Consider the following 144,179-nt stretch of genomic DNA (forward strand, 5'->3'; position numbering starts at 1 on the left):
GCCCTTGCCTGAGCGACGTGGGAAGGCCCCAGGGCTCAGTGCACAATGTAAGCAAGACATTCTTTTCCACAAGTGTCAGGATCACTTGCCTTCAAATACCAGAGCAGTGCAGCTAGGGGGCTGTGGGAGCCTGAGGCCCAGAAGTAAATTAAGTAGCTTGCCTCATGTTAAACCAGCGCTGACCTCCATTTATCCAAATGTGGGGGTCATACTATTCTGTGCTCCCTCTCCCAAAATTCACTTTGTTTTCTTTCTTTCATTCAAACTGACTAATAGGCACCCTAATTCGATACAGACCAGATTTCAACAGTATCTAAACCTCTCCTGGGTAAACAAGTGTCTGTTTTAAGTCAGTCATCATAAATATGACTCTTTAAGGTAATATTGTTCTGAAAAAAAAGAATGCCCTGCTATTAGAACAATACAGGTTTCCATAGAAATTAGAGCAACTACTCAACTACCATCAGGTAGTTGTAAAAAAGAAAAGAGACTGAATCACTGAAGTAAGAGTCAGGTATCAAACAGTACAGTTAGTGTGGGTTTATCCAGAAGTGTCCATGCTTGATGAGGATGACATGACTGGTGGGGAGTGAAAAACTCAGACACAACAGGAGGAAGAATTCTCTGCTGGAAGAGCACACTTCTCTGTCTTCATCTCATAGCCTGAGGCTAATATCAGGAGGACTCATAAAAGAAAAAGCATCTTTCTCAGCGATGATTTATATCTTCCAGAGCAGGAGAACCAGTGCTGAGATCAGTGAAACAACTTGCCTGAACAACCATAACAGACATCTAATTTAGTGCTAACAGTGTTGGTTAGTGACAGCCAGAAGCCTGTTATTTGTCAAATTTAAGGGTGAGCATCATTTTAATTAATACCTTCTTTCTTCTCTAGGGCCTGCTAAACGTCCTTTAGGATTAGACAGTAAAATCAAGGAGATGCGGGGAGGGGTCAATTCTTACATAGCAAAGCATCACAGTAAGTATTCAAGGAAGATGATCAGTGTTATCTGACAGCTCCACCAAGAAGGGAAACCTGTGGCATCACAAATTCCCCAGTATAGAGGAAGTTGCCTAACTCTTCCTGGACTTTACCACTTTTTCCCCTCGGATAAGCAATAGAATAGTCATAGCACAGGTTCAGGGTCTTAGATTTCAAAGATGTCACAAAGTACAACCACCCCCTCAAGACAGCAATCTTATCAGATGCAGTCATTCATTCAAGAAATACTTTTAATGCACCATACCAGACTCTATCCTGGCATGCTGAACAAGATAGACCAGAACCCCATCTCATGAAGGTAACAGTTTAGTGGGTGAGACTATGTACAAGTAAACTCACAAATAATTACAGATTTTTGAGACTATTTATGAAGGAAACCAATAGTTGCTAGGACAGAGAACAACACAGGGCAGAGGGAAATCCAACCAACCACAAATAGGGAGGTCAGGCAATTCCTCTCTGGAAAGATGACAGTTAAGCTGACTCCTGAAAAGGAAGAAATTTTCTATGCAAGGAGATGAAGAAACACTATTCTAGTCAGAGGAAACAGACAATAAAAAGACTCTGTAAGGGTAAATATCTGGATTGAAGTGAGGAGAGGAAAGAAGATAAAGTCAAAGACACAGGCAGAAATCAGATAATGCATCTCTGTTGACCATGATACGGAGTTTGGATTTTACCTTAAAAGTAATAGGAAGAGGGGTGATAGGATGCGATTTACCATGAACAGGGTACTCTATCATATACCACCTCCTATGGCATAGGAATGTCCCTGGATAAACTGGCAAGCTCAGTTCCAGTTGCTTTAGAATTTTTAGACTCCTCATAGCCCATGTGATCACCATTTTTTCTAAAAAGAAAGAATATGTGCCTAACAACTCATCCTGTAATAACAGTAGACACAGTAGTAGTAGCAGTGGCAGCGGCAGGTAATAGCTGTTAAGTGTTTTCTATATGAAAGGCAGCATTTGAAGATATTTTATGTGTATTAGTTTGTCTAATCCTCACAGCAATCCAGTGAAGTAGGTTTGATCTTTATCTTTATTTTATAGATGAGGAAACTTAAGTAACTTGTGAAACAAGTAAACACTTTCTATTTCAATGGTTTCTGTTATTATCTTTATTAATTCCTTCCTCCTACTTTCTTTAGATTTAATTTGATCTTTTTTTCTCTAGATTCCTGAGATTACAAAATAGATTGTCAATGTTTCCAATTTCCTACCATATGCATTAATTTTCCTCCAAGCACTATTATAGATGCATCTACAAGTCTTGGTAGGTTTTTGCTGCTGTTATAATTCAGCTCAAAATGTTTCTAATATTAATTTAAATTTCTTCTTTGATCCAAGATGTATCAAGAAGTGTTCTACCAGGAGATCAAAATGGCAGAGTAGGAGGATACTGGGCTAACCAACTCTCATGAATATATCAAAACTACTGCTATATATTCTCTACTCTATATATAGAGAGAAGCTTGCTAAAATTGCCCTGGGGACTAGCAGAACATGTCTACAAACAAGGCTGTAAAGATTCACATTCAGTCTAGGAGTAAGGGAGGAGAGGCAATCTGTGTGTCGGCGCCCACGCCCCTGGCAGGGAGCACAGAAGAGGAGGGGAATATCACAGATTAGAGGATCCCCCTGGGGAGGGAGGGATTTAAGTGACATATTAGGTATCCCAGTCCTGGGGTCCACATCTGGAAGATGAGTCCTCTTAGAGGGCTGGAAAACCTGTGGGCTTACTGAAGGGCTACAAGTAACTGAGACTACTCTTGAAGAGAATGCACACACACTTGCTTCCTCCCAGTAACACTCTGGCTTGTGTGCTGGGACCACCCCTGTGCACTCCCCAGGCCACGCTGAGCTATTGCTCCAGGCCCTGTGCTCTGATGCTGTTCTCCACTAAGGGAGAGACGAATATTGCCCATAAGAGTGCACACACGAGGAGGAAACAGAGCCAGCTTGGACCCTGGCCCTGCTTCTGACCAGAGTGGAGGCTGCCATTTCCAGCTTTCACACCCTGCACACACTCCAAAGGGCAGAGGCCATCATCGCAGGAACACACATGCCTATACACACTTGGGAGCCGGCAGGACCAGGACTGTGGTATAGCACCAACCCCTCCAGCCCCAAGCCCGCCTCTAAGCAAGGCACACAGCCTGGGGGAAAAGTGAAACTAGCACAGAGGTGTACTCCCAAGCCCTCAGGTCCCAGCCACATCCCAAACCAACGCAGAGACCCATGAGAGATCCAACTCCCCAAGGGCTCCTATTCCAGCTCCGCAGTGCTAACGCCTGGCCCTCAATAGGGTTTGTTGTTGCTGTTGTTCAGTGGCTAAGTCATGTCCCACTCTTTGCAACCCCACGGACTATAACACGCCAGGCTTTCCTGTCCTTCACTATCTCCCAGAGTTTGCTCAAGTTCATGTCTTTGAGTCAGTGATGCTATCTAACCATCTCATCCTCTGTTGCCCCCTTCTCCTTTTGTCTTTAGTCTTTCCCAGCATCAAGGTCTTTTCCAGTGAGTCAGCTCTTCACATCACATGGCCTAAGTATTGAAGCTTCAGCAACAGTCCTTCCCAATGAATCCAGTGAATATTCTGGACTGATTTCCTTCAGGATGGACTGGTTTAATCTCCTTGCTGTCCAAGGGACCCTCAAGAGTCTTCTCCAACACCACAGTTTGAAAGCCTCAGGGTACTGATGGCCATTACGCACAGGAGAACCCCTGGCTTGCACCTGGCCCTGGCTCTAGTTCCTCCAGCTCTAACTCCAACCCCACCAAGACGCTGGCTGCGAGCACACCTCAGAGGAAGATGCAGACCATGCTCACTTCAGATCCAGGCGCCCCATCTCAGCCACTGGGCGCACGCAGACACACAGGGCTGCTCCCACAAAGGACACGACCCCAAGGCGGGGCAAGGCAACTGTTTCACCTAATTTTACAGAGAGAGAGAAAGTAAAACAAAATAAGAAGACAGAGGAATATGATTCAAATTAAAGAACAAGAAAAAAAATACCTGAGGAAGAAAATCTAATGAAACAGAGACAAATAATCTACCTGATAAAAATTCAAAGCAATAGTAATAAGAATGCTAATTGAACAGGGAATAGTTCAACACAGTGATAATTCTAATAAAGAACTATTAAAAAATAAATAACTGGCCAGAACTGAATATAGTAATTAAGATGAAAATACACTAGAGGAAATTAAAAGCAGATAGGTGATACAGAAACAGTCTGGAAGATAGAATAATGGAAATCGCCCAATCAGAGCAAAAAGAAAAACCATTTTCTTAAAATGAGAATAGCATAAGGGACCTCTGAGACAATATCAAGCATAACAACATACACATTATTGGAGTCCCCGAAGAAGAGAGAATAGGGTTGAAAATGTATTTGATGAAATTATGGCTGAAAATTTCCCAAACATAAAAAAGGATACATCAAGGTACAGGAATTACAGAGCCCCAAACAAGACAAACCCAAAGAGACCCACACAAAGCAATATCATAATTAAAACGACAAAAGTTAAAGAGAGAATTCTAAAGGCAACAAGAGAAAAAAAAAAAGTAACATACAAGGGAACCCCAAAAGGTTTTCAGCAGATATTTCAGGAGAAACTGTGTGGGCAAGATGGGAGTGGCATGATGTATTTAAAGCACTGAAAGGAAAAGCCTATAACCTCGGATACACTACCTAGCAAGGCTATCATTCAGAACTGAAGGAGCAATCAAGAGCTTCTCAAACAAGCAGAATTTAAAGTACTTCATCAATACTAAACCCACCTGAAAAGAAGCGTTAAAAGTTCGTCTTTAAGTGAAAAAGAAAAGGCCACAAGAAGAAATCAGGAATTGTAGGAACGGAATAATCCCACTGGTAAAGGCAAATATATAGTGAAGGCTATGCATCAATCACTTAAATAAGTTAGTATGAAGACTCAAAGACAAAAATAATAAAATCAACTATGACTACAGCAAACAATTAAGGGATAGACAAAAAAGGTGTAAAATATGGCATCAAAAACACAAAACATGGGGGGAGCAAAAAATGTAGCTTTAGAATCCACTTGAACTTAAGTGACTGACGGCTGACTGACAATATATGCCTTTTAGCTGGAGTGCTTAGTCCAGTTACATTTAATCTAATTACTGATATACTAGGTTTAGGTTATCTTTGGATATTTTTCCCTTCTGTTTTTTGTCCTTTATTCTGCCTTTTCTGCCTTCTTTTGGACTAATCAAGTATGCTTTTGTCGCTATTTTTGTTGTTTAGTCACCTACTCATATTTAGCTCCTCTATCGGCTTTGTATATTATTCATTTCGTAGCTGACATAGAAACTGCAGTATCTCTTTTTCCTTCATCACAGCTCATGACTGTGACAGGGCAAAGCACAGCATGGTTCCCTATCTCTAGTGCACTTCAGTACTAGTGTTTATGTCTTCCAAAATATCATGTGGTGTTTTCATCAACATATAGCAATTAAGTGTATGACTTTTTTGTGAGTTTTGTTTTTCCAGTTAATTCCATTAATCATAGATTCCCATAAGTTGTTAAGAAAATCCTTTCTGTCTGCTTCATGCAACATATTATACACATTTGCTTCATCAAGTTTTCTTGCTTACATTACAGGTGTTCCATTTTTTTCTGACACAAATACCATGTTTCCATCATGATTTACTGCAAAAAGAAAACCACCTAATGTCTGAAGTAAAAGCAATAAGGAGTCAGACCTTCGTATCAGTAACTCCCTGTCCTTTATCAGTAACTCCCTGTCCTGTAGATACATCAGCTTTCTGAACATCATCTTAATAATTCTTGAATGATTATACACTGAACTCACACTTTTACCGTGTCCTTACTAATGCACCAAACAGAACAACCCCTTTCCCGCTTCTTGCCCTTTGTGCTACTCCTGCCATATATTTTACTTCCACATGTTATAAAACCCAGAAACATTCTTACCATCGTCACGGTAGTCAATGTTCTTTATGTTTACTTCTTCTGGTGGGCTTCATTCCTTCCTATAATTTTGTGCTTCATCATGAATCATTTTCCTTCTTGTGTTTCTTCTCATATATATACAAATTCTGTTTGTTTTTCTTTCAGAAAGTCTTTGTTTCATTATTAGTCTCCAGTATAGAAAAAAAGGAAAACTGAACTGATATTGCAACAGACTATAGGCAATTGTTAATGCTAAGCTGAAAGATAAGTATTTTACTGAATGGGTAATAAAGAGCCCTAAAGAAGGCTGAGCACTGAAGAACTGATACTTTCAAATTGTGGTGCTGGAGAAGACTCTTGAGGGTCCCTTGGACAGCAAGGAGATCAAATAAGTCAATCCTAAGGGAAATCAATGGAGAAGGCAATGGCATCCCACTCCAGTACTCTTGCCTGCAGAGTCCCAAGGATGGAGAAGCCTGGAAGGCTGCAGTCCATGGGGTCGCTGAGGGTCGGACTCGACTGAGCGACTTCACTTTCACTTTTCACTTTCATGCATTAGAGAAGGAAATGGCAACCCACTCCCATATTCTTGCCTGGAGAATCCCAGGGGCGGGGGAGCCTGGTGGGCTGCCGTCCATGGGGTCACACAGAGTCGGACACAACTGAAGTGACTTAACAATAACAAGGGAAACCAACCCTGAATATTCATTGGAAGGACTGATGCTGATGCTGAAGCTTCCATATTTTGGCCACCTGATGCAAAGAGCCAATTCATTGGAAAAGACTCTGTGCTGGGAAAGATTGAAGGCAAAAAGGAGAAGGGAGTGGCAGAGGATGAGACAGTTAGATAGCATCACTGATGTAATGGATGTGAATGTGAGCAAACTCTGGGAGATAGTGAAGGACAGGGAAGCCTGGCGTGCTGCCGTCCAGAAGGTCACAAAGAGTCAGGCACGGCTTAGCGACTGAACAACAACAAATGAAGAGACAGACACTAAATTAGGCCATGCCAACTAAAATGGACTGGAATGGGTGAATTTAACTCAGATGGCCATTATATCTACTACTGTGGGCAAAAATCCCTTAGAAGAAATGGAGTAGCCATCATGGTCAACAAAAGAATCCGAAATGCAGTACTTGGATGCAATCTCAAAGTGACAGAATGATCTCTGTTCATTTCCAAGGCAAGCCATTCAGTATTACAGTAATCCAAGTCTATGTCCCCACCAGTAACGCTGAAGAAGCTGAAGTTGAACGGTTCTCTGAAGACGTACAAGACCTTTTAGAACTAACACCCAAAAAAGATGTCCTTTTCATTATAGGGAACTGGAATGCAAAAGAAGGAAGTCAAGAAACACCTGGAGTAACAGGCAAATTTGGCCTTGGAATACGGAATGAAGCAGGGCAAAGGCTAATATAGTTTTGTGAAGAGAACACATTGGTCATAGCAAACACCCTCAACCAACAATACAAGAGAAGACTCTACACATGGACATCACCAGATGGTGATGTCTGAAATCAGATTAATTATATTCTTTGCAGCCAAAATGGAGAAGCTCTATATAGTGAGCAAAAACAAGACCGGGAGCTGACTGTGGCTCAGATCATGAACTCTTTATTGCCAAATTCAGACTTAAATTGAAGTAAGTGGGGAAAACCACTATACCATTCAGGTATGACCTAAATCAAATCCCTTATGATTATACAGTGAAAGTGAGAAATAGATTTAAGGGACAAGATCTGATAGATAGAGTACCTGAGGAACTATGGACGGAGGTTTGTGACATTGTACAGGAGTCAAGACCATCCCCATGGAAAAGAAATGCAAAAAAGCAAAATGGCTGTCTGAGGAGGCCTTACAAATAGCTGTGAAAAGAAAGGAAGCGAAAAGCAAAGGAGAAAAGGAAAGATATAAGCATCTGAATGCAGAGTTCCAAAGAATAGCAAGGAGAGATAAGAAAGCCCTCAGTGATCAATGCAAAGAAATAGAGGAAAACAATAGAATAGGAAAGACTAGAGATCTCTTCAAGAAAATTAGAGATACCAAGAGAAAATTTCATGCAAAGATGGCCTCAATAAAGGACAGAAATGGTATGGGCCTAACAGAAGCAGAAGATATTAAGAAGAGGTGGCAAGAATACACAGAAGAACTATGTAAAAAAGATCTTCATGACCAAGATAATCATGATGGTGTGATCACTCACCTAGAGCCAGACAGCCTGGAATGTGAAGTCAAGTGGGGCTTAGAAAGCATCACTACGAACAAAGCTAGTGGAGGTGATGGAATTCCAGTGGAGCTATTTCAAATCCTGAAAGATGATGCTGTGAAAGTGCTGCACTCAATATGCCAGAAAATTTGGAAAACTCAGCAGTGGCCACAGGACTGGAAAAGGTCAGTTTTCATTCCAATCCCAAAGAAAGGCAATGCCAAAGAATGTTCAAACTACCACACAACTGCACTCATCTCACACGCTAGTAAAGTAATGCTCAAAATTCTCCAAGCCAGGCTTCAGCAATACGTGAAGCGTGGACTTCCAGATGTTCAAGCTGGTTTTAGAAAAGACAGAGGAACCAGAGATCAAATTGCCAACATCCACCGGATCATGGAAAAAGCAAGAGAGTTCAAGAAAAACATCTATTTCTGCTTTATTGACTATGCCAAAATCTTTGACTGTGTGGATCACAATAAACTGTGGAAAATTCTGAAAGAGATGGGAATACCAGACCACCTGACCTGCCTCTTGAGAAACCTATATGCAGGCCAGGAAGCAACAGTTAGAACTCGACATGGGACAACAGACTGGTTCCAAATAGGAAAAGGAGTACATCAAGGCTGTATATTGTCACCCTGCTTATTTAACTTATATGGAGAGTACATCATGAGAAATGCTGGGCTAGAAGAAGCACAAGCTGGAATCAAGTTTGCTAGGAGAAATATCAATAACCTCAGATATGCAGATGACACCACCTTTACGGCAGAAAGTGAAGAGGAACTAAAAAGCCTCTTGATGAAAGTGAAAGAGGAGAGTGAAAAAGTTGGCTTAAAGCTCAACATTCAGAAAATGAATATCATGGAATCTGGTCCCCATCACTTCATGGGAAATAGATGGGGAAACAGTGGAAACAGTGTCAGACTTTATTTTTGGGGGCTCCAAAATCATTGCAGATGGTGACTGCAGCCGTGAAATTAAAAGATGCTTACTTCTTGGAAGAAAAGTTATGACCAACCTAGATAGCATATTGAAAAGCAGAGACATTACTTTGCCAACAAAGGTCCATCTAGTCAAAGCTATGGTTTTTCCAGTGGTTATGTATGGATGTGAGAGTTGGACTGTGAAGAAAGCTAAGCGCCGAAGAATTGATGCTTTTGAACTGTGGTGTTGGAGAAGACTCTTGAGAGTCCCTTGGACTGCAAGGAGATCCAACCAGTCCATTCTAAAGGAGATCAGCCCTGGGTGTTCATTGGAAGGAATGATGCTGAAGCTGAAACTCCAGTACTTTGGCCACCTCATGCGAAGAGTTGACTCATTGGAAAAGACTCTGATATTGGGAGGGATTGGGGGCAGGAGGAGAAGGGGACAACAGAGGATGAGATGGCTGGATGGCATCACTGATTCGATGGACATGAGTTTGAGTGGACTCGAGGAGTTGATGATGGACAGGGAGGCCTGGCATGCTGCGATTCATGGGTCGCAAAGAGTTGGACATGACTGAGCGACTGAACTGAACTGAACTGATGCTCTGTTTAGTTGCTCAGGCATGTCTAACTCTTTGCGACCCCCATGGACTGTTGCCTCCAGGCTCCTCTATCCATGGGGATTCTCCAGGCAAGAATACTCGAGTGGGTTGCCATCCCTTCTCCAGAGGATCTTCCCAACACAGGGATGGAACCCATATCTCCTGCATTGCAGGCAGATTCTTTACCATCTGAGCCATAATTGAAGCCCAAGAATGCTGGAGTGGGTAACCTATCCCTTCTCCAGAGGTCTTCCCAGCCCAGGAATCAAACAGTGTTCTCCTGCATTGAAGGCAGATTCTTTACCATCTGAGCTACCAGGGAAGCCCAAATTCAGGCATACAATGAGCTTTATGGTAAGTTACTGGCCCATTTAGTGGAAAGGGAAACTAGAAGTAAGGAGACCAATTAGAAGGTTATCAAAAGCTATAGTAAGGATGCAAACTTTTGAAGGGGTCACCACAGGACTAGAAAGAAGTGAGCAAATCAAACAGATGATGATAAGGAAGAATAAGTATGATTTAAGAACTATTTGGATATGGACAAGAGAAAATGGTCAGTGAAACATGATTCTCAGACATCAAAGCCAGTAACTAATAACAGCTGGTATTAACGCAAGTGGGAAGTTAAAAGGAAAACTCATATTGGCAAGGGAGATGAAATATTGTATATCAGGTTTTAGAAGCTTGGGAATTTAGGTGGAAATTCCCAGAAGACATCTGGAAGTTTCATAGAAATTAGAGACAAAAATATAGGTCTGAAAGACATTTACTAGAGATATTAACTGAAAATACAAGTAGAATGGAATATAAGAATGGAAGCGGGGGGTACTTCCCTGGTGATTCAGTAGCTAAGACTCTGCACTGCTAATACAGGGGGCCTGAGTTCAATCCCTGGTCAGGGAAATAGATTTCACATGTTGCAAAGAAGATCAAAGATCCTGCATGCTGCAACTAAGACCCCATGCAGCCAAATAAATAAATAAACATTTGTTTAATTACTTTATTCTATGACTGTAATTGTCAAATCACTATGTACTACACTTGAAACTAACATAATTTGTATGTCAACACTATTTCAATTAAAAAAAATACTTTTTTGGAAAAAAGAATGGGAGGATATGAAGAAGAATCTAGACAAGTTATACCCCTCTCTTCTCATTCCACCAATTCCTCCTCCTCTCCAATCCACCAATTCTTCTTCCATAGACTTTGCTCCATATACTAGGCTCAGCCTGTGATCAGCTGATGAAATCATCATCGATTTTATGCAAGATATTAAATAGATGACTGGTCCTTGGAAAACTTTCTAGGTTTAGTTTGTAACTGGCATGTGCTTCTTTGGAGATTTGATCATGAAATGATAAAAATCTGATAATGAATCATGTGCATGTGAGCAATTGCTTTTTTTTTAAAGCCTTAATTAAATGTTTATCAATGCTAACAATTAATTCTTTTTTCTTTTTTCTTAATATTCTTATTGATTGCAGACTGGGAATGTCATGGGTTCCATAATAGCTTGCAGAGTATACACTGACACATCAAACTAAAGCAGTTATAACTTCAATTACTAAGGTAACCATCTGGGAAATGCCAGAAAGATCTTCAGATGTTTTAAGTATAGTTTGGTTCCCACTTGTATTTTCCTAGCAAACATCTAGATCCTTCATATTTTTTACATTAGCAAGTCAGAGTGTCTTCAAAGTGTCTCCACATATCATTTTCATTCTTATGGTGTTCAAAGGGCCAGTTCTAAGGCATTCTCTTCAAACTGCTGAGAGACTGGCTTATTTTCAATCCAAGAATGCACAATGATAGCAGCTACATGGAACTGCCTTATCTAACATTCTTAATATATACCACAACTATTTAGCTAAGGTTTGTTGACTTGTTCCACTGACAAGTCAACACAAGTCAAAGCCCAAGTCACCAAAACAGTACCAGGCATTTGATTATAAGCAGGACTCAACACTCCTAGGTGTAATGTGTGACCAGACCACTCTACCATATTTGATACGTTCACGATTAACCTCCTTTGCAGCTGCCAGTCTGGAAGAGGCCAGCAGGAGCCTGTGAAGGGTCTTAAGTGAACTCTCGGCCACACTCCCCACAAGTCTGCTCTTATTTAGATAGCCGTGCAGATGGACATATCACAGACTGTGCTCCTGATATGAAAATGTGCCAAAAGGAGCAAGCAAATCTAACTTCAGTTTAGAATCAAAGGTAGGACTGCAGATATGATCCAGGGCAGTGCAATGCTGAGCAGGCCGAGTGGAGAGACATTGAATGATTCATCTAACCAGGAGGTTTTCAGGAAGGATCCAAAAGCACTGGCCCCCGACACTCTTCATTTTTGCCACCAGCACTGCAGGCACTGAGACAAAAAGCATGGAGCAGGTAGTGGGCTAGTAAGACAGAAGGACAATTGTACTGTTGATTGGGCACCACCTGATTCTGTTCCCCTGAGGCTAGAGAAATTGTTTCCTTGAACTACATAAACTCATCTATTTAAATTATATCTGAGAAAAGATACTGGCATTCTTTTGGAGTCAAGTACAGTTCCTTTCAACAAATCTTCATGTCAGGACTTTTCTAAAGTTCTATGCCAGAGCTTCAGTGCTAAAATTGGGAAAAGGTCCCATTATAAAGATGCTCCTTAATAAATTACCTCCTAATAAAAGTTATTTTCCCCTTTTTGAGCAACTTACCACGAGTGGAAATACCAAGAAATGACCTGCGATCCCCTCCCCAACCATAATATTCAACAGCCTCTTCCAAGCCACCCCAAATAAATATACAATCCTAAGTAAACAACTGGGTTGGTTATACAAATACTATAGGAAGTTCCCCTGTTCCCATCCCTGACAGCCACCCCAAGCATGTCCTACATGGAAATTCTAGAACCATTGTGTACTCTTTCTTTTTCTTCTCTGTATTTCTTAAAACTCCCTCATTCCAAATAAAAAACTGTAACTAGTTTCCTTCAAAATCTGGGAACAACAATATACTTACCAGGATGGGTCACTATGATGGGACTAACCCTCAGTCTTTCAAAGGTGAGGCTATAGTTCTGTAGTAACATAGCATAGTCTGGATATGCTTCAGATGTTGTCTCCCACCGGTAGCCTTGCCAGGAAACAGTCACCCAGCAGAAAGATGGGTACCAAGCAAGAAAGGACAAAGTTCCTCTGAGTCCCTATAGCGTTTTATTTGTGTTAATAATATATCATTTTACATATTATAGACAGCTTCCCTGGTGGCTCAGTGGTTAAAAAAAAAAAAAAACCTCCCTGTGACACAGGAGACCCAGGTTCAATTCCTGGGTCAGGAAGATCCGTTGGAGAAGAAAATGGCAACCCACTCCAGGATTCTTGCCTGGAAAATTCCATGGATACAGGAGCCTGGTGGACTACAGCCCATGGGGGTCACAAAAGAGTCAGACACAGCTTAGTGACTAAACAACAACAGAGTTATAGCAGAGTTAATTATTATTATGTCATGTCTCCCTCGATTATAAGCTATCTGAGGGAAAAAAATCCATAACATATTTATCATTATTTGATTACCTCTTCACACAAACCTTACACACAGAAGTTATAAATATATGTGTGTTGAATGAATAAATATCATAAATTAAGACTATCTCCTGTAAGAAGGAAACTCTACACCAAATTTGACAATCATGCCAACTGACTGTCTTTACAAAAGAGGGTCAATGGAATAAAGATCTGATTTAGCTGAAAAGAAAGATGAGATAATGTGATGTCAAAAAAAAAAAGAAAATGGAGAAAACAAATCTAGTTTTTTTCCCGAAATACCAGCTTTATGAACTAATGAAACTCATAAATGTAGGCACACACTGTATGTTTAAAATCACCCATCAAGAGGTTTCCCTGGTGGCTCAGTGGTCAAGAGTCCACCTGCCAATGCAGGAGACATGGGTTCGATCCTTGATCCAGGAGGATCCCACATGCCACAGAGCAACTGAGCTGGTGTGCCACAGCTGTTGAACCTGTGTTCCAAAGCCTGGGAACCACAATCACTGAGCCCATGTGTGGCAACTCCTAAAGACCCCACACACTAGAACTCATGCTCAGCGACAAGAGAAGCCACCACAATGAGAAGCCCGAGCACCACAACGAGAGAGTGGCCCCAGCTCACCACAACAGAGAAAAGCCCAACAGCAAGACCCAGTACAGCCAAAAATAAATAAAATTATTATTTTTTAAAGTACCCATCATGAATGTGATCATTCTGAAAGTTCTGGCCTTCCACGGCTTGAGCGTGGAGAAGTGGACAAAGCTACTATCTGAGTCAGCATGTGATGAACTATCCATAGTGGTCTGTCATCTTGGCTTCATATGTCAGTGGGTCCATGGAGCATGGTGCAGGTGCACTGAGAAGAAATGAGAACTCAGCAGAGTCCTCAGGCTAAGTAGATCTCCTGAGTGAGACATCCCTGCCCCTGCTTGGCTTCTTCCTCCAGCCTCCAGCACTGAAGCCGGTGACTGTCCATCCACCAGACCAACAGTGATTTCACGACAAGAAAGAAACAAGGTACCTCCCACCTATCACGGGAGCCACAGGTTGTGAGTCACCTCATTTAGGCGAATGCAGAGCAGGAACAGAGATCCAGATATAAAGAACAGACTTTGGGCACAGCAGGGTGGGGCAGGGGGTGGGAGGTAGGAAAGGGTGGGATTTGAGAGAGTAGCAGGGAGACATATATATTACCATATGTAAACTAAATAGCCAGTGGGGATCTGTTGTACAACACTAGGAACTCAGTGCAGTGCTCTGGGACAACTGAGAATCGGGATGGGATGGGGTAGGGGGTTGCGGGAGGTCCAAGAGGGAGGGGACATATGTATACTTATGGCTGATTCACAATGTATGACAGAAACCCACGTCCAAAGAGCAGCGGCTGCGCAGTCACAGGAGGGCCGAGAGGAGCTACTCCACGTTCAAGGTCAGGAGGGGCGGCCGTGAGGAGATAGCCCTCATCCAAGGTAAGGAGCAGCGGCTATGCTTTGCTGAAGCAGCTGTGAAGAGATATCCCACATCCAAGGAAAGAGAACCCCAAGTAAGAAGGTAAGTGCTGCAAGAGGGCATCAGAGGGCAGACACACTGAAACCATAATCACAGAAAGCTAGACAATATGATCACACGGACCACAGCCTTGTCTAACTCAATGAACCTAAGCCATACCGTGTGGGGCCATCCAAAATGGGCAGGTCATGGTGGAGGGGTCTGACAGAATGTGGTCCACTGGAGAAGGGAATGACAAACTACTTCAGTATTCTTGCCTTGAGAACCCCATGAACAGGATGAAAAGGAAAAATGATAGGATACTGAATGGGGAACCCCCCGGGTTGGTAGGTGCCCAATATGCTTCTGGAGATCTGTGGAGAAATAACTCCAGAAAGAATGAAGGGATGGAGCCAAAGCAAAAACAATACCCAGCTGTGGATGTGACTGGTGATAGAAGCAAGGTGCAATGCTGTAAAGAGGAATATTGCATAGGAACCTGGAATGTCAGGTCCATGAATCAAGGCAAATTGGAAGTGGTAAAACAGGAGAGGGCAAGAGTGAACGTCAACATTCTGGGAATCAATGAACTAAAATGGACTGGAATGGGTGAATTTAACTCAGATGAAAATTATATCTACTACTGTGGGCAAGAATCCCTTAGAAGAAATGGAGTAGCCATCATGGTCAACAAAAGAGTCCAAAATGCAGTACTTGGATGCAATCTCAAAAACGACAGAATGATCTCTGTTCATTTGATACAGTATTCATTTCACTGATAATCTGAAGTAAGCATGTTCTAAATCATCCGGGTAACCACACAAACTGGAAATCCAGTTGAAATAGCATTCCAGTTGGAATTCCAGGTGAGGCTATTTCAAATCCTAAAAGATGATGCTGTGAAAGTGCTGCACTCAATATGCCAGAAAATTTGGAAAACTCAACAGTGGCCACAGGACTGGAAAAGGTCGGTTTTCATTCCAATCCCAAAGAAAGGCAATGCCAAAGAATGTTCAAACTACTGCACAATTGCACTCATCTCACACACTAGTAAAGTAATGCTCAAAATTCTCCAAGCCAGGCTTCAGCAGAATGTGAACCATGTACTTCCAGATGTTCAAGCTCCTTTTAGAAAAGGCAGAGGAACTAGAGATCAAATTGCTAACATCCGCTGGATCATCGAAAAAGCAAGAGAATTCCAGAAAAACATCTATTTTTGCTTTATTGACTATGCCAAAATCTTTGACTGTGTGGATCACAATAAACTGTGGAAAATTCTAAAAGAGATGGGAATACCAGACCACCTGACCTGCCTCTTGAGAAACCTATATGCAGGCCAGGAAGCAACAGTTAGAACTGGACATGGAACAACAGACTGGTTCCAAATAGGAAAAGGAGTATGTCAAGGCTGTATATTGTCACCCTGCTTATTTAACTTATATGCAGAGTACATCATGAGAAACGCTGGGCTGGAAAAAGCACGAGCTAGAATCAAGATTGCTAGGAGAAATATCAATAACCTCAGATATGCAGATGACACCACCCTGATGGCAGAAAGTGAAGAAGAACTAAAGAGCTTCTTGATGAAAGTGAAAGAGGAGAGTGAAAAAGTTGGCTTAAAGTGCAACATTCAGAAAACTAAGATTATGGCATCTGGTCCCATCACTTCATGGGAAATAGATGGGGAAACAGTGGAAACAGTGTCAGACTATTTTTTTGGGCTCCAAAATCACTGCAGATGGTGATTGCAGCCATGAAATTAAAAGGTGCTTTACTCCTTGGAAGGAAAGTTATGACCAACCTAGATAGCATATTCAAAAGCAGAGACATTACTTTGCCAACAAAGTTCCGTCTAGTCGAGGCTATGGTTTTTCCATTGGTCATGTATGGACGTGAGAGTTGGACTGTGAAGAAAGCTGAGTGCCAAAGAATTGATGCTTTTGAACTGTGGTGTTGGAGAAGATTCTTGAGAGTCCGTTGGACAGCAAGGAGATCCAACCAGTCCATCCTAAAGGAGATCAGTCCTGGGTGTTCATTGGAAGGAATGATGCTGAAGCTGAAACTCCAATACTTTGGCCACCTCATGCAAAGAGTTGACTCATTGGTCAAGACCCTGATGCTGGGAGGGATTGGGGGCAGGAGGAGAAGGGGACGACAGAGGATGAGATGGCTGGATGGCATCACTGACTCCATGGACGTGAGTTTGAGTGAACTCCGGGAGTTGGTGATGCACAGGGAAGCCTGGCGTGCTGCGATTCATGGGGTCTCAAACAGTCAGACACTACTGAGCGACTGAACTGAAGTGAACTGATATAATATTATAAAGCAATTATCCTCCAATTAAAAATAAATAATTTTTAAATCACAAAAAAATAAAAATTTTAAATTACCTGGACAAAGGTAATCTGAGAAGTCACCTTAGTCCAAGAAATAGAAAAATTATTTGAATGTTGAATTACCTGAAATTAATGTGTTTTTGTTCAGGCTTCTATAACAAAATATTACTACAGACCAGTGGCTTATACAATACATACTTACCTTATCACACTTTTGGAGACTGAAAGGTCCAAGATGAAGGTATCGGGTGAGACCCCTCTTCCAGGATTGCAGATGGCTGCCTTCTTCTGGATCCTCACATGGCAGAGAGATCATTTCCCTTATGTCTCTTCTTATGAAGCATTAATCCTACTCAGGAGATTTCCACTCTCATGACCTAATTACATACCAAAGCTCCATGTCCAAATGCCATCACATTGACGATCAGGGCTTCAACATCTGAAATGGGTTGGGAGGGGTGGGGTGCAAGGGAAACAGACACAAACATTCAGTCCATAGCAGTGTGTGACTAAGTTAAAGGATTTTCCATTCTTAGTCATCAAGAGAAGGCTTTAGAAAGGTCTCTTCACTTTCACTTTTCACTTTCATGCTTTGGAGAAGAAAATGGCAACCCACTCCAGTACTCTTGCCTGGAGAATCCCAGGGACAGAGGGGCCTGGTGGACTGCCATCTATGGGGTAGCACAGAGTCGGACACGACTGAAGCGACAGCAGCAGCAGCAGCAGCTACTGCTCAAAATTCGTCCTTCATGATGTGAAAATCAATTCACTAGAAGAAGCCAAGGGTAGAGAATATAAGCCTTCCTTGGTTCCTTCCCAAGAGATCCGACCACACTTAAGAATAATTAATAAACAATTACAAATAATTAGAAAATGAAATAACACTCTGACTTTGGCTTCTTTCTCCAGCCTCCAATATTTGAATTTCAGTGACCATTCAAAAAACCAGCAGAATCATAGGTAATTTATCCTCCCTGAACACAATGCTTTATCGCACACAAGTCTTTCCTCTCCCAAATAAGACAGGAAGCAGATGAATCTCAATGTTTTCGATCTTTTGCTGGCCCATGAAAAGGAATTTCTTTTTCTTGGGGATGGTCTTGATCCCTGTCTCCTGTACAGTGTCACAAACCTCTGTCCATAGTTCATCAGGCACTCTATCAGATCGAGTCCCTTAAATCTATTTCTTACTTCCACTGTATAATAGTAAGGGATTTGATTTAGGTCATACCTGAAAGGTCTAGTGGTTTTCCCTATTTTCTTCAATTTAAGTCTAAATTTGGCAATAAGGAATTCATGATCTGAGCCATAGTCATCTCCCGGTCTTGATTTTGCTGACTATATAGAGCTTCTCCACCTTTGGCTGCAAAGAATATAATCAGTCTAATTTCGGTGTTGACCATCTGGTGATCTCCATGTGTAGAGTTTTTTCTTGTGTTGTTGGAAGAGGATGTTTGCTATGAACCAGTGCATTCTCTTGGCATAACCCTATTAGCCTTTGCCCAGAGTGCCTGATGAACTGTAGACGGAGGTTCATGATACTGTACAGGAGACAGGGATCAAGAACATCCCCAAGAAAAAGAAATGCAAAAAAGCAAAATGGCTGTCTGAGGAGGTCTTAGAAATAGCTGTGAAAAGAAGAGAAGTGAAAAGCAAAGGAAAAAGAAAAGATATATCCATTTGAATGCAGAGTTCCAAAGAACAGCAAGGAAAGATAAGAAAGCCTTTCTCAGTGATCAGTGCAAAGAAATAAAGGAAAACAATAGAATGGGAAAGACTAGAGATCTCTTCAAGAAAATTAGAGATACCAAGGGAACATTTCATGCAAAGATGGGCTCGATAAAGGACAGAAATGGTGTGGACCTAACAGAAGCAGAAGATATTCAGAAGAGGTGACAAGAATACACAGGAGAACTGTACAAAAAAGATCTTTATGACCCAGATAATCACGATGGTGTGATCACTCACCTAGAGCCAGACACCGTGGAATGTGAAGTCAAGTGGGGCTTAGAAAGCATCACTATGAACAAAGCTAGTAGAGGTGATGGAATTCCAGTGGAGCTATTTCAAATCCTGAAAGATGATGCTGTGAAAGTGCTGCACTCAATATGCCAGAAAATTTGGAAAACTCAGTAGTGGCCACAGGACTGGAAAAGGTCAGTTTTCATTCTAATACCAAAGAAAGGCAATGCCAAAGAATGCTCAAACTACCACACAATTGCACTCATCTCACACGCTAGTAAAGTAATGCTCAAAATTCTCCAAGCCAGGCTTCAGCAATTCATGAACCATGATCTTCCAGATGTTCAAGCTGGTTTTAGAAAAGGCAGAAGAACCACAGATCAAAGAGCCAATATCTGCTGGATCATTGAAAAACCAAGAGAATTCCAGAAAAACATCTATTTCTGCTTTATTGACTATGCCAAAGCCTTTGACTGTGTGGATCACAATAAACTGTGGAAAATTCTTCAAGAGATGGGAATATCAGACCACCTGATCTGCCTCTTGAGAAATCTGTATGAAGGTCAGGAAGCAACAGTTAGAACTGGACATGGAACAACAGACTGGTTCCAAATAATAAAAGGAGTATGTCAAAGCTGTATATTTTCACCCTGCTTATTTAACTTATATGCGGAATACATCATGAGAAATGCTCGGCTGGATGAAGCACAAGTTGGAATCAAGATTGCTGGGAGAAATATCAATAACCTCAGATATGCAGATGACACCACCCTTATGGCAGAAAGCAAAGAAGAACTAAAGAGCCTCTTGATGAAAGTGAAAGAGGAGAGAGAAAAAAGTTGGCTTAAAGCTCAACATTCAGAAAACGAAGATCATGGCATCCAGTCCCATCCCTTCATGGCATCCAGTCCCATCCCTTCATGGCAAATAGATGGGGAAACAGTGGCAGACTTTATTTTGGGGGGCTCCAAAATCACTGCAGATGGTGATTGCAGCAATGAGATTAAAAGACGGTTCCTCCTTGGAAGAATGACCAACCTGGACATCATATTAAAAAGCAGAGATATTACTTTGCCAACAAAGGTCCATCTAGTCAAGGCTATGGTTTTTCCAGTGGTCATGTATGGATGTGAGAGTTGGACTATAAAGAAAGCTGAGCACCGAAGAATTGATACTTTTGAACTGTGGTGTTGGAGAAGACTCTTGAGGGTCCCTTGGACTGCAAGGAGATCCAACCAGTGCATCCTAAAGGAAATCAGTCCTGAGTGTTCATTGGAAGGACTGATGTTGAAGCTGAAACTCCAATACTTTGGCCACCTGATGCGAAGAGCTGACTCACTGGAAAAGACCCTGATGCTGGGAAAGATTGAGGGAAGGAGGAGAAGGGGACGACAGAGGATGAGATGGTTGGATGGCATCACCGACTCAATGGAAATAGGTTTGAGTGGACTCGTGGAGTTGGTGATGGACAAGGAGGCCTGGCATGTTGCAGTTCATTGGTTCACAGTGAGTTGGACAGGACTGAGGGACTGAACTGAACGGAACTGTTCAATGAATCTTAAATCTAATCCAGTGAGCCCAATTTCACATCATAAGCCAAACATAATACAGTTCAAGAAGAACACCTACATAAATGGAGTGAAATCCTTTAAGATAATTGTTAACAAATAAGAAATAATTTTCTAAGAAACTCTAGAAAAGAAATGCAAAGGATATGCAGCTTGAGCATATTTTCCTTTAACCCTTTCCCAGAAATAAATTAATTGAAAAAGTAACTCTCAAGTGTCGTCTAGAGTCAGAGAAAATGAAATGCTACCTCTTAGAATAACCATGAGTGGCAAAATCACTGGAGGGATTTGAGGAGCCAAACAAGTTTATTTCGCATCATTTAATGCCAGCAAACTAAACATGAACACTAAAGTGTGAAAGAAAATTCTTAAGCTGATTTCAAATCATAGGCATATGTTTGGCTGGAAAAACACATTGAGGAACAAACACTTCAAAGGAAAATCCTTTAGAAATGGAATCACTGGCACTAGACCCACAGCCTGTTAAATTGTTTGACCAAAAAGACTGCTTCAAGAATCCACAGCTCTTTACTCCTATAACCAAAGCAGGAATATTTGGAAGCAGTCCTGAAACCATAACTTGACTTGCGACACAATCCCTTTTCCATAACTCTGGCCAAACAGTCTAACTCTCTAAGGAACTAAGAAGCAAGCAGCCTCTTGTTTCTGATGTATCCAAGTAGATAGGAGTTCCCAGAGGTAATTGTGATACAAATAAATGTAAAACTACTCCACAGAGGCAACACTAGCTTTGATAATCATTGTATTACCAGTTTTGTTATTTTCTTGTAGGCTCATTTATACCTCACCTTTCAGATGAGTCTGTATTTGTGTGCATACATATACCCACATATGTATAACAAAAACTTCAATTCAGGACTTAATGTCAGTGATAACTTTTAAACCACTTGAGGGAAAGTTTGAGAAAATTTTGTCTTTCTTTTGTTCCACAAAGTACACATTTAACTCTCTCTGTTTATTGAATAAGCTTAGATGGAAGAAGGCAAATAGTAGAGGATCAGAATAAATTCTCATCCAGACAGTCTTAGTTGGAATATAAATTATAGTTTTGGACATAAATTATACATAGAAAAACCATTATTTACATATATGCATATTTCTGGGTGTTTACATTCTTCATAAAATGAGTATAAGAAGGGACAATTCTCATATCCTTAGGTGGCAGCAGCATTGAAAGCATTTAGTAATAAATAATCTTCAGAAGTTTTTCAGAACCAACTGTTTTCCAGTACTTCATGTGTATTAAGTTTTCCTTTCATTCAGCTATGAATTAGGGAATGTACACCCCACCAAGAAAAGTTTTCCATGATGCTAAGTAGCTTCACTATTATTTTCTACACAAAAGCACATGGCATTTCCTATTTTACTTTGCACCAGATTGTGAGAGGAAGTTTTCTCCTTCTACAGCTCACATGAGTGTTCATTCATCCAGGCTGCTCTGCTTTCTGCCTTGCTCTCTGGCAGGTCTCAGACCTGAAGAAATTTAGGGCATCAAAAACTTGAGATGAGAACCTCTAGGAGTCAAACAGCCTCACCCCTGGTGTTCAGAAGCACTAGTGTTTTGGGGGTGGGGGGCGGAAACAGCACAGGAAAGGGAATACCAACAATGGATGCACTGCACGCTGAAAGAGAAAAGCCCCTTCAAAGCAACCGTTTACATAAAGCACAATGAGACTCCCTCACTACCATTACCATCACCTTCCGAAGACCGTCTCTTGATGTTCACTTATTACTCAAAACTGCAATCACTGTCTTGGAGTTCATCATTCTTTTCCCTACTTGGATAACATCTAAAGGGCTATCATGAAAGGACCTCTTTCTGAACCCAGTTAGATAGAATGAGAGGTGCACAGGCAGTTCTTCTGCCACAAGAACTGAAGAGCAAAGGGGAATAATTCAGGGGTTATATAAGACATTTGTAACCCAGGTTTGCTCTGATTCTCCATTCTCAAGACTAGACAATGCAAAGTGACACAAACTTTAGCTATTCTCATTATACTCCTAGGTTATCACATCTCGGTCACCATCAGTGGCATGTCTCAGCAATAGTTGTAAAAATGTAAACCTCTCTGACTTTTGCTTTTCAGAATTTTTGAAACTAAAAGGCAACTTACTCTAGAAAGAATGAAGATAAAGACCAAATAGCAAATGAAATAAGTTATGTGACAGATACTTTCTTCAGCTTAACATTAATGTCTGTCTTCTTTACTAAACCTCAAAGATCTCACATGTCCCCTCTTCCTTGCCCAGCCCTTTTCCATCACCCTACCCTACCCTCAAGTTGGAATATATCCTGTCCTTCTTTATGTTCCCATAACATTTTGCTCAAATACTTATCATATCCTGCTATAGCTATACCATAATTGCATGTATGTCTGACCTCCCCTGTGCATGTTAAGTCACTTCAGTCATGTCTGACTCTTTGTGACCCTAGGGACTGTAGCCCCCCAGGCTGCTCTGTCCACGGGATTCTCCAGGCAAGAACACTGGACTGGGTTGCCGTGCCCTCCGCCAGGGCACCTTCCCAACACAGGTATCGAACCACGTCTCTTACATCTCCTGCACTGGCAGCCCCAGGTGCTTTTCCACTAGCGCCACCTGGGAAGTCTGTGATCTCCCTCACTGGAGAGCAACTGGTTGAGATCAGAGAATAGGTTTCATTTTCCAATATCTCTTGCCAGTGTAAGAAATAAATGTTTATTTATTTGAAATGTTTATTTCAAATGTTGCCATTTGAAATAAATGTTTGTTGGATTAAAATCATATTGAAGATAATTAAAAGTACTGAAAACAGTTGAATCCCTTTTGCCTATATAGGATATTTATTATGAAGTTGAAAAATGTCCACATGTAAAGTCTGTAGCAAAAATTGTGAGAGTAACAAATGAATCAGGAGAATGACAGATTAGAAATCGCTTTCTTTTTCCTTAGGAAGGACACTATTATATTTAGAAGCCAATATAAACATCCTGTTATCCATGTGAATGACAATCTACTAACACTGGACTGCATGGAGCCTTTCTGAGTAAATGGGTACAAATATAGAGAAGGAGTTTAGAGCAAGGGTTCAGAATAAGGACTCTGAACTTAAAAGGTCTCCCTATGGCTAACATGGGGAATACTTGAGCAACAAAATACAGTAATAGATATAACCCATAGAATAAAATAAGAAGTCATGTAGTCTCTGCTGATATAAATAATGACAGCACTTTCTTGCAATGGCATTCCACTAATAATTGTAGAAGAAATGGTGGAAAAATCACCATACAGCAAGCACCACTGTTACAACTGTTTCAGGCAACTATCGTTAACAGATGCCAAAATGCAAGGCAAGAGTATGATGAGAAATAGAAAATTTGTCTCAAAATGTAATTTGACAGCAAAGAATAAGATTTCTTTAACAAATAAAACTCTACCTTCAGTGAGTGGTCCTGTAATATTGCCTTGAAAGACTGTATACTCACTCTTGTTTGTTACACTTTTTTAAACTACACTTTCAAATGTCAAAGGCAAAAATGGTCTATTTTCAAATATGGCAGACACCACATTTGCCAAATGATCAAACATCACCAGTGATAGGCAAATCAAAATCATGTACCTCTGATATGATTTACAACATCACTTCTATAGCATTTTGGCAAACAAACAAACAAAAAAAAAAGCAAACCCTGAATTTAACCATGAGGAAATATTAGACAAACCCAATTGAAGGCTATTCAATGAAATAACTGGCCAGTACTCTTAAAAAGTATCATGAGCATAAAAGACAAAAAAAAGGGGAGCGGGGTATCAGGAACTTCCTAGATTGGAAGAAACACTACAACTAAACGCTTGAGTGAGTTTGACTGTTAAGATTCTTCGTATAAGTGGTTATCCTGCAGCATTTATCTTTCTGTGTCTGGTTTATTTCACTTAGCCTAATATCCTCCAGTTTCATCTATGTTGTTGCAAATGGCAGGATTTCCTTCTTTCTCATGGCAGAATAACATGTGTATATGGCCAGTAGAAATATCAACAGCCTCAGATATGCAGATGATACTACTCTCATGGCTGAAAGTGAAGAGGAACTAAAGAGCCTCCTGATGACTGTGAAAGAGAAGAGTGAAAAAGTTGGCTTAAAATTCAACATTCAAAAAACTAAGATCATGGCATCCAGTCCCATCACTTTATGGCAAATAGAAGGGGGAAAAGTGGAAACAGTGACAGATTTTGTTTTCTTGGGCTAAAATCACTGTAGATGGTGACTGCAGCCATGAAATTAAAAGATGTTTACTCCTTGTAAGGAAAGATATGACAAACCTAAACAGTATATTAAAAGGCAAAGAAGTCACCTTCCAACAAAAGTTTGTCTAGTCAAAGCTATGGTTTTTCCAATAGTCATGTATGGATGTGAGAGTTGAACCATAAAGAATGCTGAGAGCTGAAGAACTGATGTTTTCAAATTGTGGTGTTGGAGAAGACTCTTGAAGAATTCCTGGACTGCAAGGAGATCAAACCAGCCAACTGAAAGGAAATCAATCCTGAATATTCATTGGAAGGACTGATGCTAAAGCACAAGCTCCAATACTTTGGCCAACCTGATGCAAAGAGGCCAACTCATTGGAAAAGACCCTGATGCTGGGAAAGACTGAAGGCAAAAGGAGAAGGGAGCAGCAGAGAATGAGATGGTTAGATAGCATCACCGACTCAATGGACGTGAATTTGAGCAAACTGTGGGAGACAATGAAGGACAAGGAAGCCTGGCATGCTGCAGTTCACGGGGTCTCAAAGAGTTGGACACGACTTAGTGACTGAACAACAACAATGTACACACACACACAAACACACCATATTCTCTTTATCTATTCCCATAGTCAATGGAGTTAAGTTGCTGCCACAACTTGGCTATTGCGAATGCTGCAATGAACATGGGAATATAGATACCTCTTTGAGATACTGATTTCATTTCTTTAGGATATATACACACAAGTGGGATTGCTGGATCAAATGACAGCTCTATTTTCTAGTTTTTTTGAGGGCTCTGCATACTATATCCCAGAGTGACTGCACCAACTTATATTCCCACCAACAGTGTACAAGGATTCCTTTCTCTCTGCATCCTTGCCAACATTTGTTATCTCTTGTCTTTTTTGATAAAACCATTCTAACTATTATGAAGTGATATTTCATTGTGGTTTTGATTTGCATTTCCCTGATCAGCGATATTGAACACTTTTTCACCTGCAAGCCACTTGGGAAAATGTCTATTCAGTTCCTATGCCCAATTTTTAATTGTTTATTTGGTGTTTTGGTATTGAATTGTGTGAGTTCCTTATATTTTTTGGATAGTAACTCCTTATCAGATAGATAGCTTGCAAATATTTTTTCCCACTCAAATGGTTACGTTTTTATCTATTTTATTTTTTGATTGTTTCTTTTGCTGTGCAGAAGTTTTTTAATTTGATGTAGTCCAAACTCTCTACTTTTGTTTTTGTTGCCAATATTTTTTGTGTTATATCCAAGAACTCATTACCAAGACCAATGTTAAGAAACACTTTCACCTATGTTATCTTCTAGGAGTTTTATGCTTTCGAGGTTTATGTTTATGTCTTTAATTCACCTTGAGTTAATGTTTGTGTATTTTGTAAAATAAGGATTTGATTCCATTTTTGGCATATGGATATCCAATTTTCCTAACACCATTTATTGAAGAGACTCTCCTTTTCCCATTGTGTATTCTTGGCACCCTTATCTAAGATAAGTTGATAATATATGCCTGGGTTTATTCCTGGGCTCTCAATTCTTTATTTTTTAATTCTTATTTTTATTTGGAGGATAACTGCTTTACAATGTTGTGTTGGCTTCTGCCATACAACAAAGTGAATCAGCCATAAGTACACATATGTCCCTTCCCTTTTGAATCCCCCCTCCACTCCCCACCCATTCCCACCTCTCTAGGTTGTCACAGCATACTAGGTTGAGCTCCCTGTGTTATACAGCAACTTCTTACTAGCTATCTGTTTAATCTACGGCAATATATATGTTTCAACACTACTTTTTTAATTTGTCCCACCCTCTCCATGCCCCCCTGTGTCCCAAGTCTGTTCTCTATGTCTGTGTCTCTATTCCTGCCCTGCAAATAGGTTCATCAGTACCATTTTTCTAGATTCCATATATATGCTTTAATATGCAATGATTGCTTTTTTCTCTTCTGACTTACTTCACTCTCAGTAATATTGGGCTCTCAATTCTTAATGACTTCATGCTTTTTCAAAAAGTCAGCCTCCCATCAAAAGTTATTCAGATATGCTAACAGATTTAAAAAAATTTCACAGCCTTCCAAAAATAAAAAGTAAATTATTGAAATAAGCAGATAGTTTCCCAGGAAAAGCACTTTGAAGTAACCATATTTTACATATATAGATTATGAATTAAGTTTTTCAAAACTCAGAATTTAGACATTTTGTATCTCGGTTGTAAACAGTAAATTTTATGAACCAGTTTCTGCCTTTTTGTACTGACAGCATACAATTGCTGTTCTTTATTTGATTTGAAGATACATAATGAAACCTAAACATTTTCAAACAAATATTTCTTTTTATGTTTCAATACATTTAGTGTTTTGTTTTTGTTCTTTTTGAGTTTTGTTATTGTTTTGTCTTGTTTTGCTTTGCCTCTAAAAAGTGTGCAGTACCTATCTGGCTTGCTGGCAGGACTCTGAAATTTCACAAAACCGGAGGTGAAAATTGCAATCCTGAACTAAGACTCCAATAACACAGGATTATAAAAAGTCTGGTATTATTTCAAGTCAGGATTTTCTTCTATATCCAATTTCACCCAAAGTCAAGTATTAGTCAGTCTTCACCTTTTATACAGCAGAAAGGCGATTTGATTAATATGATTTCTTTGCAGAAAAACCTGAGAAGATTAAGGCACAGTGATATAGGTAAAGCACGCCCTTTCCCCACATGACATTCCTCAGCACTATACAGAGGTCTGCGGCTCTTGCAAGTCATTAGATTGTTCACACTAGCCGCACGTGAAAGAGGGGAAAATCTATCATTGGGGAGTACTTCATTTTCTCTCACATGTTAGTTTCCATCTCACGAACAGGTCAACAAATCTGGAGGTTGGTATTGATTTCACTCTATAAGCAGGAAAGTGCATCTTTCAAGCAAACATTTGCAGATCATTTTCCCCCCATCCACCCCACCCCTGTTTTGGGGGTTATGTTTTGTGATAGTCTCAAAGGAAGAAAATTAAAGCATTCTAAATGACTTCTGTACTCAGTGAAGCACGATGCAAAATAAACCTAATTGGGGTGGTTTCCATTAACTATTTTTCATCTGTACATTCTGAAAACCTAATACTGACCAGGAGGCATAATTTTCTCCTTTTCTGATATGTGGAAGTGAATTCAAGTCTGGTTAAAACATATATATATGTGTGTGTGTGTTTGTGTGTGTGTGTACTTATACATACATATATATAAACTTAAATATAAATTTAACATAAATTTAAAATGTCATTTACCTCTTCTACTTTTACTTTATATGTTTGTGTGAATATATATATATAGAGAGAGAAAGAAAGAATAAAATGAAAGTCCCCTTCCCTAGGCCTTCACAACTTTTAGAATATGGGTATGATACGCCTACTGCTTTGCTCAAATGCAGACCATTTGAGAACATGATAGATGAGGGAGTAAATTTCTTTCAAAAGACCATTTCCAACATTGTTTTCTCCTCAGATTATCACATGTCAATTTGATGGATATGAATCTGAAGATTCAATTTCAATAGAAAAGGTTACAGGGTCAGAATTCACTGTGCAGCCGTCTTTGTACATCTCAGCAGCCCAGCTAAGACACTTCAGTGCTCACAACTTAAAGAACCCCTACTGTACCAGTCAGGGGCCTCTTCATCCCATGCCTCTTTTCAGAAATCTGACAAGCCATGCAAGGTTACCTAAACAGACATAAAACTTACCTTATTTCTTAAGCAGGGCAGTGAGGGGGAGAGATAAACTTGCTATTTAACATCCAAATGATCAAATGCAATTTATACTTTATATGATGACACAAAGACTTAACTCTTGACTTTGAAAACATTGCAGATTTTTAAACAGCTCTTTTTCACCTGTCTTCACCATCTTTACAGCACAGTAGAATATAATACTATTATTTTAATTAAATAGTCAGATACACGTACTACTCCTGGTTTTGACATGAATCCTAGAATAGGTAAAATAGAAAAAAAAAACATAATATAACTCATCATAGAAAAAGTAATGTGATTATTTGAATAGAAGGGATTCAGTATCTGTCCCCAGGTAAAATCTCAAGTTTTTACTATTAATATCATAAAGAAAGATATAAAAAACCAAGAGTTAGCATTTTTAATAGAGAAACAGTAACAAGCAAAGAACTGACTCATTGGAAAAGAACTTGATAATGCCATACAGTGCACTCCTTACTGTATTTGATTTTTTTCACTCAACAATGCACTTGGGTTGGCTTGTTGCTTCATGCTATTGTGTGTAGCAGCAACCGTTCATTCTCCTTGCTATGAATATATCAGAGAGAATATCATTGTATGAGTATCTCACAACTTATTTATCTATTCTACTGTTGGATGAACCAGAGTGATCTTTTAAAAATGTATATAAGATCAGGTAACTTCCCTAAGTAAAACTCTTCACCTGCTTTCTATTGCATTTAAAAGATTTTAAGTTCTTGGCTTAAAACTCAACATTCAGAAAACTAAGTTCATGGCATCTGGTCCCATCACTTCATGGCAAATAGATGAGGAAACAGTGGAAACAGTGTTAGACTTTATTTTGGGGGCTCCAAAATCACTGCAGACGGTGATTGCAGCCATGAAATTAAAAGACACTTACTCTTTGGAAGGAAAGTTATGACCAACCTACATAGCATATTCAAAAGCAGAGACATTACTTTGTCAACAAAGGTCCGTCTAGTGAAGGCTATGGTTTTTCCAGTGGTCATGTATGGATGTGAGAGTTGGACTGTGAAGAAAGCTGAGCGCCAAAGAATTGATGCGTTTGAACTGTGGTGTTGGAGAAGACTCTTGAGAGTCCCTTGGACTGCAAGGAGATCTAACCAGTCCATTCTGAAGGAGATCAACCCTGGGATTTCTTTGGAAAGAATGACACTAAAGCTGAAACTCCAGTACTCTGGCCACCTCATGCGAAGAATTGGCTCATTGGAGAAGACTTCAATGCTGGGAGGGATTGGGGGCAGGAGGAGAAGGGGACGACAGAGGATGAGATGGCTGGATGGCATCATCGACTCGATGGACGTGAGTTTGGGTGAACTCTGGAAGTTGGTAATGGACAGGGAGGCCTGGGGTGCTGCAATTCATGGGGTCACAAAGAGTCGGACACGACTGAGTGACTGAACTGAACTGAACCGAAGTTCTTACCATGGTACTAACCCACCCGACCTACTCACCTTCCCACACTCCCAGCTTCTGTAATTCCATGGCTCTACCACACAGTCCTTATTTCTGTTTCTTCTCTCTGTTACATACTAAGCTCTTTCCCAACACACAGCCTTCATACAGGCTAGTCACTTTCTGGAATGTTCTCCTTGACCACAACCATTGTCTCCTCCACCCAACCAGTTCAGTTCAGTTCAGTCGCTCAGTCGTGTCTGACTCTTTGCGACCCCATGAATCACAGCATGCCAGGCCTCCCTGTCCAACACCAACTGCCAGAGTTCACTCAGACTCACGTCCATCAAGTCAGTGATGCCACCCAGCCATCTCATCCTCTGTTGTCCCCTTCTTCTCCTGCCCCCAATCCCTCCCAGCATCAAAGTCTTCTCCAATGAGCCAATTCTTCGCATGAGGTGGCCAAAGTACTGGAGTTTCAGCTTTAGCATCATTCCTTCCAAAGAAATCCCAGGGTTGATCTTCAGAATGGACTGGTTGGATCTCCTTGCAGTCCAAGGGACTCTCAAGAGTCTTCTCCAACACCTCAGTTCAAAAGCATCAATTCTTTGGTGCTCAGCTTTCTTCACAGTCCAACTCACATCCATACATGACCACTGGAAAAACCATAGCCTTGACTAGATGGACCTTTGTTGGCAAAGTCATGTCTCTGCTTTTCAATATGCTGTCTAGGTTGGTCATAACTTTTCTTCCAAGGAGTAAGTGTCTTTTAATTTCATGGCTGCAATCACCATCTGCAGTGATTTTGGAGCCCCCAAAAATAAAGTCTGACACTGTTTCCACTGTTTCCCCATCTATTTCCCATGGAGTTATGGGACCAGATGCCCACCCAACCAAATCAAGGCCAAATACAGGGCTGGCTCTAACTCAGCTTATACCAAGGTCATCTTTTCAAACATGCCTTCTCTAACCTTAACCTCTTCCTACAAATATCTCCTCACTCTATTTTACACTACCTTGTTTGTTTCACTTTGACTTTTCACTTAAGCTCTGAGCAAAAAATAGTATGGATATAATGCCTTTTATTTACAGAAGAGAGAAATAGCTATTTTTAAATCATAGCTCCAATGAGGGGGAAAAAGGGAGAGTTAATATCCAGTGTGTGCTCATTTGTGTCCTATTTTTTGCAGCCCCATGGAGTGTGGTCCACCAGGCTCCTCTGTCCATGGAATTTTCCAGGCAAGAATACAGGAGAGGGTTGCCATTTCCTTTTCCAGAGGATCTTCTTGACCTCAGAAACAAACCTACATCTTTTGCATCTCCTGCATTGGCAGGCGAATTCTTTACCACTAGGGCCACCTGGAATGGTTACAGTCAAACCTCAATTCATGGAATCAATTCAATCAATGTAATAGAAACATTGTTCTCACTCATTTAGAGAGATGTCTCATTATTGCTGGGATTTCCTGGTAGCTCAGATGGTAAAAGCATCTGCCTACAGTGCGGGAGACCGGGGTTCAATCCCCGGGTTGGGAAGATCCTCTGGAGAAGGAAATAGCAACCCACTCCAGTACTCTTGCCTAGAAAATTCCATGGATGGAGGAGACTGGTGGGCTACAGTCCATGGGGTCGCAAAGAGTAAGACACGATTGAGCAACTTCACTTTCTCATTATTGCAACCTCCAAATTCCTAACTAAACTTTTAAGGTACCTTGCAACACAACTTGTGGGAGTATTCCCTGCAAACCAAGTGGCACTAACTTCCCACAAAACCATAAACAAAGAGTTCCAAGAAAAATTCTTAAGTAGGCTGATAAGGAGTCTGAGGCCCTGAAGGAGGAATGGGTACAGGGTTCTCAAGGAGGAGAAAGGGGTCCAGCGTTCTGAAGGAGGACAAACTTTTCTTTCTACATTCCTTTGTCTTAGTCACAAAAGACACTTTTTCTTTAAGCCTAGAGCTAATGATCAGATAACAAAACAACTCATCTTGCTCAAGGGTATGTTTCTCCTTAAGCTCTGTACTAATGATTATATAACAATGTAACTTGCTTGAGGACCTTTCTCCTTCTTAACAAGAACCTTCTGACTAATCTTGCTTTAAGATGTATGTTGTGGGAGTGGATCTGGTAAAAGTATATAAGGCCTTGATAAGACTACCAACTTTAGCCATGGGAATAAAGACTTTATTTTGGGGGCTCCAAAATCACTGCAGATGCTGACTGCAGTCATGAATTTAGATGCTTACTCCTTGGAAGAAAAGCTATGACCAACCTAGACAGTATATTCAAAAGCAGAGACATTACTTTGCCAACAAACGTCCATCTACCCAAGGCTATGGTTTTTCCAGTGGTCATGTACGGATGTGAGAGTTTGACTATAAAGAAAGCTGAGCGCCGAAGAATTGATGCTTTTGAACTGTGGTGTTGCAGAAGATTCTTGAGAGTCCCTTGGGTTGCAAGGAGATCCAACCAGCCCATCCTAAAGGAGATCAGTCCTGAATATTCATCGGAAGGGCTGATGCTGAAGCTGAAACTCCAATACTTTGACCACTTGATGCAAAGAACTGACTCATTGGGAAAGACCCTGATGCAGGGAAAGATTGAAGGCAGAGGGGCAAGGGGACAACAGAGGGTGAGATGGTTGGATGGCATCACTGACTCGATGGACATGGGTATGAACAAGCTCCAGGAGTTGGTGATGGTCAGGGAAACCTGATGGACAGGGAAGTGTGCTGCAGTCCATGGGGTCGCAAAGAGTCAGACACGACTGAGTGACTGAACTGAACTGAACTGACAAGACTAGCGTGGTGGGGGGCACTCTCCTCTTCTGATGATTGTGTCAGAAGGTTTCTCTGTGCTTTTTCACTGTAATAAAACTTCTGTCTCACACACACACACACACACACACACACGAGTTCCAAGAACAAAATCACTCCATCTGAAGAAAGAGAGGTTTTAATAGAAAGTGTTTATAATGTTTTCTATAAAGGTACAAGATGTTTTACAGAGGAAAATGAAGCAAAATTTCTATTCAGTTTTTCAAAACTAAACTATAATTCTCAATGAACCAACTAGAGCAAGTAAACCAGCATATTTATGTAATTTGCAAGTCCTGGACATTTCTAATTAAGCAAAGAAAAGTGTCATGGTTTTGAAAAAGGAATGTGTTTTTAAAGGGTAGTAGGGAAATTAAATGTGTTCAGTTGGGTTTAACTTCATGAAAATAAGCTTCTTATTCTGATAAGAAATGGGTCATAGCAATAAAAGTGTGCTGTAAATTCAACTTGACAAATGAGAAAACGAATTCCTGAGGGTAAGGCCTATTAAAGGAATATTTTAATTTAATCATGCAGTGAATATTTTTGAGAAGCTTCTATATATGCAAGAAACTGCCTTACATGTTTTAATGAGGCAAAACATAGTATTAGCTAATATAGTAATAGCTTATTCTATTACTAACTTCTCAGACATAATATAAAAAGATCAAATATAAGGACAAAAATGCTAAACACCTATATGAAGATGCCAGCTTCCAATAGTTGCTTCTAAACTTCAAAATTCAACCATATGTCACACCTATAACTTGAAGGCATGTGCAGAGCATTAGTCATTTGAAGGCATGTGCAGAGCATTAGTCATTTAAGTGAACAGAAGAAGTTGGTTTCTTTGACATAACATGTGATGTGATGCCACCTTATGGTTGAGAATTAAATGTAATGATAAGTAATCATTTTTTCAGATACACTTTCTTAGATCCCTGGGGGTGGGGGAAATGGTACATACTACTAAATCTGTAAAATTCATAAATCTAAATACACACAACCAATTTAATCCTGGGAAGAAAATATAAAATTAATATCAATGGTATGACACACAGGAAGACTGCATTTGGTCAAAGGGTCTGCTCATCTGTCTGCCTATTCTAGGTATTCTCATAACACATATCAGTTGGATTTTTCCAGCTCAAATAACTGTTCTTTACTCTCAAGTTAAAAAAAAAAAAAAACATAAAGTGAAAACAAGTGAAAAATCTTTTAATTAACCAGTTTTAATTTACTAGGCATTAGGGGGAACATGACCATCCCTAAGAAAAAGAAATCCAAAAAAAGCAAAATGCCTGTCTAAGAAGGCCTTACAAATAACTGTGAAAAGAAGAGAAGTGAAAAGCAAAGGAGAAAAGAAAAGATATATCCATTTGAATGCAGAGTTCCAAAGAATAGCAAGGAGAGATAAGAAAGCCCTCCTCAGCAATCAATGCAAAGAAATAGAGGAAAACATTAAAATGGGAAAGACTAGAGATCTCTTCAAGAAAATTAGAGATACCAAGGGAACATTTCATGCAAAGATGGGCTCAATAAAGAACAAAAATGGTGTGGACCTAACAGAAGCAGAAGATATTAAGAAGAGGTAACAAGAATACACAGAAAAACTATACAAAAAAGATCTTCACAACCCAGATAATCATGATGATGTGATCACTAATCTAGAGCCAGACATCCTGGAATGTGAAGTCAAGAGAGCCTTAGGAAGCATCACTATGAACAAAGCTAGTGGAGGTGATGGAATTCCAATTGAGCTATTTCAAATCCTAAAAGATGATGCTGTGAAAGTGCTGCACTCAATATGCCAGAAAATTTGGAAAACTCAGCAGTGGCCACAGAACTGGAAAAGGTCAGTTTTCATTCCAATCCCAAAGAAAGGCAACGCCAAAGAATGCTCAAACTACCACACAATTGCACTCATCTCACATGCTAGCACAATTATGCTCAAAATTCTCCAAGCCAGGCTTCAGCAATACATGAACCGTGAACTTCCAGACGTTCAAGCTGGTTTTAGAAAAGGCAGAGGAACCAGGGACCAAACTGCCAACATCCACTGGATCATCAAAAAAGCAAGAGAGTTCTAGAAAAACATCTATTTCTGCTTTATTGACTATGCCAAAGCCTTTGACTGTGTGCATCACAATAAACTGTGGAAAATTCTAAAAGAGATGGGAATACCAGACCACCTGACCTGCCTCTTGAGAAACCTATATGCGGGTCAGGAAGCAAAAGTTAGAACTGGACACGGAACAAAAGACTGGTTCCAAATAGGAAAAGGAGTATGTCAAGGCTGTATATTGTCACTCTGCTTATTTAACTTATATGCAGAGTACATCATGAGAAACACTGGGCTGGATGAAGCACAAGCTGGAATCAAGATTGCCGGGAGAAATATCCATGACCTCAGATATGCAGATGACACCACCCTTATGGCAGAAAGTGAAGAAGAACTAAAGAGTCTCTTGATGAAAGTGAAAGAAGAGAGTGAAAAAGTTGGCTTAAAGCTCAACATTCAGAAAATTAAGATTATGGCATGCAGTCCCATCACTTCATGGCAAATAGATGGGGAAACAGTAGAAACAGTGTCAGACTTTAGTTTTGGGGGCTCCAAAATCACTGCAGATGGTGATTGCAGCCATGAAATTAAAAGACACTTACTCTTTGGAAGGAAAGTTATGACCAACCTAGACAGCATATTCAAAAGCAGACCTTTGTTAACAAAGGTCCGTCTAGTCAAGGCTATGGTTTTTCCTGAGGTCATGTATGGATATGAGAGTTGGACTATAAAAAAAGGTGAGTACCAAAGAACTGATGCTTTTGAACTGTGGTGTTGGAGAAGACTCTTGAGAGTCCCTTGGGTTGCAAGGAGATCCAACCAGTCCATCCTAAAGGAGATCAGGCCTGGGTGTTCATTGGAAGGGCTCACGCTGAAGCTAAAACTCCAATACTTTGGCCACCTGATGTGAACAGCTGACTCATCTGAAAAGACCCTGATACTGGGAAAGATTGAGGGCAGGAGGAGAAGGGGATGACAGAGGATGAGATGGTTGTATGGCATCACCGACTCAATGGACTTGGGTATTGGTAAACGCCGGGAGTTGGTGATGGACAGGGAGGCCTGGTGTGCTGTGGTTCATGGGGTTGCAAAAAGTCGGACACGACTGAGCGCCTAAACTGAACTGAGGGGAAACAATTTAAAAGCCCCAGTTTGAGGGATAAAAATGGTCAAATATTAGAAATGTCATATCCTTTCTTGTATAGTTTTTTGCTTAAGCAGAAATGCAAATTTAAGGAACTCAAAAAACAAACAAATATAACTGTTGTATTAGTCTAATACATAGTGTCAGTTGCTCCTCACTGAATGACAGATAAACTCAGGCTGGGTCCTTCCTGTGTACTCTTCATCAGTGGCACTTCTCTGCGGCATTCTGATCTTCTTGGGTCCCATGCACTTCCATATCCTCCACTGATCTATGATTCACCTCCTTGCAAGCATTGTAGAAATTCCTCACTCAGTCTGCAATTGCTCAGAGTCCCAACTTGAAAATTGAGCATCACTATCAACCAATTTTTTTTAACTTTTTCTGCCACTATTTTCTAACTGAAGGATAATTGCTTTACAGAATTTTGTGGTTTTCTGTCAAACATCAACAAGAATCAGCCATAGGTACACCCATGGCTCCTCCCTCCTGAACCGTCACCATCAACCACATTTTTCTAGTCCTAGTTAATTCTGTTTCTATTTATAGTTCAACAAATCCAAGGATTTGGGGAAATGCACATCTTTGCCAGGAGCCAGCACGGGAGATCCCACCCATGACAAGGTCATGCAGGACTCGAGGGAATCCCTGGGCCATCCGACCCATGACAAGGTCATGCAGAAGAGTCCTGATGAGCAAGGCCTCAGGACTCAACGGACTCCCTGGACCTGCTCAAGCATCTACCCCCGAACGAGAATCTGTCTGTCTTACTACTTTATATCTTTCACCAGCTCTTCTGACATTAGCAAGGGGCTGTCTCTGACCAAAAGAGTTAACTTAGGGCTCTAGTTGATAAATCTCCTGGGCATGAAAGGAGTGTTTCAAACCCTCTGTTAGCATTCTAGCTTACATGGCAGCTTTATCCAGACTCTTGCAACATTGTTGAGCCTATGCAATGCTTGCTGCCAAGTTCTCACATCCCTTATCCATTGTGTTCCTGGGAGTGCACATAGTCAGGATGTAGAAGAAGCAAGTAATAGCTTTAGCAACATTAGACTTTGAGTTAATAAGTTCTTTCTTTGCTGTAACCTGCTAAATCTTTGGTCCATAAGAATGTAACTCTGTACTTTAAGGGTGACGCAGGCTAAGAATTTAAGAAGAAACACTTTAAGGAAAAATCATTGTTCTGGTGTTCTGGCTGACCAACCTTTATCAAAAGGAGGTCATGGAATATCAACAGGCCTCCGGAATAGAAGATGATGTACAGAAAATAAGACTTTTGCAGAAAGGAACATGATATTGATGAAAGTTATTACTGATGGAATGTTGAGTTGACTCTGCATTTTTCACCTTGCTGTATGTATAACTCAGGGTATAAAAGCCCCGAGAAGAATAAAGTAAATGGGCCTCACTCGAAGAAGCTTGGTCACCCCATGTCTCTTTCTTTATCTCTTTATCTATCTTTCTTCATTCGCCGACGTCGTCCATCCTGAGGATATCCCTGGACTCTACTGAGGCTGGACCCCGGCACATCTTCTTTGATGTTTATTTAGTAAAATGCTATTTGAAAAACTGTCTGTCATTGCCACATTGCGATAAAGCCTCAATGGTTCCTGAGCGGAAGAAGCGCCTTCTGGACTGAAAGTTACCAGAAAAGGCTCTCCTTTTAGTTGAAAGTTATTTCTCCTGTTATGCTATCAAATATTCTTCTTTCTTCTCTTCCTTCCTCTTTCGTAGCAATGGTAGCTGTGGGTAAAACTCTCCAGTGACTTTATAATAGCAATTTTAGTGTTCATTTATTGAATCCTTACCAGATATGTAGGTTAGTCTCTCTTGGCAGTAAATTTTTGGAAAATGTTATAGGAAAGTGATAGAAACAAACCCACTTGTAGACAAGGCTCTATTTAAGGGGTATTCATGCATTTAGGGGGAACAGGTTCAATTCCTGGGTAGGGAAGATCCCCTGGACACAGGCAAACCACTCCAGTATTCTTGCCTGGAGGAGTCTGTGGACAGAGGAGCCTGGCAGGTCCACGGGGTCGCAAAGAGTCGGACACGACTGAGAGACTGAGCATACAGGCATGTGTGCATGCATTCAAAATGACTGAAAAATTAAAGAAATCAAATATAAAATGCTAATATCAGAGGAAACTATGACATTTATATGGGAACCATCTGCATTATCTTCGGAGCTTTTCTATACATTTAAAATGATTTCAAAACCAAAAGCTTATTTTAAAAAAAGTTCAGTGAATCAGAACCGAGTTCAGGTAATTTGTCTCCTCTCCATCAGCTTTACCAGACTGAGTCTCTTTCCCTCCTCCACACATTTACTTATGTATTCTATATACACAAGATCCTTTACATCTGCTAAGAGATTGGAGCTGTCATCTTACTCCTGAGAAGAAAGGCCAGCTTGGTGGCTGCTGGGTTTGAAGTTCCCTGTTCAAATGCCAGTGTAGACAGAGACATGACTACTCTGAGAGCTTAGCCAGGTCACTTCCCTTTCTATGATTTGCTTTTGTTTTATGCCTAAAGGGACAGATAATGCTTACCTCCCACCTCCACCAGAAAAAGGAAAAAAGTTAAAATGTTAATCCGAATATATTTTTTAAAAGGAAAAACTGTTTTCAGTGCCAGTTTCATATACAATACAGAATATTAATATCTACTGGTTTTGTCAGCCTGAGCTAGTAAGCACTTCAGGGCAGATCCTGCTTTTTGAATCTCAGTAGCTACTCTTGAGTCCTTTCACAAATAATGATGCCAGTCCTTAAATCTCAAGTTTTAATTCTGAAATTTAGGATTCACTGATAGTAGCTACTAACAATGCACCCATTGCCATTTCCTAAATATTTGTTTCACTTCTAACAGAGCACAAAGATCTCAAAACTCTGTTTTTATAACCCTGTTTACATCCTGAGAAAGGACCTGTCACCAGAATCACATCATAACACATAGATACCTATTCAATGACCCACTTGGGCTCTCCCATTTGGCTGCCATTTCACTCCTGCCTCTCTCTGTGTTTAACCTTTTGCCTCCTCCAGAGCAGTTAGCTGAAGCCACAGGATGAGGAATGGCGGTTCTTAGAAGCCAGGGAGATCAAAAGGGTCCACCCTGCATGAACAGCATCTCTCTCTTCCTGGGCAGTCTCTGCTACTGCTGGGGAAGGGTAATGGGGGGAGATTTTTCTATTAATCCCTAGCTGACATCTTCAGAGCAGAAATCTAGAAGGTTCGTAACGAGAAGAAATGCAGATTGATGCCTATAGGTGATGTAAACCTCCTTCTGTGGCAGGCAGAGAGGCAAAGCTTAAAGATTCTTAGCCCAAGTGGCGCACCACCCAGATTGTGCATGAGCAAATCTGTTCGATAAATGTTAGCTGCCTACCCTCCTCTTCCTTCTGACTGCAGACTTGCTTTTTTTTTTTGGAAGTGATGGACATTTTCTTTCCTACAGATCCAGACAAAATAACATTGACCCTCAAGAACTAAGAAATCCCCATCGTCATCTCCTTGAGCCCATTCCAACACTTTGCAACTCCAAGAGACAAGTCACTCCCACTTTCCAGAAAACACTCCAGGACAGGGAGGGGTGGTGGGGAGGCTCAAAGGGCAGGGAGGACCTCCAGCTCAGGTGCAAGAGAAAATCTCTGTGCACCCTTCATCACCTTACTGGCTCAGCAACCCCACCAAAAATATAAAGAAAACCACCTGTATATATGGAGGGACCTAAATACAGTCAGATTTGAGAGAGCCAACAACATTCAAATACATGAAAATTTAGAACTACACTGTCTAATACAGTAACCATCAGCCACATGCAGCTATTTAAATTTAAATTACTTTATATTAATTAAAGAATTATGTTCCCGAATCACATTAGCCACTAATGGCTCTTGTGTTGGACAGCTCAAATATGAAGCACTTCCATCACTGCAGAAAGTTATACTGGGCAGGACTGATATAAATGGTACACAGAAGTACATCTGGACTCTTGAAACCCTGCTATCTCATCTTTGATTCTTTTTACTAAATATTCACTGAGTATTTACGTCATGCAAGACACTGGAAAAAAGTTCAATGAAGCATACAAAGATACGATGATAACTGGGCGTCGGGAGCTTACATTTGAGATGTAGAAATATACAGATACAAGACTACCTATATTATAAAATAGAAGGATGTACAAGAGCAAAAGAACAGGCAAATTATTGCACTTAGACAAATAGAGAAGGATGAAACCATTTCACACTGATCCTCGACAGTTCCAGGATTGCAAGATAACAAGCACCATCCTGATTGAGAAATCGCACATTTCCATGCTGTCAGTTCCATGTAAAGAGCATTTGAACACATTCCATCAAAACTGCTTTGAAAACTTGTCCAAAATAAAATTTTCTTTGGTGAGAAAATGTAAGAAACCTAAGAGGTACCACATGCTAATGGAAAGAACATAAGATTCAAAGCGAGAAGACCTGTTTGACAGCCAAGTCCTACTTTCACAAGCTGTGCAACCTTGAGTAAGCTATTAACTTTTCTGAGCCTCAAGATCTTCATTTTCAAAGTGAAATAATTCAAAGAAATAATTCCTACCCCATCTGTCCCCAAAGCTATTACTGTAAGAATAACCATGATAGTGAAAGAAGCTCAGAAACAGTAGACTGTCATATTACTATTATCATTGAAAGTGACATGAAGTGTTGGAGGACATATAAATCCATTGCTGGCAATAACTTTGGACCGCAGGTGGAAGGTTCACAACTCTGCACGAGGATATCAAATTCTGAATCCGTAAATCTTTATTTAGATTTAAAAGCAAAACACACACTCCCTGTCATCATACCTAGCTCTTCTGTTGGGGTCACAACCATTGATTAATCCCAGAGGGCAATCTGCCTCTTGCCAGCATGAAGGAGGCCACGGCATTGAGTGTGAACTTACCATGAATGACAAATTAAAATTTTCCTGACTAGGACAAATCAGCAAATGAATGGGAAAGTGGGGTAGGTTTGTTTGCTACGGAGAAGAGAATGGATCAGTAGGATAACTGCCACAATGTACAAATGAAAAGAAAGGAGGCCTTGGAACAACTGCCAGATATGGGTTCTGTTGATTTCATGAGGAATTTTAATAAGAATTTCACACTTTGTAACCACAAGCTTTTGAGTCTGTCCGAGAAAATGCTAAATGCTTCTGTAAACGTAAAATGACACCACTTTTACTTTCCTGCAACTCCTGGCAATAGCGTGGGATGATTTCTTTTTCAGCAGAGAGTGTGACTAGATTGGGTTTTTCCCCAGATGTGTAGGGAATGGTTTCAATTACCTGGTGCCATGCTTTCATTTTTAAGCACCCCCTCGAACCTATTGGGTTTGGCAGTTCCAGTAAAAGGGTAGAACCACAGAGGGGCCCTTCTAGCCATCCAAGCTATGGTTTCACCATGCTCACCATGTAGCTGGCACAGACTCACATACAATAGACTAGAAATGCTTATCCCGGGATGCAAGGCACTGAATAGCATAAATTTTCAACAAGGAGGCCTAAAGGTTAAAATAATAAACTTCAAGTGATGTATGCCACATGTGACATTTTGGTTCCAGACGTAACAACCCAAACCAAGGTCTTTTGCTTACAATTCCAAAACAATATTACTCTCCTAGGGTTCTGATTTTGATTTTGCCTCAATTGCTCACAGATTACACTCTGGCAAACTTGGACACGACCTAGGACTGTTTAAAATGCACACGCTGGGGAACCTGCAAGGTGATCTGCACTAAATCATCCCCGAATTCGTCGTTCCTGTGGTCCCTGAACCATTTCCACAAATATGGCATGGACTTTTTCTTCAGGAGGAAAATTTGAAATGATCACTCTAAGTAAGCAGTACAGTGAACTCTCCCCTTCCCTGAATAAAACAATAGACATTTGTTCTAATATAATTGGCCATTTATCCCAGATCTCAGCAATTTATGGCTCAACTGTCTGAAACTGAAATCACAGTTTTAATAGCAAAGTAGAGACTTATCAGTCACAGAAAAGTCCGGAAATGGGCTCCAAAAAGGCCAAACTTTGGTATGCATTTCATAAGCTAGTTGAAAGGTCCAATAGTCTTAGCAGTTCTTCATTATTTTGCAATTATATTTTTTAATTATTTTGAAGACTTTGAAGCACATATTTTATCTTGAAATACTTCAACATAATGTCCTTAAGTTCAGGAGTAAAAAAAGCAGCATGGAAATAACCATTCTTTAGTTTTCTGTTCTAGCCTCATTTTTGTAAGGAAGGTAAGTTATTGATTACCTTCCCTTATTACATTATAATAAGGCTAGTATGAGACCCATGATCACAAAAGTGATTAGTAATGAAAACAATGGTGAATCCTTACGGATTTGCAGGTGACTGTATCTGAAAATACAGTGATGGCTTCTCCCATACTTTAGTCGAACTACATAAGCATAGGTAAATTTGTAATAAAAATACCATATATTACAATAGTAAAATATTAAAAGAGCAATGAGAAAGTCAACCAGACAGCTTCTAAATCACACAGTTAACACAGGCTATGTGACTAAATGTTTTTTTCTTTTAAGCTCTTCAGAAAAACTGCTGCTGCTATGTTACTCCAGTCGTGTCCGACTCTGCAACCCCATAGATGGCAGTCCACCAGGCTCTGCCGTCGGTCGCTGGGATTCTCCAGACAAGAACACTGGAGTGGGTTGCCATTTCCTTCTCCAATGCATGAAAGTGAAAAGTGAAAGTGAAGTTGCTTGCTCAGTCGTGTCCAACTCTTCACAACCCCATGGACTGCAACCTACCAGGCTCCTCTATCCATGGGATTTTCCAGGCAAGAGTACTGGAGTGGGTTGCCATTGCTTCTCTGTCAGAAAAACTACTTACAGTCAAAAAAAAAATGTATCACTGGGGCACAGGCAGAGTAGAGAAATGCAAACCAAACGTGATCCAGATACTTACAGATAAAAGGCAAAGGAAGTAATGTACTCTGGAGAAAAGTCAAAGGGAGTCAAATGACCATAACATGTCAGAGCTGAAAGGCCCTGGGAGCTTGCCTATCCTATCCCACTATTTTGTAAATGAGGAAAATAAGGCTCAGATAAGAAATTAGCCTAAATTGAGGACAGGGAAAGAACTACAATGAAGTCCTTTCCTCCTGTTCAACCAGTGCTCATTCTACTAGACCCACTCTTTAGTCCCAGTTCTGATCAGGACACTTAATTGTCTGTGGGTGACAATGGGCAAATCCCCAAATCCTTCCATCCATACCTCTGATTCCTCCTCTGTAAAAGGAGGATAATACCAACTACTCCATCGTCTTCATTAGATGATTGCACGTTATTATATAGACAATTAGCATAAGAAAGTTACATGCTCAAAAGAATGAAAAGGCAAACATCAAAGCAGTTTCCTTTTTAAAGATTATTTAAAGTTCCAAATAGATAGGAAATTCTCAGAGTTCAGGGCCCTAAGAAGGCTAGAGTCAGTAGACCCACAGACCAGTCATAAAACAAAGATGTTTTATCTTCTTGCAAATGCTTTTCCAAACTCATCCAAGTCAAAATGATCATGGAGAAGAAAAGAAAATCATGGCATTTGAATTAATAGCATTAGACACTTGAAACACAGAACTGCAATATATACGCAAATTTAAATTAGGAATTTTCCTTTTGTGTTCTCAAAGTTATTCATGATACAGGCAATATCACTTGCAAGCAAAGATAAACATTCTACACTGATGCCAGCAAACATTCTTTGCAGCAAAAACCTACTAATGAACATTTTCTCACCAGTGGGTCCCTACCACCTACCAAGAAGAAAAACAAACTAATTATCTTTCCTGAGTTTTTTTCAATTTTTATATTATTTTTTTATATATTAAGCAAAAAGATGGCTGAAAGACTCTAGGCCCTTTAAATCATATTTTATTGCATTTTTCTTTACCTAGTCATACTATGGGAAGAAATAGCCCATTCTTGTTGATACACCTTTATGAAAGATATCAATATGTGATTGTCTCACTCAAGTTAATACATGAAGAAACTGGCATAGAAATATATTATTAGCTTTGTTGATTGGTTGGTTTAGTCACTAAGTTGTGTCCGATTCTTGTGACTCTATGGAATGTAGCCCGCCAGGCTCCTATGTCCATGGAATTTTCCAGGCAAGAATACTGGAGTAGGTTGCCATTTCCTTCTCCAGAGAATCTTCCTGACCCAGGGATCAAACCCTGGTCTCCTACATTGCAGGTGGTTTCCTGCATTGCAGGGGGATTCTTGACCAACTGAGCCACCAGGGAAGCCCCATATTATTAGCTTATTTCATTATAATTAATGTGCTTATGATGACTAAATAAAATAAGCCTTCTTGCATGACTCCGTGCCTTGATGGTTCTTTGCTCATAGGAAAGCCCTGTCCTTTTCAAAAGATTCAAGCCTTTCTAGCTATAGAGCATGGAAATAAGCATAGATTACAATGATTCCAATTACCACCAATATAATCAGTAAGTTGTTTTTAATAAAGGTTTATTAGAAAAGAGTTCAGAAATGAACCCATCACATAGGCTATCATCTATACAATCTGGAATCTTAAATACATCAAGCACACAGCTACATGTACTCCTTCAGTTACTGATGAGTTAATTTTGTTCTATTCTCAATGACAGACTTATTCTCTGATCCATACCCAATACCTGTCCTGCTCAGACCCTTAGTCATAAGAGAGACTTGATAAAAGTATATGGTGTGAAAGCAAATTTCTCACCACTACAGCACTGAGGTGAGATTCTTCATTGTAGAGATCCTGTGGTAAAGTAATGAAGACTAAAAATGGAAAAGGACTCCCACTTCTGGCCACCTGGAGAAGAAAATGGCAACCCACTCCAGTATTTTTGCCTGGAAAATCCCATGGACAGAGGTGGGCTACAGCCTATGGGGTCGCAAAGAGTCAGACACAACAGAGCAACTAATGCTTCTGGTCACCACAGAGAAACTTTTCCTCTTAAAATTATTAAACTTGACAAGACATATGAAATAACTGTTTTCAGATGTTGGACAACAGGCAAAATATGATCCCTGAAAGATGGGAAATGAACAAGGTGAGCCTGGAAGTACTTTGCAGATCTCAGTGTGGAGTGGGAGGAAACAGATCAGAATTCAAGGCCACTGAGGCAGCTGGAATTCATGGGGCATGGTACTAGACAGAAAGGGGCTGGGTAATTTGTGTGTACAAATACACAATTCCAACTTGAAAAAAGTGCTATAAAGAAATAAAAGGAGTTCCAGAAACCTGCACAGGGGCCCTCTTGAGTCTTTCACTGAATACTAGGCAACAGATGCACAGAACAAGACTCCACAAAGCCAGAGAAAGAACAACTATAGAGACCTATCGACTGAACAACTACCACAGTTCCCACAAGATCTGGAAATGTTCAAGTTTCAATCTGCCAAAGCAGATTGAAAGAGAGACCTCACTAGACACTCTGAGCATTTGACAAACCCTAGAAAGACCATGCCTTAGGAAGAAGACTATTCTAAGCCCTGATAAAGGCACTCTGTATCTGCCCTATCAAAGCTGAAAAACAACCCCTTAGTGAAACAGGTGTTAACTATGCTGCTTATCATTAAATCATGACCAGTGTGTGTTTATGCTGCATTAGATACAACAATCTTACTCAACATTTACAGGCAAAATACTAAGAGATCAGGAAGTGAACTAGATGGAAACTTTATGTGGACTCTATTCTTTCTTATCTGGTTATTTTTCAAAACCAAGGCAGAGGCCATGGTTTGCAAATTCCACAGTCTTACAAGCAGACCTTGAATCAATCAATGGACAACAGTGAGCAACTGTGAAACCTATCTCAGTATTTTCAAAAATCCCACAAATGCTCATCAACAGTATTCTCCTAAAAATACTAATTCACATTTACAAGTGTTTGTTGGGGCTAGGCAATGTGCTGAGCTCTTTACATGCATCATCTCATCTTCACAATTGTATGAGATGGAGTTTATATTATTTATGTTTGCAGAAAAGAGAGGCCTGGAGTGGTTTGGTATAATGTACTACATGTGACAGGTGGTAAGACATGGAGGGAGGTCTCTCACCCACAGCTGTAGGATTCCAAAGCCAGGCACTTAAACACTCAACTCATTCCCTAGGTTGAAAGTGAACATCTGGATTCTACTCTCAGACACTCTCAGAATTCCCACACAAAAATTTCCACAAGAACATAGCAATCAGGGAAGTAAATAAAAGTCAGACCTTGCCTGATTTCTTCCTCTCCTGGGCAGCTAGAGCAATCTAGATAGTATGAATTTTCGTTTTGATCTAGGCAGGCGTTAAGGGGTGTGGTAGCATTTTAAAATTTTAAATTATGAGATTTGAATAGCTTTTTCTCTGTTGTAGTACTTTATCAAAAAATGGCAGTTTCCAAAGAAGGCCAAATTTCTTGATATAGTCTGCTCTAACTCTCGTCTATAATTTTCACTCTAAACCAATACTTTTCTTATTGATTCAGCTAATTGTTTAAAGATGCTATAGACATTCTTAAAAATGTAGACTGTGATGAAAGCCTGACTGCTACAAAAACTCACAGAATAGACCTAGGCAAGTCAGAGGATCTTCCCAGGCCACAGTTTCTCTGTCTAGAAAGTGACGATCTTGGACCTCCCTCATTTCCAATGCAGGGGGCGCAAGTTTGATCCCTGGTCGGGGAACTAAGATCCCACATGCTTCAAGATGCACACCCAAAAAAGAAAGTGGGGGTTTTGAAATACACTGGCATTTGCCAAATGACATATCACAGAATAGCTATGCTAAGAGATGCCCCAAGCAAAAGAAAGTCCAGGTCAAACAAACAGGAGAAAAGCTACAAACAGTTGCTCCCATTTAGAGACTGATGACCCATTAGCAGTGAATAATCTGCTTGCAAATTAAAGCCTCAGCAGAGTCTAGCAGTAAAAAGATCTGTTCAACTGTGCTTAATTTTGAATTTCCCAAACCTGTTTGACTCTAAAACCATTTCCCTGGAAAAGTGTCTACAAACATCCCATTGAAGCAATATCCATTTAGTTACTCATAAAACTATTTATTGAGCATCTACTATGTGCTAGACAGCACACTGGGTATTGAGAATACAAAAATAAATATCATCCCTGATTCCCTGGAGTCTAGAGTTTAGTTGAGAGAATAGACAATAAATACGCAAAAAATAAACAAGCATGATCTTGTGTTAAGAAGAGTACTACGAAGGAAATAGTTTTTTACATGTAAAATAAAGAAAAATGGAGCATATTTAAATGGGATAGTGAGGAAAAAGCCACTTTGGCCTTTCTAACATCATTAAATATTATTAGCATCATTTAAGAAGATATTTGAAGAATGAGAAGGAGACTGCATGTGAAGAGAGCTAAGCATCTGTGAAAACCCCAGGGTGTGAAACTGCTTAACAAGTTCAGAGAATCAAACGGCCAGTGAGATGGAAGAGGAGGTCTGACTTCAGGACTGGAGAGACTGGGCATGCAGGGCTTCCGGGTCACAGAAAAGAGCTTGGACTTTATTCTAAACACAATGGAAAGGAGTTTCAACTGGGAAGTCACCTGACAAAATTTTGTTTTGTTTTTTAAAATATGAAAAAATCTGCCTGCAATGCAGGAGATCAGGGCTCACTCCCTGGGTGAGGAAGATCCTCTGGAGAAGGGAATGGCGATCCACTCCAGTATTCTTGCCTGGAGAAGTCCATGGACAGAGAAGCCTGGCGGGCTACATACAGTCCGTGGGGTCGCAACGAGTCGGACACAACTGAGCGACTAACAAAACAAAAAAACATATATATATATATATATTTTTTTTTTTTTTTTTTTAATTTCTTTGGCTGCACCAGGTCTTAGTTGCAGCACGCAGGATCTTTTTGTTGTGGCAATGTGGGATCTAGTTCCCTAACCAGGGATCAAACCTGGGTCCCCTGTATTGGGAGCACAGAATCTTAGCCACTGGACCACCAGAGAAGTCCCAAATTTTATTTGTTTTTTGTTTTCTAAGTTCATTCTGGCTATCCTGTGAAGAAGAGTTTTAAGAGCTAGAAGAATACTTAGGAAGAATTCAGAGAAATTGTATTGGTTTTCAATTGCTGCTAGAATAAACTATCACGGACTTAGTAGGTGAAACAATACAAATTTACTACCCTACAGTTCTCCAGGTCTGATGTCTGACGTGTCTCACTACACTCGTCAGGACTGCATTCTTTTCTGGAGGCTCAAGGGGAGAATCAATTTCTTGCTTTTTCAGGTTGTTGCCAGAATTCAGTTCCCTATAGCTGTAGAGCTGAACTCCCTGTTTTCTTGTCCCTGTAAGCTCAGACATTCTCAGCTTCTAGAAGCCACCCACATTCCTTGGTTTGTGGACTCCTTCCTCTCTCTTCAAAGCCAGCAATGGTGGGTTGAATCTTTCTCATTCTTCAAATCTCTCCTCCTTTTTGTTCCATTACATCTCTCTGACTCAGCCAAGAAATATTCTTTGCCTTTAAGGAAACATGTGATTAGGTTGGGCCCATCCAGATAATCCAGGATAATGTAAATATCTGAAGATCTGTAACCTTAATTACATTGGCAAAGTCCCTTTTGCCATGTGTGGTAACATATTCACAGATTCTGGGCATTAACATGGCACATCTTTGGGGAGATAGGAGGAGAAGTATTATACAGCCTACCACAAACTGCTCTCACTTGGTAGCAGTTCCAAGTGAGAAACAAGATAAATTAGATCAGCGTGGTGGCAATTGGAAAAGGTAGACAGATTTAAGGCATATTTTAGAGTCAGAATTAGTAGACTTGTTGGTGATGTGTTATTTAGGTGGAGGGACTCAGTAGTAAAGAGAAAGGACTCAGTGATAAACAATCTGCCTGCCAAAACTCTTGCACTGGGTTCGATCCCTGGGTTTGGGAAGATCCCCTGAAGTAGGAAATAACAACCCACTCCAGTATCTTGCCTGGGAAATACCATGCACAGAGGAGCCTGGCAGGCTATAGTCCATGGGGTCACAAAGAGTCGGACATGACTGAATGAGCATGCATGCATCAGAGGAGGGAATTGCAGACACACACAAGAGGAGGGAATCAAGGCTAACTCCTAAATTTCTGATCTTTCAGGCTTACAGGCTGAGTGCCAGGGGCTTTCAAAACATAAAGAATATTGGGAGTAAAACCAATTTTAGAGGAAAAATCAATAGTTCTGTTTTCTATGTAATACTAAAGAAACATTAACCAGATCACCTCTGAGATCTCCTACCGTTAACACTTTCAGTTCAGTTCAGTCACTCAGTCATGTCCGACAGACAGGCCAGGCTTCCCTGTCCATCAGCAACTTCCAGAGCTTACTCAAACTCATGTCCACTGTGTTGGTAATGCCATCCAACCATCTCATCCTCTGTCGTCCCCTTCTCCTCCCACCCTCAATTTTTCCCAGCATCAGGGGCTTTTCAAATGAGTCAGTTCTTCACATCAGGTGGCCAAAGTATTGGAGCTTCAGCTTCGGCATCAGTCCTTCCAATGAATATTCAGGACTGATTTCCTTTAGGATGGACTGGTTGAATCTCCTTGCAACCCAAGGGACTCTCAAGAGTCTTCTCCAACATCACAGTTCAAACGCATCCATTCTTCGGTGCTCAGCTTTCTTTATAGTCCAACTCTCGCATGCATACATACATGACTACTGGAAAAACCATAGCTTTGACTAGATGGACCTTTGTTGGCAAAGTGATATCTCTGCCTTTTAATATGCTGACTAGGTTGGTCATAACTTTTCTTCCAAGGAGCAACATCTTTTAATTTCATGGCTGCAGTCACCATCTGCAGTGATTTTGGAGCCCAAAAAAATAAAGTCTGTCACTATTTCCATTGTTTCCCCATCTATTTCCCATGAAGTGATGGGATCAGATGCCATGATCATCGTTTTCTGAATGTTGAGTTTTAAGCCAACTTTTTCACTCTCCTCTTTCACTTTCAGCAAGAGGCTCTTTAGTTCTTTTTCGCTTTAACACCTTAAAAGAGACTAAAAATATCTCTTCTATTCAGGGGTCATGAAGTCTGAATTTTTATAATTATATGTTATTCTTATTATCTTGAGAAAAGAGTGACTTGTTTGTGACTCATCACATTATTCAAAGTGAAGGAACCTTTAGTATGCTAGTTATCTATTCCTGTGTTAAAAAATTGGCCCAAAATTTAGCAACTTGAAACAATATAGTTTCTGTGGGTCAGAAATACAGATGTGTATTAGCTTGGTCCTCTGCTTCATGATCTCTCATGTGACTATAACCAAGATGTTGGTTAGGGCTAGGGTCTCAACTGGTAGCTCAATGGGGGAAGGATTCAATTTCAAGCTTATTTACATGGCTATTGGCAGGAATAATTGTTGCAGTACTGACGGCCTCAATTCCTTACTGACTGTTGACCAGAAGCAACCCCCAGTTCCTGGCCACGTGGGCCTCTTCACCGCTGCAATTTATTTCATCAAAGCTGCCAAGAGAGAGAAAGTCTGCCAGGAATCCACAATCTTCTCTAGCTTAATCACAGAAACAACATCCCCTCAAAACTGCCATATTCTATGATTTAGAAACAAAGGTAGAGAAATACCCGGAAGCAGGGATCACTGGAGTCCATCATAGAGACAAATGGACCACACTCGGGAATTGAAGAAACCAAAGCAGGAAAAAAGAAAAACTGAAAAGGTAATCTTCATCTTCTCAGTTTTTTTAGGACAGTAGTCCTAAACAGTATCCCTCAGCCAGTAAACTGCTCCCGGGAGAGCTGATTAGGAAACTAGTCAAGAGGTAGAAAAGGACAATCCAAGAAGGACTGCAAGTCTGTTTGGCAATAACTTCTAAAGATTATAGCAGAGGGAAAAGAAAATTAAGATAAGTCATTTTAAAGTATTTTAATTCAAAATTAGAAAAAGAAGACTTCTGGCAGAATTGGAACAAAAATATAAGAAGAAAAGGACAACATATTTTGGAAAACAGACTAGTCAATTCTCAGCAGTAACAGTGAAAAATGTTAAGTAATTGCTAATGGGCATTTCCTAAAAATAGAATGCTTCCAAATTCTGTCATCTTGTACATTATCCTCCACATTGACTCTTTTTAATCTAAAAAGAGATTTATTGCATTTCATGCAGTTTGAAATCCATGCAGCAAAGGAGACTATCACAAATTTCAATGTATTTAAAAATAAAGTTAAAAATGAGGGGCATGGGGAAGAGGGAAAATGCACAAAGTTCTAGTCTCCTTGGGTCCCTGGAAGAGAAGGGTTTGGGAATGAAACCATCCACTCTCCATGGCAAATGAGTCTCTTAAATGCAAGGAATGTTCCCACAGCGTCTGAATGCAAACCCACGGAGCTCTGGGGCAGGACCAGGAACCCGGGGAGAGGAGCACTAGTGGAAAGGAAGCTACACACATCTCCTAATTTTACCTGAGGGCAGAACAAGGCGGTGAATCCTGAGGCAACAGCTGTTCTAAGAGTCAGGAGATTACACATAGCCCCGAGGAGATCTACTCCTAAAAGAAGTGGCGGTAAGAACCAAAAAAAGAAAAATAAAAGAAATATTTCTTCAGCCAGAGTCTCTGAGAAAATGTCATAAATATGCTATTCAATATTTTCATATCATAGCATTGGACACACAGCTCAACACAGTGAAATATTGATTACCTGGAGGAAAAAAAAACGGAAAGAAGGAAATAAAAAATATTGCATCTTCCATCTTTCTGTTGGAAAATCTCAGCCCCCAAGCACGGGACCTAGTATACCAGAGACCTAGCCTGCAGGAGGCACTGAGGTCCCACAGGGTCCTGTGTGGAGGGAGGCAGTGCCCACCATCTGAGGCTAAATGGCACAAAATTGTGTTGGGTGTCCTTGGCCTTGCCAGCTCAGGCCCTCCATCACGGGTCATCTGGGGGCTCTGCCTGCCAGAGCACTGGACGGCTGACTGGATGAACACCAGCTAGGGGAGTTCCTGGCCAGGAGGCATGGTGACTCACTGGATCTGGTAGAGCTGTTTCAAGGGGTGAGGAGAGAGTGAGGTCACCCTGGGGAGAGAGGCATGCAGCTTCCTATAGGCCTTGGAGTTGGCTGGGGCCCCGGATAACCCAACCTACACCCACTGCAAGGCAACAGAGGGAGGAGGGGAAGTGGAGCTCTGCTGGGGCTGGGAGCAACCAACACAGGAGGCAACTGCGGTGTGTGTAGGGAGAGGGGGTGTGTGGTGAGCGGGGAAGAGGTGCGTGGGTGTTGCATTTCCAGGTCTCTGGAACTTCCTGGCTTCCACTTCTCTGGAGGCTGTGTCTCCAGTTGGCTCTGAGCCTCAAGCTTGCTGTACGCTGTTCCTCTGTCCATCCGTGAAGTGGCTGAACTGTTGCTCTTGCTGGCCCTCCCTCTGCGTGATCTGTGAGCACTGGTGGCATGCGTATGGGTCTGTCCCTGCACCACATGGGGTGCCTAAGGGGCCCCTTCCAGGCTGGGCTAAGCGAGTACACTGCAGCCGGCTGCCAGGCGGGGGCACCGGGATCTGCTGGATCTTGCCTGTGTTCCGGATGCGTCACCTGCATGGTCCATTCAGTGCCGCTCTGGGCCTGCTGGGCTTGACCGTGTGGATGGGCCTGGACCTGCTGACCTTCTTCAGCCTGCATGGTCACAGGTGTGGTCTGGCCCTGCTGAGGCTGTGCAACAATGATCTGCCCAGGCTTGATGGTGATTGTGGAGCTGGTGGTCTGCTGGCCTTGCTGCTGCCCCCGGACTTGATCGGCAGTGGGCTGCTGAGCCAACCTGAAGCAGTCCTGGACGGGCTCAGCAAGAGTCACACACCAGCGCAGCTCCTCCTGACACTTTGCTGGTTTCCACTCATCTCTCGGAACAACATCAGTGAGAAAGTCAAACTCATCACATTTTGTAATTGCCATGGCAATGTCATGCCTCTGAAGAGTCTGGCGCTGGTTCTCCTCTGTGTGGATCCAGGCCCCAAGAGTCAACTCTGTGACAAAAATCTGGGCTTCCTTGGCAAACAACACAGGGGCTTCTGCACTGATCATCTTCACATCCGGCCAGTTTCATAATCTTCTTAATACGAGCCAGTGGGAGTTTCTGTACTCAGAAACCTTTCGCTGTTAAATTCCAGATTTCTCCCGTGACATGAGGCCAGAAGGAATACAGAGTTTGCTGGGCACCACTGCTGCTTGCACCACCAAATCCTCATCCTGGGGACATTCTGACAAACGCCTCGAATGGGAAGTCCAGGGACCAGCAGGAGGCCTCAGCACTTGGGCACCAGGGCGGGGCAGAGGGCGGGGCACTATGGCAGGGATGGTTGGGGGGGCATGCATCACTGAGAACCGAGAACCAAGAGAGCGAGAACCGGGGGTGGGGCGGGGATGCGTGCATCATAGATAACCGAGAACCAAGAGCGCCAGAAGCCGGGCTACAAACAAGGGGGTGCCCGTGCTGTTTGCACCACGTCCCCCCTATACCCTCCCCCTCCCTTGGCGCCTTCCACAGTGATTCTTTTAAGTTGAAATAAGGGCAAGGACCACTTTTCTGGTCTTCTCAAGAGGCATCTGTGACTATGATCATATGAGCATACTATGACTTTTCCTTTCTTTAGCTTTAGGCTTATTTAAGTGCTGCTTTATTGCACAAAAATCCTTATCAGTTTTAAAAAGCAAATGTTAAAGACACAAATCTAAAAATAATATACCAATTGGTTCATTAATTATAACAAATGCATCATATTAATGTAAGATGCTAATAATCATGCAAACTGGGTGTGGGTAGGGTATATGGAAACTTTCTTTAGTATCTTTATAATTTTTATGTAAATCTAAATGTGTTTTTAAAAATAATGTTTACTGGAGTGGGGTGCCATTGCCTTCTCCTATATAAAACACACACACACACAAATCCCAAGGTACATGTTGGGATTGAAAAGTAAACTGGAAATTTTTTTTTAATGAATAAAATAGACTCTCTGGTTTCTTTTTTTATATTGGCAAAGACTCTTCATTGCTCTGAAATAGGCCCCCAGCAGGAACTTGATATCCCAGTCACTCCTACTCAAAGGCTTCACCAGTAGCAGGACCCTTCCTGGACAGAATCAGACTCAGTTTCTAATATCTGAAAATGCATCCTCTGTTTAAAAAAAAAAAAAATCAGTATAACTCTTCATTCCCTAAGCTAGCAATCTGGAATAATACCTGAGGGGAACTTTCCTGGAAAAATACCCAAGGGATGGCACAAGCTGTTATGCACAGAGCTGTTGCTCCCTGTGTTATTTACAGCATTGGAAAAATTAGAAGTCACTAAGTGTTTAAAGACAGCAACATGATTAACTGTCTTAAGGACAGTCTAAACACTGAAATACTATATAGCCATTAAATGATTATTATGAAGATTATGTTACCTGAGGGAAAGAGTTTACATTTATTACATAAGATGGATTTTTTTAAATCAAAACACAAAAATATGTATAGTATTGAAATATGTTGGGCCTTGGGACCCTTTGCTGCAGTGCTTGCACCTGGACAAACATCCCCTTGGGCAGCAGAATACAAAGAAACTACATAAGGGACCAAAAATAACTGCATGCACAGTTGGGGCATATTATAAACAATAAGAGACAAAAAGGACAAAAGCCAACTGCTACTACTGAGGCGCTGGGAGCAAAAAGAGGGTCCTACATGTGATCCCTGCACAGGGCACCTCCCAAAGGGTAGGCCGATCACCTAACCCACCCCTCCAGCCCAACCCACAGCTCTGCCTCTACCCTCACCCCATTTAAGGAACCAGCTTGCCCCTACCTCAGGGAGCGAGCAAGAGAGCCTGCTCCTCGTTCTCCCTCGTGGAGCAGCCAGGGATCCCAGGAAAGTCTTGTCTGAATTCCTCAACTGGCCTCCCATCAACTTTTGTTGATTAAAGAGTTCAAGAAACCCAGTTGGTATCAGAATGCAAATGTAATTTTTGTTTGTCACCAGAGTCCAGCTTATTAATCTTATAAATAACACCCCCTCCTTTAGGATGTCTCTCATTTACAAACATCTATTACCAAACCAGGCAGCATTCTTTTTCATCATGTACCAATTTTGAAAGCAAATTCCTGACACAGAATTACAGTAAATGCTGTGAGTAACAGACAGTGCAACCTGACCCACATCAGATATTTGAGTCATTTTCTGGCAGGCAAACTGTTAGTAAGTAAGGCAAGCAGGTCCTCCTTCCCCACAGCAACATGTTTACATGTATACGTGCAGCTGACTCACAATATTGTATAGAAGAAACTAACACAATATTGCAAAGCAATTACCGTCTAGTTAAAAATAAAAGTAAAAAGGGAAAGAAGAACCAAGAGAAAGTGAAGCTTGTTAAAACTGAAAAAGCAAGCAAACAAGCAAACCTGTGCTTCTTTTCCCAAGTCTTGCTCTGAGACTGAGGGAACAGTCTTTATTCAATCATCCATTCAGCAAACACTTACTGAATATCTACTGTGCTTAGCTGCTCAGTCGTGTCCAACTCTTTGTGACCCCGTGGACTGTAGCCCGCCAGGCTACAAACAAATCCTCTGTCCATGGGATTCTCCAGGCAAGAATACTGGAGTGGGTTGCCATGCCCTCCTTCAAGGGATCTTCCCGACCCAGGGATCGAACCCAGGTCTCCTGTATTGCAGGCAGATTCTTTACCAGCTGAGCCACCAGGGAAGCCCAAGAATGTTGAAGTGGGTAGCCTACCCTTCTCCAAGGGATCTTCCTGACCCAAGAATCAAAACCAGGGTCTCCTGCATTGCAGGCAGATTCTTTACCAGCTGAGCCACCTGGAAAGCCCGAATATCTAAGTGCTACAAAATATACTCTGCAAAATGCTGATGATCCAATGGTAAGCAAAATGGACATGACTCTTGCCTTCATGGAATTTACAGTCTAGTGTGAAATATAAATGATCCCACCAAAATGTATAGTAGAAAATTGTGTTCCTACTATGAAAGAAAATACAGAGGACTATGAAAGAATATTATTAGAGGACTTTATATGGAGAACCATTTTTGCTCAAGGATATGGCACATATTAAGCACTATCATTGTAGGCTATTTGTTAACTTGAAACTATTGAGGACAATGTGAGGCTTAAATGTTCGTTCATCTCATTCACAGAGATTTACAATCACATCTTGCTGAGGGTTTCCAAGTACAGAACCATGCACTTTCCTAACTTCTAACTTCTCAGGTTTCCTGTAAGTTCATTAAATGCTCCAGATTCTCATCAGGAACATTCTCATCTCACTTTTTCTAGAGTTGACCTCACTAAATGTGAGGATTTCCCTGCCCATACAGGTCTATATTCTTTATTTTTTTACCACACCTACAAACTGAGAAAGGGAGAAAGGTATAATGGCTGCAAATATACAGTGTGCAGAACCTTTACAGCTGGTCTACCTGGCATCTACACCCCCTCCTTTCTCTGGAATGACTTTAAAATTCATTTGGGGATTTATCCCTTTCCCGCTCTCAGCTGGATGGGACAGTCTTCCCAGCTCCACAGGTGAAATACACAACTCGACCCAGAGTCATCATTCAGGGCCAAATATGTGACATTAGCCAGTTCACTAGAAGCATATCTCAGGCCCTGTGCTAAGAACAGTGGGATTACCTCCTAAGGTCATCAATAACAGGTACCCAAGTGACTTAGAAGAAAAGTTACCACCTTGAGTTTTGTGTATTCACCTGAATAGTCAGGGAACTTTCACCTATTTTATTTAGGTTTTCATTTATTCAAATTCCATCCAGAAGCTAAATACAATAGGAAATTGATAAGCATTAAGTTTTACTCCAAAGGAGTAGGATCATTCAGATTTACTTCAGTTAAAGTAAGCAACCCTTAAACAAAGCTAGTCTTCATTTAAAAGAGAAATAAAACCAAATAAACCAAAGGAAAAACAGTGGGATAAACACTCTTGCTCTATTGCCCTGGTTTTGAAGCTAGAAGGGGATTTACCCATGAACTTCTGACATCCATCTTGTAATTACAAAGAGAAGACCTATTTAAGAACAGACTGAAGACACACACACACACAACTACCCTGAGAAATGGAGAAAGGAGAAACAGACCCTGATAATACTTTGAGCCCCAAACTCTAGGCCAGTTTTCCCATGCACATCCCACATCTGGTCCCCGGCAAACACTCTCAGTATTCTTTGTCCAACATACACTGGAATGAGAGTCAATCAACATAGCCACTTCTCCTTCATTCCTGCAATTAGAGCATCTAATAGGCTGGTCTCTGCCTTTCAGATTTTTCCATGTAATCGCCTACACTAGTCCACAATGTTCCCTTAACAACAGGGGACACATATGAAGTTCTCCATGCCATTTCTTAAATCTCTTTCTTCTGACCTGAGATGAAGAAGAAAGCACCCTCCCAATCCGCCTCCTTGGAGCTAGGACTCACCACGATGCTCTCCAAAAAAACTCCTTACAAATCTTGAAACCTCCTCTACTGTCTCAAATTTTTCATGATCTTTATGTGGGCAAGGAATTTAAGAATCATGTAACAGGGAGAGAGGCTCCAGAGGGAAAGGATACATATATAGTTATAACTGATTCATGTTGTTGTACAGCAGAAACCAACACAACACTGTAAAGCAGTTATCCTCCAATCAAAAAAGTAAAAACTAACAATCATGTAACCAGTTCTCAGTTTACTCCTTTTGAAATCCTGCATAGGAATCACCTCCTCCTTTAGAACACAGCATTAATTGGATCTTTGGATCTTGGATGAAACATTCATTTTAACATGGTTATGTGTGTGAACATTACCCACCAGATATTTTACAAGGGAAAAACACTGAAAATTGCTTCAGTGTTTTCACATCTCCTTATAGAGCCCAAAATGAGAAGTCTGACCCTGAGATAATCATGGACAAAAACCAAGTTCATAATTTCCGTATTCAGGGCACTTTGAAGGGTTTAGTGGAAAGCAATCAAGATGACTAAGGAGTATAAAAATTAAGGATAAAGGAATTTTGGTTTCCTGAAAGTAAGTATCTAACCGTAATCCTTACTTACAAGAATGTCTACATTCCTGTCTACACTACTCCAGGGGAGAGTGTCAGGCTAGTTTATCTAAACTCATAACAAGTTTCACTTGGCTATAACAAAACAAATGAACCTAAATCCTGACAGAAAGGTTATTAAATATTTTAATGGGTTACCAATAGAGGCCATGGGTCCTTCTTTGGAGTTATTTTTAGAAACAGAAAATCGTCTCTTTAAGATAACCTAGCAGAAGTCTTGCTCTAAAATAGAATGTGATCTCGTTAACATTCTGTGAATCTTTTGCGTGTATGGCCATTGCTGATTCTCCTACTCTAGTTTCTTTGGTCTTCTATTGGTGACCTTTCCTCTAATCTCTTTTATCTTGGGTATTGATACCTCCTGTTTCTCAACATCCTACACAAGGCAGAGTTTCTGGTTAGCTTCCCACACTGTCTTAGTTTAGAATGAAAAGTGAAGACAAATTCTCCATCCATAACTGAACATAACACTATGCCTAATTTCTGGTTTTGAAGCCTTGAGATGTTTTCTCATTTATGCCACCCACAGAATTTCCTTCTAATTCTGAACGTGGTTTTAATAGCCTATAGAATTCTGTCGTTCGAGAGGAAGCCTTCAAAGGTTTTGAGATTTTGCCAGTTACTGGAAGGGTTTTATTGGCTGCAAGTTATGATTGAAATTATTTACTCGCTATTCGGTTTAATATGTTTAGAGACATTTCTAAATAGGCTGCCTCAGGCTTTTCAGTGATATCTAGAATAATGATGTAAAAACTGTACAACAGTGTGGGAAATAAAAGATAAGTTTAGAGGAAAATAGCTTAAGTCCCCAAAGAAAAGCCACTCCAGTGTTCTTGCCTGGAGAATTCCACGGACAGAGGAGCCTGGCAGGCTACAGTCCATGGGGCTGCAGAGCCGGACACGACTGGAGTGACTCAGCAAGCACGCACACGCCCCAAAGAATCCTTTAAGGAGCACATCTATGTTTCTGTCACACTCCGACTCCTCCTGTCTTTCAATCTTAGTATCCAGTATCTATTATCCCTGCATAAGGAGCTTCCAAGTAGGTGAGGAATTTCGGCACCCACGTGTATGAATGTGTGTGTGTGTGTGTGTGTATGCGTGCAGCATTTGCATATACACACAACAGACCTAAGAGTTGGTAGTACATAAGACATATCATATGTCCTCCAGACCCCAATGAAGATGAAAAATATATTTCTGAGAAGAAGACTGATAATTTGCATATAGATAGATACTGATACAGCCAACTCCCTGCTTCCTATTTCTTTCATCATTCTGAACCCCTGCAGCAAAGGTACGCCCAGCACCACACATTATTTTTTCTCCATAGTAGAAATTATGAGTTTGCACATGTGAAAACAAAGGATATCCTGAGTTCACATGTAAAAAACCTTTGTGAGAAGAAAAATGCAGTATTCATCACTGTCTTCAACAGAACAAAAAAGATCAAATAAGAGAGGATATTTTTTAAAAAAAATTGATAAAGCATTGATTGAGAACATTAAATGATCCAACCTAATATTTCTGCAAGATCTAATTGACAGACATCATTCCATTGAAAAGAAAAGAGACTTCGTTTTATAATCCCTCTTCCTCAGTAAGGTTGGTTTCCATAGCCACAGGCTTGTCAGCCAGCTGGCTTGGTTAATGATGACCCTGGGGAGCCAACAATATGGCCTCCATTTCCCCATCTCTATTTGCAAACCACAGCCAAACTGGTTCTAGAAGTTGTCTGAGAAGGAGGCTGTGTCCCCAAAGAGGCTAATACTGTCTGATCAGCAACATCCTCAGTAAAAAACAGAGACAGCAATTATTGCTTTGTCTACAGTCCGGTATCCTCTTAGGGAGCAGCAATGGTGTCATGGAATTCCCCTCAGTCTGAGGAGAAGAGCAAACAAATCCATCACCCTATCAGACAACTTGGATGCTTTTTCATGAAAACCCAGAGGTCCCAGGGTTTCTTTCTGAACCTCAGCTGCTTTATCTATAAACAGAGATGTTTGCTTGGTCTTTTCTGTTCCAATGTGCTGATTCTGCTCTGTGACCTAACAGTTTCTGTTCCACCATAAAAAGTTCTCATGACCTTTCCTGCCCCACTTCTCTTTTCCAGTGGTGACCACATGACAAAGCACAAGTACCCAGAGTACCTAGCAGGACACTCTTCTGGTTTGTCAGGCCAAAAGCCCCATGATTTCCCCACCTTTGGAACTCACTCTTTTAGCTCTAGCCTGATTTGGGAACCAAACACTCAAGATATAGAACACTAAATTTGTCAAAAGTACATCACATTTCAAAAGGACAGCAAGAAGTCTTTGTTGATCACTCTGACCTTCCAAGTTATTATCCAGTTTCTCTCCTTTTCTTGACAAATTATATGGTCTACCGAACATCACCTCTGCTACTGTCATCAAACTCCTTTTTAAATACCTAAGATTAGATAACTATCAATACTCCACTGATAAATGTCTCTTGAAGGTCAAATATGACTGAATTAGGCTAAGGCTGATGAGCTTTTCTCAGTCCCCATTATTTTCTATCTTTTTCCAGCATTTGGCACAGCTAATGACCTCCTGTTATTCAAATTATGTTCCCTCCTGGATTCTGTGATGCTGTCGTATCCAAGTGATCCATTCTGTGGCTGTCGTCTCCATCTCTTTTTGGTTTAACTTTCACCTCCTGGTACCCAAATGTGTGTTTCCCCAAAGTCCTGACCTCTTTTCTTCAATCTTTCTCTCCATGCCCAATCCCTCTAAAACTTCATCTACCTCCGTCTTCAATTATCATCTCTATATTGATAACCTCCAAATAGACATTTGTGACTTTCAAGTCCACATCTCTTTTCATGGCTCTTTAGATTTATTTACTGGAAATTTCTCCTTTAATCATTCTGTTCTAACTTTTAAATCAAAATACCCAAAGGTGGAGGCTTTATCTTCCCAGCTCCCAAATCAGTTCACTGTCCACAACTTCTCTATTTGGTCAGTAGAAACACCAATTTGGAGACCTGAACATTTGCTTTACATTTCATGTGAAAAAGTGAAAGTTTAGTCGCTCAGCCATGTCCAACACTTTGCAATCCCATGGACTGTAGCCCACCAGGCTCCTCTGCCCATAGAATTCTCCAGGCAAAAGCACTGCAGTGGGTTGCCATTTCCTTCTCCAGGGGATCTTCCTGACCCAGGAACTGAACCCAGGTCTCCTTCATTGCAGGCATCTTCTTTACCATTTGAGCCACCAGGGAAGCACATTTCATGTGGTAAATATGAACTCTATATGGTCTCTTCTATGCCAGGCAGATTTCTCAGTACTAGAAACACAACCATAAGGCCCAATCCTTGTCCTCCCCCTCTACTTACTCTATCATATATTTATTCCATATCCCTTTTAAATTGGGATTATCATATTTTCCCCCAAATCATCTCCTCTTTGAATTTCACTTTTCCTTCCCATACATACCTCAAAATTCTACTTATATACACAGTTTTAAAGTAATCCTTTATTTCTTCTTCCTTTGTACCCTACTGGTTTCTAGGTTCTACCAAACTTCCTTTGTAATATTACTCATGTTGTATGCTAAGTCACTTCAGTTTTGTCCGACTCTTTGTGACGCTATGGCCTACAGCCTGCCAGGCTCCTATGTTCATGGGATTCTCCAGGCAGAATATTGGAGTGGGTTGCCAAGCTCTCCTCCAGGGAATCTTCTGGATCCAGGGATGAAACTCACACCTCTTATGTCTCCTGCATTGGAAGGTGGGTTCTTTACTACTACTGCCACGGGAGAAGCCCTCATACTCAATAGTAAACATTTACTGGGTGTCTTCCAGCTGCTAAGCACTGTGCTAAGCCAGGACAACACAACAATTAAGTATGACAAAAAGTCTCTGCCTTCAAAACTTCAGAGTCAGTGTAAGAAAGAGACAGGTAAATCAATAATTACAGTGCAGTGGGACAAACATTATATTGGGCCTAAAAGAGAAGCCCTTAACCTGACTCGGACTCAGGGAAGACTTCCCAAAGAAAGTGACTCTTGAGTTGAGCTTTAAAATATCACATTGTGCTCACCCACCAGACTGGCGCATTCCAGAAGGACAACAGTAACCTGTTCAGGATGAACACAGGGAGTGACGAGCAAGAGGGGAGACTGAGAAAGTGGAAAGGGATCACATTAAACACAGAGTCATGGCATTATAGGCTGAATTGGGTACTTCAGAAAGATCTGCTGAGTTGAGAGTGTAATAAGTAAAACCCAGTGCAAAAGGAATTAAGTCTCCCAGGAGGAGAAAAGTTTTTCTGAGAGGAAAAGCACTGGTAGTGGCCTTTCCTAAGCTCATTCAGCACATGTTGTATTCTCCTGCCATGGGTATATATTATTCTTATCTCCTCTAAGAAACTGTAAGATCACTGAGAGCTACTTGCAGGTCTCAACCAAATCTAGCAAGGCCCAAACGGTCAGTAACTGATGAAACTAGTTGTGATAGCATACACATTCACAGCTGTCGGTTTTCCTATTTTAAGTTTAGGATGATTTTCATCCAGCTTTTAAGGCTATGCATTAACTGGAAGATCTGGGGGCTTTTCGGCATCGAGGGGCTCCCATGTCGCTGGGTGACGCCTCACTGTGCTCCTGCTCCTCACTCAGTCGCGTCTGACTCTGCACCTCCATGGACGGCAGGCACCAGGCTCTCTGTCCACGGAATTAAGAATACTGGAGTGGGGTGCCATTTCCTATTCTTGTTTCCAAATGTAGCTAAGATCGGCTTTTTAGTAACAAACCTCTTTCATCCTGACTTTTGCTTAAGACAAATATTTTCAATTAATGGGTTGGTTACTTTACTTTGTTAGGACCTACTTCAGCTCTTTACAAAGCATCTTGTACTCTTAACTTGATTAACGCTCTAGGCCCAAAGATTCATATGTAGATTGAAAATGAAAGTCACGTAAACCCCTCCAGCATTTAAGCAAAGGTGAGGGGAAACCCAGGACACCAAGATCTGTAATTTGGACAATATCCAAATGTGTTTTTATATGACCTTAACTTATCTTAAAAATAACATGCTACTAAGTCACTTCAGTCGTGTCCGACTCGTGCAACCCCATCGACAGCAGCCCACCAGGCTCCCCAGTCCCTGGGTTTCTCCAGGCAAGAATACTGGAGTGGGTTGCCATTTCCTTCTCCAATGCATGAAAGTGAAAAGTGAAAGTGAAGTCGCTCAGTTGTGTCCGACTCTTAGCGACTCCATGGACTGCAGCCTACTAGGCTCCTCCATCCATGGGATTTTCCAGGCAAGAGTACTGGCGTGGGGTGCCATTGCCTCTCCAATACTTCACTGCCAACAGTAATACTTAATACTGCATTGAGGCAAAGCAACAGGGCATAAAGATAAAACAACACCTGTATTTCTTGTGGGCTTACCCTTTCTTTTTAAAGTTTGTATTTAAGTCACCTTCAATTTACTTTGTCAAAATAATTGCATAGCTAATTACCCTTGATATTTAATCACCCACAGAGCTTGAAGTGTCCCCCCTTTTTTTTCACATTATCTATACCTAGAAAGGCTTATGGAAAGTAACAACAACAAACATAAAAAGCAGATGTTTTCAAATCCTCACTCCAATTTAACTTAAGGGATCCTTATACATCCTGATGCAATTTCAACTCAAGCAGCCTAACTACCACTTGTAAGTTAGGAAATTCCAAACGTTGGCATTTTAATCTGTACTTAAGAAGCTCTAAATGACTTACATTTATACTTCTTTCAAGTTTTATGTGCTTAGAGTCTAATACTCTCTTCAAAAGTCAACACAAAAACAGCATGCTTTTGTAAATAAGATGTGCATTCCAATGGTAAGTATTTATTGGGTAATCCTTCAGTTTTTGTTTTACCATAACCATTGCTTGATATCATTCACAAGTGTTTTCCTACTCTACAGCTAGTGCTTGGAACAATGGATAATGTAAATGTGATTTCATCTGTTTGCTGAATATTTCCAACTGAACAAGGAATATTTTGTTCTTGATCTCAGTGTTCAGAAACAGTGAGATCAGTGTTTCTTTTAGCTTTTTTTAAGCTAGGATAAAGCAAATAATCCTGGGAAAATTGATTCTGCTAGATCATAATTTTTCTTTCTTAGTGAAATCTACAAACTGAGTACCTAATCCTCTAAGTCAGCCACCGGACTTCTACTATACTATCTTCTGCTGGTATTCTAAAAACTCAAATATTGAGGGGGGAGAGGAGGATCTAGAAAGAATAGCATGATTCAAAGGGATTCAAATATAATGAACATTTGTCTGTGGCATTTTTATACTTCATTTGAGAAAGATAATTTTCTTACCACACTCTAAATGAAACCAGTTTTGTTCCATGATTTTAACTTCAAGCATATCACTCTCTGACCAGCTCACTCTGTCACACATCCAACATGACACCTCTGGTCCATTGAACCGACCACCTCTTCACTGTCCCTGCCCCTCATGTACTCACTTCTCTACTAGAAGCAAAGTCGCTCAGTCGTGCCCAACTCTTTGCGACCCCACGGACAGTAGCCTGCACCAAGCTCCTCCGTCCATGGGATTTTCTAGGCAAGAGTACTGGAGTGGGTTGCCATTTCCTTCTCTAGGGAATCTTCCCGACCCAGGGATCAAACCCAGGTCTCTCGCATTGCAGTCAGACGTTTTGCTGTCCGAGCCACCAGGGAAGTCCTGCTTCTCTACTTACTCAGCATCAGCTCCAGAGCCAGTCACTAAATCATTCCCCTGAGCAACACTCGACTCTCTTTTCCCACCCTTCCTTCTCTAAGTCACTCGGCAAAACCTCAGCCCTCATTAAATCCTCCTCTACTTGCTCCACGCAGCTGACTGATCTCACTTTAAATTATGACCACTCATGCTAAGTGGGCCTTTCGTGCTGCCTGGTACTCACGTAATTTCCCCCATTAAATCCCTGTCCCACTCTCCTAAGTGACTGCAGACCATCTCCACCAGCTCCCTCTCCTTTCTCCACACTCTCAGCTGATGGCCTTGCTTCCTATTTCAGTGAAGGAGTCACAATGGTTCTTTTTTTTATCTTCTAATTGGGTAATAATCACAATAACGTGGTACTGGTTTCTGCCGTGCAACAATGCCAACCAGTCATAGCGATTCTTTTGAAACAAATGACACAATGCTCTCTCTGCTCAGCACCCTCCAGTGCCTCCCTGTCCCCTCACAGAAAACACCAAAGTCAGCACAGCGGCTCACAAAGCCCCCCATGATCCGGCCCCATTACCTCTCTGACTTCAGCCCTATCTTCTCCCCTCCATTACTGTTCCTGCCTCATCAGCCTCCTTGCTGTTCAGCTGACACAATCAAGCACTCTCCTGCCCCAGGGCCACAGCATTTGTTGTTTCTTCTGCCTAGAACGACCTTCTCTTGGATATATTTACATGGCTCACTCCTTTGCTTCCTCTGTCTTTGTCTTCGGGGAAGTCTTCCCTGACCATCTGATTTAGAGTATTCCATCTCTCCATCCGGGAACTCCCTTACCCCATTCATGTTTCATTTTTCTCCATACAAGTTATTATGATTTGCATACTATGTTTTAATTATTTGTTTAGTTCTTTGTCTATATCCATTCACTAGAATGTACGTTTGAGCCTATGGGCCAAGATGGTGGCCTGTTTTGTGTACTGCTGAAATCCCAGCCCCTAGAACAGTACCTGGTACATTGTTGTTACTGTTCAGTCGCTAAGTCGTGTCCAGTTCTTTGCAACCCCACGGCCAGGCTTCCCTGTCCTTCACCATCTCATACTGTTTGTTGTTTAGTCACCCGGTCGTGTCGGATTCTGCGACCCCACGGACTGCAGCATGACAGGCTTCCCTGTCTCTCACCGTCTCCCAGACTTTGCCCAAGTTCATATTCATTACATCAATGATACCATCCAACTGTCTTATCCTCTGTCACTCCCTTCTCCTGCCCTCAATCTTTCCCAGTATCAGGGGCTTTTCCAAAGAGTCGATTGCTCACATCAGATCACCAAAATACTGGAGCGTCAGCTTCAGCGTCAGCCCTTCTAACGAGTATTCAGGGTTGATTTCCCTTAAGATTGACTGGTTTGATCTCCTTGCAGTCCAAGGGACTTTCAGGAGTCTTCCCCAACACTAGAGTTTGTGGACATCAGTTCTTTCGATGTGGTGCCTCCAGCATCACGGTTCAAAGGCACCATCTCATAGCGGGTACTTAATAAATATCTGTTGGAAAAATGAATGAATGAGTGAATGAATGAATGGAGCATCTTCACTGAAGGAAGCTAAGTCTAAACCTTACCTGTTGGCTTGCTAGTCTGTGTCAGGTTGTTGCCTCTGTAATCACTAACAAAGAACACTTATATCCAAATTTATATTTGATTGGCAAAAAAGAAAAGTCAGAGAATCATGAAAATAATATTCGCTGCCAGAGTAGAGTTGCTTTGACCAATGCTGTGTCTAGCAGGAGCATCTGTGAGCAGTCTCCTTTGCCCCCAAAAAAGGAGTGGCTGTAGTTCTTTCTCAGCAGTTATTTCAGAAATCATGACTCGTAACTCAAAGCTTCTTCTCTAATCATAAGACACAAAAATTATATTAGGCCCATGAGATTTGCATAAGGCCTATTCACATTAACTAAGACTACTCATCTCACTACAAAAATGTGTCTTAAGTAACTAAAGGTTGCTTCCATGTCAAAAGTTATTGGCATGTCTAAGCAATACAAAAAATAATACTAATTTTATTGATATCAATATTTATTAATATTAATTTTAATTAATATTTTATCGATATATATTAAACCACATTTTATTGTAGCACAGATCACTCAAAAGTATTTTCTTATTATCTATTTTTAAAGACAGAATTAAATCATGTAGATGTATACCAATACATTACAATCTGGAGTGATGAGTTAGAAATTTTAACTAAATAGTGATTTGGGAATTTTTCTGAAGGAAAAAAAAAAACAAGATCAATTTTCACCTTGCAGACTTTAAGTAGGTAATATGAAAGTCACGTATATCACCTGCTTTATAAATCCCTTTTTAAGTTCCCTTTCCCATCTCAGCACTCAGAACAACAATCCAGCTGAGCACTGAAAAACTCCTCAAATTTAAACCATTCAAGTGAAATCTGTCTCTGAATGTTCGAAAGGATTTACTGTAAAAATATCAGTTTGAGATTTAGTCAGTAAAATTAATCACTCATGACCCTGAAGGAGGAAAATGGTGGAGGAGGAAGCTGGAAAACACTACAGAATTTAATGCTGCTGAAGAGATGGGACTTGGGAGATTACTACAGATTACACCAAAGCTAAATTCAAATACAACTTTTCTTTGTGTTATTTTTTTTGTGGTCTCTTTTTTTCAGTCATCAACAGTGGGCTTAAAATACTCAGTAAATCATGCTGTAAACAGATGCACTGCCAACTAAGCTTCACTGCTGCATTACGAGAGCACAGGCAGGGTAGATGGAGCATAATCCTGAAGAGCCATAGGATCTCTGGAATGAGAAATGAGCTTCAACTTCAAGTCATTACCTGCATGATCCCCTAAACAAGAGAGTCAGCCTGTCCTTTGAAGCTCTGGTGCCAGACATTGATTTCTCCTCTCCAGCTATTTAAGTCCTAGAACACATCTTCTCCCAATAGAAGGCTGTTCCATCTGCACTGAATATCTGTTGCTTAGTGCAGTCACCTTCATTAATTATCTCAGCCAGATCTTCTGGATAACTTGCTGCAGCTTCTGCATTAGCTCTTGCTGCTTCACCTTGTATTTTTATGTTACGGAGGTGGCTTTTTTCCTTAAACCTTATAAACCAACACTTGCTAACCTCTAACTTTTTTTCTGAAGCTTCCTCATCTCTTTCAGCCTTCATAGAATTGAGAGTTAGGCCCTTGCTCTGGATTAGGCTTTGACTTAAGGGAATGTTGTGCCTGGTTTGGTCTGCTATCCAGAACATTAAAACTTTCTCCATATCAACAATAAGGCTGTTTTACTTTCTTATCCTTTGTGTGTTCACTGGAGTAGCAAATTTAATTGCTTTCAAGAACATGTCCTTCACATTAACAGCTTGGCTGTTTGACACAAGAGATCTAGTTTTTAGTCTATCTCAGTTTTCCAAATGCCTTCCTCACTAAGCTTAATCATTTCTAGCTTTTGACTTAAAGTGAGAGTCATGTGACTCCTTTCACTTGAACACTTAGAAGCCATTGTAATATTATTAATTAGCTTAATTTCAATATTGTTGTGTCTCAGGGAATAGGGAGGCTCAGGGAGAGAGAAAGAGAAAAGGAATCAGCTCGTCGATGGAGAAGTAAAAACACACAACATTTATCAATTAAGATCACTGCCTAATATGGGCATGGTTCATGGCACCCAAGAACTACAATAGAACATCAAAGATCACTGATCACAGATCACTATAACAAATACAATAATGGTGAAAAACTCTGAAATACTAAAATCTTACCAAAACAAGGCATGGAGACATGAAGTGAACAAATGCTGTTCGAAAAACAACACTGATAGACTTGCTCAACACAGGGTTACCACAAACCTTCATTTGGTTAAAAAACAAAATAACTTCCAAGTGCAATAAAGTGAAGAGCAACAGAACAATGTATGCCTGTATTTGACAACTCTCACTATAGGAGAGAAAGAAAGCACACAAGTGATAATGCCAAGCCTTTGGGTGCCCAAAGGACCACAGCAAGAAAAACCTACATGCCAGGAAAAGACCCTGATGCTGGGAAAGATTGAAGGCAGGAGGAGAAGATGACAGAAGATGAGATGGTTGGATGACATCACTGATTCAACGGTCATGAACTTGGGCAAACTCTGAGAGATGGTGAGGGACAGGGAGGCCTGGCACACTGCAGTCCATAGGGTCACAAAGAGTCGGACATGACTGAGTGACTGAACAACTCAACAACAGGAAACCCAGACTCAAACTCCCCTTGGAAGTCTCCCCTCAGGAGCAGAGACTGCTGAGATGGAATGGAGCCTCCTAAGACTACAGACGGAGAAGGCAATGGCACCCTACTTCAGTACTCTTGCCTGGAAAATCCCATGGATGGAGGAGCCTGGTAGGCTGCAGTCCATGGGGTCACAAAGAGTCGGACACGACTGAGCAACTTCACTTTCACTTTTCACTTTCATGCATTGGAGAAGGAAATGGCAACCCACTCTAGTGTTCTTGCCTGGAGAATCCCAGGGACGGGGGAGCCTGGTGGGCTGCCATCTATGGGGTCACACAGAGTCAGACACGACTGAAGCGAGTTAACAGCAGCAGCAGCAGCAGCAGCAAGACTACAGATGAGCCTTGGGTTGAGACAGGCAAGACTACAGAAACAAAATAGAACAGAATAGAAAACAGTACAGAAAATACCAGAGTGCACCATATATAGTAAAAGTAATTATTGTATCCTTAACAACAGGTACAAAATTTTCACACTGGTATATATGTGCTGGTATCACGTCATCATGTAAAATACATTTCTTATTGAAGTGCCATCAAACACAAAGGTAGCTGCCCTCAGTGACTGTAAGAGATAAATATAAGTTGAGAAATATTAGTATCTATTGTATGTGAGTATATCTATCTAAGCATCTCCTACTCCCTAGTACATATCTTTGATATCCATGATCTAGAATAGTCTGGTTGTATTCTTTTCTTTCTTGATAAAGTATCAGACCACAGTTCTCAGATGCTTTGCAGCTTTTGCAGCTCCGTAGGATTGTGTGACTAGTTCTCACTAGTGGAATGTAGGGAAGGAGATGACGTCCGTCACCTCCAGTGATATAATTAAGATCATGGGTAGAGACTTCCCTGATGATCCAGTAGCTAAGACTCTGCACTCCCAAGGCAGGGGGCCTGGGTTTAACCCCTGGTCAGGGAACTAGATCCCACATCCTGCAACTAAAGATACTGAGTGCCACAACTAAAATCTGGTGCAGTCAAATTAATTTAATTACAAACAAAGAGCCTGGGGAACTTCTCTACACTCTCTCCCCACTTGGTTAGAAGACTGAAAGACCTTAGAGGATATCAGAACAATCCACCAAAGAAGGCTTGGATTCCTGCATGATGCAAAGCTCCAATCTATCCCTGACAAACCACACTGGCTGTGACATGCATGAAAAACATCTTTTTCGTGTTGAGCCACATTTTGGGTTGTTTAACTAACCTGACTACCACAATTCTATTTTTATTTATACAGAAAGCAAGTAACTTAGAAGTGCAAATATACTCAAGTCAGTATAAACTGCTACAAAATGCACTCTGTAAGAATGCACTGGCCTTGCACTAACTGCTTCAGGAATGTTTTCTATTATATTAGCATACTGATGGCATTTACATTTACCAATGGCTTTGCAATTGAGGTTCTTTTTGTATATGCTAATTGCCATATGAATCATAATAGGAAAATAGTGATTGTTTGTATACTGTCATTTATAAGCAAAAAGTTTGGAACTGTTAATTCCAGAATAGTGAGGAATAAATACCCTTCCACATAATCTTATATAAGAATGCAGTCTTATATGCATTTAGCCTCACCTGTCTTTCTTGACTGGAGAAGGTAATGGCAACCCACTCCAATGTTCCTGCCTGGGAAATCCCATGGACATAGGAGCCTGGTGGGCTACACTCCATGGGGTCGCAAAGAGTTGGACACCCTGAGCAACTCACACACACACACATATCTTTCTTGACAGTGGGATTAACTCTCTAAAAGATTTTATAAAAGTAACTCAAAAGGAGGCAGTTAACTCATGATGCTGCCCACCTTCAACCTCTACTACCTCCAGGAGAAGAGCCAAATGTCACAGTGTGTCATGCCCTTTACATCCTTGCTCATCTCCCTGGACACAGTCACTCCGGCCCTCTCCTCCCACACTGAAACAATGCTGAATAACCTGCAGTTTGCACAATCAGCTGAAAACCAGATGTAAAGTGCAGATTTCTGAACACTAGTCTTAAGAGTCACCTTCAGCAGATTTGGGTTAAGACCCTGGGCTCTGAATTTTAATAAATATCCCAGGTGACTCCAATGCAGGTGAATTATAAATTGCCTGTTGAGAAATACTATTTCAAACAAATGATAAAAGTCATTAACACTAAGATGTTTCACAAAATTTTAATAATAATGCTACAAAATGCATTTTAATACCTTTAAAGATATAAAAGTTACTTCATATTAAGTTATAAAAATAACTAGAGAGTATATTTCTAAAATAGCTACGGAAATCTAAAATAACTAAACAGCTAAGTCATCTTTCACTTTAATTATGAAAAGTATTAACTATTCTAACTTCAACTGAAATTTTTAAAAATTTTGAACCTATATATATATAAATATATTGGATCAACTTTTGTATTATTTAGGCTGATTTGAAAAAAATAGACAGTAGAAATATAAATAGTTCATATTACTACCTGAATCATCAGGAATAAATAATCACAGTTTAACTTCAATAGGAAAAACAACTGCCTCCAACTGCCAGTAGATACTGTAATCCCACAGTGACAGCCAAAACAAAAATTCATTTTTCAACATTATATTATAGTTGGAAGAACAGTTCCACATACGTGAACTCACCATGTGCTGTGCTGTGCTTAGTCACTCAGTTGTGTCCAGCTCTTTGCGATCTCATAGAATGTAGCCCTCCAGGCTCCTCTGTCCATGGGCTTCTCCAGGCAAGAATACTGGAGTGGGCTGCCATGCCCTTCTCCAGGGGATCTTCCCAACCCAGGACTCGAACAGGGGTCTCCTGCATTGCAGGCAGAATCTTTACCAGCTGAACTACCAGGGAAGCCCAAACTCACCATGCTCCACTACAATTTCCTGACCATTAGTTTAGTTCCCATAAGTATTAATAGACTATTTTTAGCAAAATTTGGGGACCTAAATTTCATTCCCTACTTCACTTCAATCCTCTGTGTGTTAGCAAATCACTTCTATTTCCTTTTTACATTCCTCATCTATAGTATAGGACTAACATTTGCCAATAACCTTAAGAGTGAGGAAAAAGAAATAATCATATATTGAGCTTCTAGGAAATAAATCACTGAATATAAGTGCAAAATGTAATTATCCTGAAAGTTTTCCCTGTTGCAGTATTGGTAAAGCACATATTTCAAACATAAATGTTGAAAAAGATCGTTCTCGTGATTAACATTAATAAATATTTATTGAGGTGCCTATTGGGTATTTGGCAACGTTCTAGTCAGTGATCTAGTGATTTGATCAGACATCAAATCTGAAATAGATTCACACTGCAAACAATATATATTCTAAATTAAGAGTTTCAGGAATTGGAGACTGACTGGGTTCTCCTCTGGGAAAAAAATAATTCTAATACATGAAAAGCTGACTGGGTGCATAAGAGCTGAACACAAATCTTAATGGCTGAGCTAAACCACTTTATCAGATGCCAGTCCTACAAACATCATCTTCAGATTTCTTCTATAAAGAAGTACAACCACAATCCCCAGGAGACCTGAAGGAGCACGTCCTCTGAAGTCTACGACTTCCTTCTCCAAAGTCTATGAACCACATCAGCTCTTCTCCACAGCCCTCTCAGCAGGGTGGCCCAAAGGAATCTCTGTTTTAATAAAACCAAAAGCCTTCCCACAGAGTATCCTCTATTTAGAATTCCAGACGTTGGCTTCTTAGATTAGGGATTCTTTTTAATCAATTTGTAGAGCTTTACTCGAGACAGGAAACAACATGTTGCAGAGTAATTAAGCCAAAAACTCTGTGTCAAAGGTTCAAAAGCCCATTCTACCTTTGACTCACCCTAGGACCTATGAAGGTGACTTCACTTCTCTGGAACTCTTTTTTCCCATCTAGAAAATGGAAAGATGAATGCTAACCTGCTTTGATCGGAGGATTGTTACATGAGAGAAAAATGCATTTGTAAAGGTCTTTGGAAAATACAAAGAACTATAGAAAGGTTAGATAATACAGGTTTTTGTCTAAGCAAGACTGGAATGGCTACTTCTCTTCATTTTTACCCTCTGTTGAACTCACCTTTCTTTTCAGGCTACAAAAGAAGGAATCTTGTATTTCCCCCCTAAGGAAGTTTTTTTTTTGTTTTTTTTTTTTAACAGTTTTTAAATGCCTTTTATATTCATCTTTTGAGTTCTCCGGGAATAGGCTTTTTTCCTCCAGCATTATATATCCAACCAAGATAATGAGGAATTCAGAAGAACCACCTGCTTATGAAAACATTCATGGGCTGGCCTGATGCCCAACAAAGATGAGTCCAATCCATAAGCAACTAGAGAAACCTTCCTCTTTCTACACAAACAGCTGGGTCTCTCATCTTGTAGCACAGGCTTAAGGCCCAACAACATTTCATCACATTTTCATGGAAGAGGAATACCTCTCCCAAGGGATCTGAATTTTGAATAGGCTGAATTTCTCACCAACTTAGAAGCTTCTCCATTTCTGGTTTATTTTCTAAAAATAATTCATTTACTTCTATTTTACAGTTTACAAAAAGCCCTGATGGCTCAGATAGTAAAGCATCTGCCTGCAATACAGAAGACACAGATTCGATCCCTGGGTAAGGAAGATCCCCTGGAAAAGAGATGTCAACCCAGTATTCTTGCCTGGAAAGCTTCATGGATAGAAGAGCCTCGTGGGCTACAGTCCATGTGGTCGCAAAGAGTTGGACACAACTGAGTGATTAACATTTTCACACTTTCACTTTTCTGTATATTTTAGCACATATACAACCAAAGTACATGGTAGAGGAGTACTACTTTAATAAATTCACACCTATGTGTGAAATGATCTGTCTACCCAAGTAATCAATGGATAGCCTCAGGACCAAGTAACAAAAGAGATAAATGTTCTGCCTTACCCCCAAATTTTAAAGCCATTGTATTTTGTGTTTCTGATGGCTAAGAAAAGAGAAACAATCAAGATATTTTTAATATCTTACTTCACCTGTCTTGAAACAAGCTAAATCATGAAATAGAAAAATAAGACATAATTTTGAATTCTAAAAAGAGGTATCCCCTTTAACCCTTCCATAAATACTAGACAAATGATTGACAGCAATTATTTTTCACATGGGAGCACCTTTTTTAAAAAGCAAAACAAAAAACAAAAGAAAAGAACACTACATGTATGACCACACATTACAGTTAGACAGAATCTTAGAATTCTTAGTTTTCACATTATTTAATTGAACCTCACAACAACCCTGTGGTGTAAGCAGACAAGCTGTTAGTATCCCCGTTTTCCAGATGAGCAAACTGAAATTCAGAGGAGCCAAAGGACAAGGCCTTGTGTGCTTAGTGATAAGCGATAAAGCTAGAAGTCAAACCTAGGACTGGATTTTTAATACTGAGGAGTGCTGCTTGCGTTGGTTATTTTAGAATAGAAAATAAGACTGAAAAGGCAAGTGGGGACCAGATTATGGAGGGTCTCAAATGCCAGACAATGCCAAATCACTCAAGGATCACTGTTGTTTTGGGCTGGGGTGGAGGTGTCATTTTTTGGTTTGTGTTTTAAATCAGAGGTGAGCTGCAAGAAGAGTAATCTGGCAGATGTATACATAATAGATTAAAGGCAAGAGAGTGCATCATTCTGGGTGCACTCAGGAGACAGAAACCACACAGTAATTTGCAGCTTAGCTTTAGAGAATTATTTAGCTGTGATAGAGGAAGGCACGTGCCTTGAACAGTACACAAGGAAGAAGAAATCTGGATGGATGGTCTCCTCCTCAAGGCCTGTGTAAAGATGTCACTAAAGAAGCTATGGTTGCAGCCCACTGGATAGTGGAGATGTTTCCTGGTCTGACAGCCAGAGTTGGTCCACAGTAACAGGAGAGCAAGAGATAACCCTCCAGGAAGTAGACGACCAGAGGCTCTTGAGTGAGCCCACAGAAGGAAGCAGAGCACTACTACTGGTATGCAGCCTGGGGCACAGGCGTCATGGCAGGACCATTACAGGGACGCTCTGAGCGCACGCAGGCAAGGCTGGTGGGCACACACGAAGAAGAAGTCAGGGTGCCACTGCCAGCATGAGACCTGGGGTATACCAAGGTCACCTAGGAGGGCTGAAGCAAGCTTCCGAACAGATCTGTGACGCCACCAATGGACTGCCCATTCTGGGGCACCTCTCAGGCAGAGCGCCAGTAGATGCTCCCAACTATGCACACGCACACACACACCACTGACAGACCCCAAAGCAGGAGCAAGGAAAAGCAAAATGTAGCAGACGGAGCAGGGAGAGAAGCCCTCACCTTCAGGCAGTGTCCCTCCAGCAACCTCTACTGACAAAGCTTAACACTCGCTGTGCTCGCTGTGACCGAGAAATGCTCAGAGCCCAGTCCGTTACCCCAAACAGGTATGCGGAGCTGAAAGTCATCAATTGATGACTGGGACACAGAGCTTGGAAGTCCTCCCCTCCCAGAGTAACAAGAGAAACTGCCACTGACTGGAACTACGGTTTAGTAAGCGCCTACAGCCTTTTTCCAGGCTGAGTTCTTGTAACTGTGATCTTTAATTCCTTAAAAATACTCTCCTATTTATCACGCTAAAGTAAAATTCTAGCTCTTCAAAAGCTTTCTTTTTCTTCCATTTTTGGGAGAAGGCAATTAGAAAAAAGGAAAGGGAAAGATGGCATCTGGGGTCGGGGGGTGTAGACATTCATTTCAGCATCCTGCCACAAACAACCAAAGCTGACCATGGCAATAAGATCAATTTGAAAACAAACAACTGGTATTTCAGTTAAAAACTTCTCTATCCATCACTGACAGATCCTCTTGCCCACTTGACAAACACTTCTTGCTTAAAGTAGGGGGATCAAAAACCTTTTTCCACTGATCTCTTCAAGCTAGTCACACCCATTCAGGCATGAAAGAGACCAAAGGGAAAGGGGGGATTAAGGTGGATAGTATTTATTAAACAAACATTGCAAAAAGTATGTTCTTGCTCAGAGGTTTGTAAATAAGGGAATATCTAGTACAAGCTTCTCCACCCATAATGTATGTAAGTGGATTTCTCTAAGTTCTTTAATGTTTTGTGTTTTTAAAGTCTCTAATGAAGGAGGAAAGCCCAAGGAGGGGAAAAAACAAAACAAAATAATAGAAAACTCTGAGTTCTTCCATCTATATTGAAAATGTTAAAAAAAAAAAAAAATGTGCTGCCTTTTTTACAAGATATCAAACAGTTGACTTTTCTTTTTAATTGTGTAATAGTGATTCATCTTTTACGCTAAGAGCACCTCTCAAATATTCCACATGTATTAACTAAGAATAAAAATCATATTCTTCAATGACATAATTCCATTTGACACTGTTGATCATTCACCTCTTCTAGTGGCTTCCATAATTCAATACTCTTCTAATTTTCCTCCTACCTCTTCCATAGAGCATAAGAGTTTCTCAGGGTTTTGCTATAGGCCTCTTCTTTCCTCATCCTACTCATCAGTGATCAACTGCATGGTTTCAGCTACTACATACATGGAACTGCCAGGTTTCTGCAGCCTAGACCTGTTTTCTCAGCAACAGACTGATATATCCAACTGTCTCTAAACACAGTATGAATGCCTCTCAGGCACCTCAAAAGCAGCATGTATAAAACTAAAGTCATCACCTTGCCCATAAGCTTTTATCCTTTACTCTTTATCTCTGTGAAAGGCACCACCATACACCCAGTTACCCAAACTGGAAACTTAGAAACTATTCTCAATTCCTCCTTCCTTACCAATTCCCACAAGAAATTCTACTTCCCAAATATCTCTGAAATCCACCCATCTCTATTTCCTCCAGCAACTCCCCTAACTCTTAGCACTATCGTCTGACGCCCTCTTGGTAAAGATCTTTCCATTCAACCCATTCTCCACACAGCAGCCACAGACATACATTAGAAATCACATCACATGATTTGCTGCCGTTGTTCAGTCACTAAGTCATGTGCGACTCCTTGCAACCCCATGGACGGCAGCACGCCAGGCTTCTCTCTCCTTCACTATTTCCCAGAGTTTGTTCAAACTCATGTCCATTGAAGTAATGATGCCATCCAACCATCTCATCCTCTGCTGCCCTCTTCTCCTTTTGCCTTCAATCCTTCCCAGCACCAGGGTCTTTTCCAGTGAGTCAGCTCTTAACATCACATGATAAAAAGGGCTTAAACCCTGTCAGTCACTCTTAGGATGAAGTCTAAACTTAACATGACTTTAAAAGTCCTTATCTTGCCCAGTCTACCTCTCCACACTAGTGTTTTTTTATTTTTTTTAAGTAGCCATATAGCATTCCATTACATGATTGCACCAGTTTGGTTACCCATTCACTTGTTTTTTCCAAAATGCTTGTTTCCAGTTTGGAGTTATTAGAAATAAAGCTGCTATTAATATTTACCTACAAGCTTTTGTCTGGACATTTATTTTCATTTTCTCAAGGCAAAGACCTCCAAGTAGGCTTGCTGGATCATTCAATAAGTATATGTTTAACTTTATAAGAAATTGTCAAATTGCTTTCCAAAGTGGTTTTTCATTTTGCATTTTCACCAGTATATGACAGTCCTAGTTGCTCTATCTTCTTGTCAACACTTTGAATCATCAGTCATTTAAATTTTAGCCTCTCAAGCAGGTATACAGTGGTTTCACATGGTTTTGAAAGTCTACTGCCACTTTGCAATTCCAGTGGTTTTGATTTGCATAAACGCTGGGCTGGAAGAAGCACAAGCTGGAATCAATATTGCCAGGAGAAATATCGATAACCTCAGATATGCAGATGACACCACCCTTATGGCAGAAAGTGAAGAGGAACTAAAAGGCCTCTTGATGAAAGTGAAAGAGGAGAGTGAAAAAGTTGGCTTAAAGCTCAACATTCAGAAAACTAAGATCATGGTCCCATCATGGCATCTGGTCCCATCACTTCATGGGAAATAGATGGGGAAACAGTGTCAGACTTTATTTGGGGGGCTCCAAAATCACTGCAGATGGTGACTGCAGCCTTGAAATTAAAAGACGCTTACTCCTTGGAAGAAAAGTTACGACCAACCTAGATAGCATATTGAAAAGCAGAGACATGACTTTGCCAACAAAGGTCCGTCTAGTCAAGGCTATGGTTTTTCCAGTGGTCCTGTATGGATGTGAGAGCTGGACTGTGAAGAAAGCTGAGCGCCGAAGAATTGATGCTTTTGAACTGTGGTGTTGGAGAAGACTCTTGAGAGTCCCTTGGACTGCAAGGAGATCCAACCAGTCCATTCTAAAGGAGATCAGCCCTGGGTGTTCTTTGGAGGGAATGATGCTAAAGCTGAAGCACCAGTACTTTGACCACCTCATGTGAAGAGTTGACTCATTGGAAAAGACTCTGATGCTGGGAGGGATTGGGGGCAGGAGGAAAAGGGGACAACAGAGGATGAGATGGCTGGATGGCATCACCGACTCAATGGACGTGAATTTGAGTGAACTCCGGGAGTTGGTATGGACAGGGAGGCCTGGCGTGCTGTGATTCATGGGGTCGCAAAGAGTCGGACACAACTGAGCAACTGAACTGAATGACTGAGGATGTTGAGTGTCTTTTCATATATTTCCTTGCCATTATATATCTTCTTTAGTAAAGTACCTATTGATTTCTTTTGCCCATTTTGTATCGGGTTCCTTGACATCTTATTAATGAGTTGTAAGTTTCTCTATATATTCTGATACAAGTCCTTTATTAAATATGTTTTGAAAATATTTTTTCCCAGTCCAAGGCTTTCCTTTTCATTTTTTTAATAGCATCTTTTGAAAAGCAAAAGATTTCAATTTTGATGTGGTCCAATTTATCCATTTTTCTTTTATATCACAGTCCATTCCCCCAGACACTGACTGAGGGCCAGTAACAATTTAAAGCATTTTCAAGTAGGTCACTGATGATGTTACCAATTGCATATCCCCTATGAGTATCCCTTATGAGTAAAAGTGACAGTATTATCCCATTGTCACACAGACTTCTACTGTCTTCTCTTTATTTATTAGAGCAAACCCCTTAGACAACAGTCAAGACTGGACCTGAGTCAATTACTTTCTTTTGGATACTATATTTTGACTTTTGGCCACAAGTTTTGGGTTTTTAAGCCTGACCTTCTGCTCTGACCATGCCCAGAAACAGTTTAGTCCCCTAACCCAGTATGTCTCTTTCCAAGTTACTGAATAATTCAACAGATATTTGAGTCTCTAATATGTGTCAGACACTATGTTAGTCATTAGGAATCCTGAATCTGGGCAGAAGGAGATTTTGAGTTTGATTTTTAGAGTTTGTTCTTGATGGAAATGGTAGCAACGTTCCACAGCAGTTGGAAATGTAGACCTGGACCTTGAGAAATAGAGTATATGAGCATGCCAAGAGAGTAGAAGAGAGGGGGAAAAAAAAAAAAAAAAAGCTAAGCCAAACTAAAGAATATAGAAAAGATAGCGCAGTTTTAGAAGAGGAAGGAGAAAGAGAAGAAACAGAGGAAGGCGAAGTATATAAAAGAAGATCCAGGACAATGCAGTGTCATAAAATACATTAGAGCAGAGAATTTCAAGAAGGGATGAGAAGATGGAATTCAACAGTGTCAAAAGCTGGGGATGCAGGGCATTAATGTCAGAAACTGCAACATGAAAGAAAATAAGAAATGAAAAATCATATCTTGAGATAAGTAAATGAGAATGAACAAATATTTTAAGACTGATTCAAAAGAAAAATACAGTAAAAAATAACAGTTTTAATTTACAATTTTGAAACATTTAACAAAGTTTGCAAAACGTCTCTCAGGCCAAGTGTCAACAGAGGGAAGCAGATGGAAAAGACAGAGACCAGAAGTTAGCCAACAGCCAGTTTGGGGGCCTCAAGAAGAAAGGCATGTAGCAAGGGAAAAAAACACTAGTTTTCTGAAATTCCTGCTATTGCTTAGGAAAAACACAACACTTCTTTAAAAGTTAGAAAACATTTTCAATATGCTTCATTTTGCAGATTTGGAAACAGTACCCTAGAGAGGATTCAGTTTGAAGGAAAAAGAGCCCAAAAATGGAAAAAAAAAAAAAAAAAAACACTGGATTGCTTAAGTAGCCAAGATCTTTCTTTGATGGCACTCAATGGGTGTTCTCTGAATTTACAATAAGGGGCTTCTAATTGATAAAGCTTTGATAGCACAAAAGGTCACCGTGGATTACTCAGCCCTGCTTTGCAACATACCGTGATCTTCACCAACACAAGCAATTAACCGCAATAAATGATGGCATGAATCACCACTTTCAAACACAGGACAACATCCTGAAGCTCCTTACTTGCAGTAAACAGAGTAGGAACTGGCCTTTGTTGTAAACTCTTTTCATTCCACAGTTCAATTCACCTCTGAAGCTTGCCTGATATTTTTTCCCATTTAACACAAATAACTTTACATAGGATCTAGGTCTTATTTCCCCAGATGATAAGAAACCATGTTTTTAAATAAAATCTCTGTATCATAAGCAATGTAAGTATGAATCTGCCTTTTTTTTTTTTTTTTTTTTAGCTGCACCAGATCTTAGTGACAGCATGCAGGATCTTATAGTTGTGGTCTGTGTATCCAGTTTCCCAACCAGGGATCAAACTCAGGGTCCCTGCATTGAGAATGTGGAGTCTTAGCCACTAAACTATCAGGGAAGTCCCTGAACCTGCCATTAAAAAAAAAAATCTCTTTAATTAGATTATACCATCCTATAACCAAGAATGCTTTATTGTCCTAATGATTTATTATTTTAATTCAGTCCAACTGGCGAGAAAGGATTAGGTACCATTCTGTTGTAACATGTCACATTCTCATTCCAATTTTGTTTGCAATAAGTGTGCTACAGTTCTTCCACTGGCAGTCCAGGAGACTTCATACAAAAGCAGCATTTACTTGCAGTTACAACAGAGCCAAGCAATACATACGCTATTTGACAGTCTGGAATATCTGTTTTCCAGCATTCGTCTGGAGCTGTTATTGGAACCATTAAAATTATTTTTTTACAGTTTTTAAAGGCCCAAGACATATTAATTTGTCCTGATAGATGGTAAAATGCACTCATGTAAAAGAAAAACAAGTATTACATAAAACATGACTAAACTGGTCAACCACCTCTCTTTACCTTTCTTTCGACTCCACGTATTTAATTCATTCTCCATGGAAAATGGCAACCAATTAAAAAGCAAAGCCCCATTTTTATTTACATTTTATTGACTGATATTCATACTCATTATCACAATGAGCAATGCCATTTTGATCCAAAATAAGATTGACCCTTTTATTTTCACACAAAAGTAAACACAGATGCTCTGATAAAGGTAGAGAACCTGGTACAAACTGCCTCATTTAAAAGGCTCATTTAATGCCATACTTCATTAAATATGGCCTGTCCTAAATCAGACAAGCTCTCTGACAAGGAGCCAGTCTTTATCTTTACTTAAAAATCAGGGAGTGTGGCTTATCTGTCAGTATAAAAGACCTTACCTTCTTTGCACAGGGGCAGACATTAAAGCTGAGGAGCAGGGCCTTTTAACCTAGTCAGGCCAATTCAATTTACAGACTGTATCCAAAGGTTCTTTTGTCGGTCATTTTACCATAGAAACAATGTTATACTCACTGGTCAGGTCTCTTAGGAATCCTGTATAACCCATGACATAGCTGTGCTAATAGTTTAATAGTACCAAATGTACCTGTGCTAAATAATACCATAGAACTGTGCACAGAGTCTTTATGAGAAATTTCACTGGGACTTCCCTGGCAGTGCAGTCTAAGTAGGAACCCACCTGGTAATGCAGGGGACATGAGCTCGATCCCTGGTCTGGGAAGATTCCACATGCTGCAGAGCAACTAAGTCTGTGTACCACAACTACTGAACCTGTGCTCCGTAACAAGAGAAGCAACCACAATGAGAAGCCCTACGAGGCGAGAAAGAGTAGCCCCGGCTTGCCACAACTAGAGAAGGCCTATGCAAAAGCAAGGATGACCCAGTGACGCCAAACATAAATAAATAAATAACAAAATTAAAAAAAAGAAAATTCATTGAGAGCTCCAAGTTTTTATGCCTGAGACACAGTTTCCCAGGAACACCCTCTTCAGTTCTTCTGGCAGACTCACTCCCTGTCGAGCAATGGGAGTTGGACTTCCTTGTCCTAAATACAAGACACCAATGTTGGCTGGGAAAGACTGAGGGCAGGAGAAGGGGGCAACAGAGGATGAGATGGTTGGATGGCATCATTGACTCAGTGGACATGAGCTTGAGCAAACTCCAGGAGATAGTGAGGGACAGGGAAGAGTGGCGTGCTGCAGTCTGTGGGGTCGCAAAGGGTCGGACACGACTTAGAGACTGAACAACAACAACAATGTTGGCCACTACTGTCTGGAGCCACCATGGTAGCAGGATCACATATGGTGGGTGAAGACAGAGACAGGGATCGAGGGTGGAGGTGTGGGACAGTGTCTAATTAAAGCTAGAAGTCTCTAGCCAGCATTCACTTCAGGCCACACTCTTGATCTCACCTGGGAACCATCATGCTTTTCTGAGAATTATTCTGCCTGATTCACCTTCAATTGCTATTACCTGTTGCTTCTATCAAGGTTTCTCTCTTCCACCTAAGTCTACTGCACCGCAAAACAGCAGTCTCGGCTTTTCTCCTTTGTTCCTGTGAGTCCTTTTGAAGTTTCCTAAAGATGGTTATAGCTGTTAACAAAGGAAGTCGGGAAATAAAAGAGCTCTCCTGAACTAACTTTCCACATCTTTTTTGTTGTTGTTAACTCAGACTAACCTGAGAAAGACAAAAGTACACCTGGATGATAACAGTAGATCTGGGGGACAAAACAAGGTATGAATGTGTTCTACAACATCCAAGAGCAAGCTAGATTACAATAAATGGATATGTTGGATGTACGAAAAAAAATCTAGCTTAGCCTCCTAGCAGTCAGAGGTATCAAGATATTCCAATTCACATTTGAGAGACTGCCTTCACCCCCTCAACACCCCCAGTGCAACCCTGAGGACGGGGTAAATCTCTTCTGACCCTCAGTTCATCATGGTCACACATGCTGTTCAATGCTGAAGCCCACCAGTTCAAAGACAGGCCACAGCATTCACTGTGTCAGGGATCCATTAAGTCAGCTTCCAAAACAATTATAAGTGCTCCCTGTCCACAGCATCAAAAAGTCCCATCTTAACTTCCCATCAGAAGATCTCACTTCAAGTGTAAAGTACACAGGCTCCATCTACTCATAAAGCTGTCACCTAGATTGGCACCCCACCCCAGTCTCTATAAGCGAATCCCACTCTTGCCACTTCTGTACCCATAGTTCTCCTCAGCAAACACTCAGACTTCATTTTCCCATTGCTACTCTCCTCCTATGTCTGTATTCCCAAAACAAAAAAAACTTGGGTGGTGGGGTTTTATTCTAGGTTATCAAGAAACTCCTATTTTTATCCGTGTTCTTCTTTTCAGACCTTCTATACTAAGGGCTGTTTATAACATCCTGAAGCTAGGAAGCCCAGAATCAGTACATACCAACTTCTGGGGATTGTGGAAAAAATTTTAAATTATGTCAATAAATTACCCTGCCAAATATATTTCAGAGGAACTCCAAGACTCTGGTCTTTCTGTGGGTTTTTTTTTTTATGATAAGTTGGCTATAAACCAAGACAGAGACATAAGTGATACAGTGAGAAGGTCTAACATCCATATAACTGGAATCTGAGAGCAGAAGGAGAGAATGAATAGGGCAGAAAAAAAGTCTGAAGAGATAATGTCTGATTATTTTCCAAGACTGAAAAATATATCAAGATACAGAATTAAGAATGCCATGAATTCTAAGCAGGATAAGAAAAAGATGACTACACCTCGGCATATCAAACAGAAATTTCTTATGTATGATGGTTTTGAGAGGATACAATAGATAAATTCAATAGATAAACTGGATGCAGTCTCAAAATTGACAGACTGATCTCTGTTCATTTCCAAGGCAAACCATCAATATCACAGTAATCCAAGTCTATGCCCCAACCAGTAACGCTGAAGAAGCTGAAGTTGAACGGTTCTATGAAGACCTACAAGACCTTTTAAAACAAATGCAAAAGCAGGAAGTCAAGAAATACCTGGAATAACAGGCAAATTTGGCTTTGGAGTACAGAATGAAGCAGGGCAAAGGCTAACAGAGTTTTGCCAAGAGAACACACTGATCATAGCAAACACCCTCTTCCAACAACAAAAGAGAAGACTCTACACATGGACATCACCAGACGACCAACAATGAAATCAGATGGATTATATTTCTTGCAGCCAAAGATGAAGAAGCTCTACACAGTCAGCAAAAACAAGACCGGGAGCTGACTGTGGCTCAGATCATGAACTCCTTATTGCCAAATTCAGACTTAAATTGAAGAAGTAGGGAAAATCACTAGACCATTCAGGTATGTCCTAAATCAAATCCCTTATGATTATACAGTGGAAGTGAGAAATAGATTTAAGGGACTAGATCTGATAGACAAAGGGCCTGATGAACTATGGACGGAGGTTCATGACATGGTACAGCAGACAGGGAGCAAGACCATCCCCAAGAAAAAGAAATGCAAAAAAGCAAAATGGCTGTCTGAGCAGGCCTTACAAATAGCTGTGAAAAGAAGAGATGTGAACAGGAAAGGAGAAAAGGAAAGATAAACCCATTTGAATGCAGAGTTCCAAAGAATGGCAGGAAGAGATAAGAAAGCCTTTCTCAGTGATCATTGGAAAGAAATAGAGGAAAATCATAGAATGGGAAAGAAAGAGATCTCTTCAAGAAAATTAGAGATACCAAGGGAACATATCATGCAAAGATGGGCTCAATAAAGGAAATAGTATGGACCTAAGAGAAGCAGAAGATATTAAGAAGAGGTGACAGGAATGCACAGAAGAACTGTACAAAAAAGATCTTCATGACTCAGATATACATGATGGGGTCATCACTCACCTAGAGCCAGACATCCTGGAACGTGAACTCAAGTGGGTCTTAGGAAGCATCACTACGAACAAAGCTAGTGGAGGTGATGGAATTTCAGTTGAGCTATTTCAAATCCTGAAAGATGACGCTGTGAAAGTGCTGCATTCAATATGCCAGCAAATTTGGAAAACTCAGCAGTGGCCACAGGACTGGAAAAGCTCAGTTTTCATTCCAATCCCAAAGAAAGGCAATGCCAAAGAATGCTCAAACTACTGCACAATTGTACTCATCTCACACGCTAGTAAAGTAATGCTCAAAATTCTCCAAGCCAGGCTTCAGCAATACGTGAACCATGAACTTCCTGATGTTCAAGCTGGTTTTAGAAAAGGCAGAGGAACCAGAGATCAAATTGCCAACATCCACTGGATCATCAAAAAAGCAAGAGTTCCAGAAAAACATCTATTTCTGCTTTATTGACTATGCCAAAGCCTTTGACTGTGTGGATCACAATCAACTGTGGAAAATTCTGAAAGAGATGGGAATACCAGACCACCTGACCTGCCTCTTGAGAAATCTGTATGCAGGCCAGGAAGCAACAGTTATAACTGGACATGGAACAACAGACTGGTTCCAAATAGGAAAAAGAATATGTCAAGGCTGCATACTGTCACCCTACTTATTTAATATATATGCAGAGTAAATCATCAGCAACACTGGGCTGGATGAAGCACAAGCTGGAATCAAGACTGCCGGGAGAAATAGCAATAACCTCAGACCTGCAGATGACACCACCCTTATGGCAGAAAGTGAAGAAGAACTACAGAGCTTCTTGATGAAAGTGAAAGAGGAGAGTGAAAAAGTTGGCTTAAAGCTCAACATTCAGAATACTAAGATCATGGCATCTGGTCCCATCACTTCATGGCAAATAGATGGGGAAACAGTGGAAACAGTGGCAGACTTTATTCTGGGGCTCCAAAATCACTGCAGATGGCGACTGCAGCCATGAAATTAAAAGACGCTTACTCCTTGGAAGCAAAGTTATGACCAACCTAGACAGCGTATTAAAAAACAGAGACATTACTTTGCCAACAAAGTCTGTCTAGTCAAGGCTATGGTTTTTCCAGTAGTCATGTATGGATGTGAGAGTTGGACTATAAGGAAAGCTGAGTGCTGAAGAATTGATGCTTTTGAAGTGTGGTGTTGGAGAAGACTCTTGAGAGTCCCTTGGACTGCAAGGAGATCCAACCAGTCCATCCTAAAGGAAATTAGTCCTGAACGTTCATTGGAAGGACTGATGTTGAAGCTGAAACTCCAATACTTTGGCCACCTCATGCAAAGAGCTGACTCATTGAAAAAGACCCTGATGCTGGGAAAAGATTGAGGGCAGGAGGAGAAGGGGTCGACAGAGGATGAGATGGTTGGATGGCATCACCAATTCATCGGACATGAGTTTGAGTAAACTCTGGGAGCCTGTGATGGACAGGGAGGTCACAGAGAGTCAGATACACCTGAGCGACTAAAGTGAACTGAACTGAACTGAACAGATAGATTTAAAAATTAAAGTTTTAGTAATTCTTACCTTTTGGACATACATACTCAGATTTATGTCTGAAATTATATTACATAAAAAAAATAAAGTAATACAGAAGTAGGTAGAAATAAAGAGTAAATAGGAATAAATTGCTAATCATGACTTGTTAATTGTTGAAGTTGAATAATGGGTAAATCAATATATAAATTGAAGTGAAGGAGAAAGCTATTTGATTTTGTTTTTATTATAATTGCAGTAAAATAAAATATTTACCATCTTAACTATTTTTTTTATTTTTACACTATTTTTTTGGCTATAATGCATGGTTTGAGGGGGTCTTAGTTCCCTAACCAGGTATTGAACCCACTCCCTCAGCAGCAAAAGCGTGGAGTCCTAACCACTGGACCATCAAGGAATTCCCCCATCTTAAACATTTTTAAGTGTATATTTCAGTAATGTTAGGTATATTCACATTGTTGTACAGCCGCTCTCTAGAACTTTTTCATCTTACAAACTGAAATTTTATACCCCCAAACACCACCACCTCATTTCCCTCCAAGTCCCTCAAAACTATAATTCTACTCTGTGTTTCTATAATTCAGACTACTATTTTTGATACCTCATAACAGTGGAATCATACAATATTTCTTTTTGTTACTGACTTATTTCTCTTATCATAATGTTCTCAAGGTTCATCCATGTTGTAGCATGACAGAATTTCCTTTCTTCTTAAAGTTAAATAGTATTCCATTGTATGCTGCTGCTGCTAGGTCACTTCAGTCGTGTCCAACTCTGTGTGATCCCATAGACGTCAGCCCACCAGGCTCTCCCGCCCCTGGGATTCTCCAGGCAAGAACACTGGAGTGGATTGCCATTTCCTTCTCCAATTCCATTGCACACCTATGCCAAATTTGTTTACCCAGTACTCTGTCAGTAGATACTTAGGTTGCTTCCCACCTCTTGGCTACTATGAATAACGCTGCTATAATTACAGGAGTGAAAGTTCCTCTTCAAGGTCCTGCTTTCAGTTCTTTCGGATGCATAACCAGAAGCAGAATTGCTGGATCATATGGAAACTTTATTTTTAATTGTAGAGGAATTGTCATACTGTTTTCCATAGCAGGTGTATCATTTTGAACTGTGGTGTTGGAGAAGACTCTTGAGAGTCCCTTGGACTGCAAGGAGATCCAACCAGTCCATTCTGAAGGAGATCAACCCTGGGATTTCTTTGGAAGGAATGATGCTAAAGCTGAAACTCCAGTACTTTGGCCACCTCATGCGAAGAGTTGACTCATTGGAAAAGACTCTGATGCTGGGAGGGATTGGGGGCAGGAGGAGAAGGGGACGACAGAGGATGAGATGGCTGGATGGCATCACTGACTCAATGGACGTGAGTCTGAGTGGACTCCAGGAGCTGGTGATGGACAGGGAGGCCTGGCATGCTGTGATTCATGGGGTCGCAAAGAGTCGGACACGACTGTGCAAATGAACTGAACTGAAAGATTAGTAAAGCCATCTTGTTTTCTAAAATAGACCCAAATGACTTATGGAAGTTGCTCAGTAGGTGAATCTGGAAACATGAAGGGCATGGTTAGGTCAATACTATAGTTACTATACTATACTATACTATGCTACATACACTATAGCCTCATCTACTGCTTAGAATCCTGTTGATACATATGTGTTTACACGAAACAAAGTGAATGGATCTGGTTCTATCTTGCTTGTTCAGATTAATCAGAGTGGCTGAGAGTGGCATATTCTCAGGGGAAATCACTAGCAATGTGGTACATATACACAATGGAGTATTACTCAGCCATTAAAAAAAATACATTTGAATCAGTTCTAATGAGATGGATGAAATTGGAGCTGATTATACAGAGTGAAGTAAGCCAGAAAGAAAAACACCAATACAGTATACTAACACATATATATGGAATTTAGAAAGATGGTAATGATAACCCTGTATGCGAGACAGCAAAAGAGACACAGATGTATAGAACAGACTTTTAGACTCTGAGGGAGAGGGAGAGGGTGGGATGATTTGGGAGAATGGCGCTGAAACATGTATACTATCATGTAAGAAACGAATCGCCAGTCTATGTTTGATACAGGATACAGGATGCTTGGGGCTGGTGCACGGGGATGATCCAGAGAGATAATATGGGGTGGGAGGTGGGAGGGGGGCTCAGGATTGGGAACTCATGTACACCCGTGGTGGATTCATGTCAATGTATGGCAAAACCAATACAGTATTGTAAAGCAAAATAAAGTAAAAATAAAAATTAAAAAGAAAAAAGAAATCACTAGCAGTGAAGACAGAAGAGAAACAAGGGGTAGATATTGTTAGGAAACAATTCTCCACAAGTCTCATGTTTCTGTACACGTTGCAAGCTGAGGCACTAACTTCCTTTGTTCTGGACTATCTGTCCAAGGACATCTATACACTGAATAGCCTGGAAAGATCTTGGAACAGATCTTAGAAGATAGAGATAGTTCTCCATTTGAAGCTTCAAAAGACAATTAGGTTTACAGGCCATTATAGAAGCTTCAGGCTTCCTAAACTCAGGGTTTCTCTCCTGTAATGCACTGTGTATGCAGATGTCACCTGGCCCTCTTCATATCACCTTGGGAAAAGTGGGGCTCAGGGAACTGGCACAAATATTAATTCTTGGACTGTTGTAATTGCTGTGAGTAATAAACAACACTTTGCCTCTGACCCAGGAGTCAGAGCATCCACAAAACTGTGACAGGCTACCTTATTACCTTTGAAAATAGGATAAAAGCTCAGCTCTCATGATTTTTCACAAATACATATAAAATAAAAGTAATAAAAATGATATACAGAACTTATAAGATAAAGCAATGCTCAGAAAAATAAACACAGTCTCAGAAAACTCCATTAATGGTCAAAAAAATGAAAATGAATGAATTACACATTCAGCTCAAGATCTGAGAAAAGGACAATAAAATAAACTTAAGAAAAGCAAAATAAAGATAACAGGAAAAAACTAAACAGAAAATGGAAAAAAATAGCAGAATGTATTTTTAATGTCAGTTCTAAAGATAAATACTTTAGCTAAACATTCATGATTCTAACTTAAATGGACTAAGGTCCGTCTAGTCTAGGCTATGGTTTTTCCAGTGGTCATGTATGGATGTGAGAGTTGGACTGTGAACAAGGCTGAGCGCCAAAGAATTGATGCTTTTGAACTGTGGTGTTGGAGAAGACTCCTGAGCGTCCCTTGGACTGCAAGGAGATCCAACCAGTCCATTCTGAAGGAGATCAACCCTGGGATTTCTTTGGAAGGAATGATGTTAAAGCTGAAACTCCAGTACTTTGGCCACCTCATGCGAAGAGTTGACTGATTGGGAAAGACTCTGATGCTGGGAGGGATTGGGGGCAGGAGGAGAAGGGGACAACAGAGGATGAGATGGCTGGATGGCATCACCAACTTGATGGACGTGAGTCTGAGTGAACTCCGGGAGTTGGTGATGGACAGGGAGGCCTGGCGTGCTGCCATTCAAGGGGTCGTAAAGACTTGGACACAACTGAGCAACTGAACTGAACTGAACTGAACTTAAATGGAGAAAAAATTGTATATTTAAAGTAAAATTTAGAAATAACTACAGAAATAGAGAATATTAAAAGAACAACAGACTCCTTTGCTCACATTCATGAAAATAAATCATACTAATAACAGTATCATTTTGTTTTAATGAAGCCAGCAAAACACTGATACCAAAACTCAACATATATTACGAAAAAAAAAAAACTATGTTAATCAATTAAATTATAAATGTATAGAAGGACAGGAGAGCCTGGCTTGCTAAAGTCTGTGTGGTGTCAGAGAGTCAGACATGACTCAGTGACAGAACAACAACTCATAAATCTTAATTAAATCATTAGTAAATGGAATTTGGCAGCACATTAAAAAAATAATACATTCTGGTCAGCTATGTTCATACCAAGATGATAGATACTCACTATTAGCAAATGTATTAATCTAATCCATCATATTAATAAACTGAAAAGAAAAATCATAATCATTTCCATAGATTAAATAGTAGCATTTGACCAAATTAATATCTGTTCTTTAACTAAGTAATTCTTAATAAAAAAGGGATAAAGTCTTACTTCACACAATTTTCTAACATCATATACATCATGCTTAATTGAGAAATACCAAACTCATTTCAATTGAAGTTAAGAAAAAGAATGTCTATTACTAGCATGATTATTTAACATTTCTATAAAAGTATCAGCTGACACAATAATAATTAGAGAAAGGAATGTGAAAAATATTAAGAAAAAATAAGTGAATAAATAAATAGCCTTTCTGTATGAAACAATGAGGGCTTCAGTCAATTACAAAACAATGAATTATATTAATAAGATCCCATTTATTAAAACTATAGCAATAATAAGATTAAATGCCTAGTAATAAAATTTAGCAAGAACTGTGTCAAAGCTATATAAAGAAAAACTTTAAAATGCTACAAGTCACACATATGTAGAAAGAATAAATGGAAACAATATGATATGACAGATAATAGCAAAGAAATGAAACAAATATTTCTTGGTGAAGAATTATTCAACAAATGGTGTTGAAATGGATCAAATTTTAATTTTTAATCATAAAGTACTAGAAGAAAACATGGAGAATGATTTTATAATATTGGAATGTGAAAGCCTTTCTAAATCATGAAAGAAAAACTAATAAAACCAAGTTCGTGCAAATTAAAATACTCTACATAAAAAAAAAAAGATTAAAGTTAAAAGTTAGGGAAAAGAATACAGCATTATTACAGCCTAAAGGCTAACTTCCTTTATACACAAAAAGGTCCTGCAAAAAGACAAAGAATTCACTTGTGAGGGATAAATGATCAATAGGCACAAGACAATTTAAAGAAAAAGAAATACATGAGGCTTTAAATATATGAAAAGATGCTCAACTTCACTCATAATAATGTCAATTGTCAAATGTCAATTGAAGTTTGTTATTGTTATTTTGTCCAACTCTTTGAGACCCCATGTACTGTAGCTCACCAGGCTCCTCTGTCCATGGGATTCTCCAGGCAAGAATACTAGAATGGGTTGCCATGCCCTCCTCCAGGGGATCTTCCTGACCCAAGGATCAAACCTGTGTCTCCTGCGTTGGCAGGCAGATTCTTTACCACTGAGTCAGTCACCAGAGAAACCCCAGTTGAAGTTAGGAGACACCAATTTTACCTAACAGATTGGTACTGATAAAAAAGAAAAACCTACTGTTGGTGAAGGAGAACAGGCATCCTCACATATTGTTGGTAGATAGAAGTGTGTGTGAGCGCTTAGTCACTCTGTCGTGTCTGACTCCTTGAGACCCACTGAACTGTAGCCCATCAGGCTCCTCTGTTCATGGGATTTTTCAGGCAAGAATACTGAAGTGGGTAACAATTTCCCTCTCCAGAGTATCTTCCCAACCCAGGGATCAAACCCACGTCTCCTGTGTCTCCTGCATTGCAGGCTGATTCTTTACCTGCTGAGCCACCAGGAAAGCCCAGAAATATAATAGATACCATAGGCAATTCAGCAACATCTACCAAAATTTTAAATGCACATATCTTTGATCCAACAATTCTATTTCTCAGAATATGTCCTATAGATATTTTGTACACATTAAAAAAATGACATGGAAAGACATCCCTGCAGAAAAATTTTTATGGCAATAGATTAAATGCCCCTTGATTAAAATTAGTTAAATAAATAATGGTACACCCATCCAAAAGTTCTGCTATGCAGCCATTAAAAAAAGAAGGAGCAGCTTCTTGTGTACTCATAAAGAATGATCCTTAAGCTATAAAAAAGTAAATTAGAAGTACAGTAATACATGCTTGAGGAACAAAGTTCTGAGATTGCAAACGGTTTAGAATACAAAGTGAGTTGAGGCAACAATGTGTAAATTGACGTTCAAGATCAAGTAACAAGAATTCTGGTATTGTACTTTGGAGTCTAGAAAAGAGGGGTAAGACACAAAAGAAGTAAAATCAGAGTCTAGAGAAAGATGAGTCATATGACAGAAAGTTAATGCCTATGGATGGACATAGATTGTGAAAACTTTTTTGTCTTAGAGAAATAACTGGTAAGTTCTTAGGGAAAAAAAAACTGTAAATAAAAGCAACAGCTCACTGGATGATTGTAAAAATCTAATCAAGCAGGTTTTATAACCATCGTTCCAGGTAGTTTCTATACAGGTTTTCAGATGTAAAAGACGTTTTGAAACTGAGCACAAAAATTTCAGGGGCCACCTCACTAATAGAATGTAAAAATCGCATGGCTACAGAGGACCTAAAAAATAAAATAGGCTTGCTTATGTTGTTTGAAGATGGGTTACCAGACATATGCATGAGAACAGTATGACCAAACTCTCTATTGCTATGGAGAGACTTTATTAGCAGAACATAAGGTCTAAAGTTGCATTCTCCAATATGGTAGGCACTAGCCATATATAGCTAATTAAATTTACATTTTAATTAATTAAAATTTTTTTTTAAATAAAATTCAGTTCCTCAGTCTCTTGAGCCACATTTAAAATACTCAATAGCCTCATGAGGTAGTGCCTACTAGATATACCAGACAGAGCAATTTCCATTGTTGCAGAAACTTCTATTGTGGAGCACTGGTCTAAAAAATAGCACAGGCACTTACTTTCCTGATTATACTGTCAACCCTTATTATTATTAATTCATTATTAATAAATATCTTATGAATTGAAGTTAACATTTGACATCCAGAAGTGGTATCCAAATAAGTATAACAGATGCACAACATATAGCAAAAGAATATATAGGAAAAGAGTGTATCAAGGCTGTATATTGTAACCCTGCTTATTTAATTTATATGAGGAGTATATCATATGGAATGCCAGACTACATGAAGCCCAAGCTGGAATGAAGATTGCCGGGAGAAATGTCAATAACCTCAGATATGCAGATGATACCACCCTAATGGCAGACACAAAGCTAGTGGAGATGATGCCATTCCAGTTGAGCTATTTCAAATCCTGAAAGATAATGCTGTCAAAGTGCTGCACTCAATATACCACCAAATTTGGAAAACTCAGCAGTGGCCACAGGACTGGAAAAGCTCAGTTTTCATTCCAATCCCAAAGAAAGGCAATGCCAAAGAATGTTCAAACTACTGCACAATTGCACTCATCTCACACGCTAGTAAAGTCATTCTCAAATTTCTCCAAGCCAGGCTTCAGCAATACGTGAACTGTGAACTTTCTGATGTTCAAGCTGGTTTTAGAAAGGCAGAGGAACCAGAGATCAAATTGCCAACATCCGCTGGATCATGGAAAAAGCAAGGGAGTTCCAGAAAAACATCTATTTCTGCTTTATTGACCAAGCCAAAGCCTTTGACTCTGTGGATCACAATAAACTGTGGAAAATTCTGAAAGAGATGGGAATACCAGACCACCTGACCTGCCTCTTGAGAAATCTGTATGCAGGCCAGGAAGCAACAGTTAGAACTGGACATGGAAAAACAGACTGGTTGCAAATAGGAAAAGGAGTGCGTCAAGGCTGCATATTGTCACCCTGCTTATTTAACTTCTATGCAGAGTACATCATGAGAAATGCTGGACTGGAAGAAACACAAGCTGGAATCAAGATTGCCAGGAGAAATATCAATAACCTCAGATATGCAGATGACACCACCCTTATGGCAGAAAGTGAACAGAAACTAAAAAGCTTCTTGATGAAAGTGAAAGAGGAGAGTGAAAAAGTTGGCTTAAAGCTCAACATTCAGAAAACGAAGATCATGGCCTCCAGTCCCATCACTTCATGGCAAATAGATGAGGAAACAGTGGAAACAGTGTCAGACTTTATTTTTGGGGCTCCAAAATCACTGCAGATGGTGACTGCAGCCATGAAATTAAAAGACGCTTACTCCTTGGAAGGAAAGTTATGACCAACCTAGATAGTGTATTCAAAAGCAGAGACGTTACTTTGCCAACTGAGGTCCGTCCAGTCAAGGCTATGGTTTTTCCTGTGGTCATGTATGGATGTGAGAGTTGGACTGTGAAGAAGGCTGAGCACCAAAGAATCGATGCTTTTGAACTGTGGTGTTGGAAAAGACTCTTAAGAGTCCCTTGGACTGCAAGGAGATCCAACCAGTCCATTCTGAAGGAGATCAGCCCTGGGATTTCTTTGGAAGGAATGATGCTGATGCTGAAACTCCAGTTTTGGCCACCTCATGCGAAGAATTGACTCACTGGAAAAGACTTTGATGCTGGGAGGGATTGGGGGCAGGAGGAGAAAGGGACGACCGAGGATGAGATGGCTGGATGGCATCACTGACTCGATGGACGTGAGTCTGAGTGAACTCCGGGAGTTGGTGATGGACAGGGAGGCCTGGTGTGCTGCGATTCATGGAGTTGCAAAGAGTTGGACACGACTGAGCGACTGAACTGAACTGAATGGCAGAAAGCAAAGAGGAACTAAAGAACCTCTTGATGAAGAGTGGAAAAGCTGGCTTAAAACTCAATATTCAAAACACTACAATCATAGCCTTTGGTCCCACTACTTCATGGCAAAATCAGTTCAGCCGCTCAGTCATGTCCAACTCTTTGCAACCCCATGGACTGCAGCATGCCAGGCCTGCCTATCACCAACTCCTGGAGTTTACTCAAACTTATGTCTACTGAGTCGGTGATGCCATCCAAACATCGCATCCTCTGTCATCCCCTTCTCCTCCACATTCAATCTTTCCCAGCAACAGGGGCTTTTCAAATGAGTCAGCTCTTCACATCAGGTGGCCAAAATATTGGAGTTTCAGCTTCAACATCAGTCCTTCCAATGAACATTCAGGACTGATTTCCTTTAGGATGGACTGGTTGGATCTCCTTGCAGTCCAAGGGACTCTCAAGAGTCTTCTCCAACACCACAGTTCAAAAGCATCAATTCTTAAGCACTCAACTTTCTTTATAGTCCAACTCTCACAACCATACATGACTACTGGAAAAACCACAGCTTTGACTAGATCAACCTTTGTTGGCAAAGTAATGTCTCTGCTTTTTAATAAACTCTCTAGGTTGGTCATAGCTTTTCTTCCAAGGGGCAAGCGTCTTTTAATTTCATGGCTGCAGTCACCATCTACAGTGACTTTGGAGCCCAAGAAAATAGTCTGCCACTGTTTCCACTGTTTCCCCATCTATTTGCCATGAAGTGATGGGACCAGATGCTTTGATCTTATTTTCTGAATATTGAGCTTTAAGCCAACTTTTTCACTCTCCTCTTTCACTTTCATCAAGAGGCTCTTTAGTTCTTCATCACTTTCTGCCATAAGGGTGGTGTCATCTGAGTATCTGAGGTAATTGATATTTCTCCCAGCATCTTGATGCCAGCTTGTGCTTCATCCAGCTTGACATTTCACATGATGTACTCTGCATATAAGTTAAATAAGTAGGGTACAATATACAGCTTTGATGTACTCCTTTCCCGATTTGGAACTAGTCTGTTGTTCCATGTCCAGTTCTAAGTATTGCCTCTTGACTTGCACACAGATTTCTTAGGAGGGAGGTCAGATGGTCTGTACTCCTAGTTCTTGAAGAATTTTCCACAGTTTGTTGTGGTCCACATAGTCAACAGCTTTAGCATAGTCAATAAAGCAGAAATAGATGCTTTTCTGGAACTCTCTCACTTTTTCGATGATCCAGCAGATGTTGGCAATTTGATCTCTAGTTCCTCTGCCTTTTCTAAAACCAGCTTGAACATCTGGAAGTTCATGGTTCAAGTACTGTTGAAGCCTGGCTTGGAGAATTTTGAGCATTATTGTACTAGCATGTGAGATGAGTGCATGTAGTGCATGTGAGATTGTGCAGTAGTTTGAGCATTCTTTGGCATTGCCTTTCTTTGGGATTGGAATGAAAACTGACCTTTTCCAGTCCTGTGACCATTGCTAATTTTTCCAAATTTGCTGGCATATTGAGTGCAGCACTTTCACAGCATCATCTTTCAGGATTTGAAATAGCTCAACTGGAATTCCATCGCCTCCACTAGCTTTGTTTGTAGCGATGTTTCCTAAGGCCCACTTGACTTCACATTCCAGGATATCTGGCTCTAGGTGAGTGAACTCACCATCATGATTATCTGGGTCATGAAGATCTCTTTTGTACAATTCTTCTGTGTATTCTTGCCACCTCTTCTTAACATCTTCTGCTTCTGTTAGGTTCCTACCATTTCTGTCCTTTATTGAGCTCATCTTTGCATGAAATGTTCTCTTGGTATCTCTAATTTTCTTGAAGAGATCTCTAGTCTTTCCCATTCTATTGTTTCCTTCTATTTCTTTGCATTGATCACTGAGGAAGGCTTTCTTCTCTTTCCTTGCCATTCTTTGGAACTCTGCATTGAAATGGGTGTATCTTTCCTTTTCTCCTTTGCCTTTCACTTCTCTTCTTTTCATAGCTGTTTGTAAGTCCTCCTCATACAACCGTTTGGCCTTTTTGCATTTCTTTTCTTGGGGATGGTCTCTATCACTGCCTCCTCTAGAATGTCACGAACTTCCATCCACAGTTCTTCAGGCACTCTGTCTATCAGATCTAATCCCTTGAATCTATTTGTCACTTCCACTGTAGTTGTAAGGGATTTGATTTCAGTCATACCTGAATGGTCTAGTGGTTTTCCCTACTTCTTCAATTTAAGTCTGAATTTGGCAATAAGGAGTTCATGATCTGAGCCACAGTAGGCTCCTGGTCTTGTTTTTGCTGACTGTATAGAGCTTCTCCATAGATGGGGGAAAATGGAAACAGTGACAGACTTTATTTTCTTGGCCTCTAAAATCACTGCAGATGGTGACTGCAGCCATGAAATTAAAAGACACTTGCTCCTTGGAAGAAAAGTTATGACCAACCTAGACAGCAGAGACATTACTTTGCCAACAAAGGTCCCTCTAGTCAAGGCTATGGTTTTTCCAGTAGCCATGTATGGGTGTGAGAGTTGGACCATAAAGAAGGCTGAACTCCAAAGAATTGATGCTTTTGAACTGTGGTGTTGGAGAAGACTCTTGAGAGTCCCTTGGACTGCAAGGAGATCCAACCAGTCCATCCTAAAGGAAATCAGTCCTGAATATTCATTGGAAGGACTGATGCTGAAGCTGAAGCTCCAATACTTTGGCCCCCTGATACTGGGAATGATTGAAGGTAGAAGCGGAAGGGGACGACAGAGAACAAAAATGGTCGGATGGCATCATCAACTCAGTGGACATGAGTTTAACTCAGGGAGAGAGTGAAGGACTGGGAAGCCTGGCTTGCTGCAGTCCATGGGGTAGCAAAGTCTGACACGACTGAATGACTGAACAACAACAACATAGCAAATCACATGAAACAACTGAGGTAAGGATTGAAGGTTAAAAGACATAAAAAGCACTACATCCTGCAACTAGAGATGGGGGAAAGCACAAAAACAGGCTTAGGGAAACAAAAACAAAAATCAGAAAGGTGTAGGAAGAGCAGAGAATAAGCAGCAGCTGGTGGAGGGCTTTGAAGGCAGGGCTGGCATATCATCAGAGGACAACAGTGAAACCTCTGAAGAACCCCTGTTCCACCTCTGACCACATCATTGCCACAGCTGGCCACTGCCACCTTCTCAAAATATTCTGTTCTCCTAGGTTCCATGGCTCTGAGCAGCCCTAGTTTTTTTCCCCCATCTAACCTCAAAATTTGGAGAACCTCAGCCTGGGTCTCACACTGTACTCTTTGCTGCTCCTCTAAACCATTATTAAGGATTTAAATATTATTTGTATGCCTTTGTCTCTGATAAAGGTGCAAAAAAAAAAAAAAGGAAATTAATTCCCTTCCAACCTCCATTCATATATTCAAATGGCTTATCTGGCATGCCTACCTGAAGTTCCCTCCAGCATATTTTGTCTAGTTAAGGGCTCCTCATAAATACCAGTAAGCATTTCTTGGAGCACACTGGAACTAATTCACAACAGAAAGTCTGCAGGTTGCTTGATTCTCTTGTCGTCTAGCCATCCTGTGGGGAGGCCTGCTTGGGCCAGTGAGGAACTGAACACACTGTGAGTACATCCTCCAGCAGAGCAATCCTGCCCCCTTCCACTATTGCACTTGGTTTTGTGGGTGCAAGCCCTAGATTTGGGGCACCTGGTTCTCAAGAAACAGGTCTGTCAGTACTCGGAACAATCCTGGCATTCTTTGGGGGAGAGTAGTAGAGTGCAGCCTCTCCTACTCGGGGAAAAAGGAGCCAGGTCATTGCCAGCTAATTCACAGGGGTGACAAGGTTGTCTCTACATACATTTCACATTTATCATGTCTAAAGCTGAGTCTTTATTCCCTCTATCTTAAACCCTTTCTTGCCCTCAATTTGTTTCATCTCAAAAGGTACTACCACATACTCATCATTCAAACTCGAAGTCATAGGGTTATCCTAGAATTCCCCTTCTCCCTAATTCCTTACATCCAATGGGCCACCAAATTCTATACAGCTGTATTATCTAATATTGGCTGTCAGCCACATGGGGCCACTGAGTACTTAAAAAGGGGCTGGACCAAACTGACATGTGCTTAAGTATAAAATACCTATCAGATTTTGAAGACTTAGTACACAAAAGAGAAAAGCAACTAATAATTTTTTTTTTTCGCTCAGTCATGTCCGACTCTCTGCGACCCCATAACTAATAATTTTTATATTGATTTTCTGTTCAAGTAATAATATTTTTAATATATTGGGTTAAATAAAATATATTATTAAAATCAATCTATTTCCTTCTACTTTTTTAATATGGTCACGAGAAATTTTTAAAGATACATTTGGCTTATATTTGTGGTTCACATTATATTTCTATTGGATAGTGGTGCTATAGAGTGCATCCATCAACATTTTCTAAATCTGCTGTCACCACACTGAAGGTTAGCACCTTCACCCAAGTCACCATCGTTTCCTGCCTGAACTACTACAATGGCCTTCTTATTAATCGCCATGCTTCTCCAGTGGTTCCATTCTAACTGATTCACTTTAAGCTATAGAAATTATTTTTAAATGTAAATATTATTATCCTTCTAAATATTATTTACCTGCTTACTCTCTCTCAGTGGTTTCTTATTGTCCTTAAAATCCAAGTTTCCTATCATACGGACTTTGAGGCCCTACATCTGACATGATTCTACCTCTCCATGTGCCTGCCCATCACTATCACACCTTCTAAAGCCACTCAGCAGGCACTCACTATTCTCCAGCTGCACCTGGCATCCTTCAGTTCCAAAGACTTACTAACTACCAGGGTCTTCACATCAACTGTTCCCTATGTCTGAAATGTTCTGCACGGTTCTTTGGCTATCTCCTCATTCAAGTCTCATCTTATATTCTCTATCCAAGAGCTCTGCTTCCTTCACTTTTCTCAATTTATAGTTAGTTATTTGCATGCTTAACGGCGTATCTCTCTTCCTCTGCTGGCCTGTAAGCTCCATGAGCGATAGAGCCAGGTCTGTGAATTTATTTCAGGGACAGTGTACAGAATATCTCAGAGTAGGGTTTGGTTAAAGGTGAAAAGGTTAGGGGTTTAAAAAAAATGGGTCCAAGAATTGCCTAAAGAAGAATGTGCATGGTTAGTTGCTCAGTTGTGTCTGACTCTACAGACCCCACAGACTGTAGCCCACCAGGCTCCTCTGTCCATGGAATTTTCCAGGAAAGAATACTGGAGTGGGTTGCCATTTCCTCCTCCAGGGGATATTCCAGATCCACAGATCAAACCTTCATCTCTTGCGTCTCTTGCATTGACAGGCTCATTCTTTACAACTGTGACACCTGGGAAGCCTTCTAGAGAAGAATATGTCAAAATTAAAGATAATTGATACCAGAAGCTTCAATTCTGAATCATCTTTGGGAAAATTAGATTCAAATATATGATCTAGAAGTATTTAATGTCTTTTATATCTAAATAGTTCAATATTGGCCATGAGGTCTAACCATTACATTATCCGACTATTAATTTAACATATAATTCGAAGATGATTCTCAAATAATACCTCTCCAAGTACTCCTCTTGCTTTTCTATCAGTCCTTTGATGACCTTTCCAGGAACTTCTGTCATACTGAGTGAAAACAATAAAGGATCCCTTCACCAAGCTCTGAACATAGTATCACATGTTGACCTGACAAACTCAGACCAGGCCTCCTTGGAAGCCAGTTCTCTTCCCTTGTTTTGTTGTCGTTTTAGTCACTAAGTCAAGTCCGACTCTTCATGACCCCATGGACTGCCTGCCAGGCCCATCTGTCCAGGGGATTTCCCAGGCAAGAATACTGGGATGGGTTGCCATTTCCTTCCATAGGGGATCTTCCCAACCCAGGGACTGAACTCATGTCTCCTGCATCAGCAGGCAGATGCTTTACCGCTGAGCCAAAAGGGAAGTCCCAGCTCTCTTCCCTATTGCTCTCAAATGGCAGATTCCCTTAACCACAGTGGAGCTGGGTGGTCAAGGCTCAAATTTATCTAAAAACAGATTATAAATGGTGTGCGATTAAGGAGAATGTGCATAGTACATTTATAAGAATGTTTAAAAGTTACAATAATCCAGTGTCAAACACAACAGTACACAATTAGTATTCAGCAAATATGTGTTAAATTATTCATTTTATAGAAAAGAGATTATTTTTCACACATAATGCATATGCACAAGAAAGAAAGACTAGAAAGTTATATACCAAAATATTATCAAGTGCTATCTCTTGAATATGAGGATTATAGGTATTTTGTGTGTTTTCCTATATTACAACACTTCATATAATTACAACATTGTGTAATTATATGATTAGTATGCAATCAGGATAAAATGTTATTTTTATAAACAAACCAATGATCAAAGCTACTACTACACTCTTCTAGGCTACCAAGGGCCTCAATTTTGGCAGAGACTTTGACTGTGGTAAATATATAAGTATTAGTCTGACTGGGAAAAGAAAGGAAAAGGGGTGGACTTAGATTTCTGAGGGATCGAGTTGGTCGAGCAATTATGCAAGTGACTCCTTTGTTCACTGACTCTAGGGAATAAAGTTGCAGAGTACAAAGCAAAGCTTATCTAAATAGGTACTAACCAGCTGCAGAGGCAGGAAGAGAAAAAGCACCCTTCCGTGCATGATGACCATTCTGTTCTAGAGTTTGCTGTCAAGTTTCCAGATGCCAGGTAGAGTGTGGACCAGAATTCAACTTCATGAAGGCGTGATGCAGACAGTAAAGACATGAAAGACAGCACTTAACTGCAGAGATTTCAACCTCTTTTGTAGCTACCAGAAAAAATGTAGGGCATGCACTGTACATATGGTGCTTTATATAAAGGTATTTTACTTTTCTTTCCAATTCTGCCATTCTCTTTCACACACTGATCCTCAAGACTAGAACTGTTCAGCCAATGAGAGTTATCAATGAAGTCATCAAAACAGCTTGGGAGACCCAGGAGCATACACACTTGCATACGCAGGGTCTTCTCAACAACACAGAAACCAAGGGTGGTTAATAATGTGTCTGTTATATAACAGTCTTACAACAAAATCTGATTTCCTCACTTCAGATGGAATCATTAAAATCTTTACTAAAAACAAATAAGCAAACAAACAAAAAAATCGTCAAGTTCCAAAAGAATGAAAGCTAACTAACCATATCAACTGCAATCATGTGGAGACCACACTACCTTATGTGAGGTTTTTTATACAGACATATAATAAACACCCTCCAAGTTCAAAGATGAACATTAAACAAGAACAGAGGATCTGGCAGTACAACTGAAAAAGTTCAAAGACATCGCTGCATAATACTAAGAGTTGAGATCGTGTAACAAACAAGAAGAGAACTACAAACTCAGGTTAAAATGCAAAAAGTGCCCGAATCATATCATTTTGGAACTGCCTGAAACAACTCAACAGTAACATTAGCTTAAAAGGAAAGAGTAACCATTCAAGGAATATAGCTTTTGTATTCTTTTAAGCAAATAGTAATCAAGGGGAAAAACTGTATACAAGAGTATCAGTTTATTTCTTCCAGCTTCAGAGCTGACAAAATCTACAAATGAAATGATTCCCTGCTAACTTTCTTGGTATTTAAAGGATTCTTTACTTAGTTTGAATTATCAAGCCAGACTTACAGCTGATGTTAGAAAACTGTATAAGCCAAACTGCTGTCTACAGTTCCCCCTGCAGTTCATGAACGCCTGTGCACAAGTACACTCAGGATGACTAGGCCCTAGTTTTAGTTTTTTAACAGTAATTATTTTTACTTATCAATTAAATATATAATCTATAGAACTTTTAATTATTTTAACATACACACTCAGCTAAACTTTAATTCTGTGCATACATTATCACATTTTAGCTAAATGAACAAGCTTTAGTCAAGTGTATCATGCTTACATGAAATGCAGTCAGATATGGCTTTGGTCAGGAGAAAAAGTTATTCTGAAGAAGCTGAGCAAGTCTGTAAAGACACATTCCCATGTGCAGGGGAATAATGAGGACCCAAGTGCATACTTCTGCCATAGACACTTCAGTTGATGCTCAGAGTGTAACGACAATCAGTATTCCCCATCTGCAAGAAAGCAGAAAGGAACAAATGCCCCTAACTCGTGTCCATCAATATGAATCAGCCATAAGTATACTTATGTCCTTTCCCTCTTGAACCTCCCTCCCTCCTCCTAACCTGTCTCACTCCTCTAGGTTATCACAGTGATCTCTGATGTTCTATTATAATTGTTTTGTGATGCCACGAATCACACCCACATCAGGTGGTGAACTTAACTGATAAATATTGTTTATGTTCTGACTACTCCAGTGACCAGCTGGCTCCCCTTCTCTTTCCCTCTCTTGGGGTCTCCTCATTTCCTAAGACACAATATTGAAATTAGGCCAATTAACAATACTACAATGGCCTCTAAGAGTTCTAATGAAAGATTACCCTGTCTCTCACTTTAAATTCAAAGCTTAGAGAGGAAGACACAAGACAGACTGAATGCTAGGCCTCTTGTACCAACAGCTAAGCTGTGAATGCAAAGGAAGTGTTCTTGAAAGCAATTAAATGTGCTACTCCAGTGAATACACAATGGACAAGAAAGCGACACAGCCTTATTGCTGATATGAAGAAAGTTTTAATGGTCTGGATAGATCAAACCAGCCATAACATTCCTTTAGGCCAAAGCCTGGTTCAGAGCAAGGCCCTAACTCTCAGTTCTAACTCACAAAGGCTGCGAGAGGTGAGGAAGCTGCAGAAGAAAAGTTGGAAGTTAGCAGGAGTTGGCTCACGTGGTTTAAGGGGAAAAAATGCTGTCTCTATAAAAGTGCAAGGTGAAGCAGCAAGAACTGATGTAGAAGTTGCAGCAAGTTATTTAGAAGATCCAGCTGAGATAATTAATGAAGGTGACTGCACTAAGCAACAGATTTTCAATGTGGACGAACAGCCTTCTATTGGAAGAAGATGCGTTCTAGGACTTGCATAGCTAGAGAGAAGTCAGTGCCTGGCTCCAAAGCTTCAAAGGACAGGCTGACTCTCTTGTTTAGGGAATCATGCAGGTAATGACTTGAAGTTGAAGCTCATTTATCATTCCAGAGATCCTATGGCTCTTCCGAATTATGTTCCATCTACCCTGCCTGTGCTCTCGTAAATGGAACAACAAAGCTTGACAGTGCATCTGTTTACAACATGGTTTACTGAATATTTTAAGTCCACTGTTGAGATCGACTGCTCAGGAAAAAAGATTTTTTTCAAAATATTACTGCTCACTGACATTACATTTGGTCTCCCAAGAGCTCTGACGGAGATGCACAGGCAATTAATGTTATTTCCTTGCTTGCTTAACACAACACCCATTATGCAGGCCAGGGATCAAGCCACCATACATAGCGATTCCTCTGATACATCTGAGCAAAGTAAATCAAAAACTTTCTGGAAAAGATTCACCTTTACTTTTAAGTGTAGTACAGCTGAATATATATATTCTTTTTCATACTCTTTTCCATTATGGTTTATTACAGAATAGTAAAGATTCATCATTGTATTGATAGATGATATTAAGAATCTTCATAAAAAATGAAAAAATTTTAAATTGAAAAAAAGAAACTTTTGATTCATGGGAAGAGGTCAAAATATCAACAGTAACAGCAGTTTGGGAGAAGCCAATGGTACCCCACTCCAGTACTCTTGCCTGGAAAATCCTATGGACAGAGGAGCCTGGTAGGCTGCAGTCCATGGGGTCGCTAAGAGTCGGACACGACTGAGTGACTTCACTTTCACCTTTTACTTTCATGCACTGGAGAAGGCAATGGTACCCTACTCCAGTACTCTTGCCTGGAGAATCCCAGGGACGGGGGAGCCTGGTGGGCTGCCGTCTCTGGGGTCGCACAGAGTCGGACACAACTGAAGTGACTTAGCAGCAGCAACAGCGGTTTGGAAAAGACTGACTCTCAACCCTCATGGATGACTTTGAGGGGTTCAAGACTTCAGTGGAGGAAGGAACTGCAGATGTGGTGGAAATAGAGAACTAGGATTTGAAGTTGAGCCTGAAGATATGACTGAATTGCTGCAATCTCATAAAACTTTAATGGATGAGAAGTTGCTTCTTATGGATGTATAAAGAAAGTGGCTACTTGAGATGGAGACTATTCTTGTGAAGATGCTGTGAAGGCTGTTGAAACGACAACAAAGAATTTAGTCTATTACATAAACTTAGTTGATAAAGCAGCAGACTGACTTAAGTTTTGAAAGAAGTTCGACTGTGGGTAAAATACTGTCAAATAGCATTACAAGCAACAGAGAAATCATGAGATGAAGAGTCAATTCATGTACCAAACTCCATGTCTGTTGTCTTATTTTTAAAAATTCCAGTCGCCCCCACCTTCAGCAACCACCACTTTGATCCGTCAGCAGCCATCAACATCCAGGTAAGATCCTCTGGGACTCCCCTGGCGGTCCAGTGGTTAAGACCTCGCCTTCCAGGGCAGGGGGTGTGGGTTTGATCCCTGGTTGGGAAGCTAAGATCCCACTTGCCTCGTGGCCAAAAAACCAGAACATAAAACAGAAACAACACTGCACAAATTTAAGATTTTACAACAGTGAAAGTCACTCTGTTGTGTCCAACTCTTTGCAACCCCAGGCCAGAATATTGGAGTGGATAGCCGTTCCCTTCTCCAGGGGATCTTCCCAACCCAGGGACTGACCCAGGTCTCCAGCATTGCAGGCAAATTCTTTACCAGCTGAGTCACTAAGGAAGCCCAGATTTCAACAATGGTCCACACCAAAAAAACCTTAAAAAAACAAAAAAAAGACCCTCCACCAGCAAAACGATTGACTTGCTGGTCTCAGATGATGGTTAGCACTTTTTAGCAATTAAACATTTTGAATTAAAGTATATATATATATTTTTAAGACAGCATGCTATTGCACCCTTAATATAGTTTAACTTTCATATGAACTGGGAAACCAAGAAATTCCATGTGACACACCTAATTGCAATATTCACTTCACTGCAGTGATCTAGGACTGACTCCACAATAATCTCTAAGATACGCTTGTAATTCACTTTCTTTTACAAGAACTGACTCTTCCTCAGACTCAAACCTTAAAATAGGACATGTTTAAAACTACTATATATAGGGCGGTCCTAAGATGGCGGAGGAATAGGAAGGGAAGACCACTTTCTCCCTCACAAATTCCTCAAAAGATCATTTCAACGCGGAGCAAACTCCACAAAACAACCTCTGAATGCAGGCAGAGGACATCAGGCAACCAGAAAAGCAGATCAGTGTCTTCAAAACCAGGTAGGAAAAAATATAAAAGACGAGAAAAGAGACAAAGGAGGTGGGGAGGGAGCTCCATCCCGGGAAGGGAAGCCCGTCCCGGGAAGGGAATTCTAAGAAGAGAGGTTTCCAAACACAAGGAAACACTCTACCTGCCGAGTCTAAGGCGAGCCTTGGAAACACAGAGGGCAACATAACAGGAAGGAAAAACAAATAATTAAAACCAACAGATTACGAGCCCAACAGTAACTCCCCCAGCGGAAAAGCCGCGCAGACGCCTGCAGCCGCCGCTAGCAAGTGCGGGCAGGGCAGGGAAGCGCGGGAGACGCGGGCTGCCGCGCTCGGTAAGAAGCGGGCAGAAACGCCCCACGCGTAACCAGAGCGAACGAACTTGGGCTAGCAAACCAGACTGGGGGATAGCTACCACGCGAAAAGCGCGAACATAAGACCCCGCCAGGACCGCGCACAGAACAAAGGACTGAACGGAAATAGCCGGCTGCAACCATCCCCCGCCGGGGACAGGCAGCCAGAGCTGTAAGGGCTGGAAAGGGGCAATCGCAGCCCCGGAGAGACTACCTGAAAAGCGGCAGGCAGGCTTCTTTGCTGAGACTTCAGGGGATGCAGGACAGTCACCACCCGCCTCACAAGGAGCGCCAGCAGTACACCCAGAAAACTGAGCAGTAGAAACAGAGAAGGGGACAAGTCCCGGCGACCGCGCTCGCCAAGCTCCCGAGCTGCTCGGACCCGGGAGGGGCGCAGAGCGCAGTCCCAAACAAGTTTGTGCCTCTGAGGGTTACCTGGGCGCCAAAACCGAGCGGCTTGGACCGGGGAGGTGCACGAAGCCTGGGGCCGGCCTCGGATAGTTCCTGGCTGAGCTCCGTGGAGCCGGAGCGGTTTGTGCGTTGTGGGGGGAGACAGGTCCAGCGGGGTTGAGACGCTGTGTGCCCACGACAGTGCTATTTGTTTGCAGCATCCCCCCCCTCCCCACAGCGCGACTGAACTAGTGAGCCTAAAAAAAAAAAAAAAAGTGTCCTCCACCGCCCCCATGTGTCAGGACGGAATTCAGACCCTGAAGAGACCAGCAAACAGAAGCTAAACAGAGGGAAACGCCTTGGAAGTGACCAACACGGCCCACAACATCAGAGAAGGGCCAGATATATCTTCACAATTTTTACAATCATTCCTTTTTTTTTTTTTTGCTTTCTTTTTTTTTTCTCAAACTTTTTTTTAACTGTTAAGTCTTCTATTTCTCTACTTTATATTTCTATAACTATTACTTTTCAAAAAAAAAAAAAAGACTCTACTTTTTTAAAGCAAACACCATATATAGTCTTCGCGTGGTTGTTGTTGGTATTTCATTTTTAATCTTGGGTGTTTTTTTTTTTTTCTTATATATATTTTTTTCTTTATTTTTTTTTCCTTATTTCTTTTTCTTAATATTATTATTATTTTTTTTAATCTTTTCTCTTTTTTTTCTTTCTTCCTTCTGCTTCGTCTCTTTAACATTGTATTTTTGAAAATCTAACCTCTACTCTAGGTTTTTAATCTTTGCTTTTCGGTTTTTGTTGTCAATCTTGTACATTTCATAACCCAATCTTACCTGACAGCGAGATTACTGGCTTGACCACTCTCTCCTCCTTTTGGACTCTCCTTTTTCTCCACCAGGTGGCCTCTGTCTCTCCCCGCCCCTCCCCCCATCTCTTCTATATCCAACTCTGTGATTCTCTGTGTGTTCTAGATGGTGGAGAGCACCTAAGGAACTGATTACTGGCTGGACCTGTCTCTCTCCTTTTCATTCCTCTCTCTTACCCTCCTGGCAACCTCTGTCTACTTCCTCTCTCTCCTCTCCCCTGTATAACTCCGTAAATACCGCTGAGAGGTCCAGACTATGGAGCGCACATAAGGAAGTGACTATTGACTAGCTTGCTCTCTCCTCTTTTGATCTCACCGCATCTCATTCCAGTCACCTCTAACTACCCCCTCCCTCTTCTCTTCTCCATGTAACCCAGTGAACCTCTCTGGGTGCCCCTCAATGTGGAGAAACCTTTCACCTTTAGCCTAGATACTATATCATTGGTGCTGTATAGATGGAGAAGTCTAGAGACCACTGTAAAAATAAAACCGAAAACCAGAAGCAGGAGGCTTAAGTCCAAAGCTTGAGAACATCAGAGAACTCCTGAATTCAGGGAACATTAAGCAATAGGAGCTCATCAAATGCCTCCAAACCTACACTGAAACAAAGCTCCACCCAAGGGCCAACAAGTTCCAGAGCAAGACATATCACACAAATTCTCCAGCAACACAGGAACACACCCCTGAGCTTCAATATACAGGCAGTTCAAAGTTACTCCAAAACTTTAGACGTCTCATAACCCATTACTGGTCACTCCACTGCACTCCAGAGAGAAGAAACCCAGCTCCACCCACCAGACCTCCAACACAAGCTTCCCTAACCAGGAAACCTGGACAAGCCACTGATACAACCCCACCCACAGTGAGGAAGCTCCACAATAAAGAGAACTCCACAAATTACCAGAATATAAAAAGGCCAGTCCAAACGCAGCAATATAACCAAGATGAAGAGACAGAGGAATACCCAACAGGTAAAGGAGCAGGAGAAATGCCCACCAAACCAGACAAAAGAGGAAGAGATAGGGAATCTACCTGAGAAAGAATTCCAAATATTGATAGTGAAAATGATCCAAAATCTTGAAGTCAAAATGGAATCACAGATAAATACCCTAGAGACAAGGATTGAGAAGATGCAAGAAAGGTTCAATAAGGACCTAGAAGAAATAAAAAAGAGTCAATATACAATGAATAATGCAATAAATGAGATCAGAAACACTCTGGAGGCAACAAATAATAGAATAACGGAGGCAGAAGATAGGATTAGTGAAATAGAAGACAGAATGGTAGAAATAAATGAATCAGAGAGGAAAAAAGAAAAACGAATTAAAAGAAATGAGGACAATCTCAGAGACCTCCAGGACAATATGAAACGCTCCAACATTCGAATTATAGGAGTCCCAGAAGAAGAAGACAAAAAGAAAGACCATGAGAAAATCCTTGAGGAGATAATAGTTGAAAACTTCCCTAAAATGGGGAAGGAAATAATCACCCAAGTCCAAGAAACCCAGAGAGTCCCAAATAGGATAAACCCAAGGCGAAACACCCCAAGACACATATTAATCAAATTAACAAAGATCAAACACAAAGAACAACTATTAAAAGCAGCAAGGGAAAAACAACAAATAACACACAAGGGGATTCCCATAAGGATAACAGCTGATCTCTCAATAGAAACTCTTCAGGCCAGGAGGGAATGGCAAGACATACTTAAAGTGATGAAAGAAAATAACCTACAGCCCAGATTACTATACCCAGCAAGGATCTCATTCAAATACGAAGGAGAAATCAAAAGCTTTACAGACAAGCAAAAGCTGAGAGAATTCAGCACCACCAAACCAGCTCTCCAACAAATTCTAAAGGATATTCTCTAGACAGGAAACACAAAAAGGGAGTATAAACCCGAACCCAAAATAATAAAACAAATGGCAACGGGATCATACTTATCAATAATTACCTTAAACGTAAATGGATTGAATGCCCCAACCAAAAGGCAAAGACTGGCCGATTGGATACAAAAACAAAAACCCTCTATATGCTGCTTACAAGAGACCCACCTCAAAACAAGGGACACATACAGACTGAAAGTGAAGGGTTGGAAAAAGATATTCCATGCAAATAGAGACCAAAAGAAAGCAGGAGTAGCAATACTCATATCCGATAAAATAGACTTTAAAACAAAGGCTGTGAAAAGAGACAAAGAAGGCCACTACATAATGATCAAAGGACCAATCCAAGAAGAAGATATAACAATTATAAATATATATGCACCCAATATAGGAGCACCGCAATACGTAGGACAAATGCTAACAAGTATGAAAGGGGAAATTAACAACAACACAATAATAGTGGGAGACTTTAATACCCCACTCACACATATAGACAGATCAACTAAACAGAAAATTAACAAAGAAACGCAAACTTTAAATGATACATTAGACCAGTTAGACCTAATTGATATCTATAGGACATTTCACCCCAAAACAATGAATTTCACCTTTTTCTCAAGTGCTCATGGAATCTTCTCGAGGATAGATCACATCCTGGGCCATAAATATAACCTTGATAAATTCAAAAAAATAGAAATCATTCCAAGCATCTTTTCTGACCATAATGCACTAAGATTAGATCTCAATTACAGGAGGAAACCTATTAAAAATTCCAACATATGGAGGCTGAACAACACGCTTCTGAATAACCAACAAATCACAGAAGAAATCAAAAAAGAAATCAAAATATGCATAGAAACTAATGAAAATGAAAACACAACCCAAAACCTGTGGGACACTATAAAAGCAGTGCTAAGAGGAAAGTTCATAGCAATACAGGCATACCTCAAGAAACAAGAAAAAAGTCAAATAAATAACCTAACTCTACACCTAAAGCAACTAGAAAAGGAAGAATTAGAGAACCCCAGAGTTAGCAGAAGGAAAGAAATCTTAAAAATTAGGGCAGAAATAAATGCAAAAGAAACAAAAGAGACCATAGCAAAAATCAACAAAGCCAAAAGCTGGTTCTTTGAAAGGATAAATAAAATTGACAGACCATTAGCCAGACTCATCAAGAAGCAAAGAGAGAAAAATCAAATCAATAAAATTAGAAATGAAAATGGAGAGATCACAACAGACAACACAGAAATACAAAGGATCATAAGAGACTACTATCAGCAATTATATGCCAATAAAATGGACAACCTGGAAGAAATGGACAAATTCTTAGAAAAATACAATTTTCCAAAACTAAACCAGGAAGAAATAGACAATCTTAACAGACCCATCACAAGCACGGAAATTGAAACTGTAATCAGAAATCTTCCAGCAAACAAAAGCCCAGGTCCAGACGGCTTCACAGCTGAATTCTACCAAAAATTTCGAGAAGAGTTAACACCTATCCTACTCAAACTCTTCCAGAAAATTGCAGAGGAAGGGAAACTTCCAAACTCATTCTATGAGGCCACCATCACCCTAATACCAAAACCTGACAAAGATACTACAAAAAAGGAAAACTACAGGCCAATATCACTGATGAACATAGATGCAAAAATCCTCAACAAAATTCTAGCAATCAGAATCCAACAACACATTAAAAAGATCATACACCATGACCAAGTGGGCTTTATCCCAGGGATGCAAGGATTCTTCAACATCCACAAATCAATCAATGTAATTCACCACATTAACAAATTGAAAAATAAAAACCATATGATTATCTCAATAGATGCAGAGAAGGCCTTTGACAAAATTCAACATCCATTTATGATAAAAACTCTCCAGAAAGCAGGAATAGAAGGAACATACCTCAATATAATAAAAGCTATATATGACAAACCCACAGCAAACATTATCCTCAATGGTGAAAAATTGAAAGCATTTCCCCTTAAGTCAGGAACAAGACAAGGGTGCCCACTTTCACCACTACTATTCAACATAGTTCTGGAAGTTTTAGCCACAGCAATCAGAGCAGAAAAAGAAATAAAAGGAATCCAAATTGGAAAAGAAGAAGTAAAACTCTCACTGTTTGCAGATGACATGATCCTCTACATAGAAAACACTAAAGACTCTACCAGAAAATTACTAGAGCTAATTAATGAATATAGTAAAGTTGCAGGATATAAAATCAACACACAGAAATCCCTTGCATTCGTATACACTAATAATGAGAAAGTAGAAGAAGAAATTAAGGAAACAATTCCATTCACCATTGCAACAAAAAGAATAAAATACTTAGGAATATACCTACCTAAAGAAACTAAAGACCTATATACAGAAAACTTTAAAACACTGATGAAAGAAATCAAAGAGGACACTAATAGATGGAGAAATATACCATGCTCATGGATCGGAAGAATCAATATAGTGAAAATGAGTATATTACCCAAAGCAATTTACAAATTCAATGCAATCCCTATCAAGATACCGGCGATATTTTTCACAGAACTAGAACAAATAATTTCAAGATTTGTATGGAAATACAAAAAACCACGAATAGCCAAAGCAATCTTGAGAAAGAAGGATGGAACTGGAGGAATCAATTTGCCTGACTTCAGGCTCTACTACAAAGCCACAGTCATCAAGACAGTATGGTATTGGCACAAAGACAGACATATAGATCAATGGAACAAAATAGAAAGCCCAGAGATAAATCCACATACATATGGACACCTTATCTTTGACAAAGGAGGCAAGAATATACAATGGAGTAAAGACAATCTCTTTAACAAGTGGTGCTGGGAAAACTGGTCAACCACTTGTAAAAGAATGAAGCTAGATCACTTTCTAACACCGCACACAAAGATAAACTCAAAATGGATTAAAGATCTAAATGTAAGACCAGAAACTATAAAACTGTTAGAGGAGAACATAGGCAAAACACTCTCTGACATAAACCACAGCAGGATCCTCTACGATCCACCTCCCAGAATTCTGGAAATAAAAGCAAAAATAAACAAATGGGATCTAATTAAAATTAAAAGCTTCTGCACAAGAAAGGAAAACATAAGCAAACTGAAAAGACAGCCTTCCGAATGGGAGAAAATAATAGCAAATGAAGCAACTGACAAACAACTAATCTCAAAAATATACAAGCAACTCCTGCAGCTCAATTTCAGAAAAATAAACGACCCAATAAAAAAATGGGCCAAAGGACTAAATAGACATTTCTCCAAAGAAGACATACGGATGGCTAACAAACACATGAAAAGATGCTCAACATCACTCATTATTAGAGAAATGCAAATCAAAACCACAATGAGGTACCACTTCACACCAGTCAGAATGTCTTCGATCCAAAAATCTGCAAGCAATAAATGCTGGAGAGGGTGTGGAGAGAAGGGAACCCTCCTACACTGTTGGTGGGAATGCAAACTAGTACAGCCACTATGGAGAACAGTGTGGAGATTCCTTAAAAAATTGCAAATAGAACTGCCTTATGACCCAGCAATCCCACTGTTGGGCATACACACAGAGGAAACCAGAATTGAAAGAAACACATGTACCCCAATGTTCATCGCAGCACTGTTTATAATAGCCAGGACATGGAAACAACCTAGATGTCCATCAGTAGATGAATGGATAAGAAAGCTGTGGTACATATACACAATGGAGTATTACTCAGCCATTAAAAAGAATGCATTTGAATCAGTTCTGATGAGATGGATGAAACTGGAGCCAATTATACAGAGTGAAGTGAGCCAGAAAGAAAAACACCAATACAGTATACTAACACATATATATGGAATTTAGGAAGATGGCAATGATGACCCTGTATGCAGGACAGCAAAAAAGACACAGATGTGTATAGCGGACTTTTGGACTCAGAGGGAGAGGGAGAGGGTGTGATGATTTGAGAGAATGGCATTGAAACATGTATAATAACATGTAAGAATCGAAATGCCAGTCTATGTCTGATGCAGGATATGACACGCTTGGGGCTGACGCGCGGGGATGACCCAGAGAGATGTTGTGGGGAGGGGGGTGGGAGGGGGGTTCATGTTTGGGAACGCATGTACACCTGTGGTGGATTCATGTCAATCTATGCCAAAACCAACACAGAATTGTAAAGTAAAAATTAAAAATAAATAAATAAATTTAAAAAAAATAAAAATAAAATAAAATAAAATAAAACTACTATATAAAAATAGATAAACAAGATCCAAATGTATAGCACAGGAAACTATATTCAGTATCTTGTAATAAACTACAATGGAAAAGAATCTGAAAAGGTATATATTCGGAATCACTTTATTGTACAACAGAAACATCATACATCAACTATACTTCAAAAAATATTATATGTGCACATATATATATTATATAATTATACATATAGATATATGTACTTATATAAGCTTAATATTTTATATAAAATACTTACATTTATATAATGCCTGACAGGCATTGCCCATTTGTTTCTACAATTACAAAGGAAGTTGTCCCTCTCCCAACCCCCAAATAGGTACTGTATTTTACTTCTGTGGATCCCACACCCTCTTTGGCCACTGGCAACTGTCATTGCTGTATCATCTCTCAAAAGTCCAGGTATAATCTTCATGACCAGCTGATGCCAATAAACTTTTATTTCCTCTGCCCACCTCCCTCAAGTTTCTTATAAACTTGTTAGACTTCAAACCAGTATCTCACAAAGTATTCCTAAACAAGTCAGAAAACAGGGACTTAATCCCCTTCTTCCTTCAAAGCCAGTAAAAAGGCATCAAGTCCTTTCTCTCATCACTCTGACCTCTTCTTCCCCCTCCCTCTTCCACTTTTAAGGACCCCTTTGATTACACTGAGCCCACCCAATCTGGGATAACCTCCCCATCCCAGGACTTAAAAACCATAAAATTCACTCCCAATCCTACTGCTGTATCTATACAATAGATTATTTGCCAACACAGAAGAATGAAATACTGATACACAGTATAATGAGCCTTAGAAACATTATGTTAAGTGAAAGAAGCCAGGCACCAAAGGCCACATATTATATGATTCCATTTATATGAAATATTCAGAATAGGCCAATTTATAGAAAGATCAGTGGTTGCTTAGGGCTGGGAAGAAAATGGCAACCCACTCCAGTATTCTTGCCTGGGAAATCCCAGGGACACAGGAGCCTGGCAGGCTTCAGTCCATGGGGTCACAAACGAGCTGGGCACGACTGAGCAACTAAACAAGGCTAGGAAAGCAGGAGGGGGAGAATGGGGATTGAGTGCTGATGTGTACAGGATTTCCTTTTAAAGGGCATGAACACATTTTAAAGTTAGACTGCAGTGATTATTGCACAGCACTATGAATATTTTCAAAAGCTGCATACTTTGAATTGTATAATATGGGAATGATGTCTTTAAAATGCTACTGTAACTATTTATTCTGGCTACCACTGAACAGTTATTGTGTGCAAGAAACCTTAGAGGCCCTATATCACCTGACTTAACTCTGGGAGGTCCGTTTCTCATCTTATAGATGAGAAAATAGGTTCAGTAAAATTAAAATATTTACACGAAGTTACAGAGCTAATCAGGAACAGTGCCCAGATATATTTCTCTACAGAAATGTCTCTAAAATCCATGCTTTCTAAATTATACCATGTTTGCCATCAAATAGTTTATTGGAAATAGTTGAGTATCATTTACATACAAATGGGCTTGAAAAAACATGCATTTTGTTACTATCACTGGTGGGAATAAAATTTTTTGAGGTATCAATGATAAAAATAAGGCTTAACACAGGGAATTATACCCATTATCTTGGGGGGGGGGGTGTGTGCATATCATATGTATCTATAATGGAGTATAATCTGAAAAAAAATAATATTGAACCATTATTCTGTGATCATGAAACTTAGTACTGTAAAACAACTATATTTCAATAAAAAATACTTCAAAGGTTAAGCATCATTTGTTATTTAATTCAAAATCCATATCTAGAAAACAAGTGCCTCTGGAAAACAACTGAAAGTAATTACAGTCATATAATTGGTTCCTTCTCTTTCAATTTATGCAGAGCTAGACTGTGAATGTTTTCAAGATACAGTTTCATGTCATTTTTGAAATTAATGCCTCTAGAAACTTTTGGCTCTTTATTTATATTAGTAGAAACACCAGCAAATTACAAAAAACAAAAACATTTCTTTAAACTACATTCATTAAGCAAAAATATTCCTTTATTTAGCCTTACATTTAGTTTTTTATCCATGTATTTACATGAATTTACAAACAGTAACTTATTTGCCGTTCCAGAAAGGTAAATGGACGAAAAAAGTATAAGAGGAAGAAAAACAGATATGATACTAAAGGTATACTTCTTCACCTGAATTACTAAATTATCTACTTGTTAGTCTGTCTGTTGCTGTAACAAATTATCACAAACTCAGTGGCTTAAAATAACACAGGTTTATTATCTTCCAGTTCTGCAGGTCTGAAGTTTGACAAGGGTCTCACTGGGCTAAACTCAAAGTCCTGACACGGCTGCCTCCCTTTCTGGGCCCCTAGGGGAGAATGCTTCCTTGCCTTGTCCATTGTCTAGAGGCCACCTGCACTCCTTGGTTCATGTCCCCTTCCTGCTTTAAAGCCAGTAAAAGTGGGTCAAGTCCTTCTTCTATCACATCACTCTGACCTCTCCTTTTACCTCCCTCTTCACTTTTAAAGACCCTTATGATTATACTTGGTCCAACCAGATAATCCAGGATAACGTCCCCAACCCAGGACCTCAAATTAAGGTTCTTAAATCATATCTGCAAAGTCCTTTTGTAATATAACAAAACATATCCACAGGTTCTGGGAATTAAGACACTGAAATATTTGGGTTAACTATTATTCTGCCTGTCACAGTTGCCCTTATCTTCAAAGAAATCAGGATATAGCCACAGTAAATTTAGCCTAAACTGGAGGAGCCATGAGGCATACTAATGATTTAAATGGAGTATGTAGAATTTGGATGAAGAATTCCTCCTCTGTGTTATCTTATTTCTACTGACACTGTATTTTGAAGATGAACTATAATTAGATATAGAGAATAACAGAAGAAATAGGTTGCTATTCAAAACCATGATAAGAAACAGATCTAAATCAATCTCTCAATTTTTAAACACGAACAGAAGCCAAAAAAGCTTATTTTGCATTTTCTTTCTACACATTGTTCTGCCATAGCACTCAGCAATGACCATTAATACAATAGCCACAGCCTATATCATAAAATTGGATGTTGTACTATTAATAATTCAAACTACAGAAGAGGTAGCTGGGAAGACTATATACTTGGATATACTGACAGTGAGTTTTTATGAACCTTTAAAATAAAATATCCAAAAGCACATTACATATGTATATGTGGTTAAGAATACAAATCTCTCCTTTTTGAAAGGTCCAAATCCAAAATGAAATAATATCACTACATTAGAAAACTGACTTTTGCTTAATTCTCCAGAACAATGTTCTGCTCAATATATAACTTTTTCAATTTAGCATTATATCTTTTTCGACTCCAAGACAGAAGGCTGATGTTTGATGTACTCAAGTCATAGCCAACATTTACCAATTCTTTGATTCGACTTTTTAAAGTACCTATGCTTGAATCCAAAATCCGAGGATGTTCAATTATTTGTGAAATGTTAACTTTTTCTTCTATGAGGCAGTCTATTTTATCATTAAACTTTTTCTCTCCCAAGAAGATCACATCTGGATAGCTTAAAACAAATTTCTGTATCTCTTTTGCAGTACACCCAAGAGAAAACAGTTTTTCTTTGATATTTCTGTAGCTTCTTCTCATACAGTCACTGGAAAGGTCTAGGATTTTAGCTCCTGGACCACATATCAGACTAAGCAGTTCATCATTGGTCAAGCAGAACGTGGACTGTAAAAATTCAATATTAGCTTTTATCCGTTTGGTGCTCTGAATTAAGATGAAAGGGTTTTTAAAAATTATCTTCCTGATAAAATCTGTGGGACCATTGTGACCCAATGACAAACAGACTTCTTGCAAAAATTCAACCATCTGTTTATTCAGATTAAGACTATTGGAGAAGGTACGTGGGGCATTGGTCAACAATCGACAAAGGTATTTATGGGTCAGTCCAACTGAGTAGAGGAACTTTATGTTATTCTCTAAGTTTAGGTTGTCACTGGACCGAAAAAAAGATTCAGGAGAACGTTCCAAAATATTTACAATTTCAAGGTCTGATGTCACAATTCTTCTCCACAGATCCCATCGATGTGAAAGACTTTCAGGCGTGCGAGTCATGGCTCGTGGGTATCTTGATATGATGCTAGCAATCACTTCTTTGCTGGCTCCTTTAGACAGAAGGAATGTCTGCAGGTCCTGCTCATTAGTATCGGTCCTGTTAAAAACTCCGGGCTGTCGCTTCCTTGCCATGTCAACATCTACTCCCATGGTGAGTAAGTTATTCAGCAGTCCTTCATTTTCCAAAGGCTCACTGTCTGCATTATCACATTTCTTACTGAAAAGCCTAAATGAAACTGATTTAAAGAGGATTTCTGTTGAAAATCGAATCATCCAACATCTTGAACCAAAGAGACAGTTACTTCTCACATACAAGAGGTTTCTTGGCGCCATAATGGTCAGGTAGCCCAAACCTTTGGGAATGCTGTATGAAACAACATATACAGTATTACACAAACAAACACATTAAACAGCTAACAGACTGTATCATGATCCTGCATTGTGGTCATTCCTGTAAGAAAATACTAGAGATCCAGCTCTCCTGGTTCTGTGATAACAATCTCACTACCACACTCCCACTCCCTGGGTCACCACTTCCGATTATCTGTGGGCCAGGAGCCACTTCTATTCTTAACATAAATAAAAGCAGCACACAGCAACAACACTGTCCCAGAATTATTCTTGCCTTTACTTGCTGTTTGGTCCTGCCTGTGTTGGCTACCCAAAACCAATTGCCCCTTTCCATCTCTGCTTTATCTAACTGCTTTCCAAACCTTTGGCTTATTTTTACTAACTGATGCTTTCAATTTTGGCTTGTCTTCTAACTTCCCAGGTTCTTGGCCTTGCATCTGCCCACAGATACCAGCCTTCTTTGCCTCTTGTTCTCACTTTTTGGTTATCAAACTCTAAATCCAGCCCTGAAAACCAACACTTCATACTGTTATTTCCACCCTAAACACCTTTTTCTAGGTTCATGGTATTCTTTAAACCCATCCTTAATTCTTATCTTACATGGATCTCTGGTCAACAGCCCTGATCCCAATCTCCATGTCACTCAATTTACCCGAATGCTCCCTTGGTTGTTGGGCTCACCCAACAACTCCAAACCAATTTTCACTTCATTATGACCCGGTTGGGATATTTCATACACAGTGTCCACTACATGTGGAATTATACAGAGAAATGAGATGTACACATTTAAAAACTTACTTTTGCCATTCTCCTTCTTACCACCATTTTACAAAAGACTAACTCAGGGCTCTCTGCATCTGCTTCACAATGCCCATAACTTTGATCAAAAGATTAAAACCTTGACAACTCATTTTCCTAAGCATTTAGAAATGGGGCATAAAATGTATGAACTTATACATGACAACAATCATAGGTTCCTACTAAAACAAATATCTCTGTTTATAGGAAATATTTTAACAGAAAAGCAACAGAAAAGCTTCTGTCTTGCTATCCAGATTGTCAGATGATTTATGCTCCTAAATTGGTTATGGTCATAACTCTTTTTTGTCAAGTGTTGTACATAATACTTTACCAGTACTTTCTCCTTTTTAGACTATATAGCTGTGACAAACTGCTCTTAATTTCTAATTACTTACAATGGGCTCTTATTACAAAAAAGAGGATTTTTCCTCTTCCTCTCTGCTAACTAAGCATAAAACAAAGAATAGAGATAGATGGCTCCAACTCACTGCTGCTATCTCTGGGCTTGAGATGCTGCTTTCAAGATCCATATAAGAAAAGTTCCTCTGTGCCTGTCCTTTTAAATACTCCAATTTAACAAGAACTTGGATTATGCCTACTGGCGGGGAACATTCTTATAACTCAGATAATCCATTAATCCTCAAAGAATTAGGAAAAGATTCCAAAACTACAGATTCAGGTAACATTTGAACAAAATGCAGCTCACTCACAAAGTAAACAGGAAACAGCAAAAGCGTGTCTTAGAGTGCCCTATACCCTGAGTTCATTATTCTTCATGTCTTCATAACAACATATACTCTGTTATTACATAATCTTCCAAAAATACAGGAAGACAGAAACTTAAAAATAAGACCCTCCTAATTAAAGAATGAGGCTTTACCTTGCCCAGCTCAAAAACCTGTTCTGTTCCAGATGCTCAGGGTGACCTCTACTGGATAAAGGGACAGAACTCTGACAGCTCTAGATAAAACCAGGGCTTTCCAAAGAGTGGGTGTGAGATGATCCAGTGGGATGCAGGAAGAAAATAGTAAAGCTCCAATTTATATTTGTCTTGGCCTTTTAAAATTTCTACTTTAAAAGGAAAAATAAATAAAATAAAATAAAATTTCTACTGTTTACATGTTTCATAAATATAATATAGTACCATAATTATAATAATAGTACCATAAGACATGTGTATAACTAGCCAGTAAATATACATATATTGGAGGTATATTTATAGACCTTTTTAAAATTAAGATTGTATATGATCAAAAATGTCTAAGACTACTGCTTTAGACCACACTCTACTCTCGAGAAACAGAGCTGAATGAGTCACAGTTAAGTTCGAAAGAAATTCTATTGATGACAAATTGCAAGTAAAAATATATGCCAAATATCTTCACAAAAGAGTAAGAAATTAAGACTTCTGGATGTGTTATAGGTGGACTTGTCTTTGTGTACAATTCATTCTCCATGGACATACCTTTCACACAAATAAACAAGTCCAAAACCAACCTGAGCATCTTTCCCAGCCCACAAACAAACGAGCCCTCCTCTAATTATTGAAATCACCATTACCCAATAATTACTTAAAATAAAAAATGTGAAAGTAAGCTTTGCTTTTTTTTCTCATCCTTGAACCCACAGTCATTCATTCATGTAGATCCTGCTTCTTCAGTATCTCTGATATCCAATCTCTCTACTCTTCACAAATGCTCTCACTCAGACTATCAGTCGCTTAACTCGTTTCTCTAACATCAGTCACTCAAAAGTGCCCCCCTCACTTATGAAACAAAGATGTGGTCATGTCCCTCACTCCCTGATTAAGACACCTTTGTAGCTCTCCCCTGGAAGGTAAAATCTTCAGACTGACCTTTCTAGCTATCTCTTCTATTCTGCAATCTCACAATGAAACACCATTGCATATTAAGTCTCTGGTCCTAGACATCCTTGACCATTATTGTCTTCCTGCCTTTTTAAACCCACTCTGTCTTTCAGAAAGGCCCATCCTCCTAAACCTATCCATAGTACAAGATTCCATTCAAACAGTATTTTCCCACAATTCTTTAACTTAACAAATACTTCAAGGTGAAGTGAATCATTTGTTTTATAGCAATTCATTACTAAGGAGCCTAAAATTAAGTATTCTATTTAAATAGAAAACAACTGAACTGGCCACAAAAATTTGGTTTTGTTTACAATATTATAAATGAAAAAACTGGACCCCCCCCCCATATCAACAGTATGAGCAGGATCAGCTAAACCTAAAAATGATGGTAACTAACATCAACAACTGGTAAACATAGGAATAAATAAGAATTCTAAATATCACTGTTGGAAGGGAACTTGGTACCATCTATTGTATCTTTCAACCCAGCATTTCTACTTCCTGAAGATCATCCAAAGGAAATGAAAGACAAGAATGCATATTTGTTACTTCACAGGGAGGGGAAAAAAAAAAAAAGATGAGCATTATAATAGTTTGTGGGAGTAAAAAAAGAAGGAACCCAAATGGCCACCAAGAGTAGAACGATTAATAAATAGTGGTACATCAATATAATGAGGCTTCCCTGGTGGCTCAGACAGTAAAAAACCTGCCTGCAATGCAGGAGACCTGGGTTCAATCACTGAGTGGGAAAGATCCCCTAGAGAAGGGAATGGCTACCCACTCCAATATTCTTGCCTGTAGAATTCCATGGACAGAGGAGCCTGGGTGGGCTACAGTACATGAACTCACAAAGAGTCCCACAAGACTGAGTGACTAACACACATCAATATAACATTACACAGCCGACTCTTTAAAAGGAGGCAGATCTAACAAAATAAAAATATGTCCCAGGCATTCTAACTGGCAAATTGCTTAAGAGTATGGCTAGTCTAATATCACTTACATGAAAAGGGGAGAGGGACATACATACACAGAAAAGGGATAAAAATAGGGTAAGTTATTTTTCAGGTTTCAACACAAAGTTAAACCTGATAAATATCAATGTTATTTTACTCTTTTAGCACCCAATCTCCCTTTAAAATAGTCCTATTACACCTAGTATGGTGAATAATCTTTAAGCAGCTTAATGCAAGCAGTATCAACTAACTTAATCTATAAATTTCAAAAATAATTAATATTTCAAGTTATTTCCATCTGTCTCTCAAATTGACGTTTTTAATTACCAAAGCCATTATTCCAAGGGTTAAAAGCCAAAGTTAACAAATACATGGTACATGGAAAACCTCTGTACTTGTTAGGTCTAAGGGATAAAAGTGGGTTTATGTGCCCCTCTGCTCCACAATTCCCCGGACAAGGGGACTTTTGATGGAAATGGGTAATCTCTGGTTACAGGGTACTGCGTTCCAGTTAGTCTTTTGACAAAACAAGCTAAGTTTGAAGATCTTCACAGAAATGCATTTCTCACCTCATCTGTCTTAAGGCAAGAGGACTTTGCGTTCCTCCAGAAAAGCGGGAAAACAGTCGTCCCTAGAAAAGGAAAAAATAGGAGGACAAAATGCTGTCAGGACTCCGTAATACAGGAAAAAAAAAAAAAAAAAAGATCAATCTCATTTAACAGTGCATAATGTTTTCGTAAAATGCATTATCTTCAGCATACTAAGTATCTCTCAGAGATAATGAGAAGAAAATGTTAAGTACAAGCCCGAGAATGAAGGGAAAAGGCAGCAGAATCACGAGCATAATTTGCAAAACCCAGAACTAAGTGCTTCACACACATTATCTTACTTAAAAGGTAGGCATTATTCCTAAAATTACAAAATGAGAAAAAGCGCTGAGCTCCCTTACTAGCTTGACTTAGCTGGTGGAAGCAAGGTTCGAACCTACATGAGTCTGTAACTCAAAAACTCTACGGGTATTTTCTACGGGGCCCATTTCGCGGTTCTTTCGTCCCTCGTCCTCCGCCGAGGAAAGTGAGCCAGGGGCTGCGCGGGAATGGGACTCAGTAACACATCACAGCCACCCAGACCCGCTTCTAAAAAGAAAAAGCACAGCAGCAGCGAGTCACCAACCTCAACCTGGAATAAAACAGGGCACGGGAAAAACCCTCTCCCGTGACCTCTGCAGTCTCGCGAGAAACAGAGGGACGGAAGTGGACAGAAATAATTTCCGGCGAAGGGCCGCGCACAGAGATGACGTCACGGGTCTGGACCCGCCTCTTCCCCGCGGCTGCGCGAAGCCTTCAATAGCCTGACGCTGGCTCTCGGCAGGGGGCAGCAGGAGACCGTGGTGAGCTCCTTCTGGGAGTATTTCAGGGGGCGGAACGGGACTCGGAGCCTTCCAGCCACCCAGCCAGCGGCTCTGACTTGCTGCTAGAAAGCGACATGCAATGGGAAAATCACGATTATATACATGAATTTTGCAGCCTGATAGGTTGATTACGCTTATTTATGTGATTAACATGATGTAGACGAACATTTCAGCGTTTCAGTTCAGTACTGTTCCGTCGCTCAGTCGTGTCCGATACTGAGACCACATGGACTGCAGCACGCCAGGCCTCCCTGTCCATCACCGACTCCCAGAGTTTGTTCAAAATCACGTCCATTGAGTCGGTGATGCCATCCAACCATCTCATCCTCTGCCGTCCCTTTCTCCTGCTGTCTTCAATCTTTCCCAGCATCAGGGTCTTTTCAGATGAGTCAGCTCTTCGCATCAGGTGGCTAAAGTATTGGAGTTTCAGCTTCAACATCAGTCCTTCCAATGAATATTCAGGACTGATTTTCTTTAGGAAGGACTGGTTGTATCTCCTTGCAGTCCAAACGACTCTCTAGAGTCTTCTCCAACACCGCAGTTCAAAAGCATCAGTTCTTCGGTGCTCAGCTTTTTTTATAGTCCAACTGTCACATCCATACAGTTCAGTTTCAGTTCAGTTCAGTCGCTCAGTCGTGTCCGGCTCTTTGCGACCCCATGAATTGCAGCACGCCAGGCCTCCCTGTCCATCACCAACTCCCGGAGTTCACTCAGACTCACGTCCATCAGGTCAGTGATCCCATCCAGCCATCTCATCCTCTGTCGTCCCCTTCTCCTCCTGCCCCCAATCCCTCCCAGCATCAAAGTCTTTTCCAATGAGTCAACTCTTCGCATGAGGTGGCCAAAGTACTGGAGTTTCAGCTTTAGCATCATTCCTTCCAAAGAAATCCCAGGGTTGATCTCTTTCAGAATGGACTGGTTGGATCTCCTTGCAGTCCAAGGGACTCTCAAGAGTCTTCTCCAACACCACACTTCAAAACCATCAATTCTTCAGCACTCAGCCCTCTTCACAGTCCAACTCTCACATTCATACATGACCAAAGGAAAAACCATAGCCTTGACTAGACGGACCTTAGTCGGCAAAGTAATGTCTCTGCTTTTGAATATGCTATCTAGGTTGGTCAAAATTTTTCTTCCAAGGAGTAAGCGTCTTTTAATTTCATGGCTGCAATCACCATCTGCAGTGATTTTGGAGCCCAAAAAAATAAAGTCTGACACTGTTTCCACTGTTTCTCCATCTATTTCCCATGGAGTGATGGGACCAGATGCCATGATCTTCGTTTTCTGAATGTTGAGCTTTAAGCCAACTTTTTCACTCTCCTCTTTTACTTACATCAAGAGGCTTTTTAGTTCCTTTTCACTTTCTGCCATAAGGGTGGTGTCATCTGCATATCTGAGATTATTGATATTTCTCCCGGCAATCTTGATTCCAGCTTGTGCTTCTTCCAATCCAGCGTTTCTCATGATGTACTCTGCATAGAAGTTAAATAAGCACGGTGACAATATACAGCCTTGACGTACTCCTTTTCCTATTTGCAACCAGTCTGTTGTTCCATGTCCAGTTCTAACTGTTGCTTCCTGGCCTGCGTACAGATTTCTCAGGAGGCAGGTTAGGTGGTCTGGTATTCCCATCTCTTTCAGAATTTTCCACAGTTTATTGTGATCCACACAGTCAAAGGCTTTGTCATAGTCACTAAAGCAGAAATAGATGTTTTTCTGGAACTCTCTTGCTTTTTCCATGATCCAGCAGATGTTGGCAATTTGACCTCTGGTTCCTCTGCCTTTTCTAAAATCAGCTTGAACATCAGGAAGTTCACGGTTCACATATTGCTGAAGCCTGGCTTGGAGAATGTTGAGCATTACTTTACTAGCGTGTGAGATGAGTGCAATTGTGCGGTAGTTTGAACATTCTTTGGCATTGCCTTTCTTTGGAATTGGAATGAAAACTGACCTTTTCCAGTCCTGTGGCCACTGCTGAGTTTTCCAAATTTGGTGGTATATTGAGTGCAGCACTTTGACAGCATCATCTTTCAGGATTTGAAATAGCTCAACTGGAATTCCATCACCTCCACTAGCTTTGTTCGTAGTGATGCTTTCTAAGGCCCACTTGAGTTCACGTTCCTGGATGTCTGGCTCTAAATGAGTGATCACACCATCGTGATTATCTGGGTCGTAGAGATCCTTTTTGTACAGTTCTTCTGTGTATTCTTGCTACGTCTTCTTAATATCTTCTGCTTCTGTTAGGTCCAGACCATTTCTGTCCTTTATCAAGCCCATCTTTGCATGAAATGTTCTCTTGGTATCTCTAATTTTCTTGAAGAGATCTCTAGTCTTCCCCATTCTGTTGTTTTCCTCTATTTCTTTGTGTTGATCGCTGAAGAAGGCTTTCTTATCTCTTCTTGCTATTCTTTGGAACTTTGCATTCAGATGCTTATATCTTTCCTTTTCTCCTTGGCTTTTCACTTCTCTCTTTTCACAGCTATTTGTAAGGCTTCCCCAGACAGCCATTTTGCTTTTTTGCATTTTTCTTCCATGGAGATGGTCTTGATCCCTGTCTCCTGTACAATGTCATGAACCTCATTCCATAGTTCATCAGGCATTCTTATCTATCTGATTTAGGCCCTTAAATCTATTTCTAACTTCCACTGCATAATCATAAGAGATTTGATTGAGATCATACCTGAATGGTCTAGCGGTTTTCCCTGTTTTCTTCAATTTCAGTCTGAATTTGTTAATAAGGAGTTCATGATCTGAGCCACAGTCAGCTCCTGGTCTTGTGTTTCTTGACTGTATAGAGCTTCTCCATCTTTTGCTGCAGAGAATATAATCAGTCTGATTTCATTGTTGACTATCTGGTGATGTCCATGTGTAGGGTCTCCTCTGTGTTGTTGGAAGAGGGTGTTTGCTATGACCAGTCATAGTCTTGAGTAGATGGACCTTTGTTTGCAATGTCTCTGCTTTTTAATATGCTGTCTAGGTTGATCTTAATTTTTCTTCAGCGTTTAATGCAGGGAAACACATGTGAACAGCCGCCCCACCCCACCCCACCCTCCAGCCCCATTTTCCTCAATGAGCTACCTGGTAAATCCTGAAGAGTGGTCACTAGTACTAATTCAGTCAGCCTTCAGGACCAGAACCAATTCTAGAGTGCTTCAAGTGCTTGCAATGCAAATTACTTATGGTGCTTTTGAAACTGTAATGAATTTAGGCTATTTAAATTAAAGTGTGGGGATTTCCCTGGCGGTCCAGTGGTTAAGACTCTGCTCTCCCAATGGAGGGGTCACAGATTTGATCCCTAATCTGGAAGCCAAGATCCCTCAAGGTGGGGCCAAAAAAATAAATAATAAAAAATTTTTAATGAGTAAAAGTTTCAATAGGAAGTTAATTTCTGCAACCAGTGCACTTTTTGTCCCCTGGGGAGTTGTCACCTTAAACCTTTGTGGTCCTGTCAGTATCACTATTAACCCCAAAGTGGGATTATACAAAGGTTAATGAGATAATCATCAGACTGCCACTTTCTTCTGAAGGAAAGAGGTAAGTCCTTGGAATAACGGAGAGTTGGGGCGACGGTTGGTCCTGAATTATACCGCAAGGAAGAATTTCCTGCATTACCCTCGTCTATGCAGGAGCATAGTGGTAGAATTTTCTTCATCCCATTTCTGCACCAATGAACCAATTAATGTTTTATCTTCACTCTGTCCCTTAGGTGACTTTTAGCTGGTTTGTTGTCATCACTTTGTCTTGAACTAACATTCCGTTTTATTGGTTTTTAAGCGTAAAGATTTACTTTTGGAACTTTGTTAATAATCAGTCTATCTGCTAAGTAAAACTATTTCCTGCAGTTCCTCCAGGTTAAAAAAATTTTTTTTTGTCCTGAAAAATTAGAAATGGTCTCTTTTTGTGAGTTTCTAAAATCTATTACTGCATAGAAGGAACTCCTGTATCCCAATAAATATTTATTATTATATATAAATATATAAATTTATGTATGCGTGTGTACTAAGTTGCTTCAGTCATATCTGATTCTTGGCAATTCCATGGACTATAGCCCTCCAGGCTTCTCAGTCCACGGGGTTCTCCAGGCAAGCATACTGGAGTGGGTTGCCATGCCCTCTTCCAGGGGATCTTCCCAACCCAAAGATTGAACCTGTGTCTGCTGTGACACCTGCATTGCTGGCAGATTCTTTATCACTGAGCCACCAGGGAAGCCCATAAATTTATGTACATAAGTATGTAAATATTATATCTTCAACCTATCTTACAATCTGAATGCAAAACAATAAAATCTTCCTTAGGAATCGTTAAACTTCAGACTTTAAGAAGAACTTTGAGATTATGGAGCCATGGTCCTCTTCTTTTACAGAGGAAACACTGAAACCCTCAGAGTAGAAGCCAGCAAGAAAATGCATGTCTTATACCTGCTTGACCAGTAAGTCTTCTGTGATCTATGCTTTGTTGTTCAGATCAATTCAGTCGCTCAGTTGTGTCTGACTCTTTGTGACCCCATGAACCACAGCACTCCAGGCCTCCCTGTCCATCACCAACTCCCGGAATTTACCCAAACTCATGTCCATTGAGTCGGTGATGCCATCCAACCATCTCATCCTCTGTCGTCCCCTTCTCCTCCTGCCCTCAGTCTTTTCCAGCATCAGAGTCTTTTCAGATGAGTCAGCTCTTCGCATCAGGTGGCCAAAGTATTGGAGTTTCAGCTTCAACATCAGTCCTTCCAGCGAACACTCAGGACTGATCCTCTCCTGGATGGACTGGTTGGATCTCCTTGCAGTCCAAGGAACCCTCAAGAGTCTTCTCCAACACCACAGTTCAAAAGCATCAATTCTTCTGCACTCAGCTTTCTTTATACTTTACATCCATACATGACTACTGGAAAAAACATAGCCTTGACTAGATGGACCTTTGTTGACAAAGTAATGTCTCTTGTAGGGACTTAGATTATCAAAGATTATTATCAAAGACTTAAGCAACATCATGGTTTGTTTTCAGTGATGTCTTATAGGCAATTAGTTCTTCTGAAAATAAGTTCCATGTTTCCTATCTAAAATTTTCTGATTACAAATATATCTTACGACTACTACTACTAAGTCACTTCAGTCGTGTTTGACTCTGTGTGACTCCATAGAACAGCAGCCCACCAGGCTCCCCCGTCCCTGGGATTCTCCAGGCAAGAACACTGGAGTGGGTTGCCATTTCCTTTTCCAATGCATGAAAGTGAAAAGTGAAAGTGAAGTCGCTCAGTCGTATCCGACTCTTAGCGACCCCATGGACTACAGCCTACCAGGCTCCTCCATCCATGGGATTTTCCAGACAGGAGTACTGGAGTGGGGTGCCATTGCCTTCTCTGACAAATATATCTTAAATGCATATTATAAAATGCTGAATAAGAAAAATATAATAATGGTTGGATAAGAATGGTGTATTATTGATTCATTTTTTGCCTTCTCATATTTTTGCAAATAGGTTTACTCATTAAGGATTAAAAAAAGTTTTCAAATCCCCAAAATGTTGTCATTACCTGCAGCAGGAGAAAGGACCTGGTTGCCACTGGCATTGTGTTAGAATGGAATTGTTATGTACCTTGCCTGGGCTTTATTCATTATTCACTATACCCCGACCCTGTTTTCAGGGTCATCAAGACCAAGCCCTGCCCTCCTGGACTTTATTTACAAGGTAGGTCTCATTCTCAGCATGAATGTCTACTCATCTACATGCTTCCCCCAAGACCACAGGCGACCCAAGCCTCTACTAAAATGATGTAATTAAGAAAAGAAAGTGTGTTGGAATCACTGGGAACTGTGTGGGAGAAGACCAGTGGCAGGGAGTAAGCAATGATGAAGGAACAGAGAGGAATTGGGATGAGGTGAAGTAGTAGCATGGTAGAAGAGAACTTTTCCTAGAAACTGTTCTAAAGTTTTCATCCTTCTGAATTTTTTATAAAGGCTAAAGTAACTCAATTTTAAGTCAAATTTATATTGTCATTATTGTTATATATCTCTTTTTACAGTTCTCTTCCTTTTTTGCAACCATGGCAATATAAGATCGTATATGTGTTTCTTTTCTAAAATAGGGGTATAGCCAAAGAATGTTCAACCTACCAAACAATTGCACTCATCTCACATGCTAGCACAATAATGCTCAAAATTCTCCAAGCCAGTCTTCAACAGTACAGGAACCATGAACTTCCAGATGTTCAAGCTGGATTTACAAAAGGCAGAGGAACCAGAGATCGAATTGCCAACATTGTTGGATCACCAAAAAAGCAAGAGAGTTCCAGAAAAATATCTATTTCTGCTTTATTGATTATGCCAAAGACTTTGACTGTAGATCACAGCAAATGATGGAAAATTCTTCAAGAGATGGGAATACCAGCCCACCTTACCTGCCTCCTGAGAAACCTGTATGCAGGTCAAGAAGCAACAGTTAAAACTGGACATGGAACAACAGACTGGTTTCAAATCAGGAACGGAGTACATCAAGGCTATATATTATCACCCTGCTTATTTAACTTATATGCAGAGTACATCATATGAAATGCCAGGCTGGATGAAGCATAAGCTGGAATCAAGATTGCTGGGAGAAATATCAATAATCTCAGATATACAGATGACACCACCCTTATGGCAGAAAGCGAAGAGAAACTAAAGAGCCTCTTGATGAAACTGAAAGAGGAGAGTGAAAAAGTTGGCTTAAAGCTCAACATTCAGAAAACAAAGATCATGGCATCTGGTCCCATTACTTCATGGCAAATAGATGGGGAAACCGTGAAAACAGTGTCAACTTTATTTTCTTGGGCTCCAAAATCACTGCAGATGGTGATTGCAGCCATGAAATTAAAATACGCTTACTCCTTGGAAGGAAAGTTATGACCAATCTAAACAGCATATTAAAAAAAGGAGAGACTTTGTTACTTTGCCAACAAAGGTCCATCTAGTCAAAGCTATGGCTTTTCCATAGTCATGTATGGATGTGAGATTTGAACTATAAAGAAAGCTGAGTGCTGAAAAATTGATGTTTTTGAACTGTGGTGTTGGAGAAGACTCTTGAGATTCCCTTGGACTGCAAAGAGATCAAACCAGTCAATCCTGAAGGAAATCAGTCCTGAATATTCACTGGAAGGACTGATGCTGAAGCTGAAACTCCAGTACTTAGGCCAGCTGATTCGAAGAACTAACTCATTGGGAAAGACCCTGATGCTGGGAAAGATTGAAGGCAGGAGGAGAAGGGGACAGCAGAGGATGAGATGGTTGAATGGCATCACCAACTTGATGGACATGAGTTTGAGCAAGCTCTGGGAGTTGGTGGTGGACAGGGAAGCCTGGCGAGCTACAGTCCATGGGGGTTACAAAGAGTCGGACACAACTGAGCGACTGAACTGAACGATAGTTGCTTTACAATGTTGTGTTAATTTCTGTGGTACAACAAAGTGAATCATCTATATGTATACATATATCCCCTCCCTCTTGGACCTCCCTCCTACCCTGCACTCCTCCTATCCTATCATCTATGACATCACAGAGCACAGAGCTGAACTCCCTGTGGTACACAGCTGGTTCTCATTAGCTATCTATTTTACACATGGTGGTGTATATATGTCAATCCCAATCTCCAAATCATCTCACCCAGCCACCCTTCCCCCCGTATATGTGTTTTTAAGTGACCTTACTTGGGGTGGGGATCAAATTTGCAGGGTTGAGTGGATCTCTCCTTCCCTGGCCTCATTTTTATTTGAAAGCATGTTGCAGGGAAAGGACAGACTCTGGAGCCCTCCTTCCACAAGTTGTACTTAGACAACTCAGGACATATGCTGAAAGTCAAGTACAAATGTAGTATCTGTGCTGTATTCAGAAGCACCTCTGCCCTTTTATAAATAAAGTTGTTTGTTTGCTCTTGCTTGGGGTTTTTTGTTGGTATTGTTGTTGTTACTATGCCCAAAGTACCTGCCTGAACAGCTCTGCCCGGGAAGTGTCCTTAGTTTTTCATGCAAATGGACTTATAGCAAAACCACAAGCCTTTGGTTGATCACTCATGTTTGAATCTCAGAAAATCCAACTGAGGTCAGAGAGGAAGTAGTCATCCATTCCCCCTCCCGCTACCCAATGAAACTACACCCACAGACTCCTGGACTCAGTGGACAAATGGATCACCCACACCACATCAACTTCCCAGACAGATTGCCAGCTGCCTACAAGTCTCACTTGAGGGCCTTCAGAAGAACATCAGGTCTCTACCTAGAACTCTCTTCCTCCATTCTCTTGCCTGACATTGCCTGAAAACCAAAGAAAAATCTACAAAGCTTAAGGCTGAGTAAACCAGTAAAGTTACCCACATAGTCACAGGTGGTTAATATTCTTTGTTTGCAAACAGGCAGACAAAAGAGCTAGCTTAATTTCCTTCCTTTCCAAAACAGTTGTTTTTAATAACGTTAGTTTTATGCAGAGTTTCCTGCTGGCAACCTTATTTCTCTGAAATGTGCCTAACCAGAATCTAGAAAGCCTTCATGAGTTAGGCTAATTACCACAAGGGTCTGTGGCAAGGAACCGGATACTTAGCCTGGCACATTTGCTGATTCCAGACCTGATATTGAAATGGGAATCCGAGTTCTTGTTCACAGAGCCAAAGAATGAACTTTACGATCACACAGACACTCGTGGTAAAAAACATGCAGGATTTATTTTAGAGAAGTGAGAAGTACAGAGCTCTCAGGATAGACACTGAGACAGGGTGAAGTGCTCCGAAGGCAGGAATTACAACAGTTTATATCTTTACTAGTATTGATCTGTTTGTTTTTGGTTGACGTGGGTCCCTGACATATATGTAATTTCTAACCAATCGTTTTTAAGTCAACTATGTCTAGTTTGAATTTTTTTAATTTTTTATAATTTGCTTTTATTTTTGATCCCCAAATCCTTGACTTTTTCTTAGACATTGAGTTGCCATCCCATGACCCTTTCTAATGACTGCAGGCCATTGTTCAAAGACAGATGTATGGGGTAAGAGATAAAGGTCTACCTGGTGTTTTGTTTTTTTTTAATAAGTTTGTCAGCAGTTAACAATTGTCCTGTCTTGGGTCTGGATGTTTTATTACCTACTAGATTAGGGAGGTCGGAGAAGGCAATGGCACCCCACTCCAGTACTCTTGCCAGGAAAATCCCATGGGCAGAGGAGCCTGGTAGGCTGCAGTCCATGAGGTCGCTAAGAGTCAGACACAACTGAGCGTCTTCACTTTCAGTTTTCACTTTCATACATTGGAGAAGGAAATGGCAACCCACTCCAGTGTTCTTGCCTGGAGAATCCCAGGGACAGAGGATCCTGGTGGGCTGACATCTATGGGGTCGCACAGAGTTGGACACGACTGAACCGACTTAGCAGCAGCAGCAGATTAGGAAGGTATTTCTCTGAATGCCTGGAAACTGAAACAAGTATAACTTTGATTAATGGAGCAAGATATTTGTATGGGAGAAAAATTTGACATTATAAAAAAGAACCAAGGTCCCAGCCCTACACTAGCTGCCTAACATTTCTACCTTGATATGATCCTGGGTCCTCAAGGTAGTTAGATTGCCACCATCACCAGAAGAGAGTTGGCTAAGAGGAACACCATAATACTCGAGATTACACTCAGTATGGTGAGTTTAACAACCTTTTGGGTTGTTTGATCCTGCAGTTCAGTTCAGTTCAGTTCAGTTCAGTCGCTCAGTCGTGTCCTACTCTTTGCGACCCCATGAATCGCAGCACGCCAGGCCTCCCTGTCCATCACCAACTCCCAGAGTTCACTCAGACTCACATCCATCGAGTCAGTGATGCCATCCAGCCATCTCATCCTTTGTCATTCCCTTCTCCCCCTGCCCCTAATCCCTCCCAGCGTCAGAGTCTTTTCCAGTGAGTCAACTCTTCGCATGAGGTGGCCAAAGTACTGGAGTTTCAGCTTTAGCATCATTCCTTCCAAAGAAATCCCAGGGTTGATCTCCTTCAGAATGGACTAATTGGAGCTCCTTGCAGTCCAAGGGACTCTCAAGAGTCTTCTCCAAGACCACAGTTCAACAGCATGAATTCTTTGGCGCTCAGCTTTCTTCACAGTCCAACTCTCACATCCATACCTGACCACTGGAAAAACCATAGCCTTGACTAGATGAACCTTTGTTGGCAAAGTCATGTCTCTGCTTTTCAATATGCTGTCTAGGTTGGTCATAACTTTCCTTCCAAGGAGTAAGCATCTTTTAATTTCATGGCTGCAGTCACCATCTGCAGTGATTTTGGACCCCCCAAAAATAAAGCCTGACACTGTTTCTACTGTTTTCCCATCTATTTCCCATGAAGTGATGCCTTAAATTACCATGAGGCAGTTCTTCATCACTGGTAGAAAATGTTACATTACTGCAGATCAGGGGAGCAAATATTCACAAGATGGAATAAAATCCGCTTTTTCCAAAATTATCTTCCTTCCTATTTACAGTCTATCTTGAAATTCCACCTTTAAAGATTTATTCCTTGGTATTTATAGCATGACAATTTTAAATCAGAAATGTATTTGAAAGGGAAAACAAATTAAGCCAACAGTCAGCAACCAGCAACCAGTTCCTCTGGTTCTGCCAGCTGCACATGCTCTCTGATAAACCCAGAACAACCTTGAGTTCTGCTAAAGTAAACCATGTCACCTGAAAACATGAATGAGCAAAATGGACTTCACTGCAGCTTTTGTCCAAGGGGTTACTTAGCACACTACACAGAAAAACAACTTTCAGATCTGTTGTTGGAGAGCCTGGCTCACATTTGCTTCCTACTGGATGGTCTTCAGGACTTCAAACTCCTCTCCCCACTATTTCACCCAAAGTTAGCTGTTCTCCAGGCCCATCTTCAGATCCAAACCCACATGAGGCTCAGTGAAATAAAATCCCACCTAGGTAACAGATCCTAGTCTTCTTAGTCGTGGAGAGGGATTCAAAATAGCAGATCATATTAAATCATGCCTTTAATAGTTCACAGTTATTGAATAGTTATTATGTGTAAGGTCTTGTTAACCCTGCAAAGCATATTTTGTTATTCCTATTTTTCAATTAAGAAAAGGGAGACATGAAGTGGTTAAATAAGTAGCCCCATATCACACACCCAGGAAGTAGGAACCAGAAATCAGATCCAGGCTATTTGACACCAAGCCTGAGCTCTTTAATAATTAAATTCTATTAACCTCTATGGCTTACTCGCTCAGTTGTGTCCAACTCTTTGCTACCCCATGAACTGTAACCCGCCAGGCTCCTCTGTCTATAAGATTTCCCAGGCAAGAATACTGGAGTGGGTAGCCATTTCTTTCTCCAGGGGATCTACCTGACCCAGAGATTGAACCCAGGTCTCCTGCATTGCAGGCAGATTCTTTACCAACTGAGTCACCCAGGAAGCCCTATTAACCTCTATAGCACCTAATAAATACCTTCCCTAGTAAGCTCATGAAAATGTTGATTGAATAAAATTACTTGTATTTCTAAGATGATCAGAAATATTCTACTCCTTATAGTTATTTTTTTCAGCTGCAAAAAATTATTTTTCTTTGTGAAATACCAAAATAATCCACCATAAAAAAACTACATTATCTTAAATGAAAGTGAAAATTGTGAGTATATTGCAATTGTTTGCTAGTTTTATTTTTCCAGCTTTATTGAGGTATAATTGACAAAGTTGAGTATATATAAGGTATACAACACAATCATGCGATGTACCTATCCATTGTGGAACCTATCCATTACCACAATCAAGCTAATTAACACATCCTTCACCTCACATTGAAGGACCTAAGCTACTCCATTTTGTTAACAGAAAAACTCCATTTTGTAAGGTTCCAGGAAAAGAGCCTCTGAAAAACCAAGAGCCTTTGGAAATCCAATGACCTCACCCCACCACCCTCGAGCCAATCAGACCCCAGACCAAAATCTCCTGACTTAACGTAGTCTACCTAGGTAATGGGAACCAATCAAAACCCGTGGCCAGCCCGGGAAATGAGAACCAATCAGAACTCAACACCTAACCCTTCACCAGAAGGTGACCAATCAGACCGGGAGACTCCCGGTTTTCGAATTTTTCGCTCGAGAATACCCTATATAAGCAATGTAACCCAGAGCTCAGGGCTCCTCCCTATAGCCCCTGCGTCGGTATCGGTGGAGCCCCAGCTCGAGCTTGGTAATAAAAACTCTCTTGCTTTTGCATCGGATATCAGCTCCCTGGTGGTCACTGGGAGATTTCGCGACTTGGGCACAACAACATCGTTACTATTATTTTATGTGTGGGGTCAGAACACATAAGATCTACTCTCAGCAAATTTTAAGTAGACAGTACAGTATTATTAACTATAACTGCCTTGTTGTACATTGATTCCCATAGATATCTAAAGCTTTCTGCCTGGTATTAAGTGAATGGATGAATAAATGAATGAATGAAGTGACTAATTTACTGACTAAGCAACTCAGCTTCCTCATCTAAAAATGTTTTCTTTCAGTTGGTCTTTTGATATTTATGCATCACCAGGTAGGCACCAGAGAAACAAAGAAACTTAGGAAACACTCCTTGCCGTTAGCAAGTCTAATGGAGATATTCACAGTCCATGGAGATTTCTCTTGGATACTCATAGTCCAAGAGAAAAGTGTTAAACCGGATGACTTTGAAGGTCCCTTCCTGCGATAGGCTTCTGTGATTCTATTGAGTAGGAGGTTTGCACTCCATGCACTGAGCTGGTAGATTTATGATCACATGAAGATGGCCCATTCTTCCTCCCATCTTAAGCACTCAAATCAGTGAAAAGGAGAAGATTTAAATGACTGCGAACCTTGGCTAGATTTTGGAAAGGGGAGCTGGGTGCTGTCAAATAATCACCGAAGAGGTAACTTAGGGCTTCCTCTTCCCTGGTGGCTCAGACAGTAAAGAACCTACCTGCAATGCAGGAGACCCAGGTTTGATCCCTGGGTCGGGAAGATCCCCTGAGGAAGGGAATGGCAACCCACACCAGTATTCTTGCCTAGAGAATTTCATGGACAGAGGAGCCTGACGGGCTACAGTCCATGGGGTTGCAAAGAGTCGGACACCACTGAGCCATTAACACTTTCACTTTTCACTTTCACTAAGCAACATAGCAAAAATGGGAAGTCTTACCTTATTGCCATCCAGCCTTCCTCACTGAGCTCCTGATTCTTGTATCTGCTGAACAGCTAGTACCTCCTGCTTCCACCTGAGTCCCTAGCACCTCACTGCCACACTAGGCAAGCCAGCTGAGCATCAAGTGTACCCTTCTCCAAAGCTGCCTGTAGAGCTTCTCTCTTCACCCCTACCTGTGAGCTGGACTCTTGAGCTTTTCACCTCTGTATCCCTCATATCCTGCTGTTGTCAATGCTAGCTGCACATTAGCATCACCTCGGGAGCTTTTTAAGTACTCCAAAGCCCAGCTCTCCACCCCCAGGGATTCTGATTTAATTGGTTTGACAGAAAGCCCAGACATTGGTCCGGTGTTTTGTTATGTTTAAAACCAGTTTTGGTTTTCAACGGATGATTCTAATTAATAGCCAAAATTGAGAACTATTGTAGCTTTGAAACTGGAGTTGCTTCATTTTTACCGTAGGTTAAAGCCCCCTCTTGATGCTGGGACCAGTTCTGTTTCTGGAAAATTCAAGGAGCCTTAGGCTAGCAGCTCAGCAACTCAGAGCTTAATCCCACGGTGGCCTGGGCTCCCGGTTTCAGTAATTACAGGCTGTTGTTCCTTATGATTGAGCCTATGCCCCAGAGGAATATGGGGAATAAAAGAAGGGGCAACAGTTGCTGGGCAGACAAAACAGTAGGTGTTGAGGCCTTCCCACTGTGTCTGCCTCCCTTCCCCTGCTCAAACCACTGAAACAAATTTGACCAGAACAAACAGTATCACTTAGTGACAGGCACAGATAGGAAATTATCTGACCTAACATCACTCAGCTGTGCCCATGTCAAGCTGCAGATTTTTCTCTTTATTTTACTACAGCCACCACTCTTAGTGATAATTTTTAATAATCTCTTGCCCCAAGACATCTCATCTTTAATCCCCTTTCCTTTATTCTCTCCTTGTCTTATCTTAAAACTGGTTATTTCTAGAATATTTTCCTCTCCCTTGGTCCATTTTTACCTCCCCCACCATGACTATAACCATGCCTAAACAAAAGACTATCCTCAGTGGTGTATTTAAACCAGAAAAAAAAGAGAAGTTACATTTTAAAGTGAATTTTTTTTTTTTGGTGTAAAAAGAAAGAACAAGCTCTAGAGTTCATAAAAGCACTAATAAAAGCTCTTCACAATTCTCACAAGAGGCTGTATTCTTTTTACTCTCTTCTACAGAACATTTTTCTTCAGATACCAGCATTCAACATAAGTCATTTTTAATTGGTGTGTTGTTTTCTCTTTTGATACTTGCTTCACTTGTATGCAGGTCAGGAAGCAACAGTTGGAACTGGACATGGAACAACAGACTGGTTTCAAATCGGGAAAGAAGTACGTCAAGGCTGTATATTGTCACCCTGCTTATTTAATTTATATACAGAGTACATCATGAGAAACACTGGGCTCGATGAAGCACAAGCTGGAATCAAGATTGCTGGGAGAAATATCAATAACCTCAGATATGCAGATGACACCACCCTTATGACAGAAAGTGAACAGAAACTAAAAAGCCTCTTGATGAAAGTAAAAGAGGAAGGTGAAAAAGTTGGCTTAAAGCTCAACATTCAGAAAACTAAGATCATGGCATCTGGTCCTATCACTTCATGGCAAATATTTGGGAAACAGTGGAAACAGTGGCAGACTTTATTTTATTGGGCTCCAAAATCACTGCAGATAGTGACTGCGGCCAAGAAATTAAAAGACGCTTACTCCTTGGAAGGAAAGTTATGACCAACCTAGACAGCATATTAAAAAGCAGAGACATAACTTTCTCAACAAAGGTCTGTCTAGTCAAGGCTATGGTTTTTCCAGTGGTCATGTATGGATGTGAGAGCTGGACTAGAAAGAAAGCTGAGCGCTGAAGAATTGATGCTTTTGAACTGTGGTGTTGGAGAAGACTCTTGAGAGTCCCTTGGACTGCAAAGAGGTCCATCCTGAAGGAAATCAGTCCTGAATATTCAGTGGAAGGACTGATGCTGAAGCAGGGAGGTGATGGACAGGGAGGCCTGGCTTGCTTCGGTTCACGGGGTCTCAAAGAGGCGGAGCCAACTGAGAGACTGAACTGAAGTGAACTGAGATTGTCTCACAGCTATTTTGGGTTTTACTACTTTTTTTTAACACTTCATTTTATAGACTCTTTCCAGAACATTAGCACCACCTATAATATTGTCTTAATTGAAAATTCTGCCGCTGCTGCTGCTGCTAAGTCGCTTCAGTCGTGTCCAACTCTGTGCGACCCCATAGACGGCAGCCCACCAGGCTCCGCCATCCCTGGGATTCTCCAGGCAAGAACACTGTAGTGGGTTGCCGTTTCCTTCTCCAATGCAGGAAAGTGAAAAGTGAAAGTGAAGTCGCTGAGTCATGTCAGACTCTTAGCGACCCCATGGACTGCAGCCCACCAGGCTTCTCTGTCCATGGGATTTTCCAGGCAAGAGTGCTGGAGTGGGGTGCCATTGCCTTCTCCATAATTGAAACTTCTACTCTGGTACTAAAGTTTTGAAACCCAACTCATCTCTAAACTGAGGACCGCATGAATGTAAGTATCTAGCACCATGATGGAGGTCCCCTTCACTACATAGTCTGCTTTTCCAGTGTCACGGGGGACAGGCCTTGAGGTTTGACCAAGGACAGGGAGCAACATGAGGGCAGATCTTATTGGCATCTGTTTCTGTTGGTGAGACTGATGACTTCCCAGCCATCAGTGCCATGGAGAAAGTTAGTCTCTTCCTCAGCCCAGGAGAAGCTGCTAAATATCATTTCCTAGTACCAAGGAGTTTCATAACACACCATTCTATGTACCCATTTAATTATGGTGACGATCTAAAGAAACAATCCCTATTGTAAGGTTTAGAACAATTCTCAGAAAAAGTACTTTTTAAAATTCACATATTTGTCTAGTTAAAGATAAGTGCTCTAAAATATGTTCATTTTTCCTGACATTAAATATAAACCTTAGCTTGATTCTGTTCTCTGTTTTGATCAGGCATCGTGATTCTCTGTGAACATTAGCAAAAGATAAAAAAGGTAGAAAGAGAGAACGAACTCTCAAATGTTTTAAAGCACAGAAAACGATTGTTTTTTTCTATTGTGTATTGAATTATGTGTTCCGTATCGCCCTTGAGAATATCACAATCATGACCTATGATCCGTATGTATTTTTAGGACATATTTAAATTAGTCATTGTGAATCAGATATCCTAAGATCACTTAATTAATTACCTGCATTACCTTCCTCTACTTAAATTTCTTCTCTAGACATATTACTCCTACAGACTAAATTATTCATCTCACCAAACTTTCTAAGCTGACAAAACCACTTGCTTTCTAGCTTAGGTACTATTGTGAAAGCAAGTCTCAGTTCAACAAATACTTTCTCTTTTATTGAAAGATAATGGTAAAGAACTATCATGTCTAAAAATAGATACTTGGAGCTTAGAATCTGTCAGACCATATGTTGTACAACTCCAAGATCCAGGAAACAAAGGCATCCTTCTCCAGGGGGTATGTATTATTGCGTTCTAGAGGATCGAGTGTATTGACTGCACCGTCATTGAAACATACTTAGAGGAGAAGCAGATATGAATTCCTGGGGATGGTGGAGGGAAAACATTAGTTAACTGGCACTGCATGCATTTGTACCTGTGTTGTGAGAATGCATATGATGATGTAAATATTTTTCTAGTGTTCTTGAGATTTCTTTTAAGAAAATTACTATTGTTTCTCATTGACAGTCAATGAAATAACGACAAATTATAGAATTTGAGGCAGTCTTCACCTCTAACCAAGACAGCCTTTCACAGAACTTTATAAGATCTTTGTAATTCTTTTTCTATATTGAAATTTTAACATTTTTTTTCCTACTAGACATTATTTCATTGTTTTATCCTTTAAAACTTCTTTTAAAATGTGAAATAAGTTTTCAAACCTGTTGCCATGAATCTCTAAATATGTTTTACATATATGGTGCACATTTTATAGCATGTTACAAATTTAATATGGGGCAAACTCAACCATCTTCAGAGATTTAATTATAGTTTTATATTAGAATATCACTCTGAGACGGTATACATAGTACCTTGAAGCAATTTGACCATTACTCAGTTTAGACCACAAACAATTCCAGCCTCCAAAAGGGGATTCTTTTATAACTAACAAATTTCCACTTCTCTTTAGACTGCAGAGGCCCAACTGCATTGCTGTATTTACAAAACCAAACACTTCTAAAATGTAAAGGTCAAGAGGCCCAAGTCTTCTCTAACTACTTAGCAACAATTGTGCTGGTAGTTATAAAGATAGAACTGTCTGTTTTTTATTAATAAAAGAACTTAAGTCCTCTTAAGTGATGGAAGTTATAGAAGAGGAAAGAAGAAATGAAAAGTAGTATCGGGCAGTATATTTATTCCAAGACATGAGGCTGTATGTGTTCTTCCCTGGTGGCTCAGAAAGTAAAGAATCTGCCTTCAATGCAGGAGACCTGGGTTCAATTCCTGGGTTGGGAAGATCCCGTGGAGAAGGGCATGGCAACCCACTCCAGTATTCTTGCCTGGAGAATCCCATGGACAGAAGAGGCTGGTGGGCTACAGTCCATGGGATCACGAAGAGTCAGACACGACTGAGCAACTTTCACTATGAGGCTATATTTCCTCTACTTTTTAAAAGTATGTATGTGTGTACATGTATGTATATGTAAAGTAAGCTTACATACATGATATAAAGATACAAAAGCAGATACAATAAAAACTTATCTCTCCTTTTATTCAGTTACCGAGTTCCCCTCTCTGAAGGACAACCTGTACCCAGTTTCGTGGCAATTCTTCTAAAATAAAATCCATGCATTTGCCAACATACATGTATAAATTTCCCCCCTCTCTCTCCTTTCACTCAAAAGGTAATATGTCATATACTCTCTTCTGCTCCTTGAGTTTTCACTCTCGAAGATTGTTCCAAATCCACCATAGAAAAGTCATCACTCTAGCTACTGTCTGCATAGTACTCCACAGTACAGAAATAGCACACTTCATCTCAACAGTCTGTTAACAATGAGCACGTACTAATATTTCCAAATGACAGATAGGCAGCAATGAATGTTTCATTTGTCTGCATTTTGCGCGGCACATATGCAAGATTATCTGTAGAATAAAACCCTTGGTGTTGAGACGATTGGATCAAAGTGTGAGCATTTTTAATTTTGACAGAACCAAACTACCCTCCATGAACATTTTACTGGTTTTCACTGCCAGCAGGAACGTATGAAATGGAAGCAATGTTTTTGATCAGGACCCACTTCATATTTGTACTCCAGAAGAAATAAAAAAGGACAAATATATTCTTGTTATATGTTATGAATGTCATATATATTTTTATACATAGAAAATTAAAGTAAGAGCAAGCTGACAGTATGTAGGAAACATTTCATAGTTTGTTGACAAGCAACAAAAGTATCATCATGTTACAAGAGAGAATTTCTAATGAAAACTGTTAAATCTTTCTATTTCTATTGATAATGCTATCACTAAAAGTAATAAAGACTTATTTCTAATAACAATGATAACAACAGAGGAAATACTAAATGATACTTCTAAAAGTTTCGTAGTACATAAAACAAGTAAATATATCAGTGGACTGTGACTTTTAAAAACTTATTTATTATTAGATTACAATAATGCGTATCATAATATCACAAGGCTCTAATTAGTCCTCAAATTTACAAGTAACTATTCTGGAAATACACCTTAAAATTATTTTCAGGAAAAAATCCCTGAAGAAATATTTAATAGTGCTATAAAAATTCTTAACTGGAAGACTAGGCATTAATACTACATTATTCATAAAATGAAAAAAGCTTTAAAAACTTATAAAACTGATAGCAATGATATGGAAAAATCAAAACACATAGTTCTGGAGGTAAGAGCCTTAAGGAATATGAATGTAAAACCAGATAGTTCTCCTCCCAGCAAGGTTTCTATGGCAACCAGGTGACTGATCCATAAAAAGGAGAATAAGTATGCATTGGCACCAGCTCATATTGTCACTTCTAGATATTTGTAATGTAAATAGATTAAAATGTATTTGAAGTAAGCTTAGAGTGATCTGTTCTATAAAGTTTTATAACAATGATATGAGATATAAATTTTAAAATTAGACATAGTAATTAAACCCCCTTTATTAGGAAACAGGGCTTCCCTGGTGGCTGAGACAGTAAAGAATTAACTTGCAGTGTGGGAGACCTGGTTCAATCCCTGGGTTGGGAAAATCCCCTGGAGGAGGGCATGGCAACCCACTCCAGTATTCTTGTCTGGAGAATCCCTGTGGACAGAGGACCCTGGTGGGCTATGTTCCATGAGGCTGCAGAGTCGGAAATGACTGAGTGACTAAGCACACACACACACACATTAGGAAACAAATTCTCAAGAATTCTTAACCATCCCTTTGTGATTCAAAATTTACTTCATTGTTCCAAATTTAAGCTCAACTGAATGTCAATACCACTGTGCGGATTTTTCTGATCATAAGATAAATTGGACTAAACAGTTCAGTGGTAAACCTTATTACTGAAACTCTATAAGTGATTGAACAGTTTTAAAGACAAAGTCCCACAGAGCTAGTCATCACATTTAAATTGTGTCTGCAAAACGCAAAAGAAAACAATTTGGTCAAACAACTACTGGTCAAGTAGGTGAAACATAAAATCAGTCAAACGCATCTTTCAGCATCATATAAGGGACAAACTGACACTTGACTAGATTTCACCCAAATATTGATCATGCTATCATCTTAGCCCGGCTCTCGGATGACAGCAGAAAAGGTGAAAGAGTCCTTTAAAATTAACCTCATTGTGCAACTGTCATATATTTCACCACTAGTGGTAAAGAATCCTCCTACCAATACAGAAAACACAAGAGATGCAGGTTCGATCCCTGAGTCGGGAAGATCCGCTGGAGGAGAGAATAGGAATCCACTCCAATATTCTTCCCTGGAAAATTCCACGGACAGAGAAGTCTGGTGGGCTATACAGTCCATGGGGCCTCAAAGAGTTGGACATGACTAAGCACACACACATAGACACACGAGGCAAAAGGCAGGACTACAACACAGAATGCTCGTCACATGAAAATACAGTAGCTCGGCTCTTAAAGAAGAACGGGCCTGAAATGTATGAAAATGATTGAGTGTTTGCGTTTAACAGTAGTAATAAATTTTCTGTCCTGATTCACTCACAATCCCTTGTTCATCATTGCCATCACCATTAGCGTACATCAGGTAGGTTTAAAAACAAAGGACCAGTTCTTCGTCCTACTATCATTTCAACACATTTCATGTCTGTAGTTATTTGATGTTGGCCATCTTAAGATATTCTGGAATTCTCCACATTAGTAGCTTCTCTCTC

General features: G+C 40.3%; 1 protein-coding gene and 2 pseudogenes across 2 annotated transcripts; 1 reads left to right on the top strand and 2 right to left on the bottom strand.

Moving 5' to 3' along the window:
* Nucleotides 1-51,576: 51,576 nt before the first annotated feature.
* On the bottom strand, nt 51,577-53,284 carry LOC120878266 (annotated as a pseudogene).
* A 3,166-nt stretch (nt 53,285-56,450) lies between these two features.
* On the top strand, nt 56,451-105,953 carry LOC120878267 (annotated as a pseudogene).
* Nucleotides 105,954-115,876: 9,923 nt separating this feature from the next.
* MTERF1 (mitochondrial transcription termination factor 1) lies at nt 115,877-123,476 on the bottom strand. Of its 2 annotated transcripts, none has more exons than XM_040260253.1 (3): nt 123,379-123,476; nt 122,775-122,836; nt 115,877-118,591 (listed from the first exon to the last, which is right to left on the bottom strand). In XM_040260253.1, the coding sequence occupies exons 2-3, from the start codon at nt 122,777-122,779 to the stop codon at nt 117,403-117,405; spliced, it is 1,194 nt and encodes a 397-aa protein (XP_040116187.1). In that variant the 5' UTR covers nt 122,780-122,836; nt 123,379-123,476; the 3' UTR covers nt 115,877-117,402. The 2 variants fall into 2 exon arrangements, with proteins under 2 accessions (XP_040116187.1, XP_040116186.1); XM_040260252.1 differs by having other exon boundaries at nt 123,155-123,411.
* Between the last annotated feature and the right edge of the window lie 20,703 nt (nt 123,477-144,179).

Source organism: Oryx dammah, unplaced genomic scaffold (genome assembly GCF_014754425.2).
Source record: "Oryx dammah isolate SB20612 unplaced genomic scaffold, SCBI_Odam_1.1 HiC_scaffold_18, whole genome shotgun sequence".
Lineage (NCBI taxonomy): Eukaryota > Metazoa > Chordata > Mammalia > Artiodactyla > Bovidae > Oryx > Oryx dammah.